This window comes from Pleurodeles waltl, chromosome 4_2, assembly GCF_031143425.1.
Source record: "Pleurodeles waltl isolate 20211129_DDA chromosome 4_2, aPleWal1.hap1.20221129, whole genome shotgun sequence".
NCBI classification, from domain to species: Eukaryota; Metazoa; Chordata; class Amphibia; order Caudata; family Salamandridae; genus Pleurodeles; species Pleurodeles waltl.
In genome coordinates, this window is record NC_090443.1 from 875,375,764 (window position 1) to 875,519,942 (window position 144,179).

The following is a 144,179-nucleotide window of genomic DNA, read 5'->3' on the forward strand; positions in this document are numbered from 1 at the left end:
TCCATTAACACTACCCTGGTCACCATTGCAGGGGTGTTGGCAGACATGGCCAACACCATGAGAGAGGCAGTGTCACACCTGCGGGCCCCTGCCACTAGCCAGACTACTGAACAGCCCTCCACCTCCGCTGCCACTAGTGGACAGGAGGTCCCGTCACAGGACCAACAGCCCTTCAGGACCCATCCCCCTGAAGAAGGAGAACCACCCCGTAAATATTACCTGTGATCCAGGCAGAAGTCAGAGACTATTTCCACACCCCTGTCAGGAAATAAGACTCTCCTGAATGTCACCCTTGTGTCCCACTCTGTCACCCTGTCCACCTTGAACTGCCATTGCTCCCCTTCAGAGCACTGCAATAAACACACTTTGAAAAAGTATGGAGTATGTAAAATGATTTGAGCATGTATTTGTTTAACAAGGTTTAAACATTGCAATTCAACTGTACAGTAATGTATACATAGGAAAGACCTGTAGTTGGCTGCAGTAAACACATGCCAGGAGCGATAGTGGGGCACCAATATCCGCAAATAGAGATGCCAAAGGGTACAGTGAGTGGCCATAGAAGTAGGAAGTCACAGCCTGCCAGTGACAATGTCAAACATTAAACTGTCAATGAAATGTGAAGCTACAATGTCTTACATGTGTGTCATTGGAAGTATTGACGTATCACTACAGTTCTGTTGTCCTCATCCTCATCCTCTGCCTCCTCATCTTCACTGTCCACTGGGTCCACTGCTGCCACACGGCCATCTCCAGCCTCCTCCTCCTGCAGAAAAGGCACATGGCGTCTCAAGGCAAGGTTGTGCAACATACAGCATGCCACGATGATCTGGCAGACCTCCTTGGGTGAGTAGCACAGGGACCACCTGTTAGATGGAGGCACCAAAACCTCGCCTTCAGTAGGCCAAATGTACATTCAGTTATCCTTCTTGTTCGCCCATTTGCCTCATTGTAACATTTCTCTGCCCTTGTCCTGTCATTCCTCATAGGTGTCAGTAGCCATGAGAGGTTGGGTTAATCAGAGTTACCTGCAAATATCAAGGGACAACTGTTAGCCACACACTAACCCTTATGGCCCACACCATACCCATACACCAACATCCACTGGGTGGGAACCAGGGCTCACCTATTAGCCCCACCCTGTGCCTCTGGAGTTGGGCCATCACATTTGGGATGCTGCTATTCCTTAGGATAAAAGCATCATGCACTGATCCATGATACTTAGCATTGACATGGGAGATGTACTGGTCTGCCAAACACACCATCTGCACATTCATCGAGTGAAAACCTTTTCGATTTCTGAAGACCTGTTCATTTCGACGGGGAGGGGCGACGAATGCTATATGTGATCCATTGATGGCCCCAGTAATGTTGGGGATATGTCACATTGCATAGAAGTCAGCCTTCACTGTGGCCAAATCCTCCACCTGGGGGAAAACGATGTAGCTGCACATGTGTTTAATCAGGGCAGAGAGCACTCTGGTCAGCACGATTGAAAACATTGGCTGTGACATTCCTGCTGCCAAGCCCACTGTCACTTGGAAAGAACCAGTTGCCAAGAAATGGAGCACAGATAGGACTTGCACAAGAGGGGGGATCCCAGTGGGGTGACGGATAGCAGATATCAGGTCAGGCTCCAATTGGGTACACAGCTCTGTGATTGTGGTCCTGTCAAGTCTGCAGGTGAGGATAATGTGCCAGTCCTCTATTGTTGCCAAGTTCACCAGGGGTCTTTACACGGGGGGATGTCTCCATCTCCTATTCATCCGCAGCGGTTGCAATCTAGGGGGCAAAAGAATGAGGAGCTGATCATTATCTGTACATTGTAACCACTACAGTTCAGTGCATGATGTGATTTTTATAATTTATTAGTGGCATATGTCCTGAATGTACAATTGTGAACTGTGATGCATTTAGGATCCATGGCCTCCCCCCCCCGAAATGGTGTCCGCCTGTCCTGTATGGAGGAACAGGTGGAAGTGAGGTAATTCCGCTGATGTTGTGCGCCATTGCGGGAGGCGGTCTGGAACCGCCGTGCAACTCCTCATTGGTTATCATTGGGCCCTATGGGGTACAGTGGTCAATGGTGATGTACGCCAGCGGTGATGGTATGCACTGCCATGGATGTCACCGCCATTTTCTATCTGTACACTCACTTGCTACCTGACCTTCAACAGGAGGGGCCCTACACTGCATGTGCTGCTGTGACCTGTGTCTGGAACCTACCATGGCTCGTGTAACTGGGGAAAGAGCCACTGCCTTCACCTCGGTGCAGTTGGAGAGACTAGTGGATGTGGTCCTACCCCAGTACAGCCTGCTGTATTGGCACCCAGACCAACAGGTGAGTACACTGTGAGCATGATGCATGTGTCATGAATGCATGGAGTGCTGTGTGTGAAGGCCTCGTGTTGGAGGGGGCATTGGTGGAGAGGCCCTGGGCAGCGTGCAGCATTTATGCTGGGCTATGTCTGTGCGTAAGGGGAATGGAAAGGGGTATGGTGGGCCATGAGTGTAACAGGCAGGACGGTCTAACTAATACCTTTCCCTGTGTATATTCCCTCTGCAGGTCTGCGCCCATCAAAAGAAGTGTATATAGCGTGCCATCACCAAGGACGTGCTGACCCTGGGGGTCTACGGCAGGCAGAGCACCCACTGTCAGAAACGGTGGGAGGACCTGAGATGCTGGGTACGGAAGACGGCGGAGGCCCAGCTGGGGATGGCCTCCCAACGAGGAAGGGGTGCCCGTCGAACCCCGACCCCCCTGATGGCCCGCATACTGGTGGTGGCCTATCCGGAGCTGGATGGGCACTTGGGGGCATCACAGCATCCACAAGGGGGTGAGTACAGTGCCCATCATCACTACTTGCGCCTGGTGTGGTGGTATCCGGTTGGAGGATGTGTCCCTGTGGGTGCCCCTAGGCCAGGCCTGACAATGCAGAGTAGGTTCCATGTTGGGCAGGGTCCTGATGTGAATTTTCTTCAACCTAGCTAGTAGGGTTATATCTCGGAACCACGGGTGCCTAAACCTCCCATGGCTCAACAGCGAGATCGGAACAACGACCTCGTTCTAACCACTAATGCCTTTACCACGAATGCGTTTACAATGATTTTACCGTTGTAAACACATTCCTGGTAAAGGCATTAGCAATCAGCATGCACGACCCAGCATGCTTCCACCCCAGCCCCCACACCCCACCCCATAAACCTAAACCCTGACCCTCCTAAACCCTAATCAATCCCAGACCCCCCACCCACCCCAAAAACTAAAAATACCCCAAGTCCCCACCCCACCGCTAAAATCTAAAACCTGCCCCCCAAACCCTAATCACCCACAGCCCCCCCGAAAAACAGCCCCAGTCCCAGCCTAACTTACCTCCTCCTTCACCGCGTACACTCCAACTCCCTTCTGTACCTTAACCATGCATGTACGTTGTTCAGACATGCGTGGTTAAGGTATCAAAACCAGGAAGTCGTGGAAACCGAAAGCGTTGTTTCGCTTTCGTTTTTCACAACCTCGTGGTTCCTGACTCGTTCTTCTGGGTGTTTTCCAGCTAGTAGGCATCCACTACTGCGCAGGGCTATGTGGGTCCCAGGTATGCTGCAGTTTATGGTATGTGTCCATCCCCATGCCCTGGTGACTAGCATGCTACTGGTAGTGCATTGCCTAGTGCGCAGGCCTGTTCCCTGTGTGTGAGTGTGTTGTGTATGCCAACGGTGGTGTTGGTGCAGCAATTGACCAAGTGTATCCTTTATCTATCCCCCCCTTTTTGTTTTGTCACCCTGTCCTTCTGTGCATTAGCATCATCTGGCAGAGGAGCAGTGGCACCTGCGACGGAGGGAGCTGCATCCCACAGGACCCAGGAGGCAGAGTCTACCGACGGTGAGGGCACTATTGGGACAAAGGGTGAGGGAGCACCACAGCGGAGACTGGAGGGGACAGTTCGGACACAGACACCTCCTCCAATAGAAGCTCCCTGGTGGTGGCGGACACCTCTGTGCCCACCCCAGCTACAGGTACATTCGCCACCCCCGTAACAGCACCGCCCTCCCAGCAGCCCCTCAGTGAGTTGCCCGTGTCCGCTCACCCGGGAGGGTGGGCATCTCCTTCGCCCCAGGCACCTCAGGCCTTTCCCTAGTGATCCCTGCTGCCCTCAGTGAGGAGGCTATTGACCTCCTGCGATCCATCTCTGTTGGGCAGTCAACCATTGTAAATGCCATCCAGGGGAGGGCATTCACACTGGCTTGGTGGCCGAATGGAGATCAATCTAGGCTCTGGCCTCCTCTCTGATGGCAGCCATTGCCCCTGTTTCCACCCTCCCCCTCCAACTTCCTCTACCCAGTCCCATTCCCCTCAACCCTGACCTATCCCAAGCACGCAGGCAGACGTGCATGCACACAGGACAACACAAGAGTGGCACAGGCAAACACAAGCACCACACATCATCCCACAGGCACTCACACAAACACCATCCAGATGCAGAAATACCAACATCCACTGCCTCACTGTGTCCCCCTCCTCCTCCTCCTCCACCTCCCTCCCAGTTGCGTCTACACTCACACCTGCATGCACTACACCGTCATCCACTAACACCATCACCACCACACCTATCAGAACACACACCTCACCTGCAGACACCACCCAAACAGCCATGCACACGTCCCCTGTGTCCTCTCCCACTTTGTCTGTGCCCCCCCACCCAAGGTACTCAAACGCAATCACTCAGACACCCAACAGCCATCCACCTCACAACAGCATCCAGCCCATGCACCTGCACCCAAACACAGCAGACAGACACCTCCTACAACCACTCCCTCTTCCTCCACTCCCAAACCTTCTCCCTCTTCCCGCCCCAATGTCCCTAAGAAGCTTTTCCTCTCCACCGTTGACCTCTTCCCTCCCCCTCCACCCCCTGTCCTTCACGTCTGGCCAGGGTGTGTATAACCCAGGCAAGCACCTCAGCCACGCAGTCCACGGGCCCAGTAGTGTCCACAGCAACTTCTGGTGGGAAAGGATCCGAGGCGCCAGGCAGCCACACGAAAAGGGTGCCTGCCCCAAGTGCTGCCAAGAAGGGCAAGGTGCCACCCCCAGCTGCTTAAAGGAAGGGAAAGATGCCACCTCCAGATGCTGAAAGGAAGGGAAAGGTGCCACCCCCAACTGCTGTAAGGAAGGGCAAGGAGGAATCCCCAGCTGCTGCTAGGAAGGGGAAGGAGGAATGACCAGCTGCGGCCAGGAAGGGGAAGGAGGAATCCCCAGCTGCTCCCAGGAAGGGCAAGGGGCCTGCACCTGCAGACAGAAAGGACAAGGGGCCTGGTGCTGAGACTCAGTCGGAGCCCACACCACCAACCTTGGTGGTGCAGCCGTCTGAGGCTGCAGGGGATGGGCTGGAGCCTCCTCCCACCACCAGCTCCACCAGCAGCACCACCACCAGCAGCAGCAGCACCAGTCGGGAACCGTCCGAGGCTGCAGGGGCTCAGCTGGAGCCTCCCCCCACCACCAGCTCCACCAGCAGCACCTCCACCAGCAGCAGCAGCACCGGTGGGCAGCTGTCTGAAGCTGCAGGGGATGGACTGGAACCTCCCCCCACCACTACCAGCAGCAGCACCACCACTGCCACCACTGAGCAGTCATCACCCCCGGCAGACAGTGTGTAGTCCTGTATCCATGGGCTGTTGTGCGGGCTGCCCCCTCAAATCCTGTGGGTATGACCCAGTCTCTCGACTGTGACCTTGCACTCCCCAAGACCGGCATCACAGGGCACGATTCCCCCTCCCGAATCAGTGGAGAAGCCATCCACTCACCCCTTCCTCTCCAGGATGAAGATCACAGGGCACAATGCCCCCTCCAGAACCAGTGGAGAAGCCAACCACTCACCCCATCGTGAAGATCACAGGGCACGATGCCCCCTCCAGAACCAGTGGAGAAGCCATCCACTCACCCCATTCTCCCCAGGATAAAGATCACAGGGCACAATGCCCCCACCAGAACCAATGGAGAAGCCACCCACCAACCCCAGAATCCCCAGAATAAAGAGCACAGGGCATGTTGCCCCCTCCAGAGCATGTGGGGAAGTCATCCACTTGAGAGACTGTGGCCTTGCACTTCCCAGGACCAAGCACAGGGCATGTTGCTCCCTCCAGAGCATGTATGTAAGTCACCCACTATAGAGACAGTGGCCTTGCACTCCCCAGGACCAAGCACAGGGCATGTTGCCCCCTCCAGAGCATGTGGGCAAGTCACCCACTTGAGAGACTGTGGCCTTGCACGCCCCAGGACCAAACACAGGGCACGTTGCCACCTCCAGGACCAGTGGACTTGTTGTATCTGCCGGCTGAGGTGCCCCCCTGATCCTGTCCTCCTGAGGTGCCTGCCTATTTTCGAACTGATGCCCCTGCAGTGTTCTCTCTGTGTTGTTGCAGGAGACAAGTGGGGCCTTGGACTTTGTATTGTGGCCCTGTGGGCCACAAACATTGAGGACTGGTCAGTGTCCCTTCATTTGTAAATATGTATATAGTTTTGGATTTGGATGCACGTATTTCTACTATATTTATCCTAATAAACCCACTTTGATCTACTGATGTTGTCATTCCATTATTCCTGTGGAGTACGGGGTAAATATGTTATGTTATTGCATCTGCTTGTGTGTATGGTGTTGAGGGTGGGGGTGTGTGTTGTGCATGTGGGTGTGTGTGTCACTCTCTTCCCCCCGTGTGCCAGGCGGCAGTACTCACCGTGGTCATCTTCGCCGGCGTTGATGTTCGTGTTGGAGCAGGATGTAGAAGAGCATTGGGAAGATATGCAGCTCGGGCTCCATGGCGGCGTGCTTCTTCCCAGAGTCTCGACAGGTGAGCCGTTTTCCTTCTGTGCAGTGTTTCCGCTGGGCTTTTGATGTCATTGTTATTGCCCCGGAAAATGTGGCGGATTGATGTTTCATAATATAGTGGGCGGAACATTGACTTCCGCCTGGCTGTAGGCGGCTACCGCCGGGGTGCCTTTCGATTCCGCCATGGCGGTCGGTGTGTTAAAGGGGCTGTCTGTCTGAGCTATTTCCGCCATTGTCATAGTTTGATGGTATTACCTCTGCTTTATCACTAACCGCCAAGATTGTAATGAGGGCCTCTGTGTCCTTTTACTTGCATAATCCTTTAGTTAAAACCACCAGAAATAAATTGAAATCTGTGTCTCCACCCTTCCCCACCCAACAATGTCACACCTACCCCTTTAATTGACCCCAGTATGTTGATGTACTTAAAATTCGTTCAAGACCCCCAAAAAAGGTGTGGACAGAGTCCGGTCCTCCTGTCAGGACAAAATGCTGGATTTGGTGGGTCCACTCACCAGAATTTGGGATTTAGTTGAGGAAGCCAATATGGAAGGCACTCTGAATGATCCTGAGGATCTATCCAATTGGGCCACGGGATAGTTGCGTTTTGGGAAATGCAAATGTTCATATTTCTCAGGAGAAAAGGAAGAGTTTATGCTCAAAAGTGGCCCCAGACTTGGCTCTCTTGCTTCTAAGGAGCAGGGTCCTTTGGCTAGGGGACTATTGTTTGACAATTCTTTTATCAAGGGGTTGGGGAAATATGTATCTACATTTGCTACTATAGAAAAGGCCCAGCTTTTCCTAAGGAAGATTTTCTCCTCTTGGGTTTTTGTTAGAGGTGACAAAGATAGAAGTCGCTTTGCCGTCAACTATTGCAGGGGTCAGTACTCCAACAGAGGCTCCTTAAACCAGAAATCTCAGCTTGATACCTATCCAAGATACAAGCATCAATTCTATCCCTGTTGATCCAGAGGATTTTGGTCCAGGGGATATATCAACAAGGGAGAACAATTATTAGGTAAGAGTTTCCAATTCTGACCTTCCTCCCACAGGAGGCAGAGTGGCTCTATTTCTAAATGCATGGTTTTCTCTCACCATTGATCCCTGGGTAATTCAGTCAGTCCAAGGTTATCTCATAGAGTTTTACAAACCTCCAGTTCAATCTCATCTCCCGCACCCTCTTCTGTTTTCTCAAGATCAAAATCTCCTCATTAGAACAAGATTCAATCTCTTCTTTCCAAAGAAGAGCTATAGAACCAATCTCTTTCGATCTCTCAGGTTTTTTCAGCACCATTTTTCTGGTTCAGAAAAAAACCAACAAATTTTGACTTGTCTTAAATCTCAAAATCAAGCAAAGGGCTTGCATGTTTAGATCTATTCTCCTTAGATCAAGAGTCCAGAGAAGAAGTCCTTTGGTGGCTGACTTATTTAGACGCCTAGAATGGGAGAACAATTTCCTTTGCTGTCCCAGATTTTGTCTTAGAATCCAATGCAAGTTGGACAGGTTGGGGCACAAGATGTGGTCAGTTCTTGACTGTGGGCACATGGTCGCAGACGGAGTCGTTCTTGCATATCAGTAGTTTGGTGATGCTTGCAGGTTCCTTTACCATCCAGTCCTTTACAAAAGAAAAAGTCAGTTGCACAATTCTTCTGCGAATGCACATTCTGACAGCTGTCAGATATCAATCATCTTGGAGGTACAAGGTGCAAGGTTCTGGCAGATATCCCCAAACGTCTTTAGGAGTACTGTTTACACCAGAATATCTCAGTCAGAGCAGTTTATCTTCCAGGGAAATTAAACATAGTAGCAGGCTGGTATTCCGGACATCTTTGGTTCTCAAGCAAATTGGCAACTGCACCATTCGGTGTTCTATCGACTTTCTTCCATCTTCGGCAACATTGCTTCAGACTTCCCAGTTTGGATTCCTCATTTTTCCGATTTGCTGTTCAACCCTCTGGGTCATCAGCACAACATGATTCTAGAAGGCTCCCTTTTTCTGATTGCCTGGAGGATTTTGGGTCATCCTGGAAAACCCCAGGAATTTCAGAAGAGGCTATCAAGCTCATTCAACAGTCTTGGGACCCTGGCACATCAAAAATGTACAGATCAGCCTGGCTCGCCTGGTGTAGCTAGTGTATGGACAGGAATTCAGATCCCTTTTCAGCAGGTGTAAATCTTGTAGTGCATTTCCTAGCATCTTTAGCTTCCCAAGACAAGGCATTTCGTACTATCAACACTTATAGATCAACTTTTCCAGCCAAACATTATAGAGTGGATGGCAGACCCATTGGAGAATATCCCCTGATTTGTCGACATTTAAAGGGAGTAAGATTTCTTAAACATCCTATTCCTAAATATAACAAAATGTGGGATGTCAATTTGGCGTTTAACTTATTTATTACATGTCAAGACAATGTCTCTCTTTCGCTTAAGCAACTTTCTGCAAAGTTAACAATGCTTTTATGTTTGATTTCTTTAAAAAGTGTTTCAGATGTTTGAGCTTTAGATGTGTCTTCTTTCCATCACTCTTCTCTTGATGTTTCCTTTCAGGTTCACAGATGTAGCAAAACCAACTTATCTAAGATTTGTTATCCTTTTTTCACTTCTCAACCTAAGTTCTGTATTGGAAACTGATTAAAAAACATATGTTACTCACACTGCAGATTTGAGATCCCTCTCTCCTAATAAGTTACTAATTTCTTTAAAAAAAAAAAAAAAACACAAAGCTGTTTTCTCTCCCACCTTCGCCCCTTGGATCAGATCGATCCTGTCCTTAGATGGAATTTACGTTGACTCTTTTGGTGCCCATTCATTCACAGGAGCTGTGGCTTCTTGGGCCTTTTGGGCTGGTCCTTCTTTACACAACATTCTCAGATCTGCAGATTGGTCCAATGGAAATACTTTTAGGACTTTTTATTGCAAACTAATTTCACATGTGTCTGATTCTGTTATTACAATGCTTTGAACATGCATAATATGAGCCTCCGGTCTTGTAATAAAATTGAGATTTTTCTAGCCTTGGTGTCACAAAGGCTAGACTTCATTCAAGACCCAGAGTTGCGTATTATCCCATGACTGTTGTTATTAACCCTCCCTGATTTTCTTTTCGCCAGTACCAGCATCTTCCTCTGGCATTGGCTCCTCCTAATCTGACTGGTTTGGTCCCGCCTACACAGGATACAAAGCATCTCCATAGATCTTTCTACTTGGGTCACCCTGACACTCCTTACCTCCTGGCCAACTGCTTCACAGACTTGTTCATCATGTTACTTACCTTTCATTCTGTTCTTTTGTTTATGTCTAGACCTCTTTGATTCACTCGCTTGAAGGGAAGAGGACTTGTTCACAGTCAACATAATTTTTGAATTACTCAACATCCTATTGGTTGTTCCCATTGTGATGTTATCTTGTGGTTCTAATGTTCGTTTTTTCTGGGAAACATAGTTCTTACTGCTGTCTTAATACAGCAAGAAAAATCTGCATAGTATTCGCCTCCATGTCTTTAATAAAATCTAGCTTTTCTGACACCAAGGTGAGGAAGATCTCAATTGTTAAGCATTGCTAGAAATGTTTCAATATAGAACTTTTATTAAATACCTCAGACACTTTTAAATATTCCTGGCTCAGAACCCTTGTTGCAATCCTACACAAATAAAGTGAAAAAATGAAAATGCAATAGTCAACCAAATCTTTCTGTGATGTTAAACTCAGATTTCAACAAAACCATAGACAGACAGCTAAACATATCCATACACTGGACTGGTGCAAAACGTTGACATCTGCTTGCAAAATATCAAGATCTGGAGTTAAGATGTTCAATAAAATGGCACTTCTTTGTACATTTGAAGCCTACTCAGAATTTGATACATGTGATTACAAATATTCTCTCAACATGCTGTACTTAAAAAGCAATACAGGAAAAAGAGATCAAAACACCATTCAGATGCAGTGTATTACTATGAGAAAGGGAAACATGAAGTTGAATGTTTCCCTAATTGCCTAACATTCTCCCTGACCCCAATAGTTACTGTAAAGTAAATGCATTTGAATAAAATGAATACATGTTATTTAATGGCAAATATTAGATGTTAACCCCACAGTGCATGCTGCTGACATTAAGGGTTTGTACATTTAACATTTTAAGAGGCATGCTAGCTTTTATTTTTATTGATCCTGCATTTACCTTGGACTTTCCCTCTGTTCGAGCCTTGCTCTTCCTGGTTTCCTACACAACTGAAGCTCAACTGGGCCTGATATCTGCAAACTGCAAGAAAATAAAAAACAGCTCTCAGAACTAAAATCAGCTACAGACTAAAACATTTTATTTGTTACAAATAAAAATTAAACCAGGAAAGGTTTCTGATGGATAGGACTGCACTGTCTCTGGTGCTGATTTTCCACATTTTCTTTCTACATATGAAACTGAAACCATAAGGGTTCTCAGGTGAACTGTATAGTCCCTTCTCCAAGTGCAGATTTATGGGCCAAGCAGCGGCCCTTATCTTCCCCAAACCACCAAGCGTTCTGCAGAGGTCTTTGTAACTAGAATAACACTTACTTAAATAAAATGAAATGCTGTATAGCTTTGAATTCATTGGAAACAAACATGCAGTTGTGTTTTCTCTACTCCATGTGCAATGAGAAGGCTGCTTTGTTCAGTGACTAGACCAATAGAATGCAGGCCTCTCTCTTAACTCTGATTGACTGTTGCCAACCAATCAGTGTGAAGGGGTTTTTCACAAAACCGAGAATGGGTTGGTATGACTGAAGGATGAGGAATGAGGAGTAGGGATAATGAGTGAGATGTAGGGATGGTGGATGAGGTATGAGAAGTAGAGATAATGGAAGATGGATGAGAAGGAGGGGTGAAGGATGAGAAGTAGGGATAAGAAGTAGAAATGATGGATGAGAAGATGATTTTTCTGGTAATTTAAGCTGGTAGTCAATCCTGCATCAGGTTTTGATGACTCTGATGGTAGAGGTGATGTTTCTCAAGATACTGACCAAAAAGGCAAAAATATTTCCAAAGACTTTTATTACATCATGTTAGAGAGAATATGGGTTTCCCTGCAATTGAAAGACCTGGCACCTCAGAAGACTCACTTTTGATACAGTTTCAGAGAAATTCTCATGCCAGTTTATTCAGTCATTAATTCATTATGGAGGTCACTAAGCAGGAATGGAAGGATCTGACTAAATAGTGCCTTCGAGATTTATATCATAGCTCTACCCTTTGAAGAATATGGAGGAACATTTACCAGATAAAATGAACGTGGATTTGATGGTGGCCAATCTTGTGCACAGATCGCTGATGGAGGAGGAGAGCATTTTAAGCATTCTGCTGACATGAAAATCAACTCTTTAAAAAGTCTTCTTTAGCTCTCACATGATGTTGATAGCTTGCATTTATGGACCCAACACTGCCCACTCATTGATTTCTGACTTTAGCAGCTTATTCATAGCAATAGAATGTTTCTGAGTGCTCTGAATTGTTGGAGGATCTAAAATGTGAGGGTTAATTCCTGTTGGGCATCTATTTCGATGAGGTGAGATCAGTGACAATAGTAAGTTGAGCTTCTATTGCTGCTAGACATGATTTATATTTAAAGGATTGGAACACTGATGTAGTACAGAGGTCAACTGCATTGAAAATACCTTTTGAAAACTCCAGACCTTTTGACCTGGAATTTGAAGATAAACCCCATTGAATTTTCAATGAGAGAAAGCATTTGTCTTCTTTTTGTCACAAAACTCATAGATCGTCCAAATCTAAATTTTCATTTCCACTGCCTTCAAGAAGGCAGCATTGCCAAGATCAGCCTGTGAAATCTGCATCCTTCTAATACTTCATGAAACAAAAGCAGGGTGCATAAAGTGCATAAAATAAGGATCAGTGCCGCTGACTATCCCTGGGAAAAAAGAGGATGATGGCCCTCTGTTAATGGTTGGAGGTCAGATACATCAATTCTTTCCAAGTGGCAGAAAATGACTGTAGATCAATGGGTGTTGGACTTGGTCAAGAGTGGATACAGAATAGATTTGTCTCAGATCCTATACCCTCAGGGACCATTTGTATGCCTCTTCCCAGGGACCTGGTCAAAAAGATGTCTCTCCTTGACAGAAACAATGCTTTTCTAAAGAAGGCCCTCTCTTACTCCTACGGTGAAAATTGTAGCTGAAAAACTGTTGTCCATGCTTACCTATGGTTGTGAAGCATTACATGGCAGAGATTCATCACTGCTGGACATCATAGATTCTAAAACTTACAAACATATGTTTGGCTTGCCAAAAAGTGTTTCCCTAGTACCATTATGCTTAAAGTTCAGCATAGCTAATCAAACCTTAGCAAGCTGTTATAAAACTAAGTCACAAACTTAAAGCTACATAACAACAATCGGGTAACACAGTGCTATTGTCTGAAAAAGATACAGGCCCTGTATGCTCTCCCGTTTCACGTTACCAGCAACACTTGCACTCACTTCAGATCAGAGACCAGAGGGAAACATCAGTCACCTATGCTGAACAGTGTGATGAGGAACCACTCTTAAATACAGGACAAGGCAATCTTGTCTAAAATGTCCCAAGCATGGATGCTTCTGAATAATTATAACATTGTGAAAATGCAACCGTACCTTTGTTTGGGTTATTCAATCTACCCAAAGAAAAAAAACGTTTTTTTAGATTCGGGGGTCTACTGTCACTTGGCCATGTTCCACTTTGGTTTACTAACTGTGTAAGCAGGAACTGCAGATTATGCTCTACAAAGCACAACCCAGGTTAGAACTGCTCTGTCATGCTTTTAATCAAAGAAACATTCAGTCTTGCGGACAAGTTGTTGCCTTACTGTTTTGACTAATACAATTCTAAACTGTTGTTTCATAAAGTTCCTGATCAGGATTAAAAAAAATCTGGGTATTTTTGCAAACTCTTAGATTGAAATGCTATAGTCCAAAGTTGCTAATCAGGCATGGGAAGATGGAAACTACTGGTTTAAATTGATGTAATTAATATTTTGGTATTGTGATTTGAATTTGATGCAAGCCAATGATTTTGAATAACTGTGTATAAATACACTTGATTTGACTTATTTCAAATTGTAGACTATTCAGGGGTTCCTTCTGTTCATTCCTACCACATATTTCTTGATAATTGTGGACCTTATGGATGCATATCTACAAATTCTATTTTATGTTGCCATTGCACATTTCTGAGATTTTGTGTGGTACCTCACCATAGGTACTTCAAAGTCTTGCCCTTCAGCTTAAAGTTTGCCCTAGGGGGCTTCATAAAGATGGTGGCTCCAGTAGTAGCATATCTTCACCATCAAGGAATCCCAGTTTTTCCGTATCTGAATGACTGGCTACTCCATGCGCCATTAGAGAGAGGAACCTTTTGTATATGGAATCAAGGGAGGACAATCATAACTCGGCCAGGGCTTCTCCTGCATGTTCCCAAATGCCAACTGCAACCTTACATAGACCTGATCTTCATTAGCAGAGGATTCATGACTGATCCAGATAAGGTGTTTCTTCCCACAAAGCAGATCTTACGCCTTCAAACTTTGCTTCTCAAGCTGTTGAACAGCCAAGAAGCTTCAGCAAAGTTATGCGTAATACCGCCAACAGGCCAGCGGTAAAAACAATGGAAATTATGACCACGGCGGAAACTGCCCAGACAGACAGCCACTTTAACATACCAACCGCCACGGCGGTAGCAACAAGCACCACAGCGGTAACCGCCAACAGCCAGTTGCGTTCACTGTATTAAGACAGGCCTATCCGCCACATTTTCCGGTGCGGTACCAATGACATCAAAAGCACGGTGGAAACAGAACACAGAAGGGACTCACCTCTAAAGACTCAGGGAACAACCATGGCGCCATGGATCCCGAGTTGCACATCTTCCCCATGCTTGTATACCTCTTCATGCATTATGAACATCAACGCCAGCGAAGACGACCACGGTGAGTACTGCCGCCTAGCACACAAGGGGGGGGGGGAGAGTGACACACGCAACACCCCCAACACCATACACACAAACAGATGCAATAACATTACATATCTACCCCGTACCCCTCAGGAATAATGCAAGGACAAAAGGAATTGATTAAAGTGAGTGTAATAAGATAAAATAGTATAAATACATGCTTCAAAATCAAAAAGTACATACATATCTACAAATGGAGGGACACTGCCCAGTCCTCAATGTCCGTGGGCCACAGGGCCACTACACATAGGCCAAGGCCCCACCTCACTTCTGCAACAACACGGAGAGAACACTGCAGGGGCATCAGGTCAAATATACACAGGCACCTCAGGGGGAGGAGGGGGCACCTCAGCCGGAAGATGGTACAATGCCACTGATCCTGGAGTAGGCTACATGCCCACTGCTTGGTCCTGGGGAGTGCAAGGCCGCAGCCTCTCAAGTGGGTGGGTTGCCCACTGCTTGGTCCTGGGGAACGCAAGGCCACAGTCTCTCAAGTGGGTGGTTTGCCCACTGCTTGGTCCTGGGGAGTGCAAGGCCACAGTCTCTCAAGTGGGTGACTTGTCCACTGCTTGGTCCTGGGGAGTGCAAGGCCGCAGTCTCTCTAGTGGATGGCTTCTCCACTGGTTCTGGAGGGGGCCTTGTGCCCAGTGTGCTTCATCCTGGCAAGGATGGGGGAGTGGATGGCTTCTTCCACTGGTTCTGGAGGGGGCCTTGTGCCCTGTGATGCAGCACTTGGGGAGTGCAAGGTCACAGTCTCTCACCTGGGTGTCACACCTACTGGATTTGCAGGGTCCAGGGCACACTACAGCCCATGGAGCCTGGACTACACACTGTCCGCCGGCGGTGATGGCTGCTCAGTGGTAGCAGTGGCGGGGCTGGTGTCGGGGCTGGCAGTGGTTGGGGGAGGCTCCAGCCCATCCCCTGCAGCCTCGGACGGCTGCCCACTGGGGCTGCTGCTGGTGGCAGTGCTGGTGGTGGTGCAGGCAGTGGTGGGGGGAGGCTCCAGCCCATCCCCTGCAGCCTCAGACAGCTGCCCACTGAGGGCTGCTGCTGCTGGTGGTGGTGCAGGCAGTGGTGGGGGAGGCTCCAGCCCATCCCCTGCAGCTTCAGACGGCTGCCCACTGGGGCTGCTGCTGCTGGTGGCGGTGCTGGTGGCGGTGCAGGCAGTGGTTGGGGGAGGCTCCAGCCCATCCCTTGCAGCCTCAGACGGCTGCCCACTGGGGCTGCTGCTGGTGGCAGTGCTGGTGGTGGTGCAGGCAGTGGTGGGGGGAGGCTCCAGCCCATCCCCTGCAGCCTCAGACAGCTGCCCACTGGGGCTGCTGGTGGCGGTGCAGGCAGTGGTGGGGGGAGGCTCCAGCCCTTCCCCTGCAGCCTCGGATGGCTGCCCATTCGGGCTCCTGCTGCTGGTGGTGGCTGCTGGTGGTGGCGCTGGTGGCGGTGCAGGCAGTGGTGGGGGGAGGCTCCAGCCCTTCCCCTGCAGCCTCGGATGGCTGAACCGCCATGGTTGGTGGTGGGGGCTCGGAATCAGTCCCAGCACCAGGTCTCCTGTCCTTCCTGCCTGCTGGTGCAAGCCCCTTTGGAAGCTGGTGGTGCCTCTTTGCCCTTCCCTTTGGCAGCTGGTGCAGGCACACTTTCAGTGCTGATGGCTGCTTCCCTGGAGCCTCTCCCACCTGCAGTAGCTGTTAACACTACTGTGGCCGTAGACTGGGTGGCTGAGGTGCTCACCTGGGTTCTGACCGCCCTGGCCCGATGTGAAGGACAGGGGGGAGGGGTAAGGGTAGGGAAGAGGTCAATGGTGGAGAGGAAAAGCTTCTTAGGGACATTGGGGCAGGAAGAGGGTGAAGGTTTGGGAGTGGAGGAAGAGGGAGTGGTTGTAGGAGGTGTCTGCTGATTTTGGGTGCAGGTGCATCGGCTGGATGCTGTTTTGAGGTGGATGGCTGTTGGGTGTCTGAGTGGTTGCATTTGTGTACTTTGGGAGGAGGGGGCACAGACAAAGTGGGAGAGGACACAGGGGAAGTGTGCATGGATCTGGGGGTGTAGTGGTAGGTGTGATGCTGATAGAGGTAGTGGATGAAGATGAACTGCATGCAGGTGTGAGTGGAGACGCTACTGGAAGGGAGGTGGAGGACGAGGGGGAGGGGGCCACAGTGGAGGCAGTGGATGTTGGTATGTCTGCATCTGGATGGTGTTTGTGTGAGTGCCTGTGGGATGATGTGTGGTGCTTGTGTTTGCCTGAGCCACTCCTGTGTGTTGTCTTGTGTGCATGCTGGTCTGCCTGTGTGCTTGGGATAGGTTGGGGTTGAGGAGAATGGGACTGGGTAGAGGAAGTTGGAGGGGGGAGGCTAGAAACAGGGACAATGGCTGCCATCAGGGAGGAGGCCAGAGCCTGGATTGATCTCTGTTGGGCTGCCATGCCAGAGTAAATGCCCTCCAGGAATGCATGTGTTTCTTGCAAATGGGCTGCCAGCCCCTGGATGCCATTCACTATGGTTGACTGACCAACAGAGATGGATCGCAGGAGGCCAATTGTCTCCTCACTCAGGGCAGCAGGGCTAACTGGGGCAGGGCCTGAGGTGCCTGGGGCGAAGGAGATGCCCACCCTCCTGAGTGAGCGGGCATGGGAAACTCGCTGAGGGTTTTTTGGGAGGGTGGTACTGCTACGGAGGATGGCGGCTGTACCTGTAGTTGGGGTGGGCACAGAGGTGTCCGCCACCAGGAGGGAACTTCCATCGGAGGAGGTATCACTGTCAGAACTGTCCCCTCCAGTCTCCGCCGTGGTGCTCTCCTCACCCTCCGTCCCACTGGTGCCTTCACTGTCAGTGGATTCGGCCTCATGGGCCCTGTGGGATGCAGCTTCCTCCGTCACCGGTGCTTCTGCTTTTCCGCCAAATGATGCTAATGCACATAAGGAAAGGGTGACAAAACAAAAAGGGGGGAAAGAGACAAAGGATATACATGGTCAAAGGCTGATCCAACACCACCGTTGGCGTGCACGACACACACACACACAGACACACAGGGAACAGCCCTACGCACTAGGCAATGCACAACCAGTCACAATGCTAGTCACCAGGCCATGGACAGGAAAACCTAACGCAAATTGCAGCATAACTGACACCCACAAACCCCTGCTCAGTAGTGGATGCCTGCTAGCTTGGTAGGAGGTGGTGTTCATCAGCCCCTGCCCAACATGGGACCTACCCTGCAATGTCCGGCCTGGCCTAGGGGCACCCACAGGCCCACATCCTCCACCCGGAGACCACGCCACCATGCACAAGTAGTATATTGGGAAACTGCCCTCTTGTGGCTGCTGTGATGCCCTCAAGTGCCCATCCAGCTCCAGATAGACCACCGCCAGTATGCAGGCCATCAGGGGGGTCAGGGTTCAACAGGCACCCCTTCCTTATTGGGAGGCCATCCCCAGCTGGGCCTGCGCCGTCTTCCTTGCCCAGCATCTCAGGTCCTCCCACTGTTTGCGACAGTGGGTGCTCCACCTGCCGTAGACCCCCAGGGTCCACACATCCTTGGTGATGGCACGCCATATACCCTTTTTCTGATGGGCGCTGACCTGCAGAAAAATACACATAGAAAAAGGTATCAGTCAGACTGTCCGGCCTGTTAGACTCATGTCCCACCATAGCCCTCACATCCCCTTATGCACAGACATTGCCCTCCATACATGTTTCACGCTGCCCAGAACCCTTCCACCACCCCCCCCCCACACACATTCACGGCCCTCACACACAGCACTCAATGCATTCATGCCCCATGCATTGTGCTCACAGTGTACTCACCTGTTGGTCTGGAGACCCATACAGCATTCGGTACTGAGGTAGGACCCCATTCACCAGTCCCTCCAACTCCGCAGCGGTGAAGGCAGGGGCCCTTTCCACAGTGACACGAGCCATGGTAGGTTCCAGACACAGGTCACAGCAGCACTTGCAGTGTAGGTCCTCTCCTGTTGAAGGTCAGGTAGCAAGTGAGTGAACAGATAGAAAATGGCAGTCCCATCCATGGCGGTGCATACCGTCACTGCCGGCATACATCACCATTGGCCATTGTAACCCTTAGGGCCCAATGACAACCAATGAGGAGTTGCACGGCGGTACTCGACCGCCTCCCCCAACGGCTCACAACGTCAGCAGCATTACCTCATTTCCACATGTCCATCCACACAGGACAAGCAGACGCCATTTCGGCGGGGGCAGGCCATGGCACCTAACTGCGTCACAGTACACATAGGCACCATTTGGGCCTATCCAACAATATACTGTTACAGTCACAACATGCAATGTAGTGTGGTGTTTGGAAATGTGGAATACTGACCAGCTGCTCCCCGTTTTGACCCTTAGATTACAACCACTGCTGATGAATAGGAGATGGAGACATCCCCCGTGTACAGACCCCTGGTGGACTTGGCAACAATAGGGGACAGGCACATTATCCTCACCTATAGACTGGACAGGGCCACAATCAAAGAGCTCTGTGCCCAATTGGAGCCTGACCTGATATCTGCTATCCGTCACCCCATTGGGATCCCCCCTCTTGTGCAAGTCCTATCTGTGCTCCATTTCTTGGCAACTGGCTCCTTCCAAGTGACAGGAAGCTTGGCAGCAGGAATGTCATAGCCAATGTACTCAACAGTGCTGACCAGAGTGTTGTCTGCCCTGATTAAACACATGTGCAGCTACATTGTTTTCCCCCAGGTGGAGGATTGGGCCACAGTGAAAGCTGACTTCTATGCAATGGGACATATCCCCAACATCATTAGGGCAATCGATGGTACACATATTGCAATTGCCCCCCCCACGCCCGGAGAAATGAATAGGTGTTCAGAAATCGAAAGAGCTTTCACTCCATGAATGTGCAGATAGTGAGCCTGGCGGACCAGTGCATCTCCCACGTCAATGCAATATCCTGGATCTGTGCATGATGCCTTTATCCTGAGGAATAGCAGCATCCCATATGTGATGGCTCAACTCCAGAGGCACCGGGTGTGGCTAATACGTGAGCCCTGGTTCCCACCCAGTGTATGTTGGTGTATGGGTATGGTGTTGGCCATAAGGGTTAGTGTTTGTCTAACAGGTATCCCTCGATATTTGCAGGTGACTCTGGTTACCCCAACCTCTCATGGCTACTGACCCCTGTGAGGAATCCCAGGACAAGGGCAGATGAACGTTACAATGAGGCACATGGGCGAACAAGAAGAATAATAGAAAGGACATTCGGCCTCCTGAAGGCCAGGTTTCGTGGCCTCCATCTAACTGGTGGATCCCTGTACTACGGGCCCAAAAAGGTCTGCCAGATCATCATGGCATGCTGCATGTTGCATAACCTTGCCTTGAGACGCCAGGTGCCTTTTCTGCAGGAGGATGAGGCTGGAGATGGGCGTGTGGCAGCAGTGGACCCTGTGGACAGTGAAGATGAGGAGGCAGAGGATGAGGATGAGGACAACAGAACAGCAGTTATATGACAGTACTTCCAGTGACACATAGGTAAAACACTGTAACTTCACTTTACATTGACAATTTTGTGTTTGACATTGTGCATTGCAGGCAGATTCTCCCAATTTTATTGCCACTTACTGTACCATTTGGCATTTCTATTTACAGATATATGTGCCCCACTCTGGCACCTGGTGTGTTGAGTGCAGCCTACTACAGGTCATTCCTATGTATTTATTCCTGTACAGTTGTATTGCAGTGTTTAAAGCTTGTTAAACAAATACATTGTCCAATCATTTGACAGACTCCATACTTGTATTTTTCAAATGGTGTTTATTTAAGTGCTAAGAAGTAGAAGGGGTAGTGAAATGGGCTGGGTTGATGGTGGAGGAAAGTCCAGGACAGAGTCCAGTCTATTTGTATCACAGGTGCATTGTCAAAGGGGGCATAGGAAGTGGAGCAATGGCAGTTCAAGGTGGACAGGGTGACAGAGTGGGACACAAGGGTGACAATCAGGAGAGTCCTATTTCCTGGCAGGGGTCTTGGCAATGTTCTCTGGCTTCTGCCTGGATCACAGGGACAGTTTGCGGGGTGGTTCTCCTTCTGCAGGGGGAGGGGTGCTGGTGGCCTGTTGTTCTGTGGCGGGGCCTCCTGCCCACTAGCGTCAGCGGAGGTGGAGGGCTGTTCATCGGTGTGGCTAGTGTCAGGGGCCCGGTGGTGTACCACTGCCTCTCTCATGGTGTTGGCCATGTCTGCCAGCACCCCTGCAATGGTGACCATGGTGGTGTGGATGTCCTTCAGGTCCTCCCTGATTCTAGGTACTGTCCCTCCTGCAGCTGCTGGGTCTCCTGCAACTTGCCCAGTCTCTAGCCTGGGAATGGTGGTATGCTCCCACGATGTTGGTGAGTGCCTCCTGGAGAGTGGGTTCCCTGGGCCTGTCCTCCCCCTATCGCACAGCAGTCCTCCCAGCTTCCCTGTTGTCCTGTGCCTCTGTCCCTTGAACCGTGCGCCCACTGCCACTGACCCCAGGTCCCTGATCATCCTGTGTTTGTGGTGTGCCCTGGGGTCCCTGTAGTGGTGGACACACTGCTGATTGACGTGTCCTGGGGACAGAGGTATGGGCCCGCTGGGTGGGTGCTGTGCTGGTGTTTCCTGAGGGGGGAGGATCTGTGGTGGTGTGTGACTGGGCTTGGGTAACCGACTGTCCAAAGGTCCTTGATGGGCCAGGTTGGTCATCCAGATCAGGTGTCCAGAGCTACTGTCATCACTGTGGGCCTCTTCTGTGGGGGGACTGGCTGTTGCTGGCACCTCCTCTCTGGTGACGTTGTGTGGGGGACCTGTGGGAATGTAAATGCAGTGTTATTGTTTCTGCGTGTGACATCTTGTGCATGGGTGTGCTGCCCTCTATGGTTGTGATTGCCCTGTCAGCTTTGCCTTGTGTGAGTAGTGATTTTGTGGGAGAGGTGATTCTCTCTAATGTGCATGCTTTAGTGATGTGTGTCCATGCAGGTCTATGATGGGGGTCCGTGCATTGGTGTTACGTGCAGGGCTTGGTATTGGGATGGGTGGGTTGTGATGGTGGGGTGTATATGAGGTGGTGGAGTGATGGGGGTGAGGATAGTGGTAGGGGTACGTAATGGCATGCAGGTGGGGGGGTGAAAGTAGTAAAGAGTTGACTTACCAGAGTACAGTCCTCCTGCTACTCCTGCCAGGCCCTCAGGATGCATGATTGCCAAGACTTGCTCCTCCCATGTTGTTAGTTGTGGGGGAGGAGATGGGGGTCCACCTCCATTCCTCTGTACAGCTATCTGGTGTCTTGCTACCACAGAACACACCTTCCCCTGTAGGTCGTTCCACCTTTTCCTGATGTCATCCCTTGTTCTGGGGTGCTGTCCCACGGCGTTGACCCTGTCCACGATCCTCCGCCATAGCTCCATCTTCCTAGCAATGGATGTCTGCTGCACCTGTGATCCGAATAGCTGTGGCTCTACCCAGATGATTTCCTCCACCATGACCCTCAGCTCCTCCTCAGAGAATCTGGGGTGTCTTTGTGGTGCCATGGGTGTAGTGTGTGTGGTGTGTGTGAGGGTGTATGGGGTGATGTGTTGGGGTGTGTGCTGTAAGGTGCGTGGATGGTGTATGGGTGATGGTGTTCTGTGGCTCCGGTTCTGTGGGTGCTCTTGGTGTCTCTCTCTCTCTCTCTGTTGTCAATTTTTTTTATTCGTAAAGGGTTGTGAGGAGTGTGTGTGTGTGTTTTATATTGGTGTGCGTGCGGTGTGTGTATGTGTGTCAGGTGTGTGTAGTTTGAATTGCCTAATGTAGTGTTGTTTTGTATGTGTGTGTGTATTTTGAGCGCAGCAGTATGTACTGCCAATGGTTTACTGAGGTTGAATGTCCGCCGTGGTGATTCGTGGGTCATAATGCTGTGGGTGTAGTTCTGTTGGCATAACGGTGTGGGTTTGGATACCGCCAGTTTATCATTGACCTTTGGGCTGGTGGACTTGTGTGTGTGGCTGTATACTGACGGATTGCTATGTGCGTGTCATACTATGGGTAGCGGTAAACCACCGCACCAGCAGTATGCTGGTGTCAGTCAGCATGGCAGTAAGCAGGACTTTCCACCAATGTCATAACGAGGGCCTAAGTCTGTTGGTTTGGATGTTAAAATGTTGAAGCTATTAAGTGAAGGTCTTCCTCCACAGTTGATAGAAGCTATTCAAAACTCAAGGAGGTCTTCTACCGTAAAACCCTAAACTAAACACGGGATGACTTTTCACAAATCATACTCGAGGAACAATCTTTGTGCTCTATCATGAAGTCTTTCTTCAGTTCTTCAGTTCTTCTTGGTTGGTTCCATCTTAATCTCTCTACATTGAAGATACAGTTGTCTGCATTTGAGGCGTGCAGGGAATTTGCCGACCCTATGATTGAGGTAGAAACTTTAATTTCTTGGCTTTTGTGAAAGCCTTTCTATTGCTTATATGCTCTATTTCTCCTGCTTGGGATCTTTATTTTCAGTTCTAAAAGGCTTGCAGTTTCATCCTTTTCGATCTCTGGAGACAGTGAGTCTTTCCACTTTCACGTGCCACCCTCCTTTCATCAAACTTCTGGATGTCGGTTTAATTCTTAAACCTCATCCTACTTTCATTATCAGGGTAAATTCTTCTTTTCAAATGGCACAAAAGGTAATTATTCCTTCTTTCTATCCATGAGCTTCTTCGGCTGAGGAAAAACTGTTCAGTACTGTGGAAGTTAAGAAAGCGCTTCTATACTGATAGACCACAAGAGAACAGGAAATCCAGTCATTTATTCGTGACATTTTTTCAGTATAGGAAAAAGGTAAGACGACTACAAAATTGACTTTAAGCAGATGGATAAAGTTATTAATTCTGCTAGCAGAACAATAAGTACTGTACAACTTCAAATTCAAGGAAGAAAAACTAGAGGGATGGCTGCATCTGATGCTGAAGTGCAGAGAGCATTTGACCACACTTTTGTTACACTATCGGTTAAATAATGGGACAGACTCACAGTCCAATTTGGGTACTGGAGTTCTCAAATCTGCAATGTTGCGATTTAATACTTAAATATTATCTGGTGATTGGTTTCATATATGCATTAAACTTTTGGGTGTTGTATATTTTAGACGTAATTCATAATCTGTGAAAGGCCTGTTGCTTTTGCTCTACTTCAAAACTAATGACTGAGATGAGAACATGGGACATGGAGGTAATGGTCCAATTACTGACTAATCATCTCCATTGCTCTTAGTTCATCTCACAGTCATGAAATATCATTTTATTCCTTTTACAGGGCTTGGATATGTACAGGAGGAGTCTGTGAGTGCCAGACACTTAGTGGCACCCAATATGGGTAGAGTGGCCACTTTTGTTTGAAACAAATACCCCCATTACTTGATGTCCCTGTTCTCTGTCTTAAATTAAGTGTCAATGCAGTATGTTTGTCTGCCATTGGAGTACACACACGCACACACACACATGTAGACATCAACACAATAAAACAGCACAGGAGGGCCTACACCTGTTGTAGCCCCTGCACAGCCAGACAATCTTTACATCAAGATGTACAGCTAACCTACTCTGACCTTTCACGGGAAAATGTCTGGTCCATTCTCATTCTTTAAGATGGTACACATTCAGAGACACTGAACCAAGTTGAGCTTCTAGTATGTAAGTTTTAAAGTGGCTGCAGTAACTTAGCAAACAGAATACTGATAAACTGGCCCCAGCATTACCCTTTCGAAATTGGTGTTGTTGCTATCACTTATATAAAAGCTTAGGTGGTCCGGCATAAATAGAGATACCGTCCATACATAGCAAGAGACCCTATTCGGGGGAGACTCAATTTTAAATGCAAAAATTGCTTTATTATAGCTGTCTCCTGCATAAAATTGCCTTTGCTACAATAGGAAAAATTAAGTCCGATTCCAGACTAGCTAGACTTTATGGTGCTTCCTCCTCAGCGGTGTTCAGGGTATATTCCCAGTGTTCCAGGCAAGGAGAGGGTGACTTTGATGCTTCTTGACCTCTTCTGTGCATCCTCCTTATCAATTACACCAGATGGCACATGCCCTGCAGTAGAACCTCAAATCCAAGTGAGCCCAGAATCAAGAACACCTCTCTGACACCATCCAGGTCTAGGAGGATACTGATCAAGATTTGCATTGGTGGCTGACTTGTCACAATTTGTCATGTGGCAGACCACTCTCCCTTGCCCACCAAAAGATGACAGTGGTGATGGACTCATCACTTTAGGGTTGGGGAGGAGGGATGTCACTTGCATGAAAAGGAGATCAGAAGACTCTGGTCTCCAGTGATTACCCACAGGAGCTACAGGCCACTTATCTGGCCCAGGATACATTCCTACCAGCTATTAAAGGGATGTTGGTGAAGGGTCTCATACACAACACCACCGCCATGTAGTACTTCAACAAATGGGTAGAGTGGGGTCCTAGTCCTGTGGCAGAAGGTGGCTAGAGCACCAGGGCATTTTTCTCATTGCCAACCACCTGGCAGGGTCCCTGAGAGTCAGAGACAGATGGCACAGGGGAAAACCCTAGCTAGGTCTTTTCCCTTCAGTTGAGAATGCAGTGTCAATAGTTTTGTGTAATGCAGTATCAAAAGCACTTGTTGGGAGATGCATTGCTGCTGAAGTGGAGCAAGGGATTCCTGTCTTGAGTTCTGATGAAAATCAAGAATGTTCGGGGCCCAAGTCATCTTGGTGGCTTCAGATTGGGCCAGGAGAGTATGGTACCTGGTGCTCCTGAGCATGAGCATATGTCCTCCAAGCATGCATCCACTTTGGGAGGAGCTCCTCTCTCAGTAGCAGTGCAGAGTCCTCCACCTGAATCTGCTCCTGAATCTGCACAACTTACAACTCCATGCTTTGAGATACAACAGTGACAGAATCTTACTGTCAACTCTTTGTCATTCTTGCTTGTGTTCTATGTCCTTTCGTCCTAAAAATTGCTAATGGCTGACTGATTATCCTAATGCAGAGTTTCACTAGCAGTCGCTGGAGGTACTTATTATCACCCATTGTGACAGAAACAACAGAGATGTACGCTAGGAACTGGTTGGTGAGAAGAGGAGGGGGCTCAAGCATGAACGACAAAGCATGCAGGCTTTGTATTGTAATAATGGTTTGTTTCCTTCGAGTGACCTGAAAACATTGGGAACATTTTGCATCGATCTGCTACTGATATCGCAATTGTCGTTTCCTTAACGTTAACTCATTAGAAGACGTGTGAGTTTTCAGTTCTTCTGGCAGCCGCAACATTTCTTGTTTGGGGCCATGCATGCACATATCCATGAAAGTAAGAGGTAATTTAGCTGCTTTTGTTTCTCGGTAACCTGATTATAAGTCCTGAGAGTCTCTAAATCTGGTTAGACTGACACTCTTAGTAGTATTAGTAACTTGTTGTTTATAAACTGATTTGTTTTTTTCATGTATAACACATTTCAGGTGCTGGGTAACAAGTAGCTGAACAGCAGAAAGCTTCAGATAGCAAGTGCAGGCATGAACATGAATTTACATTTGCAACAGTGTGCGCACCTATAAAGATAAATTCATACTTCAGGCAGCATGTGCTCTTATAAATATTAATTTAGATTTCACAAATGAGAATTAGTATCTGAAAAATAAGTGCACAGATAAAATGTTTATATTTTAGATACAAAAAACTGGTTTGGGCTACCTTCCTTTTTCAAGGGCCTTTCTAAGCCGTTCTGAGGGCCAGCCTTTGTGTAGAGTGACTCTCCTAACAGCAAAGTTGTTTCCAACTGGAGTACCCACAACAGAGGCAAAACGAGGTGTGAACTATCTGCACCTGGCTAGGAACAGCCACAAGAAAAAGAGACAAAAGGCTGGCATGACTGAACAAACACTAAAGCTCTACCCTTCACCCCAACATTTACCAAGTGGCTATCAACTGTTAGCGCTGCAGGAAGACTGATTGGCAGATTCTCTCAACAAAATGATCTTATGGAAGAGGAAAAGGATCTTATGGAATTTCTATAGGAGCCCTGTCTCCTTTGTCTCCACTTCAGTGTCTAGGTCTCCTCCCTCTTACTTCTCTCCTGCTATACACTTCCAGTGTCGTGGAAGACAACCTTGCCCCTGTCTTGTGCACACTAACAGCCTGCGGGCTTCCAAAATTACTGTACTTCAATGATACACATAATGCATATATCACACTGGCCACATACATAAACACACACAGCATACACTTGGGATATTAGCTGTAGGTACATTATATCAGCAATTGCTCTGCTATGCCATAGAAACAACCTAGAATGGGATTAAGTAACAAAACACGGGTATAAATCAGACTGCGCATTAGTGATATGCTCTCGGCCAGTGTCAGCTCGTTTTTAGTGAATGAGTGAAGAAGCCTTTTATACAGAATAGTTTGGGTAGATCAATAAATGAGACTTTCCAAAAGAAGGCACCTGCATCATCTCCCCTTGTGCAGTGTACAGACCCTGTACCAAGCTTTGGAATATGTTTTAAAGGGCTGCACTAGGCTTGGCACACAGCAGGCTCGGGCTGTTAATGTTTAAATGATGTGTACACTCATACGTTTAAGCTGTCTGCATGAAACAGTATCTATATTGTTGTTTATTTCTACAGGTACATCCTCAGATTTCTTGCTGTCTCAGAAAACCTTCTCCTTCGATACTCCTAAAACCTCCTCTTGATTCCTATCCTTTCTTTCTTCAGAGTGACTCTCTTGTCTCCATCCTCTGAATGCCTTCTATTTCTGAATATAGCCTCACTCATTTTCATGCCTGTCTACCTTCATGTCTCTTGTAATTCTTCAAAAGGGTGATACTTCATTTCATAGATCACAACTTCTTCTTTAAAACGCTATCCCTCCAACCTAACACTACCTAATTCTGGCAAGCCTGTCTATCTCACCAACCATTCACTTAAAACCACCTAGTCCCTACTAATAATCACATCTGTTTTTAATATTATTACTCCAGATTGATCTTATCCTCTTCAAGGTGGCTGCCACCTCGAGACAGGAACAAACCAGTAGGATGTTAAAAATGGAAGCCCCACCCACCCATACTTAGGGATACAACCTACTTCACTGGCCCCACTGGTAAGTAAAGCTTCAAGGCCAGTGCTGGAAATTAGGAAGTACCATCAATATATTGGCCAGAGTAGTGAAGCATTTGTGAAGAGCGTTGGAGATTTAAAGCAAGTAATTGATTTCTTTAAATAATAGTAGTTTTGCACACAATTCTACATTACAAGGCAGGATTTGAACCAGTAATTATAATTGCATTTATACAGCAGTTGCCAGCTCTGACAAGGCATTGAATTGCTTTACAATGACTAGCATGCTACTCCATAACCCAAGGTTGGTAGGTAATCCAGTGATATTGTTGCATACATGCCAACCGTCCCGATTCAGGCAGGAGACTTTCCATTTCAAGCCTAATCTCCCATCAGGATTATAGAAATCTGACTTTGAGAATCTGCTGGCAAAAGACAATTCAGCTCATAAATTATGCCTAATCTGCCAATTAGTTGTCAGTCTGGTACCTTATGTAATGATTCTATATATGTTTAAATGCAGAGGGTAAAGGTATTCACGGGCAGGGACTGAGGAAAGTTATCCAGTGCCTGTCCACGTACAGTGGGATTGAAGTTGCAGTAAGTCTGCTGCTCCTCGGGGAACCAACCTCTAACCTGCTGTCCTCAGGAATCAAACCAAAAAGAAGCAGTGCACCATGTCTGCCTTATAAGCAAGAAATTAGCCCTTCAGAGCTCTGAAATTTTCAGATCACATAAAATAGGATCTTAACATTCATTTAGTCAAGATTTGTTCTTTGTGTTCTGATGCTTATAAGGCTGAATTTTATACACTGAACTAACAGTACCAGAATGCAAAGTAAAGATCTGGGCTGCACGATACAACAAGACAGTCCCAAAGTGTCAGAAATTTAAGGTAAGACCCTGAGTTCTCAGGCACCCGCACAGAAAACAAATCAACCTACGTTTGTGCATGTATTTCTTTTAGGAAGTTTGCAAACAAACTGGTACTGACTGTGCCATTTTGTGCAAAAGTACAGAATGTTGAAAAAAGGAATAGTGTTGTGATGCCAGATGCTTATTATCCTTTCTTTGCATATAAAGCTGCAAAACAGAAAACATTGTATGACCATACTACATTATATTTACTGGGGAGTGTGCAGGACCTGTTTGTATGAAGAAAATGTTACTTTTTGAAGATGGTTAAAGAATCTCTTCTAGTTGCTCCTCCACCCTGTTGTTTCGCGCTATTCATGCCATTGCAACCAGGCATGTTTCTCCTTCTTCTTGAAGTTGAAATGTTGGCATCTCAACGCCTCCGTCGCACAGTCAGTCAACAGGGTCCGAGCGCTACAACCCATAGCCAGACAACTCAAAAAGGACTCCCTGATCATCCTCCACTATGGCCAGACCACTGCCAAGCCACTTGCCGCCCACAGAGACGAACACTCCCCTCCACCTCCTGAGTGGCCCCACACAGCCCCCTATCTCAGTTTTTGTCTGGGGACCACCCTTACTCTGCGCAGCCTTCAACCAACGCTCAGCCCATCTCTTCCCCCCTCCTGATGACATCTCCGATGCTTCACATTCACCTCCGTCCGACTCACACGATGACACCTTCCACCATCAGAAACGGCGACAATATGCCTCCGAGGCCCTTCAGACTGCTAACCCTACAGGCAAGGTCCCTGACCCATCATCCTCACTGACGTTTGACCCCAACACCATCATTCACCCTAGGTCATCGGACTGGACCCCCTTACCTGCAGTCGCTGACTACGCCCAGACTAGACTTAGAAAGGCCTTAGACAAGGATGTTAAGAACCGCCTACGTTCTGAGTGCCCCGTCCTGATATCCCAGGCAAAGTAGCACTAGCACCAGAGCTAGACCCTAACCTAGCTACTTTCCTTAAGCACTCATCCAAAGACTCTAAGAAGGGAATAGATAGATCATGGAAGTCCTGTCAGGACAAAGTCCTCGATCTGGCAGGACCCTTATGTAAGATCCTAGACCTTGCTGTGGCCGCAAAGGAGCTCCATAATTGACCCAGAGACCCTAGCATGCATGGCGCAGCGTGCATTATGCATATTGGGCAAGGCGAATTGTGCAATCTCGATTGAGGGGAGGCGATCGATTCTGCTGAGAATAGATCCCAAATTAGCAGACTTGGACAATGCTGAACCAGGCCCGCCCGGCCAATGGCCTACTATTCGGCGAAAGAATTTTCAAGGACATACAAATTTGTTCACACATTCAGGCCCCTAGATAAGACCCAAACCTCCCTCAACAAAGTTTTTCAACAGCGCATTTTTGCCAGGGCTGGCAAATATCGAGGGCGCCTGTCCGGCCGATCCTCCTCACAAAGCCCTCAGTTCAGCTGCAACACCTCATGCATGGCATATATGTCTCAAGCCAGAGATACTTTCTACCCCGCCAGGGCTCAAGCAGGACGTTCCCGTTTCCCCAGAGGTGGCTTCCTTCCCCAAAGCAGTTACAACTCTGGCTCCAACCGTCAAGGTAAGTCTGATTCCACCATTGTCAGTAGTACTGGGGGGGAGCAGAACCAACGTTTCCTGAACAACTGGTCCTTGTTGACCTCCGATCTATGAGTGCCGGAGAAGATAATTGTCTTCCAACTAGAATTCTTTGGGACCCCTCACAAAATATATCCACCACAACTGATCCATTTTTCCCTACTAGATCGTCCTTTATTCAACAAGAAATAGATCAGCTTTTGTCCAAGGACGCAATCTACCCTTGCCAAACCGACCCATCAGGGTTTTGCAGCAACATATTTGTAGTGAGAAAGAATGGAGGGGGCTCCCATTTGGTAATAAATTTAAAAGAATTCAACAGATAGATTCTTTAGCATTATTTCAAAATGGAGGGAATTCATCTCCTCAAAGACATTCTCTGAGAGGGCGATTGGATGGTCCACCTGGACCTGAAGGATGCTTACCTCTTGATCCCAAATGTTCCCCCTCTCTGGAAAGTCCTGCAATTCAGATGGAACAATCAATGCTTCCACTTTAAGGTCCTTTCCTTCAGTCTACCCTCCGCCCCTTGGTGTTTCACCAAGGTTATGCGCCCAGTGGCGGAGAAGCTTCTCGCTGGGTGGGGGTACGTATGATCATATACTAAGACAACATCCTCCCCATGGCCCAAGATGTCCAATCCCTTACACAACAATCTAGAATGGGCCATTTAATTGCTTCAGGATCTGGGCTTTCTGATCAACATGAAGAAGTCCGATCTGATACCTTCTCGTCATATGGAATTTCTAGGATTCCAGATCGACTCTTCTATCTCTTCCGCCCCAGAAGTTACACTCAATTCAGAAGGAGATTTGCTCCGCCCTCTGCAAGGACAGGATATCGCTCAGAATATTAGCCAGGGTAGTAGGCTTACTAGCTTCCCATATACAAGCGATTTTTCCAGCTCCCTTAAACTACAGAGCTCTCCAACGCCAAAACATCCACCACCTTCAGAAAGGTCTGACATACTCAGAACTTATAGACCTCACTCCAGAAACCTGCAACGAACTACAGTGGTGGCTGGAAAACATGCCTGCCTGGAATGGCAGAGCCACCTTCGGCTCCCAGACAGATGTTATTCTGTAATCGGACACCAGTAGGTGGGGATGGGGCACCAGGTTCACCACCATTTCCACTGGCGGCCGTTGATTTCCCGACAAAACCTACCTTCACATAAACTGCTTGGAGCTGTTGAGCAGGCTCCTTTGTGATAAAGACCCTAGCTCCATGCTCCAGTTGTTGCATACTACTGTGCATTGACAGTATTTCTGTAGTCCGTTACATCAACAAGCTTGGGGGACAAAGTCCTGAGTTCTGGCTGGCGGAGACAGCAAAAACCTTTTGGCAGTACTGCCCCCAGAACCACATTTCAGTCACGGTGGAATACCTTCAAGGCCAACTCAATGCAGTAGCTGATTAGAACTCACAATATCTCAGGGATTCCAGCAAATGGAAACTCCATCAGTCGATCTTCCAGACCCTTCAACTGTGATTGGGGCATTGTCACATAGCCCTGTTCGCATCCGTCTGTCACATCAACTGGGTTGCGTCTTCTCATGGAGGCCAGACCCCATGGCCATGGCCACGGATGCCTTCCTGCAGCATTGGACAGGCCCACTGCTTAATGCTTATTCGCAGTTCTTAATGATTCTGAGAGTTGCTTCTCAAGTCCTACGCCAGAGAGCAGAACTGATACTGATCACTCCCATATGGAGAGCTCAGCCCTGGTTTCCAGTTCTGTTTGAGATGTCTCTGGATCTCCGAATTAAGATTCCCTCAATTTCCTGTTGGTTCCAGCAGTTCTTCTGCATCCTCTTATCATCTAGGACAGGCTACAACTCATGGCTTGGCGCATTTCTGGCAACACTGGATTCTGCCACACCTTTCGGAGCAATCGCTCTGTTTTATATCTGCTTCCTGGTCAGAGCCCACTCATAAACACTACACCTCTGCCTGGCGAAAATAGTTGGGTTGGTGGGACACAGAACTTGGATCCCTTGGGGACCCCCATTACGTCTGTGATTAACTTCCTGGCAGAAATGGTAGCTGAGGACTTCAGTTATTTTTTAATCAATAATTACCGATCAGCCATTTCGGCAGGTCACATGTCCATAGATGGGAAACCAGGGGGGGGAGCATCCGTTGGTAAGAAGGATTATGAGAGGAATTTGCTTATCCAACTCTCCCTAAACAAAATATTCTCATTTATTGGATGTTAGCATCATCCTGAAGTTTCTGTGGTGGTGGCCCTGCAACTTTGATATGTCCAGGAAGCAACTGTCAGCAAAATTGACCATGCTCCAATGCCTGGTTTCCTGTAGGACAGTTTCAGATGTTTGTGCCCTAGATTTTTCAGGCAGAATCTATTCCCCTGAGGGTATTACTTTTTCCATCTCCAGAAGAACAAAAACACTTGCTAGACAGGTTACTTACACTAGTTTTCCTGAAGATCCTAAGTGATGCATTGTATACTGCTTAAGGGAGTACGAAGACTGTACCAGGGAACCACACCAGTATCCTGGATGTCAATTTTTGATCGCCCTTCAGAAACCTTTCACTCAGTGTCTTCCGCCACTCTAGACCGCTGAGTGAAATGGATTCTGGAAGAGGCGGAGTTGTGAGGTGCTATGGCCTCGAAATCATATAACCTAGGGTCTCAACTACAGGATACAATGAGGGTGGCAGATTGGTCAGCACATCTGACATTCGAAACCTTTTATTATAAACCAATTTTAGAAGCAGCTTCCATTGTGTTGCAATGGCTTTGAACAAGCATAATCCGAAACCTCCGGTCGTGACATAGAACAGAATATTTTATATTTAAAGTACATGTCTAATTAATTGGGGGGAGAACATTAATAGTATGACACTACAAATTTTGTCATATACAAATCACAAGTATATAAATGCAATTGGTTCACCTTAAAAAGAATGATCAGGTGGGATAATCCTCACCTCCATGTCCTTAATAGAATTTAAAATTCTTGATGCGTATGCTAGAACATTTTTAATCCTCTTTCCTTGTAGCAAGTTAATAACAGACATGGAAAGAAACTATAGTACTGAATAGAAGGTAACAAGCATAGTCAATAATTCTAAGAAGCAATCCAAAAGGAGATAAGGACAGCCCCACCAAGTGTCACACATCTTGTGTTAGAATAATGCATATCAGGTAATTTTCCAGCATTACTGCAGTGCCTGAGATTATCACACAAAAGAACTGTGTCCTGAAGTGCAGTAAAACCTTTTTGTTCCAGTTTCTCACTTTGCTAGGTAAGCTCTGAGTATTGTTTATCAAAGGCCACACCGTGGCGCTGGTGTACAATGGGAGGTATAGGATTTTTTTTATATATTACTATGTTTCTATTGTTCCCACGTCTTCATTGCTCGATTTCGCTCGCGAGAAAGTTTCACTCATAGTCGTTGAAAAGTCACTCATAATTACACTGAAATTCTGAAAGTGTCACACATAGCAATCTGAAACTTTGACAGCTATGGATAAGGAGCACCGTACCGACCCAGAAGGAGCAATCAATTAAATGATTAGACAAATTGCATCTGAGAAGATAGTCCATCTGAATTAGGTAGAGGTAACAGAGGCGATGAAGTTGTTGGCACTGCAGAAAAACAACCAGGGAGGATTAATGAAACAGTGGTGGGACAATACTCGTCTTCGTGTCTCTAATAAAATCTAGCCTTTCTGACATCAAGGCTAGGAAAATCTCAATTTGGGGGCATGGAGATGGAGGCAAGATATCCTCGGTGCTGTTTGGGAATGTTTCGTGTTTTGTAGTGTTAGACTTGTAACTGACTGCAAAATATTCGCCACATAACCAGGAACAGTGTGAAAATAACACATTTAACCCCTTCTGTACCCAGGACGTAATGGTTATGTCCTGAGGCACAGTGCTCGTGTGTCCAGGACGTAACCATTACGTCCTGGGCACAGAGGCCAGAGGGAGCGCTAGCGCTCCCTCTGTGGGGTTCCCCCCCTCCCCCCAAGGCAAGGATGGAAGGGGAAGCCCTTCCCCTTCCACCCACGACCCCTCCCCCCACCCCCCCGTGACGTCAGCGCGCAATCGCAAAAGCATTTTTCTTCCGATCACGTGGAGGAGGCCGAGAGACTTCAAAGGGAAGGAAAGTTATTTCCTTCCCTTTGAAGTCTCTCTCAGCGTTTTGGCAGCCGGATTGCAAGCAATCCGGCTGTCAAAACGTCCACTAGACACCAGGGATTTTGTTTTTTTTTATGAAATTGGCATGAGGGAGCGACCCCTTGGGCAAGGGTCGCTCCCGGGGGGGGGGCATTTTTTTTCAAAGTCCTTTTCTGCCCCCAGTGGGGGCAGAAACCTCTAGGCACCAGGGAGCCTTTTTTTTTTTTTTTATATTTTTGAGGTGGGGAGCGACCCCTTAGGCAAGGGTCGCTCCCATAGGGGGCAAATTATATTTAGGCCATTTCAATTGGCCTATTTTTATGAGGCCAATCTGCCCCCAAGGGGCACAGAAACCACTAGACACCAGGGATTTTTTTTCCGCGAATTTCACGCAAGGGGAGCGACCCCTTGGGCAAGGGTCGCTCCCAAAGGGGCATTTAGGCAAGGGTCGCTCCCCTTGCGTGAAATTCGCGGAAAAAAAATCCCTGGTGTCTAGTGGTTGGCCTATTTTTATGAGGCCAATCTGCCCCCAAGGGGGACAGAAACCACTAGACACCAGGGAGGTTTTTTTTTCCCACAAATTTCACGCAAGGGGAGCGACCCCTTAGGCAAGGGTCGTTCCCCCGGGGGGGCAAATTAATTTTAAGCCGTTTCTGCCCTTCTGGGGGGCAGATCAGCCTATTTTAATTAGGCCGATGGGGACAGAAACCACTAGGCACGGGGATTTCTTTTTTTACAGATGGGGAGCGACCCATTAGGCAAGGGTCACTCCCCTGGGGGGAAAATTGTATTTAGACCATTTCTGCCCCCCTTGGGGGCAGATCGTCGGATTTTAGGTCAATCTGCCCCCAAGGGGGGCAGAAACCACTAGGCACCAGGGATCTTTTTTTTTGCGCCAATGTCACGCAGGGGGAGCGACCCCGTAGGCAAGGGTCGCTCCGGGGGGGGGGGTCATTGGGGGGGCAAATTTATTTTAGGCCATTTCTGCCCCCCGGTGGCAGATCGGCCTATTGTGATTAAGTCGATCTGCCCCCGGGGGGGGGGGCAAAAAGCTCTAGGCGCCAGGGCTAATTCTTTTTGTGTGTTTTTGTTTTTTTTGTTTTTTAGAGATGGGGAGCGACCCATTAGGCAAGGGTCGCTCCCCCGGGGGGGCAAATTATATTTAGACCATTTCTGCCCCCCTTGGGGGCAAATCGGCCGATTTTAGGTCAATCTGCCCCCAAGGGGGGCAGAAACAACTAGGCATCGGGGATCTTTTTTTTTGCGCCAATGTCACGCAGGGGGAGCGACCCTGTAGGCAAGGGTCGCTCCCTGGGGGGGTTGAGGGGCATATTTATTTTAGGCCATTTCTGCCCCCCCTGGGGCCGGCTAAGCTAGAGGCCAAAATCCACAGGTAGGCACTTTGTAAAAAACATCTCTGTTTTCTGGGAAAACATATGATGTGTCCACGTTGTGTTTTAGGCCATTTCCTTTCGTGGGCGCTAGGCCTACCCACACAAGTGAGGTATAATTTTTATCAGGAGACTTGGGGGAAAGCTAGGTGGAAGGAAATTTGTGTCTCCTCTCAGATTCCAGAACTTTCTGTCACCGAAATGTGAGAAAAAAAACATTTTTGCAAAATTTTGAGGTTTGCAAAGGTTTCTGGGTAACAGAACCTGGTCAGAGCCCCACAAGTCACCCCATCTTGGATTCCCCTAGGTGTCTAGTTTTCAAAAATGTGCTGGTTTGCTAGGTTTCCCCAGGTGCCGGCTGAGCTAGAGGCCAAAATCCACAGGTAGGCACTTTGCAAAAAACACCTCTGTTTTCTGTGAAAAAATGTGATGTGTCCATGTTGTGTTTTGGGCCATTTCCTTTCGCCGGGAGCTAGGCCTACCCATACTAGTGAGGTACCATTTTTATCGAGAGGCTTGGGGGAACGCTCGGTGGAAGGAAATGTGTGGCTCCTCTCAGATTCCAGAACTCTCTGTCACCGAAATGAGAGGAAAAAGTGTTTTTTTGGTCAAATTTTGAGGTTTGCAAAGGATTCTGGCTAACAGAACCTGGTCAGAGCCCCACAAGTCACCCCATCTTGGATTCCCCTAGGTGTCTAGTTTTCAAAAATGCACTGGTTTGCTAGGTTTCCCCAGGTGCCGGCTGAGCTAGAGGCCAAAATCCACAGGTAGGCACTTTGCAAAAAACACCTCTGTTTTCTGTAAAAAAATGTGATGTGTCCACATTGTGTTTTGAGCCATTTCCTTTCGTGGGCGCTAGGCCTACCCACACAAGTGAGGTACCATTTTTATCGAGAGACTTGGGGGAACACAGAATAGAAAAACAAGTGTTATTGCCCCTTGTCTTTCTCTACATTTTTTTCTTCCAAATGTAAGGCAGTGTGTAAAAAAGACGTCTATTTGAGAAATGCCCTGTAATTCACTAGCTAGTATGGGCACCCCGGAATTCAGAGATGTGCAAATAACCACTGCTTCTCAACACCTTGTCTTGTGGCCATTATGGAAATACAAAGGTTTTCTTGATACCTATTTTTCACTTTTTATATTTCAGCAAATGAATAAAAAAATGTCTAGCAATCGCGTCAGGAATTTTCAATTCTATTAAGGACACGGAGGCGAGGATTATGCTTTTCTCTCTCTTTACTGCAAAACTCAGCAGCCAATGAAATTCAGTAAAACAAAAGAACTACATTTCCCATAAACTCATTAGTTCGTGTCCACCAATTACAATCAACCTGTCCATATAACTGCCTCACGCAGCATAGTCCTTCCTCTTTGTTTGCGATAAAACCTTCAGATAACAAGGAACCGAACTGGACACTCTTGAACCCAACTCCAACATCTTCTCTTGGGAAACACCGCGTCTTGACGACAGAACATCGCCCACTCAGGCTTCCAAGACTTCACCTGATCAAAATAATGAGGTCCCACTTGCTCAAACGCCCTTGACTTCCGAACCTAGGAAAAAGAATGAGCCATAATAATATTCATGGAACTGAATACTTCGTTTACATCATTAGGGTGGGAATGTCAAAATTGTATAGTCAAAATATTGCAATAAACTTCTTTATTCATCAGACAATAAATATTACAGATATTTGTATTCATGGGAGGGATAATCCTCGCCTCCGTGTCCTTAATAGAATTGAAAATTCTTGACGCAATAGCTAGAAAATGTTTTATTCTATGTCAGGACCGGAGGCTTCGGATTATGCTTAGTTCAAAACTGATTTACGACATTTGACACCACATCAACAATTGGTTTGTGATAAAATACTTTAAATGTAGAGTCCGATGACCAACCTGCCGCTCTCATAAAGTCCTCTAAGCGAGAACCATTTGAGAATGACTTAGATGCCATTGCTCCCCTGACAGAATGTGCTCCAAAGTGAGAAACATCAATGCCTGCTTCTTGCAGGATCCAATGGACCGAACGTGCTAACGTTGCCGCTGAGACGGGCCCAAAAGGTTTTTGTAAGGAAATCAACAACTGACCCTGAATATTTTGACGTACTTCTCTAGTACGTTCCTCATAGGCTTTCAAACATTTTACAATACATAGCTTTTGGTGATGAGGAAAAGCTGGGTATGAAACACTTCTAGAACAGGTCTTAGTCCGATTAGAAATAGTAAATGAGACTCCCGAAGGAGTAAATACTCTACCTGCTAAATCCAGAGCTCACACATCAGACACTCTACGACATGATAATAAACATAGCAAAATAGTAAACTTCGCTGAAAGCTGTTTACATGAAAGGTCTTCATTGCATGGCCATGACATCAGGTACCTTAAAACAATATCTACGTCCCACAGGGAAGAGTATTTAGGTGGAGGAGGGGCCACCATGCGAATCCCTTGCAGTAGCTTACACACTAACTGGTGTTCCCCAGTTGGTTTACCTTCTATATGGGGATGACCCGCTGAGATCGCTGATCTGAAATTGTTAATGGTTCTATAGGCTAGGCCTTGCGACGCTAGTTCTGACAGAAAATTAACGATCATAACAATGGATGACCCTGCGGGATCAATATCTCTTGACTGCACCAGCCCACCCATCTTTTCCAGGCGGATTGATATCGCTTATGAGTGGAAGGAGCCCAAGATTGTGACAAGAAGAACATTGCGTTGTTCGAAACTCCTGGCACTTGCCATCGTCTCCGGAAATTCTCCACGCCATGAGGCTCAATTGTTCCCTCCATATCAGAGGGTGTGGAGATCCCACCGGATCTAACAATAGTCAAGGGTCCTGCGGAATCGCTACCGGGAGAGCGCAAAACATCAACATTGCCAAAGGGAACCAAGGCTGAGCTTTCCAGATGGGCGTCACTAAAATCAATTCTGCCCTCTGTCTCCTCACCTGAGATAGTGCTCTCTGAATCATGATGAATGGGGGAAACGCATAAAGTATTCCCGACTGCCAAGACTGGAGAAATGCATCCGTCCCGGCCGCCAAAGGGTCCGGTCTCCAACTGAAGAAACATGTCAGTTGAGAGTTGAGTCTGGAGGCAAAGAGATCTATCCCACATGGAACCCGAAGGGAGTTCAACTTGTTGAATATCAGAGGATCCAGCCTCCAGTCGCTGCCATCCCTGAGGAATCGAGAGTTCCAGTCCGCAACGAGATTCGCTCGTCCCGGAATGTATTCCACTGTCACCGATATGTGATGGAGAAGACAATATTGCCAAAACTCCTCTGCAATCTCTATTAGTACCCGGGACCTGGTCCCGCCCAGACGGTTGATGTATTGAACTGCTTAAATGTTGTCCATCTGGAGAAGAATACAACATTTCCCCTGCTGTGGAGATAGGGAACGATTAGCAAATGCTCCCGCTAGCAGTTCTAGGCAATTGATGTGGAGGGATAGTTTGTCGTGGGACCAACGACACCCTGTCTGCACAGAGCCGCAGCGGGCTCCCCAACCCCACCGGCTGGCCTCCGACTCGATAATTATTTCCGGACTCGAAGCAAATATGGCTCTGCCGTTCCAGGCATCCATGTGCTCTAGCCACCAGTTGATTTCTGACTTGGCATCGTCCAACAGAACAATCTCTTCTGCATACGAAAGACCTTTGCGGAGATGAAGAATCTTCAAGCGCTGTAAGGCTCGATAATGGAGAGGCCCTGGGAAGATTGCTTGTATTGAGGAAGCTAAAAGACCTACCAGGCATGCTAGGGTCTTCAATGATATAGTCTGAGAGGCAAGGGCTCTCCTCAATTCTTTATTGAAGGATTTCCTCTTCGCCAGAGGTAAGAACAATTGTGCTTTGACTGAGTCCACTTGAAACCCTAAGAATTCTACAACCTTGGACGGGGTTAACACTGATTTGTCTACGTTGATAAGGAATCCTAGATCTTGTAGGAGTTGGATTGTCCATGCAAGATGTAGGCGGACTGACTCTTCTGATTGAGCCATGATCAGAATGTCGTCTAAATAAATAATGAGGCGAACGCCCCTTTCTCTGAGTAGTTGAACTATTGGTCTTAACAGCTTGGTAAAACACCAAGGGGCGGAAGAAAGCCCGAAGGGAAGGATGGAGAATTCGTACCAAATCTCCTGCCAACAGAATTGGAGGAACCGTTGATGAGGTTCGAAGATGGGAACTGAAAGGTAAGCGTCCTTTAGGTCTAACCTTACTAGAAAATCCCCCTCTAACAGAAGGTCTCTTAAGAGATGGATGCCTTCCATTTTGAAGTGTCGGTAGACCACCCAGGAATTGAATTCCCTCAGGTTGAGAACTAATCGAGAGCCACCTTCTTTTTTCTGAACCAGGAAGATCGAACTTACAAACCCTTTTGGGTGTGGCTCAGACCGGCAAATGTTGCGTTTTTGGAGTAATCGTGCAATCTCGACGTCTATGAAATTACCGTCTGTTTGGGAAAAAACGAGGGGACAAGGAAAATTCCCCTGATGAGGCGGGGCATAAAATTCTATCTTGTAACCTTGAACAGTCTGGAGAATCCACGGATCTTGAGATATCCGTTCCCATGCTCTTAAATGATCCTTAAATCTCCCTCCCAAGAAAACCTCTGAAAAGGGAATGATTCTCACCTGTGGACGGCCCTTCGACGGAGTTGGCGTTGCCTCTGTTACGGTAACCGCGGTAAAAACCCGACCTGGAATAGTATCCTTGGTTGTAACTGCCTGAGGCCTGATTGCAGCCACGGCCCGGCGCTCGGCCTCTAAAGTGTCCGGCCCTGGCAAAAAGGCCCCTATTAAACATTTTCCTCATGGAGGATTGAGCTTTATCCAAAGCGGAGAAGGTGGCCACATATTTCCCCAGGTCCTTCACAAATTTGTCACCGAAAAGTAACCATTCGCTGCCGGGCCTGCGTCGTTGGGGGCCAAATCTGCCAATTTTGGATCAATTCTCATAAGAAAGGAGCGCCTGCGCTCCGTAGACATGGCGCAATTCGCATTTCCAAAAAGACAGATTGCTCGTTGAGCCCACTCTAAAATTGTCTGTGGGTCAAGAGAAGATTCAGACTCCTTGGCTTGGACAGCTAATTCAAGGATTTTCGTGATGGGGCCAGAAATATCCAGAAGTCTGTCCTGACAATTCTTCCAGGCACGATCCAGACCTTTCTTAGGGTCTTTAGAAAACTTTTGCATAAAAGTTGCCATGTTTGGATCAAGATCTGGGGTCTCTGTTACCTTGCCCAGGAGGGAGGGGCGGGGGCATTCCGAACGTAGGGTGTTCCTAACTTCCCGGTCAAACCCTTTGCGGATATGATCCTGTACGTATTGAGCTACTTCTTCGCATGGAAGCCATTCAGTGGACCTGGGGTGGATTATATTTTCCAGATCAAAGGAGAGGTTACGGTAGGAGGAACTACACTCCTGCGCGTTATGCGATTTGCGTTTGCGCTTTCCTGATGGTTTGGGATCTTCCTGATCCTGATCTGAAGCGGGGGACTGATCAGAGGAAGAAAGGCCGTCTGGATTAGTAAAGGTTTCTCTGCTACCTTCTGACGTGTCTAGTGATGAATAAACATCATAGCCATGATCTTGCATCACTGATGCGGCCATGTTTGCTAGTATGTCAGCTGACGATAAAGGTCTCTTTAAGGCTCCCTGGGACAAAGCCAGATCAGGTATCTGGTCGGGTTGCGAACCAGCTTCTAATAGAGAGCGACCCCTCAGTTCGTGCTGCACAAATCTTCTTAAAGGCTGAGCAAAGGGCTTTAGCGCATTACTAAGAGCCTGATTTACGGAGTCCTGGACATGGTAAGCACAGGGCTTCTACAAGTCTTTCCTCCATATGGTCGTCAGAAAAATCAGGTTGGTACTGATAGAAATCATCCTCTCCGGCGTAGTACGCCATGACAACAGAGGAAATGGAGGAGATCACGGGGAGGGATTATATTTCCCAGCAGGAAAATTGGCCAATATGTAATTGACACAATATAATTTTTTATATAATGCTTGTATTGATATTTCTTAGCGCAGCAATTAAGGTGTGGAGGGAGCTCCTGCTTATCCCCTCAGCAAAGCTGACACCGTAATTTCGGCCCGTCAGGCGTTCCAGGGCTCCAAATTTAGACCGGGACGAGAAACGAGCTAAAAATAGCTTCCTCTCCGACTCCCGATGCGCAGCACACACCTCGTTCTCCCTGAACGGCAGGAACGAGGAGTGCGCATGCGTGCGCATAGAAATAAAAAGAGGACTTGTCCTCTAGCGCACGCTGCGGTCTAGGAGTCGGAACGACTCCTATGCTATACGCGCACGCGCCCTCGGCAAAAGCCGAATTCCTCAACTTGCCGAAAGGGCAGAAAAACCAATTAAGGCAAGAGCGTGCTGCGTCAGGAATGCACTGCGGCGTGCTTAGAGCCCGCTCCTGCTCCACGCTGTGCTGGAATATCTAAAAACAACTATATGAAACAAAAACAGTGCAAATGGAGTACACTTATCTCTTGGCTGCAGCAGCAAAGAAAGAGGAAGGACTATGCTGCGTGAGCCAGTTATATGGACAGGTTGATTGTGATTGGTGGACACAAACTACTAAGTTTATGGGAAATGTAGTTCTTCTGTTTTACTGAATTTCATTGGCTGCTGAGTTTTGCAGTAAAGAGAGAGAAAAGCATAATCCGAAGCCTCCGGTCCTGACATAGATTTGCTGTATACTCGGTATAGAATAAAAACCCATTGCAAGGTGCAGCTCATTTATTGGCTCTGGGTACCTAGAGTTCTTGATGAACCTACAAGCCCTATATATCCCAGCAACCAGAAGAGTCCAGCTGACGTAACGGTATATTGCTTTCAAAACTCTGACATCGCAGGAAATAGTTACAGACTAAAACGTGGAGAAAAATTGCTGTTTTTTTGCACCTCAATTTCAATATTATTTTATTTCAACTGTTATTTTCTGTAGGAAAGACTTGTAGGATGTACACAAATGACCCCTTGCTGAATTCAGAATTTTGTCTACTTTTCAGAAATGTCTAGCTTTCTGGGATCCAGCATTGGTTTCTCACCCATTTTGGTCACTAACTGGAAAGAGGCTGAAAGCACAAAAAATCGTAAAAATGGGGTATGTCCCAGTAAAATGCCAAAATTGTGTTGAAAAATTGGGTTTTCTGATTCAAGTCTGCCTGTTTCTGAAAGCTGGTGATTTTAGCACCGCAAACCCTTTGTTGATGCCATTTTCAGGGAAAAAACCACAAGCCTTCTTCTGCAGCCCCTTTTTCCCATTTGTTTTTAAAAAAACGAAATGTTCACTGTATTTTGGCTAATTTCTTGGCCTCCTTCTGGGAAACCCACAAAGTCTGGGTACCTCTAGAATCCCTAGGATTTTGGAATAAAAGGGCGCAAATTTGAAGTGGGTAGCTTATGTGAACAAAAAGTTATGTGGGCCTAAGCGCGAACTGACCCAAATAGCCAAAAAAAGGCTCGGCACAAGAGGGGGGAAAGGCCTGGCAGTGAAGGGGTTAAATCGCGACTCCTGCCGTTTATAAACTAAAAAGTATGAATGGCCGATAATGTCTACACTGTTCTCAATATGTGGCACCTGTGCCATCGCTGAAGCCTTCCATAACATGTATCTGACCTTTTTTCTGCTGTAAAAAAAACAACTCAGAACCAAACATTGCCTTAATCACACCGCTGCATTTGAATGGCCATAGAATAATTCCACTTCAAGATGGCAGCCAAAGAGAGCGGCTCGCTCTCATGATCTAAAGCGAACCTCCCACTCCCGGCATCACGGTGGGATTGATTGACAAGCGGCGTCTGGCTAAGTAGCCACAGCTTCTGTGTCAGCGAACCCGTCAAGGGGGCGGGTGAGGGTGCAGCATAGCAGCAGTGGGCGTAGCAGTATTTCTAGCAAGAGAGTTAGAAGTGTGCAAGGATTGAGGAGGATCACGTAGCAGTAGGCTGAAAAGGAGTCATCTGGCCATGGTGGTAAGAACTGGTGCACGCCCTCTGCTAGTTATTTTTGTGGCTTCACGTCAAGTGTCTTCACGTCTTGTATTACACTTTCAACTAGTTTTTAGCTTTTAAGTAAGAGCAGTGCTGGGATGTTACGGCTGTACTGAAATGCCCTGCACGTTAGCTACAACGCCAGGAGTGATCACATCACATGCTGCTGCATGGCTGGTGTGTGCCTACAACCGCTGCTCGTGTCTTGCATTTAATTAATAATTTGCTTTGTGTGTTGTCATCTGTGCGTGCCTTGTTGCCTATGTATACCAGTATTGGTATATACTTTTCCTTTGAAACCCTGTGACTGTGTGTTTCATAGTGCTGACAGTTCTGTCAGTCGTTGTAGTGGCAACTCTTTTTAGGGTTTTCCCAGTGATTGATTTTGACCAGGTGGCTTGAAGGGTGGCCACATCTTTTGCCTCTGAATTGTGGTAGCTCTTGATTGTGTCAGGGGTTAATAGCTCTTGAATTTGACTATAGTGGTAGCTCTTGTGCACGTGTATTTATCTTTTTGTAGTGGTTGTTTTGCATGTGCGTTGTGTTGATGCAAGTTCTCTGCTGTGTGCATTGTAGTTATAGCTCTTGTCTGTGTGTCTTCTTAACGCGTGCTTGTAGGTACGATAGCTAATGCACCAGCTTGTTGTAGAGTCTGCTTTTTCCTCTGTGCATTATAATGATGGCTCTTCACTGTTCGTGTTTTGTTGATAGGTCTAACATGATAGGTCATCAAATGTTTAGTGCATCCCCTTTCCCAGTGTATATATAAAAAATAAAATTGCCCCCCCCCCCAAATTTTTCACAATTATATTAAAAATGGCAATGGGTAAATATATTTACACTTATTTATTCTCCCAGCCAGCTATAAATGACAAAACATGTTAGTGGAGGCCCATTACAGAGTGGCTTACTGCCGCTCATGTTTGTTCAGCTTAAAACAACCACTGTTATCAGCATTAGTATGCCCTCATAGTGCAATGAACTGTCCGTGCGGTAAGTTTCACATGAATTCTTAGGTTTCGTACCTAGAGGAGTCCTGATCACAGCTTATAGATTCATATATATATGAGCTTCAATATTTGAATGTTGCATAGTGTGATGGCTAAGTAGGTCCAGAAACATTTATTTTTGTATGTGATCCATCACTCCTAGACCTGATGGCCAAAGATGATAGATAGTCTGCCCTTTGTGTAAAGAAACAAACAAACAAAAAAAAGACCAGGAAGAATACTCACATCACGCCCTTGTTTCTTGGGACCAGTTCCCTGTGCAGCAAGAGAGATTTCTGCTTCAATGCCAACAATTAAAATTGCTCCCCGCCTCCCTTTGTGCTAGTAACACATCCGTAATTGGGGTGCAGTGTACCATACTATTGCCCTAATGCCAACACACCTCCTCCACTAATAGTAGTGATGACGCTTTAAAAAAACATAAGTCTGCATTTCTCAACACCTTCAGGTCATTTCTGTGTGGCAGTGGGGAAGCTGTCTCCGTCCATTTGTAAACTAAAAAATGAGAGCCCATATATCACCCCCTTCTGTGGGCCATATCTTTGACACTATCTATAGATTTCACTCTTTTCCACTTCCTCCTGGGCTATTATTCTGAGGGTCCAGGGGTTCAGATCATCAGGGCTTGGAACATGACCCCTTTTGGCCTCCTCTGTGCCACCCTGTGGCTCAACTGAAAGGCCATCTGCATGTTAATAGAAGTCGAAGTTAGCCTATTGTATGGGGACAAAGGTGCCCATGTGTTTTTCATTTTACAAAACATTTCCCGTACTTTATTACTAATATGTATTGTTTGAAAGTACTTGAGGCAACTCTCCTTCATCCAGGCTGCGACTGCCCTCACTCTGTTGTGGAAGTTGGCTTTGGCTGTGAGCGGGTCGTTAGTGAGTGAGATGATTAGCTGAATGTCGTTGGCGTATAGATGATGTTGAGTGTGTGGTGTCTGGCGATGGTGGCTAGAGGGGCCATGTAGAGGTTGAAGAGGGTGGGGCTCAGAGAGAAGCCTTACGGGACGTTGCAGATGGTCTTGGTGTCCTCTGAGTTGAAGGGGAGGAGACAGACCTTTTGGGTCCTGCCTGAGAGGAAGGAGGTGATCCATTCTAGTGCCTTGTCTCAGATGCCGGTGTCGTGGAGATAAGTATGTAGAGTGCTGTGGGAGATGGTGTCGAAGGCAGCAAAAAGGTCGAGGATGATGAGAGCCGCTGTCTCCCCGCTATCTAGGAGGATGCGAATGTCCTCTGTGGCGGCGAGGAGGGCGTTCTCTGTGCTGTAGTTGCTCCAGAAGCCTGACTGAGAGTGGTCAAGGATGTTGTAGAGTTCGATGTGTTTAGTGAGTTGTCTGTGACAGCCTTTTCGATGGCCTTGGCTGGGAAGGGGAGTAGAGAGATGGGTCTGAAGTTTTTGAGGTTGTCTTGATCTGCAGTTGGTTTCGTCAGTAAGGGCTTTATTTTGGCGTGTTTCCAGTTTTCTGAGAAGGTGGCAGTTTCGAAGGACCGGTTGATGATGTGCCAGAGCTTGGGTGCGATGGTGCTGCTTGCTTTGTTGAAGATGTGGTGGGGGCAAGTATCGGAGGGAGAGCCGGAGTGGATGGAGTTCATGATGTTGAGGGTTTCCTCGTCAGAGATGCTGGCCCAGCAGAGTAGGTGTTGGGGGTTTGGAGGAGCTTCGGTGGTGACTATGATGGTGTTGGGCGTGGGATGGTCTTGGGTCAGGAAGCTGTCGTAGATGTCTGCTATCTTACAGTGGAAGTAGGTGGAGAGGTTGTTGCAGAGTTCTTGTGAGGGGAGGATGTCTCTGGAGTTTGCTCTGGGGTTGGGCAGTTCGCTGGTGATCGCGAAGAGCTCTTTGCTGTTGTGTGCCTTGTTGTTGATGCATTCCTGGAAGGCGTTTCTCTTGGTGGTCCTGATGAGTTGGTGGTGTGTGTTTAAGGCTTTTTTGAAGGCTTCGTGTTTGGTGTGGATCTTGTCGGTGCGTCATTTCCTTTCAAGGCGTCTGCAGTTTTGTTTGGACTTCTTGAGGGCTGGGGTGAACCAGTTGTCTTTCCTTGCGGAGCGTCTTTTGTGGGGGTTTGTTGATGGGGGATAAGGTGTTGGTGCAGTCTGAGATCCAGTTGATGAGGTCCCGGGCAGCTGTGTTAGTGTTGAGGTCGCCTGGGGGGTGATTTGTTGAGGCTGGTGAGTAGCTGGTCCTAGGTTATCTTGTTCCAGCTCCTGTGGGGTGGTAGGTGAGCGAGGTGTCGGTCAAGGGATTTGCTGAAGGTGAAGTGGATACAGTGGTGGTCGGTCCATTGGAGTTTGGTGATGTGACTGATGGAAATGTGGTTGTTGGCGGTCAAGATGGGGTTGAGTGTGTGTCCAGCGGAGTGGGTAGGCGAGGTGATGAGTTGCTGGAGTCCAAGGTTGGCGAGGTTTTCGAGCAGCGTCGTGGAGTTGTCATTGGCGTTCTCCAGGTGGAAATTGAGGTCCCTGAGGAGTATGTAGTCCTTGGAAGCGATGGTGTCACAGAGTAGGGGACGGGGGACCGGCTGCCTGTTGATGAGGGTGCCTCGCAGAGTGTATTAGGGTTGGTTCCAATCTGGAAGTGGAGGCGTTCCATATTGGTTTTGGAGTCTTGGTGCTGGTGGAGAGGCATAGGGACTCTTTGTGGACAATGGCGATGCCTCCCCCAGGGCGTTTCGTGTGGTCTTTGCGGATGATCTTGTAGCTGTCTGGGATGGCGATGTCTGGAGCCGAAGAGGGGTTAAGCCAGGTTTCTGTGAGAAAGGCGACGTCTGGGGATGTGGTGTTGATGAGGTTCCAGAGTTCGATGGCATGCCTGTGGATGGAGCGAGTGTTGATCAGGATACATCTGAGGTTGTGTTCTGTTTTGTGGGTCTTCGGGGGTGGGCTTGAGTGATGGAGGCAGGTGAATTTGCAGTGGCGACAGATGCAGGGTCCCTTGGTGTTTCTTGGTGATGCCTGCTTACAGTTGTTGTGTCCTGGTTTGAGTGCGATGAGTGCTGCTGACGGGTAGCGGTGGTGAGTGGGAGGTCCATGGGTCCTGGCGTGGGTCGCGTATGGGCGCAGACGGGCTTGCCTTTGGTGCACCAGCGGCACGGCTGCACAGCGCCTGTCATTAAGTAGGAAGGGGGGGAGGAGAGGACAGTTGGGAGGCGGAAGTGTGAAACGGTGTGAAAAAGGGGGAAAGGAGGGCGGGGCAGCAGGGGCAGGGAGAGATTGAGAGAGAGGAGGGGGCGGGCCATGGGGGCAGCAGCGGCAGGGAGAAAGAGAAGCGCAAATGATAGGAAAGATGAGAAAAAGCTAGGCAAAAGATAGAGGAAAGCGCAGAAGCGAAAGGCACAATTAAAATAGAACACTCAGATAAAAACGAGGAGAGAGGACAGAGAAGAGAGAAAAGAGGCAGATGGCAGCTCAGCAGAAGAGCAGAGCTCTCCCACTAGACACTAAGGATAAGGCAAAAGCAGAAGCCTGCAGGTGGAGGAGGGCCTTGAACTTCTGACTGAGGTCAGAGTTCAAGTCAGAACAGGCTTCCACTTACTGGTGGAGCTATGCGGAGGCAGAACAGTTCACTGACCAGGTCAGTAAGGTCTATCCCCTACTCACACCTTCCCCACCCACCCACGAAAACATATCAGGGTCTCGTAGAGTGCCTAAAAGTAAAAGAGCTTACAGTGAGGGTTACCTGTGAATTGTTTGGCAGCCATCCGTTACCAGCTGCAGTCCAGCATCACTAAGACAGCGGAATGTGTGATCACCTGTAGTTGTTAACTCCAGTTTCAGAGTCAGACCTGTTGCGGAAAGGTATCTATGTATTTACTCCATCCTCTGTCAGCACTGATTGTGCCACCCTCTAGGGCCATGCATCTAGATGCACTCAGCACTGCCATTACAGGCCGAGTGTCCTAGTGCAAACCTAAAACTTAAACTCAACATTGCACTCTGTCTGGGTGCCCTGTTCACCATACACTGCATTTACTATGGGTTAAGTCACCCATCTGGCAAGCCTTATAGCCTTCATGCAGGGTGTTCCATATTATACGTGAGGGCATAGTTGCATGAGCAATATGCCCCCACTGTGTCCTTGCCAAACCTGGGACATAAGGAGTGAACAGAGCAGCCATTTTAATGCATGTGCTGGACACTGTTCAAACAAGAGTTTCCCAGCTATATGATGGCCACTCTGAACCCCGGGTTGTCTGGTATCAAACAACTCGGAATGATAAATCCAAACTGGTACCAGCTAGCAGTAGCTGGTCTCCCCCTTTGCAAACCCCCACTTTTGGAGGGAGCAAAGGTGGGAAACCACACAAAGTGTAGGGGGAGTGGTCTCACTGAGCGTGCACCACCCTATGGGCTTGCAGGCAAGGTAGACCCTCCATTTCATTTTTCTCCATGTTGAATGGCAGGAAAATAGCCAATGAGGTTTAGGGTAGTGAGCCTTCCCACAGGGAGTGGTCACTGTAGTGGGTGTAGCCACCCAACGGTAAGTCTCCCATTGGACACTACCAGGTTCCCCCTAAAATGCCCACTATAGTGAAATGTGTGTTTTGACCACTGACTTCGTGTTGCACCACTTTGCACCTGGCTTAGCTGTCCAGTGATCACCAGTTACAGACTGTTTTCGTATTAATTCACACCAAGGGCTTTGGCTGATAAGAGTGTAGTCAGTCGGCAGGGAATGGCCTTGCTTTGACTTGACATAACATCTTGGGACTGTGGCCAAATCCCAACATGTTGTTTTCAAAGCATGCCTAAACTAGCCAGCATGTTTGAATACTTCTTGAGGGTTTTTTCCAGAAAGGCCCTTCTTCGTTTTTTTAAGATATAAGAGAAACCCAGTTCGACAGTAGGAGGTAAAGAGACCTCAACCAGGATTCAGACGTCGGATGCCTGATATAGATTTCCCATGAGGGCGGAGATCTCTCCTTCTCACTGTCGAACTGGGTCATCGGCTTGCTGGCAGGAGAAAGATAAAGCACCTGATAGGCCCTATAGTGATGCATTTTTATTAATTATTTACTTTGGATTATAATGTAGATACATATATTTGCCTTGTATATTGCAGAGGAGAATAATTTGTGTATGATTTCATTTCATTGTTGTGACTATTTTTAAACGTGTGCATTCAACATGCTAATCTCCTTTTAGGAACCTTGTGTAGTGAAATAATAAATGTCCTTTTTGGACTAAGAAGTGCATTCCAGAGATTTTTTGTCAGTGCATGAGTATTTCAGTTCGCTCATTAGTGAAAAGCAAAACACCCACTAAATTCAGTATTTAGTGGGCACCACTAGACCAAAAAATCAGATTCATCAGGAAGAAAAGACAGCACCAAAGAACCCTACAGCACGAGAACAGAGGACTTGCTGCACCAAAAGAGGTTCCAAGACCTCTGCTTGCTGCACCAGAGTCCCGACAATAGCGGCTGCGGAGGAGCTGATCACTGGGCTGACCTTAAAAGACCCAGAGGACCTCCAGGCTTTGCAATAGCCCAAGATCTCCCTCCTGAGTGGAAGCACCACTGAAGAACAAAAAGAAACCAGCAAACCGGTGAGGGTCACTTCACCGACCGGCCGGACCCGATGACACCTGACGACACACCAACGACAGCCCAGACGAGACCTACAGGTGTGGCAAGTTTCTTGGCACTGCACCCTCTAGTGGACGAGTTACGCCAGTACCTTCGGTACTGGTCAGCTGACCTCGACAACCAGAAAACCAGCACCCTCGGAGCTGAAAAAGGATCAGGAGGAAGCCCCAGTCGAGGGACTTCAGCAACACCCCTGACCTCCCGCCAGAGTGCCTCTGTCCTGTAAGCACCCCTTAAAGAGAATCACCTCCAGCTCCAAAGGACTCCATTGACACAACTCTTGGATCACTAACTCGCCCTGCATCTGGCCACCTTGCAACGAGGAACCAGCTGTGCTCCATGTGTCCCTAACCCCTTGCGACCTCAACAGCCCAAGGGGACCCCAAGGCACCACCTTTAAATCTGCAAACCATCTCCTTTTCCAGGTGGCCCCTCCGAGTGGGCCTGTGCTAAGAGACTTTTCAGCTCTACTCCCACCGTAATCGGGAGCTGCCCGAGGCTCTCCACCTGGCACATGCAGACTACTTCGACCATCCTACAAAAGAAAAGACTGGTAACTCACCTGTGTGATTTTTATATTCATTTTATAGGTGGCCTTCCATTGATTCCTATGGTGTGTAATTACGCACAGAAAGACTAGGTTTATTAAAGCTTTAAAAAATCATAACTCAAAAAGTACTTAACATATCTTAACCATTTTGGTCTTATAAAGCATATAAAAGTCTGAAGTATTTTTGTTTTTAAATAAAATCTTGTCTTGATTTTTTCCTTGAGTGTGTGTGGTGCATGATAGATCCTGTGAGTACAACAAATTCTTAGCACATCTACTGGATTAGCCTAACTGCTGACCATCTACCTCAAAAACTGGAGCATTAGGTGATCTGATTTTTATCTCTGGAAACCATGTGGTTGCCAGGACCCCCTGCAAGGTGTGCCTAGCTTTGCACACTGCATAGAGGGCCAAATTCCTACTCACCCTTCCCGCTTCCCCTCCCTCTCCTGACCCTGTCCTTTGTCTTTGTGTTTCTTTCTTTCCTATTTTTGTTATCATCTTTCTCTTGCGTTCTCTTTCTCCCTCTGATTTTTTTTTTTTTTTCCGCCTCTCTACTCCCCAGCCGCGCTCCTATTCCTTCCCTGGTCAGCTTCCTGTTTTATTTCATTCTTTTCATCTCCAACCCTGTTCTGTTCAATACAGTTCTTTTTATCTGTTCACACGCTTGTACGTTTCAGTTTATTTTTCCTTCAATTTCTCTTTCCCCTGAGCCTTTTCTCCCTAGTTGTTGGCACCCCAAAGTAGTGCCTCCCCGGCTCTCCTCTGATGGGGTCCAGGGCCCTGCAGCCATGTACATGGAGTGTGGATAGTGTTTAAACCAAGGCGGGAGCGAATGATGGAGCGCTTTAAAGTATAATGTGGCACCTGCCACTGCTCTCTTTTTACATTTCGGCTAAGAGCAGCTTTACTGAATGTCGTCCCCCCCCCCCCCCCTTACCCCCTCAAAAAAAAAAATATATATATTTTTTTTTTTTCTTTCGTCAGCCACTCCTGATTCAGCTAACAAAAACAGTGAGCATTAAAACTGCATGTACATTACAACACTAACAAAAATGTGCACCATAAAATCATGATCTTTCCTCCGCTTCTGCACAATCCCACATAACCATCGCCCCACTCACCCCATCAGCCAGTCCATGGCCGCTCCTCTGGTGCGGACTCGGCTCCAGACCGGCCAGAAGTAAACACAGTACAGCAAGCCCACTCCTTGTGGACCCCGCTCCTCACCATATGCTTCTGTCCTTCTAACTAGGGGTGGCCGTCCGTCCGAGCAGTACTCCCACCTGCTCGTGGAACTCTGCGGAATAAAACATTTTCTAGCATTCGCGCTAAGAATTTTTCAATTCTATTAAGTACACGGAGGCGAGGATTATGCTTTTCTTTCCATGCTTTATTTTTAACAGCAGCCAATGAAATTCATGGAAAACAAAAAACTACATATCCCAACACTTGCGATATCACATGATGATCATAGAGGAGGAAGCCTATAAAGTGTTGCACCACACCCAGCCACTCCTCTTTCTTTGTCCAAAACTCGCAACAGATAAGTCAAAGTCTTAACATGAAACTTGAAAACGAAATCCTGAAAAACAGAAGAACTGGAATCCAACTTGACTGGAAGTAGAGCGAAACCAGCATGGGCTGAAACTACTTCTCGTCATTTCCTAGGAAAAAAGGAAAATTCAGGCCATAAAAACTGAATACCATAAAGAGATACTTATATCTACTACTAAACAGGGTGGGTTAGCACTGAAATACAGTAACTTGTACATGAACTTCAAGAATAATATGTACCACAATAAAACATACACAACAGTGCGGCGGGATAATCCTCGCCTCCGTGTCCTTAATAGAATTGAAAGATTCTTAGCGCGAATGCTAGAATTATTTTTAATTCTATGTCAGGACCGGAGGCTCAGATTATGCTTGTTCAAAGCTGATTCACAACTACCGATGCAATATCCACAATAGGTTTACAATACAAAGTTTTAAAAGTCGAAGGAGAAGACCAGTCTGCTGCCCTTAAAATGTCCTCTAAACGAGAACCCAAAGCCAAAGACTTTGAAGCCATAGCGCCTCTGGCAGAATGAGCACCAAAATTAGAAATATCAATGCTTGCTTCATTCAGTAACCAACGCATCCATCTAACGAGGGTGGCTGACGAAACAGGATGATACGGCTTAACTAATGAAATGAGTAATTGACCCCCCCCCATATCAGAACGAAACTCTTCTGTACTCACCTCGTAAGCTTTAAGACACTGCACCACACAAAGCTTGGGGTTGTCCACAAAACAGGGATAAGAAATGGCCTTCAGATTGCATTTAGTTCTACGTGAAATAGAAAAAGAAACCCCCTCAGGGGAAAAAACATAACAACATAGTAAGTTTAGCTGAAAGTTGTTTCCTAGACAAAAATCTATTGGAAGGCCAAGATTCTGAAAAACGAAGGACAATATTCACATCCCAAAGGGAAGCATAACGAGGACGAGGGGGATTAGCCAATCTGATACCCCTCATTAATTTACACACAATAGGAGACTCCCCAATGGGTTTACCCTCCACTGGTAAATGGCCTGCCGAAATAGCAGACCGATAATTGATAGAACGATAAGCTAGACCTGACGCCGCTAGAGAGGATAGGATATTTAGGACAAGACAGCAACCTGCTGAAGAAGGATCCGCACTCCTAGAACTACACCAAGAACTCTATTGCTTCCAAGCCAAAGCGTATCTCTTGTGAGTACTGGAGGACCAGAAACCTGCAATGAACTCGGAAGACTCTTTTTCGAAAGACCTGGGATGCTCCATCTTTCCCTGAAAGACGCTAAGCCACCAGAGATAGCTGACCCGACAGGATTAATGGTTGCAAAAGACCCAGAGGGTACTGGAGAAGGTTCTCCCGGAAGGGAAGAAGGATCGGATGATCGCAACTCAACTCCATTGCCAACGGGAACCAAGCTTGAGATCTCCAAAGAGGAGTCACCAGGACCAACTCTGCTTGCTGACGTCTGATCTGAGCCAAAACCCTGGGTATCATTAAGAAGGGAGGAAAAGCGTAACTCTGTTCTAGAGACCAGTCCTGAAGAAAGGCATCCGTCTTTGATGCTTCCAGATCTGGTCTCCAACTGAAAAAACGTTTTATCTGCCAGTTGAGGCGAGACGCAAACAGGTCTATTGAAAAAAGGACCCCACCGCGCAGAAAGAGTTCTGAAAACTCTGGGATGTAACCTCCAATAGCTGAAGTCTCTCAGGTGACGAGAGTTCCAGTCCGCCACCAAGTTGTTGGACCCAGGAAGGTACTCCGCCACTACTGAAATCCTGTGCTGAAGGCAAAAGTGCCAAAACTCCTTGGCTATCTCTGCTAGAATGCGGGAACGAGTTCCCCCCCAACTTGTTGACATATCTCACTGCCGAGATATTGTCCATGCGAAGGAGAATACAACAGTTGGCCCTGATGGGAGAAAGACTCTGGATTGCAAATGAGCCGGCTAGGAGTTCCAAACAATTGATGTGGAGGTTCATCTACGTGCTGGACCATCTGCCTCCCGTGGACACTGATCCGCACCGGGCTCCCCAGCCCCAACGACCGGCATCGGACTCTATCACCACGTCTGGGTAAGAGCTGAAGATGGTTCTGCCGTTCCAGGCTTCCATATGATCCAACCACCAATCCATCTCTGCATGAGACTCCTCTGATAGGGGAACCTGATCCGCATAACTGAGGCCCTTCTGAAGATGAGATATCTTCAAACGTTGAAGGGCTTGGTAATGCAAAGGACCCGGAAAAATCGCCTGAATCGAAGAAGAAAGCAGGCCCACCATGCGGGCAATCGCCCTCAATGATACAGTCTGTTTGGATAATAGAGACCTCAACTCTCTCTTGATCGAATTAATCTTCCCGGGGGGAAGAATCAATAGAGACTGTATCGAGTCTATCTGTTGAGAGGGAACCAGAATGGATTTCTGGGCGTTGATTATGGAACCCAGACTCTGAAGTAGAGACACTGAACATTCCAGATGAGACAACAGCAAGTCTCGATCCTGGGCCATGATCAGAATGTCGTCTAGATAAATTATTAATCGGAACCCTTGAGAGCGAAGGAATTCCACGACTGGACGCATTATCTTCGTGAAACACCAAGGGGCAGAAGACATACCAAAGGGGAGAACTTTGTACTCGTAATATTCGGTCTCCCAACAGAACTGGAGAAATCTCGGATGCGGAGGAAAAATAGGAATTGTCAGGTAAGCGTCCTTTAGATCTAAGCGGACCAACCAGTCTCCCTCTTGGAGAACGTCTCTCAGCAGATGGATGCCCTCCATCTTGAAATGACGATATAGTAAAAAACCGTTTAAATCTTTTAAGTTTAGAACCAGGCGAAAACCGCCACCTTTCTTGTCCACTAGAAACACCGGGCTGACAAAACCTGAAGGGTGACGAGAAACCCTGACAATGGCGCCCTTCTTTACTAGAGCTGAAATTTGTGCGGAAATGAGACTGTTCTTGAAGGGAAAAATATACTTTCCTGGGAAGGCACTGTTGATACGGGGACTCGTAAAACTCTAGCTTGAACCCCTGCACGGTCTCTAAGACCCAAGCATCTGAAGAAATCAGGTGCCAAGCCTCCAAAAAACTCTGAGTTCTGCCCCCCAACATTACCTCTGAACTTACAATCAAGCTCACCTGTGTCTCCCGACTCCTGGGAGAAAGATTGATGGCCTTTGGATCTCCCCCTGCGGAATCTGCCCCGACCATATCTTGGTCTTGACGGGTAGAAGGTAGAAGAGGAGTCGTCGTACTCCTGAAAACCTCTTCTTCCTTGCTGGTAGAAGCCACGTTGAGGGCCTTGTTGATTGAAGCGGTCGAAGGCACGCCCTCTGTAGCATCCGGCCCCTCTAAAAAGTGGACGCAGCACTCTCCTGATGGATCCTTGTGCCTTGTCCAAACTGGCGTAAGTGGGAACAAACTTGGAAAGTTCTTTCATAAAGGGGGACCCAAACGGCAAACCCTGGGCCACGGGGCCTGATTCAGATGCAGCGAGGTCTGCCAATTTGGGGTCTAGCTTCATCAACACAGATCTGCACCGTTCAGAAGATATGGCGCAATTGGCATTGCCCAAAAAGCAAAGAGTTCTCTGAGCCCAACCTACTAGAATGTCCGGGTTGTTAGGCTCACCCGACTCCTTGGCCTGAAAAGCCAACTCTAAAATCTTAGTTAAAGGACCGGAAATGTCCAACAGCTTATCCTGGCATCTGCGACAGGCACGATCAATACCCTTCTTTGGGTCTTTTGTGGATTTCTTGAGGAAAGTGACCAGAGTAGGATCTAATTCGGGGGTCTCTGTAACTTTGGAGGGAAAATCTGGTCTGGGACTCAGTCCTCACTCAGACCTCAGCCTGGAACGAATATCCTTATCGAAGCTGTGTCTAATGTGGGCTTCCACATAATCCGCCACCTCAGGGGGGTGGCAACCACAGTGAAGATATGGGGTGCACAATGTCCTCTGGTTCGAAAGTCAGAACCTTAGGGGTAGGAGCCTCCTGATGATGAACCTTCTTCTTGCGCTTACGAGGGGGGTCATCCCCCTGTTCGGAGGAGTGCTCAGAGGAAGAAGAAGCTGGGTCACTAACAGCTTTCTTTTGCGATCCCGCATTATAGTCCTGCTCCCTTGCCATGTTTCTTATAAGGGATTCAAAGTCCGCAGCATACGGGTTAGAAATCTGTTTAGAAGCTTGGGTGTTCGTTGAAAGGGAAGGATCCCCAATGGGTTGGATGCCCGACGGGGGTACCCAGCCCTGTTGTTCCACCAAACCCAAGAGATGGTGTTTGATTGGCTGAATGACCTGAGCTAAAGCCTGATTGACCGAGTGACGCACTCCTGCGTCAAGAGCATATACTAAATCTTGGTCAAAAGAACCAGTAGTATCATCCAGATAGTACAATTCCTCTTCTTGGTCATCATAGCCAGCCATACTGTAGGACAGCAGAAAGGGCTCCAAAGGAGCAGTATAAACAGTTGAAAAAAGCAGGGCAGAAAACAAATCAATTAGGATGTGGAGGGAGCTGCCCTGTGAAGAGGTAATTATATCCTTGTAAGCAGGCCCAGCCTCAATAATAATTTATTTCAACCCCAGTGTACAGGCACTGGGGTGTAGGTGGGGAGCTGAGCCGGTGAAAAAGTATGCAGTAAATAGACAGCGCTGCAGCACTTATTCATGAAGAGGAAGAACCTCTTAAGCACGCGCTCAAACGAGCGTGAAATGGCCTAGAAAGGCTTTAGGGTAATTATCTTGGCGCTCCGGCACGAGCGCTACAGGCAGGGGACCCCCTGGGGCAAGGTAAACAAGACACTCGGCCTGGCAGAGAAAGCGCTCGGGCTCGAGTAAATTACAGGCCCCCCGGGGCAGAGCACACAACACGCGGCTTCGCGCTGCGATCCGGGGCAGAATGAAGATCCGGAGAAGCGTGCACATGGGCTGCACTTGCACGCTGAGACCTCATTGGACTATGAAAACACAAGTCACTTTAGTTTTGCAAACATACACCTTCAGTGATCACATTACCAATTAACACTTTATAATGTAAAAGAGGGCATTTCCAAACAATTTGTTTAATTTGCATTTATTTTTCATGTAAGGTGTCGGTATTTTTTGTGCAGTTGCTGTGAAGGTGAAAAAAACAAGATACTAATAGAATATTTTGGTCTTTTAGCCATATCTTTGTCCCTGCCACTACAGGGCTCAGGATCACAGTTGCCATACTTTTATATGCACTCCAACCACTTCATGCAAATGAAGATGACCTCGAAATGCAATATATAAACAGTCACATTACGGGCCATCTTCATTTACAAGTACTTACTGAGGCATTTGCACCCCTGTGGGAATGCTGCCACAGGCCCACCCCTCCAGAAAGTATCACACGTCTCCATGTGTTTTCACATCAGTCAGACTATTCATACTTCATATTGAGCATCTTTCTTCTGTCACATATCCGCACATCATTTTTATGAGTTCTCTTTTTTACTCTTGCATAGTAACACCTCAACGGACTATTTCAGCCCCTTCCACGGAAACAGCATCATATTTTTGACACATTATACATGTGCCCACCAGCTACCACTCCCATCACCGCTTATTTTATCTTGATTTCCTTTCTTCATCTTGATTTCCTTTCTTCATCTACAATATAAGGCCCGCTTGACATTCTCACTTGTTCCTTTACTTTGCGATGCCCCTTGCACTCTAAAACCACTGATCTTTTATTTGCAGAAAATCGGGTTGCAGTTTAAGGCAACATTGGAACATGTCACAAATGTACGACCCCTGGGAGACGATTTTCGTTGGTTCCTAAAGGTAGGCACAATCTGTGGTTTTTTTTTTTTTTTTTTTTTTTTTTTTTTTTTTAAACAGTATGTGAAATAGACAGAAATTACAAACCATGTTCAAAATGTTTTGTACATAATTTCCTCTGCATACCGGAGGATGGGGCAAGGGTCATTTACATAAAACATCTTCAGAACAAATATTTTTGGCAAAAGAAAGAGTGGTAAAGATGAGTGACTCTGAACGCAAGCAATTTATTGAGTTTTGTACTAAACTTTTCTGAAAGTAATTTTGTCAAATAAAGCTGAGTGTCTCTGAAGGCAGACTGTTCATTACTTATCCTATTTAAATTACACCTTTAAAATTGCATGGACAACACGCAAAATATTAGGTACGTGTCTACAGTTATGCGTTTCACTCTAGAGAGAAATTTTAAACTGTTTCATCACAAAGACAATTCATACACCTAGTATTATAATGAACAAAAGAAAGGTATTGCAGTCTTTAATATTGTAGTATACAAAAAGTGATGGATGGCGTGCTTGAATTAATTTCAGCCACTGATAATTACTTAGGGCCGTATCCCATTCCATTGTTATTTTGCACACCATGCCACCTCAGTTTTGACCCAGCCATATACAACTGAGTCTTGACCCTGCTCCAGTGGGAACAATCCACTCAGAACTCCTAGGCAAGCACCTCACTGAACTGGAATTCAAGCAATCTAGGACCGCTTTCGCCCTGGTAGTGGCTTACCAGCCAAATATATCTTGGTTCCAGTGACAGTGTGCATGGGACACATGCGGGGCATACGTCCCTCTTAGGGCAACACACTAAAGTATACAAAACGTGATGGATCGAATCCTTGAATTAATCTCAGCTACTATTTTTTCTTTGTATTATTTTCATTCTCTCATTGTAAACTGCTGCTTAGTCTTGTGCAAAGTGCTCTGTCATCCTTTGTATATAATCCACGCTATTAACAGCTGATAAAATAAAAATACATATCAATGCATTCTAAAAGGAAATAAGTGCTTAATTTACATGTCATAAGATAGCACAAGCATTGGGTCTCACGTTTGCTCAAGTTAGAGCTATTAGCGTTGTAAATTCCTAACTGGACTTTTCTTGCCGCTTAAATTGAAAATGAAAAGTAAAACATTTGATATAAGCGAGCCGATTCGAGGTGCCACGGCCGCCATGAGCGCCAAGGAGAAACACAAAAGGAAGTTCGCTCACAGTCAAACGTAACAGCAGTTACCCATGTAACAGGGTCGATGACAAAACTACCCCAAGGAGGGACAAATGTAAAGCATTTACCAATGATAAAAGGATTTTGGAAAGGCAAGCCTATGATCAAGTGAAAGTGATGGGCATGCAGTGGGTGTAGTCAAAAGCCCACATATATATTACAACAGGCTAAAGCGCTTGCACATTTGACCTAAAAAAAAAAAGGATGCAACAAAGGGCAGGGAAGCGGTTATTGAATCAAATGAAAATGAGTAAGGTTGTGAACTCAACTGTAGGTTGAAAAACTGTTGTAGGATCCCTATGTCTCGCCATATTGGTTATCCTCTGATGGTTTATTGCTGACACCAGCACAATTTTTAGTTCAGTAATATCTCTGATTTCTTCAGTCACTTCGAACTGATTACATGCACTGCATGAAACTTTGGAAGCTGAGGAGTCCACTCTGAGAGAAAAAATAGCACATTAAAAAATCACAGTAGTCAAAGAAAAAGGAAGACAAGGAATAGGTTGATTATGGACAGCAGCTGTAAAGAGGGCTGGTTGATTCCTGGAAGCAGCTGGGCCATTCTTTGTGCACCACGTGTTTGCTTGTGTCAAGAAACAGGTTCGGGGCTACCAAGTAGACTATGTGTTGATTAGGTGCACCTGCCCCAGAACCTACTTTTTATGAGACTGTATTGACAGACGTTATAAAGGTTCTCAACTGCGTACAGAATGATTATCTGCTCAGGTTTTTCATTGAGTAGTCAATGCCAAATGTAATTAAGTGTAAATATGGATTGTGTCCCTACAGATATGGTGAACTCCATGGGAGTAGACCCAAGGCACTTGCATTCATTTATCTGAATAAGCTCATGGAAAAAAATAGATGGGAAGGTGATGGGCAACCCTAGCCACCTACCATGAGTATTATTAACCAGGTCCCAATTACCATGTTTTAGTTGTGCAACTTTGGGATAATTGTATTAATACGTCCAAAGAGAAACTCTAGTAGGAGTGGTTAATGTTGATTCTTATTGTCTGTACAGTTTTATGTAGCATTGCATTTTCTGCAAAACAGATATTTCAGCAATTTCCATTTCCTGTTGTTTTATACAATAGTAATTTGTGGGAGTGCTATTTAGTAGAAGATTCTGAATTTTTAGTTTTTTGCTAAATTCGTCGGATGTCATCAATCTAATTCTGGAGCTTATTTGAAAAATTGAGCGGAGTGAGTTACAAAGAGAGAGGGTGGGAAGATGGCACCAGACAAAATCGGAGAACAGATGTGAAAACAAAGGGGTAGAGGCCAAGAGCCACAGTATAGACCATTGTAACCTGGGTAGAACCTTCTGTATAGCGCTTAAAGAAACTTGTGTGCTGAGTTACCCGGGGTCTTTATTGGACTGGTAGAATTTCAGTGAACCAAACTTCATTCCTCATTAATGAGAGCTACGCATCAGTGGAGGACCGCTAGACAATTGGTGAGCCACTAGGATTCAAAACAGTTTGTAGGCCCGAGGAGCTGAAGTCAGGCTCATGAGAGCCTGGAGTAACACAAAGAAAACGTAAGGAGTAACTAAAAGAGTTTAGTGCTAGGAGTCTGGAAATAAAGGTGATCAGCGCAGACCATGGTACCCTGGGCAGTTCACTCGAGGAAAAGAGACACTGCAGTCATGAATGAAAAACAAACAGTAATGTATTTTATTAATTAGTTGCAATCACTACTCTACTAGTGATTGAGCTTTATTTGTAATAATAGGAGGATGTTCTGTAATTTCATTCTCAAATGGAGGCCTATTATGGTTCTTATATAAACAGGTAATATACAATACACATGAGATGAGAAATAATATTTCAATTTAGAGCTGATCGAAGGAGAAGCCAGGGCCTGTAGAGTTGCAGTTGTTTGGTTAAAGTTCAATAAACAGAAGAACTACTGGCAATGACAGTTGTGCTTCTTTTTTTTTTTTTTTTAAACTTTTTATTGTTTTTCTACAGACAAACGACATGTAAAGGCTTAATAGCATCAAAAAGAAGCATACTTAATTGGGGATTTCTAACAGCTTCCAAATCCAGAATTAATCTGATTCAAGGACACAGGCCTGTAGCGACGCTCGCATATTGATCAACACAGACCTCCCAGAAGTGACTCATATGGATCACATAATTAGACAATTCATGCCTGTGAAATTTCAGTGTTTTCACCATCACCATTCAGCACACAGCCAGCATCTGTCACCAGTTTTCAGAATAGTCCTGCAGTTTGTTATCCGTTTTCACATTAGGCTTGTGGATCTTTTCAGCCAATTCCCTGCACCCAGTTTTCTCAAACTCAAGGGAAAGTAGGGATTCAAATTGCTGCAGCTGTGCATTATTCACTTCTTGGGAAGCAGCAACGACAGGGCAAAGGGCCCTAAGCAACTGTTCCGCTTTCTTAGTCTAGGATGTATGCAGTGTTTAAAGGATATGATAACTATTTCCCTTCTGCACTCATCAAGGAGTTTGTCACCTGCCTCCATAATTTTGTAGCCATGTCGGTGGAAGAAGTAAGCACTTTTGGAGTGGCACTTCAGAGAGTCTTGTTACCTAGTGGAATATATGTTACTTAGTATTAAGGTGTAAGGTAAGCCCAGTGCGGTACTTTGAACTTTGACATTTTTATGATAAGCCACTACTTTATTCCATTCATTGTCCATTAGCCGCGTCTCAATGTTTTTCTCTCATTTCAGATGGATAGGTAGGAATGTGTTCAGTTGGTTGAATGATTTGTCAAATATAGAGATAAATCTTCCCCCCTGAATAAGACCTATAATAGCTGTTAGGGTGTCCATTAAAAGTGGATTTCCCAGGAATTTTTCCTAGGTGAGGTGGGCAGTTTTTGCACATCAAGTAAAAGCCTGAAATTGTCTAGTCCCTAACCATAATTGGCATCCAGTTTCCTTAAGTGACAAGAACCTAAAGTTGTCACTTTGGTCTTACGTTAGACAACATCCTCCTAACCATCCTTCTGCTGTTAACTCACACCACAATCTGGAAGTGACGAAGGCCCCTTTTGTAGCCCCACCATGAATAGAAGGCTTTTCGAGCCTAGTTCCATATCAAGGACCTCACTGAAACCAGATGAATCCTTGGCTTGCACTGTATGTTCTATACAAATGCCACACAGTTTTTCTTCAGACTTGACTACCTTGCAGAGGCAATTCCAGATATGCCTCACTCCTGCATCCAGGCCATCCAAACCTGCATAAGCAATGAATATTCTGAAACCTAATGCTGACAAAATTAGAGTATGTAGATGAGGCCTGGACTACCATGGGTCCAGCCTGCCCTGTCGACCTGGTCAAGAAACTTGACTTTCCGTCTGGACAAGAAGCCTTGAATGGAAGAGCAAGTGAGTGTGGTTGTCTTGGGGAGCATGCAGCAACAATGGTTCTCGAGAAAAATCTTGCTGGTCTCATCCCCAGGAACTGACAGCACCACTGGATGGTGCTGCCATTTTCTTTGGTCTGGACTGTGCCAATTCCTGTAAATTGTGACTGTTGCTTGCTAGATTAAAACCTGTCCAGTGGTGAAAATGTTTTATGAACTGCACAAAATTGATGTGTAACAAGCCCGGCATAAACTATTTGCGTTACTAGTGGAACAAAGAATTGTGTTTTAATCTGTGTGCCTGGTTCAGCGGGCCTTTATGGTATGGGTGCTCCAGCCATACAGGCCTATATCGTGAAGTATCTTCCATATCACCCCCTCTGCTTAGTCTGTCTTTTAATGGACTCGGTTTTGAGTTCCAAGTAGTCCTGTTAGGCAGGCCAAGCATTTTCCATTTTAGTGCTAAAATTATGCAATCTTCTCACACTTAGTACCCAAGCCATCCCAAACCACAGTCAACTCTATAAAGGTTTAAAGACACACCTTTTTGGTTAGTATTGTTTCTTTTTATGAAACACATTATGATACTTGCTTTATCTCAGCATCCAGATGGCCTTGGGTGAACGTCTGCTTACAAATATCTTATTTCTTCATTCATCTCCACTTCCCATTTGTTGTAGCAGCAACAAATGAGAGGCTCCGATCAACCTCCAGGTGACATCCTGCAAGTAGCGACTGTTCGCACTTAGGTGTCTCCTTCAACCATTTAGGTAAATGCTGTAATTAGGATGCCAAATAGTAACATTCAATGTCTCGAAGAGAAAGCACCCCCCCTATTCTGTGGGAGCCAATCGACTTGTTCTACTTTCTGTATCGGTGCTCGAGGGGAGGCTACCTCCTCCCCAAGCACGGATTCTAATGGGGGAGATACTGTTGGAAAGGGGAGAATCTGCCCACTGGATCTCTGCTCAAGGATCTCCGCAGGCGGGCGATTCCCAAGCAAGGATCCACCAGGTGCGCGATCACCAAAATAGAAGAGAGACCAAACCTTCAAGACCGCACTTCTCCGAGGCCCCTCACCAGCAATAGAAAAAGGGAAAAAACGATCAGAGATCGTTTCCCCGCAACGTGGTAAACCGCTGCGTCAAGCCACAAGAAAAAGATTAGCGCTTGAAGGCCGAAGCCGCACTTTCACACAGTAAGCCAACATGCATAAGTCACATAAACAATCAACAGCAATAAAGGGTCACTTATCTCTGGTGCGAAGCAGCAAAGAAAGAGGACGGACTTTGCTTGCTTCAGACTTTATAAGTAATAGTGCAGCCTGACTGGAGGGTCATTACGAGGCTGGTGTTGATGGGAAATGTAGTTTAGTGTTTTTTACTTTGTTATTGGCTGCTGTGTGTTGCAGTAAAGATAAGAGATGAGCATAATCTGAAGCCTCCAGTCCTGACATAGAATAATCTGACAGGGCTCTCCTGTTGGAAGTACAAGTTTTACTGAGAATATCAGACTCCATTCTCATATGGCTGAGAAAGATATTTTGAAATTGTGCTCTCATTTTAGCTTCTGGAGCATCTTCCATTACTTTTATGGGGAAAGCACGAGAAAACTGATTTCTCTCAAACATGATTCATGGAATCCCAGCAGAAGACTTTTTCACAGGGTAAAAATCACCTTAGAACACACCACAATTCCTAACAATAGTATGGTACCATCAACAAATGATTTATATTTTAACTAAAATCAGTTATCAACCTTTATATGTTCTCCTTTTTGTGACCCTCGAAACTGCCATTCACTGAAATGCATTTCGATGGGGTGCTATCATGTATATTGGTCCCAAGATGGCTGCCAGCATTTCCTGGTTGAAGTGCTGGCAGCCAATTCTGTACCATGAGATCCGTGCTTAGGCTCCTCCCAGTTACACAACTTTGGATTTCCTTTGATATCTCAAAAACTACTAAAACGATTTACACTGAATTAAAAAGGGTGCTTTCTGGATCAAGAACTAACTTTCTGCCAAATGTGGCGTCATTCCATCCAGTGGTTCGGGCTGCAGTGGTGTCTAAAATTCCCATGGGAATTGACATAGGAAACACACTTTTTTGGACCCCCCTTTTTCAGGTCCCTGCTTGACAGATTACCCTGAAATTTTCCATGCACAACTTTTTTTGGGAAAATTTCATGATGATTCGTCAAACAGCACCTAAGAAATAGCCAAGTCAAAAAAGTTTTTTCTATAGAAAATAGGTCCTAACTTTAATTACCTACTCGCTACTGCCAGTAGGTAATATATATATGGGTTTCACTTACCTGATACATACTTACTATTTAGTTGTAAAGACGTGTGGTAAAGCCACATGCATGGTAAAGACTCAGGTGGTAAAGGCAATGCATGGTAAAGGATGCGTGGCATTGGCATTTGTTGTAATGTCACATAAGCATAATCCTCGCCTCCGTGTCCTTAATGGAATTGAAAATTCTTGTTGCGTAAGCTAGAAAATATTTGATTCTCTTGTATTCTACTGCAGCCTCCTAGAGTGTTCTAAAGAACAACTAGAGTGCTAACAGTCTATCTTATGACAAAAGTGTTGCACACCTGAATCCATCTTGATTGCATCAAACTGTTAAAACTTAAAACATTTAATTTGGAAAGGAACAACATGAGGTGGTTCATTTTGTCAACGAAATTATGGTTGGTGCTGTATAAAGAAAAATGAGGACATGTTTTAAGTGAGTTCTTAAATATCTTCGTCTTCTATTTCATTAAAACATTTTGACATGAGAACTGAAACATGCACTTTAAACACTAGCAACAGACTGCCAGTTAACTCCCTGGTGATCAGCATCTTAGTGTTTTAATGAGCAGTTAGAGTGCTAACATTCTGAACGTATGCCAAAAGTGTGGCACATCAGAACGCCATCTTGACAGAATGAAGTGCAAAATTGAAAGCATTTTCTACTGAGGATACTGCAGTAAATAAGGAAATTAGGGGGTTTCATAACAAATAAGTCTCCTAAGATGGTCACCAGAAGAAAAATTAGCCCAAATGTAGCACACATACCGCCCAAATGTACAATGACAGAACTATGCAAAACTTTTATTTTTTTAATTTTCGTGCAGTTTTATATAGCGCAGACTTGACAGGAAGGTATTAGAGTACTTTGCATGAGCACCAGTTACATTACACAAGGACACATTCAGTTTAGTTTTAGGCAATGGGAGTTTAAGTGATTTGCTCAGATTCACAGGATGTGGAGCTGATGCCGAAACTCAAAACTGGTTCCCCGGTTGCAGTTTGCAGCTCTGGCCGTAACACCACATCTTCTCCCATAAGTGTAACAAAAAATCAAGTGATCAATCGGCTAAAAAACATAAAGATAGCAAATAATTTAAAATTGCTTTGTTACTGTTTGAGAACTCAGAAAATATGTCCTCATTTTAGTATTTCAGAGCACTAACCATAATTTCTATGGGAATAAAACTGTCTCATATTAATAATTTGTAAAGGAAATACATTAGGTATTCCATTTTTGATTATATCAAGATAACCTCAGGATGCCACACTTCTGTAATGAATGTTAGCAACCTAGTTGTTCATTAGAATACTGTGGGGAGGCAGAGGTCAGGGGCATGGACTCAGATAATTGAGGCCAGGGAGGAGGGAGCGGAGGCAACTAACAAGTTGACCACGCTGGGCAGGTGGAAGGAGCAGTGGCAGTACAACAGAACATGGAGGGAAGGGGAAAGTGGGCTGTGGCAACAAACCAACCATGCAGGGTCAGGCAAGAAAGTGAGGATGTGGCAGTATAACAGACCATAGAAGGCAGATGCAGTGGCAGTACAAACATACGTTCCAACAGGCCCAGTTCAGACAGTAGACACCTGATGTTTTTAAGCCCAAAAGGGCTTTATTTTATCTGCCTCCTGCCTAAAATCTCCTCTTTTTCAATGTAAGTTGGGGAAAATCAGTTCCCCAAAATCTCCCTCTTTCGAGGTTCAAAATGTTGGCAAGTATGGGACATTGGATCACCTTGGGCAGGAGAAATGGGGTAGGAGCATGGACTCGGATAACAGAAAGCAGGAGGGAGATGGGCAGGGGTACCAAACTAACCTTACAGGGCAGACGTCAGGGGTTGCAGCAGCACAGTACACCACAAATTGGTTTTAATCCGATTGATAGCGGGTTCCTTTGGCAAATTCTTCTGTCACAGGAGATTCTTGTCCGGCTGCTTAGGCTATGTCTAGTGTTGCATATCTTTGTTTTTTTTTTTCTGTAAAAGAATCAGCATAAAGACTACTAAAATCAGTAAAAACACTCCTTATCTAAATTAACAACAAAAGAAAGACTCAGCGGTTTCATGGAAACATCTATCTTTGTCAACTTAATCATAGTAAGAAACTGTAGAAAGACCACTGAAATGAAAGAAAGAGGTATCCTCTAAGCAACCACTACTGATCTTAATGAACAAAGAAAGAAAGCAAATTAGAATATAGCCTAATCAACGCTCCCTATCCTACTTGTATCTAGTACTCAAAGAGCTCACCAGTCCTTACAGCTTATCCCTGCAGAAAGTTTACTATACCGGGGCTTCATCGCTTTCAAATCACACTTTGACAAGTTTACATTTTCAGTGCAGGCTATTGTAAGAATCCTGATTCCACTTCTGAATATTCCCCTCCTATCTGTCTCCAAAGCTTGAAAAACTCTTCGCTTCCCCCTCAACTAAAGAAAGTGAAATCTAACGACTAACCAAATCCCCTCCATGATCAAACAAAATAATCTTCCCTCCTAATTGTTCTAACAGTGGCACAAAGAACTTCAAACACAAGGTTCCGAAGGCACTCGTTTGCTGACACTACCACTGTGCTCGAAAAGTTACCTTATTTTCTCCTTTCATTGCCCCTCCTTTCGAAAGAAACCCTAAGGAAAGATCGGAAATAATAGATGGAAATGATTAGGATTCTACTCAACACTTTTAAATGGGACGTTATCTATATTTGTCTAAAAAATTGTAAGATACTTATTTAACAAATGATGCCCAATTCAACACATTACTTCACTCGCGGAAGATGCTCCACTCTACTTCCAAATCTCACTTACTCGGGACTCCAGTCTTGCCCCTGCCTTCAGTCCCCCCTCCCAAGCCACCACTATCTCAGCCCTTCGATCCTCTCGCAACTCTGAGTACAGCGTGGTTCTACAATCTCCTCCATCCTCCTCACTCTCCGGATGTCAAGACAGAGCACCAAGTTAGGTCCTGCCACTCTAAGTCTCTGAAAATACGAAGACACAGCTAGCTCCATGTTTGATCATGACACACTCAAACTCGACTCACAAAACAGTCCCCCCACCCCGCCATGTAGTATCTCACTTTCAGCTACTTTCCCTTCCTTAATGCACTCTCTGCACAATCTCAGCATATGCTGGTTCAGTCCCTCCCACTAACCATGCTTTGGTTCCCTAATTAAGAAATTACTTGAGCCACTATCCAGACTCCTCCCTTATCTCAGTGCACACACAATGCTCCCAGCATGTTCTCCATGTCTGGCAAAGCTAGGCTCTCTTCTTTCAGAAGGAAAATCCTTCTCATCCACTTGTCTACTCCGAAATGGTACTGTGACTGCTAGTTAAAGCAGCTTCACCTCTCACCTACATTGAAAACAGAATACGAGAATGATGGGCAAACACAGCATCTTGCCTGGAAGTTAAAAAAATAAATAAAAATCGGGTCCCAGAAGGTCTCCTCAAGTGATATCAGACAATGACATAAGTTCTGATTCTCTCTCCTACAACACTTTAGACACGCTGGAACGATTGGAAATTCTGTCCTACATTCTAGTCATCAAAAGACAGAGGTGCTTTACAGATTGACCCATTTTAAAATAACACTAACTTTAGCAACCTCGTATAGATTCTGATTGTTTTTACCTCCATTACTAGAATCAATTATTCTTCCATTCAGCTGATATCTTGCTCAATTGTAGACCAGTAGTCAAACACCAAATTGAAATTGCAGAAACTATCCAGACTTACAGCCTTCACTTTTCCTCATCTAAATAAACATTTTTGACACTTTAAATCCTGCACTTTTACTTTTACGTGCTCACGTGTTTTAAAATATGTAACTTGAGAATTTCGCACTACTGTGGTTAATATCCTAGAATCCTCAACTGGTTAGAAAATTAAATACTAGCAGATTAATACAGTACTTGTATATACAGAAAGGAAGGAACATTTTCAATTAAACATTTGAAAACCCTCTGTAAATGTGAATGAATTTGATTCACAAGAGCAGATCAAGTACAGCAAACAGAATCTAGAATGGACAGTTGGTGGCCTCAAATGAAGCATTGGTTGGTGCTGACAAAAAAGAGCATGCGTTAGGAATAAAAAAAAATGACAGTGATATACTAGAGTCTAGAATATTGTTTTATCTTTTAGAAATTAAATCGAGTTTAGAATAGATCTAAACTTCACATTAAAATTTTAATTTTTATATATTGTTGTGCAACTACGTAAAATATTTCATAATGTGGGTATTCATTTGATCTATTCTTGTTTCTGTATTTCGTGTATGGTTTTGAGTTTGAAATAGTAGACATTGCTTAGGTCTGGTTCCCAGTCCTCCAGTAGTGATTCAGGAGTCTATAGAAGTCAAAACTTTAAGAACTGCTACCATAAACCATTTTTTGGATACTTGAGGAAGGTAGAGACCAAACATAACCATTATCATCACACATTTTAATATTTTTTAAAAATCTCTCATGGCACAAGTGCCTAGAAAGGAGAACAGCTGAGTGTTAGCGGCAAACATTCAGGTGTCCCCAGATTACTGACGTAGGACTTTAACCCTCTGACCTATTTTAACAATATATAAATGATGACTAAATGTTCCTGCTAGTGAAAATAGCTGTGGAAGTTACAGTAGCTTCTACAGGAACGTGTAAGTGTCAAGATGGTCTCAGGTTACAGTGCTACTCCATGGTCTGATGGCTCGGTGGATTAATGCATCCACTGCTGGAATCTGTGTTTGAGCTCGTGGTGACAGCTTTAAATCCTGGAAGATCACTCTCCTTCTATTCTTCTGAAATCGTTATAACTAACTCAGATAGCAAACATTTGCTATTAAGGGCCAAGATGCCCCCCATGGTGAGCATGGGCTTTACAAAAACATGTCAGTGTTTGTTGCTGGAATAGTCAGGTGGTTAATGCACTTGCAGCAGATACATTGAAGTAAATAGCTTGTTGCATCTTTATATTGTCAAACACAGTTACTATGCCTGCTGCAGAGCACATGTAGATCTGACCTTAGAAAGTTAGGTCAATGGTTTCATGTTTCTGTTCTGGAGGGCCTGGTGTAACTTTTAGATTATATGTTTAGTGGGTTATATGTGAGCAGCAAACAGCAAAAAATTGCACGTCTCCTACAAGGCAATGTATCTTTGCATTTCATCCTTTTAGTCTGAGCACCATTAAGTTGAGTTGTGCATATTAAGACATGCTGAAACAAGTCAGAATGCAATAAGCAATATTCTTGACAATTTTTAACTATCACCCCTGCCCCAGGATACATGAATTGTGAGAGACATACTGTAATTGGACTTTCTCTGTCTTCTTTGACCTAATCTCATGACTGGGAGATGAAGGGATGGCTCATGCAATCACCCTGCGTTAGGCACCTGCTTACAATGCTATGTGTACTTATTTTGTCACCTGCTCCTGAAATAAGTAAGGAACAAGGATCCTTGTCTGGGAACAGACAGACAAAAGGGAGAGCTTCCCACCCTCAAGGTTAGCAATATCAGCAAGCAAACTCAATAAGGGAGCACTTTCACCCTGCAAAAGGAAGCCCCACAACACTCTGCCATCACAAAAGGTCAGTTACCATATAGCAGACCTCAGCCTGGTGGTAGCTGTTAATTATTCCTATTAAAGTTGTAGAGATGGCTGCACAGTACCTCCTCAGAGACCAGGAAGCCTGAGCGCCCTCACACATGGAAGGGCAAGTGAGTTCATAAAAATGTTTTGTTTCATACCAGCTGTGGCAGTGGGGCTCAAGGAGCTTGGCAATGCCCCATTTGCCCCCACCATTCGGATGCCACTGCTCCCGTCCGTTGGATCTTGCAGTGATCTTTCCCGTTGGGAGTTTGATCCTTGTACTTTCTTGGTATTTCAGTTTTTGAAGTTCTGTTTATTAACAACAGTATGGGTTTTCCAGCATCTCAAAACTTAGTTTCCTCCCTTAATGAGGACAACCTTCAATGAATGTGGTGTCCCTGGAACTCGTTTCTCACCCTACTCAATGGTTGGAGCTGTCTCCTCAAAGGCCAGACACAAATTCTACTTACTGGCATGGTGTGACCCTTATTTACCCTGCCTAGGAGGTATATGTTGGAAGCTTGTGTCAACCAAAGTGAACCTTTATTCAGAAGTGCGCAATCCTCCAAATACAATTTGACCTTTGTCCTTGTCTTAGCAGGATTTCTATAGCAGTACTCGCAGTCAGAGTAGGGCAGAGCTGTTTCTGTTCAGCATGTGTATACAAGTCAGATTTGTGCAGCCAGAGAGCCTCCTGCCGCTCACCTGCTTAAGAGAAACTGGAAGAAGCGTGTCAGGGTAGAGCCAGAAGTATGCCTGCCCACCAGACTTCATTGACAAAAAGGCTTGTATCCTTTATAATTCACTGACATCACCACCAGTCATCTCACAGCTGGGTACGCGAAGGATGTTGACATCCTCACTGTGGTTGGACATGCACTTAGAGTGTGCTTTCACGTGACCCGGGTTCCAGAGCAAGGTCAGCATGATATGTTCTTGAGGGTGGATCAGTGGTTGTAACTACAGCTTTTTCTGTAATCAAGGAGAACATATGTACCAGATTTAAGTATAAGGACTGCATGTGATTAGTAAATTGGTATAGCCAGCAAACATCTTGCTGCTCGAACACAACTGCTCAGTGGCTCATAGCAAGGATTCTCTCTATCTTGCAGCCAGTCTTTCAGCAGTAATATGCAGGCTACCATTTTCTTCAGCTTTGAGAGCCTCAGTCCTACATATGTGAGAGCAAGATGCAAATCAACCAAAATACTTAGAATGGATTGACTTTGGTGTCCATATGGTGTTCCATACAGATGTATATGTAATAATACAAAAATTAATCTGCTGAAGTCTCGAATGCCGCAAGTGTTACGTTTGTTTACAGTTTCCCAGCTTTTGGGCTAAATATTTTTATAAAAAACCAGTGCCGTTGAGCTTGAAACCGTCACAGAGTGGTTGTGGAAGTTGAAACGGCGCCAATGCCTTTTTTGTTTGTTTTATGTAAGCTTATTGCTAAACCACATATACATGCAGTTCTACTAGTGTCTGATTAGAGGAATGTGAGACAGTGTTAAATTGCATTTAGTCTGTATTGTTTTATATCCTCCTGAACTGTCAGCTAGTAACTATTGATCACTTGCCCATTAAATATTTTTTTGATTTTAATGAAAATTGTTTCTCCTTCACTAACATAGTTTGTTTTTATAGTGCATTTGTTATATTGTATGTTCTGTTGGAATGTTAATCGGAATGTTACTGTGTCATAGCGTTGGTAGAATGTTACTGTTTGAAAAGGTTAGTGATTCTATTATCTGGTGAAGAGAGGAGCAGCAGCTGTTAGCGGAGGCTTGGATGTTTCTCCTGTATTAACCTGACAATGTGTACTTACCAATAAAAGAACAGTTTCCGTCTTCACCTCACCGAGAGCCTCGTGTGGAAGTTCTTCTTTGTAACAGCATTGTTGGAGCTGACCCCTTATCCAGGGTTATCCCCTAACTTTTTGCCTTCTTATTCCTATTTGTTTCGGACCTGTTTTTGTTGGCTTCAGGACTCTGTGCACTTTACCATTGCTAACCTGTGCCAAAGTACATATGCTTTCTGTCTAAAATGTGTTGGTGATTGGTTTCTTCATGATTGGCATATTTGCTTTACTAGTAAGTCCATAGTATAGTACACCAGGTCTGCCCAGGATCTGTAAAGCAAATGCTGCTAGTGGGCCTGCATCATTGACTGTGCCACCCACATAAGTAGCCCTGCAAACATGTCTCAGTCCTGCCATTGCAATGTCTGTGTGTGCAGTTTTAAACTGCCATGTCGACCTGGCAAGAACACCCAGTTGCCAGGCCCAAACCTTCAGTTTTAGTGCCTGTAATTCACCCCTAATTTAGGCCCAAGGCAGCCCCATGGGCAGAGTGCAGTGTATTTAAAAAGGTATGGCATGTACCGATGTGCTTTACATGTTTTAATAATGAAATACTGCAAAATTCGTTTTTCACTATTGCAAAGCCTATCTCTCCCATAGGGTAGCATGGGGATTGCCTTGAAATATCTTTTAAGTGTAATTTCCGATTGGGAGCAGATAGAGATATGGAGTTTCGGGTCTCTGAACTCAGTTTAAAAATACATTTTTTGGTGAAGTTGGTTTTTGTATTGTGAGTTTGAAAATGCCACTTTTAGAAAGTGGGCATTTTCTTTCTTAACCATTCTGTTCCTCTGCCTGTCTGCTGAATACACACCTGGGTCAGGATGTCAGTTGGGCTGTTTGTATATATTCATTCTAGACAGTCACAAAAGGGAGCTGATGTGTGCCCTGCATATCCTGATGGGTCTTCTTGAGCTAGAGTGCTTGGAGGAGCTGACACTTCCACCTGAATAGGGCTGTGCCTGTCCTTTCACAAAGCAGTCCCCAACCCCCTGGAGTGTGTCTGGTGCCAGGGCAAGGGACAACAAAGTGTGCACTACAAAGACTTCTCTTTGAAGGTTGCCTACTTCAAACGCAGAAATGGGTATAAGTACTGGACCTCTGACCTCACATAGAGCACGTCTGGACTGAGGACATTCTACCTGGAAGAAGAGCTGGATGCTGTAGGAGGGACTGCCACGCTGCCTGCTGCTTTGTTGTGCTGGCCTTCTGCTTGCTGCTTCTTTCCTGGGAGGGAAAGGACTGGGCTCTGCTTTTTATATCCCGCTTTCTAAGGTTCTCCAAGGGCATGAACTGAGCTTGTCTCCTGTTAAGAAGTCTCCGGGACATCAAAGACTTAATCTGGCTGGGCTCTTCTACTGGGAGTCCTGGCTTGCCAAGTGGTGCCAACTTCAGTCACTGGGCTATTGAAGTGTAAGCTGGTGACCTGAAAGAGAAAATCCATGCACCGCCGCAGCAGAAATATCAATGCAGCACCTGTCTCGCGGCTGCAGAATCGACACAGTGCCTATTTCTCAGCTTCTCCATCAACACAGAGCGTCTAGATTTTCCACGCATCGTCCTTTGGGCATCAATTTCTCATTGACCCCGCACCGCAGTAAGGAACCGAGGCTGCGTGTCTGGACTTCAACACATCGCCTTTCCTGCTAGGAAGGAATCAACGCATCACCTCCCTTGCTCAGTAAGGAACAGACTCATTGCTTTGCTTTTCGGCACCTCACTTCCCTTGTGGCCCACATTGTCTTTGTTTTTGACGCATCTCAGGTAATTTGTGCTAAAAAGATACAATCATTGATTCCTATGGATTAAGATGCATTTCAGCTTTTAATAATGTATATCTTTACTTGTCTGTGTTGGATTTTTGTTGTCTTGTTCTTGTTTTATTCAGATAAATATTGGCTAATTTATTAGATTGGTGTGGAGTCCTTTTTGTAGTGTTTTCACTGTTACTGTGTGTTTGTGTGTGTGTACAAATACTTTACGCATTGCCCCTGATATAAGCCTGACTGCTCTGCCAAGCTACCAAGGAGGTGAGCAGTGGTTATCTTAGCTGTGTGACTGACTCTCTTACCCTGATTAGAGTGAGGGTCCCTACTTAGACAGGGTGCAAAACACTGCCAAGAACAGAGCCCATTTCTAACAAACATATATGATAATATATGCTTGTAGAGAAACTACCTTCATGGCAACAGATTGCCTGCCCAAACAACGGAGCTAAGGTCTGCCCTGAAGCCAGGGTTGGGGCGATATATTGCACCACTTATTTAAACAGATGATCTCCTCTGACTAACTGTAAGCTATAGTACAGAAGCCTCAACAACCTTTCGATCTGGAATCTACTGTTTCTCTATATTCTGTGTAGTCTACCACACATCACTAAATTGATGGGTTCTGTATATTTGATGAATTCGATGTATTATTTATTGCTTAAAGTAATTCCTAAATATTGATTTACTTTTTTTAATATCTGAATATATACCGGATCTCCTTAAATATGCGTTTTCTGGTGAGGCATTTATGTTTTTTTAGTCTGGTCTCCAGGTATGTGGGTGACAACTATTGTCTTTTCCTTTTGTGGCAGTCTAGTCTAAAAGTAATTGATGAGAAGAAAGTAGATCATCTGAAACAATATTCTCTCATCTTAGTGTCTCGAAGACAGGGTAGGATGCAGTCATTTGTTTTGTAACTTGTTTAATGCTCAACTTGCTTGCTGTCTTCTCAGGTACTTCACACCCGTCTTCAGAAGATGCTCAGGCTAAGCCTTTATTTCACTTTGTTCTAAGGCTTGCATTTGTTTTTATTCTAGTTCAAATGTGGAAATTGTTCCGAGGTCTCTGAAAGATGGCAATACATTACATTAATGGTAAGTGTCTACTGCTTTATCACTGCACATTTTTCTTTTTGTTGAGTTGTGCTACTAAGTTCACAAAAAAAGTGGTCATATGTTATGTGTTTTGGGTAATGTAAGTGATGTAATGTAAGTGTTTAGGCCTGGGTTAACAGTGCAGATGTCTAATAGATCTGGGTTTTTGCTCTACTTCCATCATCCGGCTGCTTTCTTCGAGGAGCCTCTTTCAGCCAATGGCTTGAGATTTTGTCATCCGTATCCCAGATCAGCCTACAGATCACATCTTGTCTCAGCCTAGAGGAGAACTCCTTTCTTAACTAATGCCCTTGATTTTATGGGTGAATCTTTCTGCATCCAGTGTCTTGTATTGGAATTCATGAGGGATGGCTCTTTGTTGATGCCACTACCTTTTTCTTCTCATGCATCTTTTTTGTTGCCTCCAACCAATCTCGCTTTCACCTGTGTATAAATTCCTTGTTGCTCCCACGCAATTCTTCTGTTATTCCCTGAATGGTATTTCTCCTGTCCTCGCTATTCTGTCTCCCACCCATTCCTTCCTCTTTCCTCTGTGGAAGCTTCAGGCATCTTCTCATCAGCTGCACCGGGCTTGGAGTTTTTTTCTTAACTCTATGGCAAGGGAGTCATCCCGGCTTCTTTCCTCATAGAAACAGAATTATATTGAAAGCTCACTTGCCTTCCTTATACTTCTGTTTTTCTATCAAGAGGAAATCATAGTTGGGTGGAAAGAGAGCCTTTAACGTAGAACTTCCTTTCTTTCTATGTCATAGAAACAAAAGAATGGCTCTAATGAAGGCTCCCTTGTCATCCAGTTTTAACTATAAAAACAAAAACACTGTAAAGAAGGCAAGAGAGCTTTCAAAGTAGCCTGGTTTTGCTTTTTACCTTAATGTGGAAACCTGGTGTTTGCATGTGGTAGCACTTTAAACTCAGCCCAGTTGGCTACTAGACAGAGAACAGTGCTGTCACTTGTGCCACTACTGCATTCCTTGCTGTCACCATCTTGCCTTATTTCCAATTTGAGATCGAATCGCTGTGCTGGGAGAGCAGCGTAGACGATTTCTGTGTTTTTTACTGTTGTAATTGCTCCAGTTTGTATATTTGCAACTGCTAAACTTGTAAGTTGTAGTCATTTTAAAGTGCTCCCTAAATAGAGTTTTCACAATATATTAAACTTCACGTACTCATGTAAAGCTCTTCTCCGATTGAGTTTACAAAATACATATATGAAATGAATATGTAATAAGTAAAAAAAAAAATTAAAAAAAAAAAAAGCGGCATGCCCAAAACAAGGAAGAAGAAGAAACATCATACGGCCATTCAGCGCAAAGAGGCAGGTCAAAAGAAAGAAAATAGGTAAAAGGTATATGGGTGATCTTGCAATAATCCATGTAATAGGGTCAGTTTCCAAGGCGGTAACAAAGCAGCCTCAAGACGGGACAAATGTAGGGCATTTCCCTACCAAATCAAGGGACGCATTAAAGTGATGGGTGTGAGATGAGCGTTTTTAAAGCCCACAGAATAGATTACAACATGCCAAAAAGAGCAGCGCTTGCTCGCTGCTATGCTCGACTGAAAATGTGCAACATAAGAGAGAGCAAAATGTAGCATGTTTCCTAAATGGCTATCTTTGCTCTTCTACTAATAAATTGTATCAGAAAAATAAGTTGATTGCATAGTTAATAAAACCATTGCATACAGCTAAAAATGTGCTAACATTTCATACAGTAATATCAAGCTACGTTCAATTAAGAACTCTTTTTTTAAAAATATATTTATCACTGGCTAAAATATTAGGTAATTAGGAGAGGTAAGTGTGTTACATGCGATTCATTTAATGTCGGTTTATAACACAGTTTGTATTATACTAATAATGGATCAATCGTCTGATTGTGCAAAGGGAGTGTTTTACCTCAGTTTCTGGGGAGAGGTTATTTTTTCTTTTGTTTTTTCTTTTTTAACAACAAGGTTGTCCTCCTGAGTGCCATTGGCATAGTGCAAAGAGTTCTTCTTAGGTCTTCAAGATGCTTCTTTTTAATTTATAATTGTATCATATTGTATCATATGTCTTGTCAGCCTTTTCGGGATTATTGTAATTTATTACATATGATACGCATAATATGACTGTGTTTTTGTTGTTAGGACAGTGTCCCTCTCAAGGGAGGTAGAGGAAGTGCAAGCATGGTACAGAAATGCAAGCTGTGTGCCAGAGAAAATTCCATAGGTAGGTCATTGATTTATTTTGAGATTTAATTGAAAAGATGAAAGCTGGAGTTAAAGTAATTGTGCACAGTATGGGTTGTCTCTGGTTGCAAGCTCTTTATCATAGTGGCTACATGCCTTAGGTGGTGAAATTGAACTCAACAATTCCTTAAGCAGATGATTGTTAGAGGTGATTGGTTGGTCCACAAGCCATTGTTGTCTTCAATGATGTTCCATATGGAAGCTCAAGTCAAAACACAAAAAGAAGAGTATTGTTACTCATCTATTTGTTCTTCCTCCACTCCAGTTTAACACAGGTCTGTCCATTTTTATTCTATTTCTCTTACCTCTAAGAAACTGTTGTACTACGGAGTGTTTTGGGTGAATGTGTTTTTTTTTTTTTTTTTTTTTTTACCACGCTGCTGTGACCTCTTCAAAACTTTCAATAAGCAATACTGCCAGTCAAGGGAATATTCTTTTAATCTAATTTGATCTACCGATTTGCTAAATCAGGAGTTTCTAATTCACCAATGTCGCTGATCATGTCAAACCATTGCACACAAATTACAAACATTTGTAATTCTAAAATACAAGAATGTATTTTCTCATGTAGCCTGCAGCTGGGTACCATGCATCTTGCCTGTGATCAACAAGAAATACATTGCTGCATGTACCCAAGACCTATTTATTCACGACCCGATGAAGTCTTTAGTGACTCACCAAGTCTCTATTAAAGCTTTTTGGACAGAATCTTGTTGTTGTCAGTAGTGCTATTCCACTTTCTTCACATGGTTACTTGACATTTATACAGATAGACTTCAATTTCAATAATACAAGATCATTCACCGAGACCGCACCAACAAGTTGGGAGGAGGAATAACCATCATCCATAAAGAGCCATACAGTGCACCACCACTGACTACACCACCACCCGCATAGAACACCTCAACTTCAAGCTACACATAGATGACAACACAACTATTGGAGGCACCTTCGCATACTAACCACCGGGCCTCGCTCCAATGTCTGCAACTCCACCGCAGGCTTCATTGCACCTGTGGCCCTGAACTTCAAGGACTACATCTTCCTCAGCGTCCACAACTTTCACATCGAAGACAACAACAACACCACCCACCTCCTCAACAATATGAGCAGCCTTGGACTAACTCAGATCGTCTGCGTCCTCACGCACACCGCAGGGCGTGTGCTGGACCTAATCATCACCTCCAGCACCCACGTCAAATGCAGCCATGTCACAGAACTCAGAGGGACTGATCATTCCATCATCCACTTTAGCATCTCCTGCCCTCCCCCACTGTCATCCCCAAAATGGCTAGTACCACCCCATTCTCTCCCCCACTGCAGCAGGAGCAGAATCTCTGAGACCAGCTGGATGGACGCCCTCAACACCTCCAACCCACCTGCTGCCACCAACCTGGAACAGGGAATTAAGAATTTCAATGCCTGGATCACCCACTGTGCCACCAGCGTCGCCCCATCAAGAGACAAGCAGAGAAGATCCTCCACAATGGCCAGCTGGCACACAAATAGTGGGAGCAAACAGCTGGAGAATAGATGGCGTGCCAGCAAGGACACAGCCAAAAAAGCAGTCTTAAAGACCTCCCTCAACCTCTGCCACCACCTACTTAGGGCAAAAAAGAAGACAGCCCTAGCCGCACACATCGAAACCAGAGCCAAAAACACCAAGGAACTTTTCAACATCATTAAGGAGTTCTGCAACCCATCTGCCAGTGAAAACCACATCAGACCCTCACATGAGCTGTGCGGCAACCTCAGCAATTTCTTCCACCACAAGATTGCAACCATGCACAGAAACTGCGAACCCCAGCCTACATCCATGGTCTTCGACACCATATCACACCATAAGCTGATCAAAAGAATCCACCTCATCGGAATCCAAGGGGATGCACTCAGATGGATCACCTCTTTCCTCACCGCAAAAACTTAGCAGGTCCCCCGACAACCCTTCCCCTCCAAACCCAAGGATATCGTCTGGGGTGTCCCTCAGGGATCATCCCTCAGCCCCATGCTCTTCAGCGCACATATGACTTCACTGGCGAACATCGTCAGATCTCACAGCCTCAGCATAATATCCTACGCAGATGACACCCATCCCTCACTGATGACAGCACCAGAACCAACTTCCATAGATGAATGACCAGCATCACCGACTGGATGAAGAACAACTTCCTGAAGCAGAACACGGACAAGACAGAAGTACTAATCTTCTACAACAACAGGAACCCATGGAGCAACACCTGCTGGCCCTCCGACCTGGAACCCGCACCCATATCCACCGACCATGACGGAAACCTCAGAACCATCCTAGATAACAAGCTCATGCTGAAATCCCAGATCAATGCAGTCTCCTCAGCTTGCTTCCTCACTCTGCCATTGCTATGTAAGATCTTCAAGTGGCTACCCCTACACACCAAGTGGACCACTACACAGACCCTCATCACCAGCCAACTGGACTATGGCAATGCTCTCTATGTAGGAATCACCGTACACCTGCTACAGAGACTTCAACCCATACAGAACACCGCAGCAGACTCGTCCTTGAAATTGCCTGAAGAACCCACACCACACCCCACCTCTGAAAACTCCACTGGCTCCTGGTACAGAAGAGATGCCAATTCAAGCTGTTGACACACGCACACAAGGCTCTACACAACCAAGGACCCGCCTACATTAACCACCATCTGAACTTCCACCAACCTTTGAAGATTACGCTGCGCCTCCCTATCACTGGCTCACATTCCACGCATCTAGTCAAGCAGGAGTAGAGGAAACGTATTCTTCTACAACACAGCAATGACCTGGACTGGCCTCCCCAAGCAGCCCTGGACCATCGCCTCACTTCTGGAATTCCGAAGGACCCTCAGTACCTGGCTGTTTGAATTAGTCGTCTCTCAGGCCCTGCAAACACCTGGAACCCTGTTGGGTGATTAGCAGCACTATATACATCCTGATTGATTGAATAACTATGGCCCCAGGGGTCAGAAAGGGGTGGGGACGGGTAATCATTGCTTGCAATGCTTGCCTTCCTGGGCATGGTAGACAAAGCTCTGTAATGGTACTCCCTGACATATAATTTCCTATTTTGGCTTTTTCTGCCACCTTTATGCCAATGATATAAAGATAATATTATCTTTTTATGCCACGTTTACACCAATGATACAAAGATAATATATTTTCTGTCTTTTATACTTTCATAGCCCACTTTCAAATCATAATACCCAACTGCCTTGTGATCTTCCAGCACAAGAGGGTACTCTGAAACCTGATGTTTAACTCATCAAAGACGAGGTTGATTTACATCCCTGCAAACCTTTTGATATGTAATATAAGTATGAGTAAGAAGGCTAACCCTACCTTTGACTTGGTGTGTGCATCTCCACCCAGAACTGTTGGCTGACCATCTTTTCCAGAATGATGAGTCCAGGTCTAACCAACCTTACAGTAAAACAGTTCAGTGTATTTTGGTTGGTGTTGATGACACTCCTCAGATGGATACTATAGTCTATAATTCAGTTGTAAGGCCATTTAAAAAAATACTTTAGTAAAACCCAGGATTTAAATGGCCTCACTACCCCCCAGATGATGGTGGGATACATTATTGACTATTATTCACTAAGAAACCAGTTTCTGAAAGAAGGGGAGCTACAAGAACTGTGAATGTCAAGTGGATTCCACTAATTACCTATTTTGCAAGCAATTATCTGTCGACTGACTTAACCACAGTCTTTCAATGGCTGTACGTTTAAAACCCTGTCCACTGCCTCTGTTTCACACTGTCAGATGACAAACACCCTAGGAATGAGTGAACTGGATTTAGACAAAGTCTTTAACTTTGCCACGAGGACCCTCCTCAACCTTCAGACACCTGCATCTACCTATTACCTAGACACCGAGCTCGATGACTCTTGCCCCTACACATGCCCAACCCAGCAGGAGCCCACTACTAATACCCACTCTAAAATCCTTCCCCACCTGGGTACTGTTGTAAAAATGTATACACAAGTTTCATTTCGAATTTGAATGTTGCAGTGTCTGATCTATCATCTCACCTCTCAATTATGCCACAGAATATATTTGTTTGACTTAATGTCACACTTCCAGTTGTTCTTTGTGCCACCTTATACTTCTGTACAGACATTCTGCAGAAAGACTGAACAAGTGAATACATATAAATAAAATTACACTTTGAAAGCACAGAAATTATCAGCATAAATAATTGCTGCACGATGAGCAGTCGGTAACCATGAATGCAATGATGATTCCATTTTAGAGGGATGACTGCTCCATGGAGATGCAAGTTCATAATCATTATGTAATTGAGCATATTAGCAGCCCCCTTACTGCCACACCACAGACCTGTTAACTTATCCACAGTAGCTTGCAAGGCTACATTGATGATGCACGTGATTGTATGGAGTCATGCAGTGCTGACATTCCCTGACAAAGAACTCTGGGTCAAACTTAGGAACATTCTTATTGACCAGGATAGATCCACATTTTCAAAACCCCTTGTCAATCTGCCCGCACAGTGTGACACTGGATTACCACCACTCTGTGAAGTTGTAATTGTTCCCTATGGATGCTTGAGTAAGAGTGGAAATTGACAGGCATCAGAAGCTCACAGGCCCAGTGGCCTTATGGCTACAGGGGGCATGCCTAAATGATCTTAATAATAGGGCGCTGTCCTTGTAGATGCTGCCATAACTTTGTATGGTTATCAGACTGGCCTGCAAAGACAGGACCAGACTTGCTTGCCTCCAGTTGGTGGTCCAGTGATATGATAACAAGAGAAGACAGTCACATCAAACCTCCACTGCTTATGCTTCTACCTTTTGAACTACAGAGTGACCTTTATTCACAAGGAACATTTTTATGAGTCTTGATACATATAGACTTTATATAGCAACAGAGTTGGCAAGTGTCTTCCCAAAACATACCAGCTTACTTATATAATAGTTACTCATGTACCCATTTTGGCCATTATCTGATCTCATTGTATACGGCTCCCTCCCACCATGCCCGCACCCCTTTATTGTTCATAATCATCCCGTATTTCAGCTTTCTAGCTCCAAGTATTGAGACACACAGGTATTGTAAAGCCAGAGTTAACACAATAGAAACCTGTGACACACATCTATGGCAAACTCCTACTAGACCTACCAGCAGCATGGTGTTACAGTAAGCATAAACTTCAACCTGTCATATAGACATTGTCGTAGACCATAGCAACATATTTTACTTAATAACAAGTAAATTCTTGGGCAGGTATTAAGTATTGAGAAGTATGTTGGCATCAAGCATTCTGAAACATTCCAAAGACGCTGAGTGCCACACAAAACCCAGAAATAGCAAAGTAATAACAAGCATGCAACATCTGTAAACTTCCAACCATAAATTATCAAACTGATTCAAGTCACTCTTCACATACCTCCTCAGAAATTATTGCCATGCATGTGTAGAAAATAAATAACTTGCATTATTGATATAAAATCCATGCGCTTGCACTTGCAAGATGTGTGCGAAGTATGCAAGGAAATCAATCTGTTAATGAAATGCATGCTTTGAACTGAATCACAAGCATAATGAGTGCCCGTCACATCTAAAAAGATGTTTTCTTTTGACATCAAGCCTATTGGCTTCAGTTTGTTTTTCACAAACCTATATCTCTGAGCATTCACTCTGCTCCCGTAGGTTAGAGGTCTTTAAAACTGTTTTCTACAGGTTGCCAGTCATCCTTTTCCATATCCACCAGAAGACAGAGTTGTAGAAGCCGCACATAAGTACCAATATATGAGTAAATGTGCCCTGTCTATCAAGGTGCCAGCCTATTCAATCTAATTTTCCATCTCAATAGCACTACACATGGGGACTAACTGCAATATATAAAGCAAGATTGCAGTTGTAGCTGGTTCATGATTTTGATCAAATACACGTCCTTCATAGTGAGCTGTCCAGTGAATCTCTGCCAGCCAAAGCATCAGTAAATATTGAAGAACTGGGCTAATATTGAATGCCAAGTGGCACTTTCCCAAAGAGGAAATCCGTCTTTAGGAACTGCACCAACTGTAACGATAATACAGCCGCACACATGGCTGTTAAATCAACTGTGTTGCAGGAAAGGTACTAGCACCATTTGCCAAGAATGGGTGAGCCATTCTGTGAGAAATATGGCAGCACCAAATCTCTTGCCATTTCCAGGGGCCACACCAACTCTGGTTCCACCCCTAAAGGCGCATTAGGACTCGCCTAGGAAGGGTGGCCACTCTGCAAGGCACAGGTACCCCCACAGGAGAGGCTCAAGAACAGTGCCCACACCAGAATGCCAGTGAAAGTCTGGTGAATGAGACTCGGACTGCCGGATTACCAAGACCAAAGCCCTTTGCCTTTGTCCAGGCTTGGTGTCTCAGTGGACTAATACATTCATGTCACCCCTAAGGTAGGCCCTAGGTAGCCCATAGGGCAGGGTGCCTTGTAATTAAAATGCAGGACATATACTTTTATGTTGTACACGTCCTGATCGTGAAAAACTCCAAAATGTGTTTTTCACTACTTCAAGGCCTCACCTTCTCATAGGTGAACATTGGAGATTCTGCTTTACATTTAATACGCTGTAATTCCTAATTTAGGAGGAGTAGATATGTGATGTTTAGTACCTATAAAATTGTAATAATAAATCCTTTTTAATGGTAAAGTCTGATTTATTGTTACAGTTTTGAAAATGTCACTTTTAGAAAGTTGGCATTTTCCTGCTCTTAGCCCTCTGTGCCTATAGCCTTTCTCTAATACATGTCTAGGCTGGGTGACCGCTGGACTTTGTGCATTCTGTCCAGACAGCCACACATCGGGGGATCTTAGGTGTGACTGGTGGGCCATCAGCATCCTGGTGGCCCATCCTGGGCAGGATGGGAGGGAGGAGCTGACACTTACACCTGACTAGGCAGTGTCCTGCTTTAACACAGTGGGCTATGTAACACCCTGTAGTGACTCTGGAGTCAGGACAGGAAGAAAGCACCTCTGTGCATTTTAACGACCCTTCTCTGTAGTCACCCCCACTTCAGAGGCACAACTGGGTATATATACTGGACCTCTGACCCTACAAAATCAGTACACTACTGGACCTGTGAAGAACTCTGCCAGGAAGTACTGCTGTGCTGCTACAAGGATTGCCACTCTGTACTGCTGCTCTGGAAGAACTGCTTTTCTGCTGTGCTGTCCGAAAGCCTGCTGCCCTCTGCCCTGTGGAGGAAGGACTGGATCCATCTCACTTGAACCCAGAGTGACTGTAAGGGCTTGCTGGCTTGCCTCCTGTTCTTTTGAAGTCTTAGGGACACAAAAGACTTACAACTCATCATCAACACCACCTGGACTTTGCTTGCTGCAAGTCTTGCCCTGCCAAGTTGTGCCAGTCAAGTCCTGGGCCCTTGGAAGTGGGTACAAAGTGCTACACCTGCCAGAACCTGGGCATTGATGCTGTTGCATTTATTTGAACCAACACATCACCGCTGTGAGATTGGGATTGACGCATTACCGCTTTTGCAGGGACCGAACCGGCGCATCGCCTCTGGGAACTACCACTTTGGAAGCAACGCATCACCTCCACTGCGTGGAGATGATCAACACATCACCCCCTCAGCATGGATTAACCTGGCACATCGCATTTGGAACCTCCATACAAGGACCAGCGCTTGGCTCAGTGGAACCGATGCATCTCCGCAGTTGCATGGAGAAATCCGGCACAACGCCTGAACTGCTTGGGGACTATCGAAGCATCTCGTGCTGCGATAAAGACTAAGGTACTTTTGCTCAGTGGGCCCTGCTTGGGTCCTGTAGCCGGTCTGTGCTCCATCACGGGCTGTCTGAACTCTTGACTTTGTCCCGGTCCAGCGCAACCAGATACCCTGGTAGGCCCTTATTGCTTCTAAGCTCTATTTTCACACTTATTCTTTAAAAATTAAAATCTTGACTTCTACTTTTCGGATTTTTGTCATTTTGGCTTTACTTTATTTATAAAAATATAATCTATTTTTCTAACTTGGTGTGAATGCTTTTTGTGGTGTTTTCACTGTGTTATTGTTTGAAGTGTTGCACGAATATTTTATACATTTCCTCTTAAGTTAAGCCCGACTGCTCTGTGCCAGGCTACCAGAGGAGTGAGCACAGGTTAAGTTATGGTGTGTATCTGACTTACCATGACTAGGACTGTGGTTCCTGCTTGTACAAGATGCATACCTCTGCCAACCAGAAACCCAATTTCTAACACAGATTTTTTCTCATCATCCCGAGTGAAGCAAAGAAGGTCACCACAACATGCCCTGTTTGTTTGTTTAGCAAAGAGAAGCTGGTTGTCAACTATGAAGTTGAGATTTTTGGCTGAACACGCATGAGTAAGATTTGGGACACCAAAAGGCAGACCTATCTTTTGTGTTTTTGCCCCAAAAAAATAATTTCGGTTTCTATCCCTATTAAGTGTGAGGCAGTTAGAAGACATCCGTCCTGGCACTAATTGCATGCATTGACAGGAAGGTAGCTGTAAGTGAGAGGTTCTTGGTGACTGTGAAATAAATTGAGTCTTTTGCATATAACATCACTTCCTGACCGAACAACCAGATGATGAAGATCCAATGTCGAATGTAACTATTGAATAGTGTGGGGCTGCTGGGGTATCAGAATGAATACAATTTGAGTTCTTCCAGTCAAAAAATAACTGTTTAAGATGCCCTTGTTGAAGAGGCTGATGATCAAGAAAGGAGATACTGTACAAAAAGCAGTAGAAGAGTCCAGGAGGACCAATACAGCTGGTCGCCCCTGATCAAGAAGCACCTTCATGTTATTAGTCACCTCTGAAAAGGCTGTTTTGAGGCTGTGACCAGAGTGGAATCCTGACTGGCCAGGTCAAGAAGTTTGTTAGAAATGGGGTCTCTAGTTGGCAGTCGGTTTGAACCCTATCACGGCGTCATGAGCAACAAGACCAACAGTTCAGGCCTGCTGGGGCATCGCGGGCCAGCTATGTTGTCGGGAAGACCCGCAAACAGTACCTTGGATTTGTAGGGCGTCGTGCTCTTCGTGGTGAGCTTCGTAGAGCGGTGTCGCTGATGTCGGGGTATCTGTTCCAGAGTCGGTGCAGGAGTATTCGGGCTCTTGAAGTCACATGCCCTGCGGATCGAACTCTGGGCTGGTGAAGTCAGGTGCGCCGGCGTTGATAGCATTGGGGCTGTGGTGCAAAGCGTGACGATGCGACATGCGGTGTCCACAGCTCATGGTGCAGGCAGCGGCTCGGTGATGCCGTCCAGCGGCGTCTGTGAGACCAGGGCTGCGGTGTGAAGCGGGGCGGTGCAACGTGCGGTGTCAACAGGTCAGGGTGCGGGCAGCGGCATCATTGTTGCAGAAGCGCTGTTGTTGGTAGGCCCAAGTCAGCTGTGCGGGACGGGATGGTGCTTTGTGACCCTCACGAGCGTTGTCCACAGGCCACGGTGCAGACAGGGATGCCTGATGACGACACTGGAGTCGATGGTGCTGGCGTCGGAGGACTGGGGCTGCGGGATGGTGCTTTGTGCTCCTCACGAGCGGTGGCCACAGGCCACGGTGCAGGCAGCGACACAGGCGTCCGCAGGAGGCGTGGCATCTGGGATGCCCAGGCTGCGGTGTGAGCAGGCGATGCCATAGTGCGGGGCCCACAAGTTGCGGTGCGAGCAGCGTCGGTGAGACCAGAGCCGCAGTGCGAAGCGGGGCAGCGCGACTCCGTGCATCGTCGGCAGGTTACGGTGCAGGCCAGCAGCATCGTTGGCGGAGTTCCTCTTGAACAGCACAAAGCACACCGTTCCCAGTGCTGCAGGTCGAGGAAACTGAAGTCTTTGGTGTCCCTGAGACTTACAACAGGAGGCAAACTCTACTCCAAGCCCTTGGAGAACTTTCTCAAGCAGGACACACAGCAAAGTTCACCCCTTGCACTCCTTTCAGGCAGAAGCAGCAACTGCAGGCCAGTCCCGCAAAGCAGCACAGCAAAGGGACAGTACTCTTCCTACAGCTCTTCTGCTCTTCTCCGTGGCAGAGGTTCTTCTTGATTCCAGAAAGATTTTAAAAGTCTGGGGTTTTGGGCCTTCTTCTTATACCCTGTTCTGCATTGAAGTTGGCAAACTTCAAAGCAAAGTCTCACATGTTTGCATGATCCTTCCTTGTCCAGGCCAGGCCCCAGATGCACACCAGGGGGTGGGAGACTGCATTGTGTGAGGGCAGACACAGTCCTTTCAGCTGAGAACACCACTCCTCCCTCCCCTCTAACTCAGATGGCTCATCAGGATATGCATGCTACACCCGCTCCCTTTTGTGTCACTGTCTAGAGAGGTGCAAAACTGTCAAACTGACCTAGACAGACAATCCACAAACAGGTCGAGTCACAGAGTGGTTTAAGCAAGAAAATGCCTAAAAGTGGCATTTTCAAACAGGCAATTTAAAAACCAACTTCACTAAAATATTTATTTTTAAATTGTGAGTTCAGAGACCTTAAACTCCATATTTTTATCTGCTCTCAAAGGGAGTCTGCGCTTTAAGGATATTTAAAGGCAGCCCCAATGTTAACCTATGAGAGAGATAGGCCTTGCACAGTGAAAACCGAATTTGGCAGTATTTCACTGTTAGAATATATAAAACACACTAGTATATGTCTTACCTTAAGCATACACTGCACCCTGCCCCTGGGGCTACCTAGGGCCTACCTTAGGGGTGCCTGACATGTAGTAAAAGGGAAGGTTTAGGCCTGGCAAGTGGGTGCACCTGCCAAGTCGAAATGGCAGTTTAAAACTGCACACACAGACAGTGCAGTGGCAGGTCTGAGCTATGTTTACAGGGCTACTAATGTGGGTGGTACAACCAGTGCTGCAGGCTCACTAGTAGCATTTCATTTACAGGCCCTGGGCACCTCTAGTGCACTTTACCAGGGACTTACCAGTAAATCAAATATGCCAATCATGGATAAACCAATCAAACGTACGATTTACACAGAGAGCAAATGCACTTTATCACTGTTTTATCAGTGGTAAAGTGCCCAGAGTCTTAAAGGCAACAAAAACTGGTGAGAAAAATTAGGAGGAAAAAGGTATAAAGACTGGGGATAACTCTGCAAAAAAGGCCAGGTGCAACACATTTAATTAAATTCCAGGAAAGAAGATAGTTGTTTATTTAGTGCCTTTTACAGCGATTTAGCCAGCAAGGGCAGAAGTGAGATAGATCTAAAATTACTCAGTGTGTTCACGTCGGGGATGATGCACGTTTTCCTAGGATAGGGGGGCAGAGCAAGTGCAAATAAAAGAACTAGACACATCTCTTAAAATAGTGGTAATGGTCTCTTTGCCAACAGAGAAGATGCTGGCAGGGCCTATCTGAAACTTTGCAAGAGGTCCTGAGCCTCATGTAAGGATAGTTTAGTGAACTGTGTCAGCTGCACCTAAATCACCAACTCCAAGTTGCCAGTAAGTACTGAGAGAGAGAGTCTATAGATGGTTGAGGAGAGAAGGAGTCATAAATCAATATTTTATTCTGGAAGAACGAGGTGACATTGAGACAAAACTCTATGGGGAGAGAGTGGTATCTTGATGGAGTAGGTTGCCAGAGCAATGTGGTTTCTTCCAATCACAAATATCATTTTCAATGCATTAGGTGATTTGATGATTTATTTTAAAGTACACCACTCTTTTTAGTGGACACGTGAGGTGCTGATAACTCTTAATTGCAGCTCTATTAACAAAGCTAGAATTGATATCACAGGATTGCCCCTTTTAACAGTTTGCATTTACACCTGGCCTCTATTGATGCGTCTGCAAACCAAGGTGCAGAAGGAGTTAACTTGAAACAGGGTTGTTTCAATTTGAGAGGTGCAGGCAGGTTGAAGAGACCCAGTTGTGGAAATGCTGAACTGCAAACGACATTTCTTTCATTTCTTTGCCAAGGGTGATTTATTCCCACCAAGACCCTAGAGAAGTTCCTCTAGTTTGATGAGCAACCAAGCTATAACAAAACAGACCTCTGAGCCTTAGTGTACTGAAAGACATATAAGTGGGTTGTTATGCTTTGTATTCATTGGTATGCATTACCGTGGGCGTAAAATCATCATCCTTTTGTTCCTGTCTGAAAACAGTCTGATATGTGTATCTGCATTTGATGTGGCAAATTAATTCAATCCAGTAATACAGCTGTGGTCATTGTGACCATTTGAGAATCAAGATTATGTGTTATGAGACCCAATAAGAGTAGTGAATGAGCTCTGATGAACGTGGAGATTCGACCAATGATTGATATAGATCGTCAACCACCTGTCAAGATCCTGTTACTACCCTCTAAAGCTTGGCATGAGCAGAGGATGGAAGTGTACAAGAGTCAGCTTCTGTTATATGGGCACATATTTCTGTTATCAACATACTTAATTGTGTTTAATTTTTTCTTCTAGATATATTAAGACAGACCATGAAGCCCTACAATGTAAGTTACTTTTGCAAGAATAAACCATGTGCTTTAGTATATCAAAATGGTGTTGTTTTAGGTTAGTTTCTTACTTAGATCTCTAATGGGTGATTTTGGGGACACATATATTATTCAGTGAGAGCAAAGTTTAAAATAATTGTGCCTTGGCACATTACTGAAAAGAAATATTAAGTTGCAGAATGACACATTTTAAATTAAAATGCTTAAAAAATACAAGCGTGACTCGTGTAGCACTATTGCATCAATAATGAGCTTATGTGCATGCATAGTTAAATAGATGGGGCTTATGTTCAAAACATCGGCTTACCTGTTTACTTGTGCATCTTGTGGATATTTATTTGTAATATAAAATGGCCCTTACGTCCTAGAATATTCAAATGTGAACTAACATGGAAAAATATTTTCTTTAAGATATGGTTTCAAATTACGAAAGTAGAACAGATGAGGCATGTTCTGCGCTTGCCTAAAATGCCGCAACCCTGTAATGTCATAGACCCCGGTTTTCCCGGTAAGTCTACATGGGAATGATATAATGAAGAAACACTTTGGAATTTACAAATTAGAACATTTAAAATGTAATTCTTCTGAGGAGAAGAATTATGGAGTTTGTCTATTTTTAAGAGACACCCCCCTCCCCCACACTTTTAGTTTAAGAAGAACAAGTGGAACTGTTCTTAATCAGTTAAAAAAATAAAAGTTGTGTTAATTCATTCGTGTGGATCATGATGTAGGCTAGAGGATAGAATTTACACATTAGTTTCTGTGACAAATAGGATTGTTTTGTTGAATCTATACATTCAATGTTCTTTACCCTACACAGTGTTTGGCAAGAACAACTTATTGATTGTTTTGCTTTGAATAGCAGTGTCAATATGGCAGTGACAGTCATTTGATATGCAGACATTTAAATAAAATCTAAATTTTACTTCTTAGGCTGAAGACAGTGAAACATTTAAGACTATTGTTGAGTTTGAATGTCGGGGGCTCGAACCAATTGACTTCCAGCCACAGGTACTTTCTTCTTGGCAGCATACACGTTAGCATGGGTGCTGCCTCATTTTGAAATGGCCAATGGACAGTTGCACTATAGTAATTTTTGTAATTCATTGCTCACTTTGACTAGATTTGAACTACAAGACCTCATAATTAAATGTGTCTAAGACTTATACCAAACTATATAGCTGTCAAATCCTTCGTTAAAGACGGTGTTTTGATACAAATGTGATGTATTTGCACTTTAAATTGTATACTACAAGATTGGTTACCTACTAAATAAGAATAATAATTCCCCATACCCAAGTGTTTTATCATGCCACTGCTCACAAATAGACCTTTCCCTAAATGCACTATCAATAGAATTCTTTACTAAACGTATTTTATTAGTGCTGCACAAATTGTAAAAATCATGCTTCACACTCAAATAAAAAGCCGTACCATCCTTCATAACTGGTGTGATAAAGATTCCTTGTCTGAGAAAGGAATGGGAAGCTCCATAATGACAAGGACAATGGCCCGAGTAATTTTAAGAATTGCTTAAAGAACCGTGGTTAAGAGAAGGTTATCTTACCTTTCAGAAAGAGGTGGTCCGCATGGAGGTGCATGATGCATCTAAAAGCACTGTTTTGTCATTGTTTTGGTGGTTTGATGTATTTTATCTAAATAATAAAAATTGTATTTCAAGAATTTCCTGCACAAAAATCTTTCGAATTGAAGTAAATTAGTGTTTGGTCAATGGGGCATGTTTTTAATACACAATTGTAAGTTGGAACTGGGGTTCTACTTACAATTCTGCTAAAACAGAATGCAATAACTTTCATCTGTCAGGACCAGCATAAAAAACCCATTTGAAAAGCCACATTTGAAAGTCACCAAATCTTCATAATCTCCATATGAGTACTCCTGGAGGCAAACTTAGCTCTACTTATGTCCTCTTTTGTGCATCTTGTCTCTTTGTTAGCAGCACCATAGTGGGGTTTCAACTTAGTCCCATGCACCGCATCTTTGCAACTGTTGCTTCCCCACGCCTTCTCAAACATTTGTGGTCATGCTCTATTTTTATATACCAGTTTCTCCAAGTTCATGCGGTTTTTTATACCCATTTTACAGCGTGTCAAGAGTGCCTATCTTCGCGATTTATATCTTTTTTTCTATAAAAATGGCAATTCTAGGAAAAGTGTAAAGAATCATGTGGCTGCCATACCTGCTCCTATTACCAAAATAATCATTTTCCGGTGTGGGTCTTCTGACTTCTCTTATCACCTTTGAGATGTTTGCAGTAATTTACTTCCAGTATTCCCTAATATCGGAACAAATTCGGATCATATGATATGAGTTGCCCTCTTGTTTATTTGTACCCTTTTTAATATCTGGTCTAGTAAATCAGCTAAAGTATAACGCTGAAATGGCTCATACAAACTCCAAATGATAGTCCCCTTCCCCCCTTTCTGGTGATAAACTGCTTCAAGTATCAAGTAAGTGTTTCCATTTCATTTTCAAACTGTTCCTCTGATAGTATTATATAGCTATGAAGAACGTGTCCTACCAAATTTAATATTAAACGTGAAATGTCATTCATATCTTAAAATGAAATAAGTATGACTACGCGTGCCGCTAAAATATGTATGACATGGTACATAAGGTAGGCACACAGTCCTTTTGTTACACCAATTTGAATGTGTACAAACTAAACAGGTGGTCTCCCCTGAAAAATGTTCTGCTCTTTTCTCGCCGTGAGCATTTTACTGTAATAAAATTCACAGTTCCAATTCCTTTTTCACCCTTTTTTTTCAGGCTGGATTTGCAGCTGAAGGTGCAGAATCTGGCACGCCTTTCCATGAAATTAATTTGGAAGAGAAGGTACTGTGCTATTTTGCCATTGTTTATTCTAATTTAGGCAGGTCTACACTTGCCACAGTTCGGTTCTATATGTTTTCAACAGAAAATATATCTGAAGAAATTGGTTTTCACAATTTTGTTTTCATCGAACCCTTAATAATTTTTCTGCAAGGATGGCTTTCACCAGGTTGATGAAAACAATGTGGTGAAAGTCTTTCTTGTAGAAAAATGAATATCTTTTTTCACCTACCCCCCTCCATTTAAATGTCTTGCCCTCCTCCACTTGTTCTTCACTGTTTTTCTACTATACCTTACAGTTCTTTCCCTTATGCCTTCAACACTACCCCCACCATTCTCTATTTCAACCCCTTTTTTTAAACTTACCTGAATCGCGTTCTCCTTTTTGTATTTATTAAAATACTAGTTTACCTTTCCCACAAAAAGTGGGAATGTCATTGTGCCATTTCTCAAAAACAAAGTTCCATAGCCTGATTTCGACAGCCTGGCTTACTTCATTTTGGAAAATCATCATAATGAAATAATACTCCACAGATCTTCCTGAATGCGGAACCTTTTTTTCTATGCAACTGTTCTATTTGACTTTTTTAGTGGTTAAGCGCTCTTTCTTTATTTCCAAGCTAGTACACAAATTAGACCTTATCTTTGGTTCGCACAGAAAGCCTTCACAAATAAGGATGCATTTTGCTAAAGAATCGTTCATAATGAATGTTTAATGATTATTATTTAAATGTTAGATGTAGGTACAGTTTTAGGGTGAGTATAAGGGTACATGTTTTAGGTTAAGGATAATGAAATTAAGTTTGAAAATGGATTATGGGGCTTGGGGCAAGCTCAGGATACTTATTTAATTTGTTTTTTATCAATGCGTCAGTGTTAGGTGTAAATTAATATCTACATTAATGTAAATACCTTTACATTGAGGGTTGTGGTTAGTATTATAGTTAGGTTAAAAATTATGCCTGACCCTGTTCAGTGTGCGAGAGGGCAAGCAAGGCTACTGGGCCACAACCGTGGTGGTTGTGATTCACATTTCGTATCCTGAGGTCTGTGCTACTATGGCTCTGCAAACTAGGCCAAGTACAGACTTTCTGCACTTAACTCATAAGGTGATGAGGGCGAGCAGTCGCAGGCTTCTCAGGCAGTGTAGTATAGAGAACAGACACTCCAAATTCAACAGTTAAATGACTGACACAAACACATACTGTCCAGCCAGTTTCTTGTCTTAGAAAAAGATAAATAATTTAATACCACAGGAAAACAAAATAATTCACAGAGTAATGGGGGTTGAGCTGCAGAGTTCTACAACACAGCAAGCTCAATCAGTTCCTGTATTTCCTGCAACCACCGTAATGGCTACAACCTTCACCGTGCTACAGCATTCCAACAGTCTCTCAGTTGCTCAACATGGCCTTGGGCTTCCATTCCGTCAGAACATGGCTACTGAACAGGTGGTATCTCTGTAGGCAGACGCAGGGTTGTGGTGGGGGTTGCCCCACCTCTTGGATCCCATCGCTGAAGCATTCAGCATGGCACACCGTTGTCGGCAGTCACACATCTTTGGCAGTTGCTTTGTCCAGGCAGCTGTGGGTCTTCTGCTACGGTAGTGAAGACCGTGGCAGTGTTGACAAAGGTAGAACAGGCTCCTGGGGTTGCAGCAGCAATGTCAGATGGCACACTTACCTCGGGGTTATTTTTACCTCCTGCAGTTCGCTACATGAACTATGCAGGGAGGCTGGGTGACTGCTTTCAGCTTGGTTATGTGCGGTCAGACTCCAAAATACACGCAGTATTCTTCTACATGCGCTACACACCGAAACGTATCTGGGTTTTTCTTCCTGGGCATTCTCTCCTGCAGAGCCAGGCACTCTCCACCCTCTCTCTGAGTAGGCAGGCTTCTAGATGCTAGGCAGAGCCACAGCTTTAGTTGGTGCCTAGAGTGATATGGCAGTGAGTGAAAGTTTGTGTTTGGATCTGCCCAGGTTTGTGTCATTGAACCAGGTTTAAACTGGTTGTTGCTTGTTATTCTTGTTCAATAGAAGGAATTGTATTTTGGTGGGTTTGAGTTTCAGGTAGGTGCTGGGCACATCTGGGTGAGGGTCAGACAGGGTTTGAGGTGTTGGATGTCTGTAGCAAAGAAGGCTTTAAAGTAAATTTGCATGCCATTGACGTATTGCTGAATTCTGATGCTGTTATCACGGAGTGCAATCCCAGGGGTTCCAGGTAGAGGTTGGAAATTACTGAAGACAAGTTAGAACCCTTGGATACTCTGTAGTTAATATGTAGGTTGTGGGACCTGGAGGTTGAATGGGTAAAAGGACAACCGGTGAGACTTTGCTGAAGAATCCCATTTGAAACTTCAGGGTGTGGACAAAGGTGCGATAGGCAATGTCTAAGGTGAATCGGTGGTGTGGCAATCTCTACGGACAGGTCCTCTGTCAGAGGACAAGGGGGTGTTGACTACACTTTGTAAAGTAGCTATCTCTGTGTGGCATCATCATTTGATTGATGGTACTTGAGGCGATGGGTGGAATTGACGTGTTCTTGAAGTTGAGCGTAGACTGCTTGTACGATGATAAGGCCTAATGTGAGGTTTTGGTCAGGAGTAGGTCTGCCTTAAATGCTTCAGAGTGTAGAGGCAAAATATATTTTAAACTTACCTTGTACTAACAGTTGTCATCAATGTAATGGCTAGCAATGTACTGCCATCAGTGATGTGCTGACAAATAGGTGTCACACGTTTGTGCCATTCAAAGGTGCTGCAAGACGTTAGAAATTGGTGAAGAGTGCCATGGAGTGGGAGCTGGAATGGCAACTAAGAAATCCTGCATGATCTGCAGACTGAGATGCATAGTGGTGCATCAGCCTATGTATAACAGAACCCTTAGTGATGGCAAGCTAATTTTCTCTTCGTTAAATTGGAGAGCAAGGTGCATTGGGAAAATGTGTTCTCTGGGGTGCTTGCATTTAAAAGCAAGTTGAAGTGTCAAAAAATAAGTTATAGAATGAAAAAATAATTGTGTGAAAGAACAAAAGGGCCTTTGCTTGACAAAAGCTTCCCTTATTGCTGTCTCCTCAAGGTTATGCCTATGTGCACTAAAAAACACGCAGTCACTTAAGTGCAGCTTTTACACTATTTCCTCTGTCCACAAATTTCATTTATGCCATTCGTGGATGTAACTTTTACAAATATGATAAATAAAACATTTATACTGAAGACAGAGGAGCAGAAACACAAATACTAGACCTAAACCACAATCAAAAATAACTACTGCCATTACCAGTCCCTTTGAATGTATGCACATAACATCCACGTTATTCAGTGGATAGCGTTCCCTAGCAGTGACTCCTAGTTCCAGTGTCTTCTTGTTTTGCGTCTTTATTTACCAAACAATGCCCTCACCCAGGGTTTCTGTTCCAGGTTCTACACCTAAGAGAAGTAGGGAATACCAAAGTCATACCATAGCTCAGAAGGAAAGGGAGAGAGGTGCAATCCCAGCACTCTGACTTCAGTTTCTTTTTTTCTGCATCCTTCAGCAAGAGTGCCGAGTTCTTCCCCATTCCAATTCACTCCAGTTATTTTTGCAGTGCTTTTACGGCGCTGTGTTACTGAAGCAGAAGCCAGGCATTTGCTCGAGGTTCCTCTTCAGGTAACCAAACACCTGCCCTTAGAGTTGGAATTTTTTGCATGCCTTCAGGCCTGCTTCCCATTGTGGCATTCTGCCTTCTACAACTTTTGAGGACTGAGAGAATGAAAGACTATGCTGATGCCTCGTCAGGTCCCTATCCCAGGAAAGGTGCAGATGGTTTGCTTCATTCTTGAGGAATTCCAGCTCTGCATGTAGCGCTGTAGGACTCAATCGTGGTTCTAATCCTGCTTAAGTCATGGCTTTTCCCTAGGCTTTGCTGACCTTGTTCCACCCATTTTTAGCCAGTAGCCTCTTCACAACACTGGTGCAGCTGATGCTACTGACACCCTACCAACTTAAGCAACCTCTGTTATGCAGCTGGAAAGCTTAGTTTTAGCATTGGTGTTTAGCATTGGCATGGCTACAAAACTCTTTTATGGCTCTGGCTTCGTTTTTGGAATTTTCCGGGGTTGTACCATTTTGAACACAGTGGAACACATGGAGAAGATTATCTTGGACCTCCTGTGGGCCAGGCTCATACTTCAGGCAAAGGCTGTTTTCATGTCCAGAAGGTCAGTAGTAAGGTAGATGTCTTTTGAAGTTGTCTCTACAGAGGATTTTCATTCTTTTAAGGCCGTATTGGCCAAGGTGGCTTAGGTCCTAGACTTGATTTTGCCAATTGCAGAGTTTAAATTTGACATTTTAACAGAAATTCTCCAGTCTGGCACTTCCATATCATAACTTCTGTTGCCTTTTATTGAGGCACTGTTAGAACCCTGGTATGTCTGCGTGGGTTAAGCCAGCTTCTCTGCAGGCGGTCTGCTGTCTGGTTGCTTGTTGTCATTGCCTGGCTCCAAAGACCTGAAATTTGTCTTCTTGTCTGTGAAGGTGAGTTCTTGTTTTCTGCTTGAATTAATGCATGCCCTTTCCCCTCCTTCCCAGCAGTCTCAGTGGATTGAGATGGTAGAAAGGAGTTGTTTTCTCCTGGGAGCCTGGCTCTTTGTTCATTCAGCATCATGTGCCTATTGGTGCTTTGGTCCCATACCCTTTGTCAGATGGCACAGAGGGTGGTTCTCTTTTACGGCATTCTGTGAGAAGACATTTTGCAGCAATAGTTTGAGGTTTGGAGCTGCTAAACGATTTCTTATCTGTGGTCCTGAAACAATGGACTTGGTGGCCAGGTGTATGGGTTCTCCTGTGTCCCTTATTAGGCATGTATTGATGCACTCCTTGACATTTCTGGTATGGCAAAAAGTTAAGATATTCAGGCAAATGTGGTTCATGAGGCCTTTGATGGTTCCCACCTCTTTTGCAAACAGATTTCTTTAGCCTCAGATGGCATTGCACATGTACACGCCAGTCCCTGGTATTGGGACTTGGAGTCTTCTATGCATATGTTTCATTGGAGGCATGTGAGGTTCAGAGCCTTTACAGGGCTACAGCCTTAAAAGAATGCTTACTCTAGCTTGTACATATGCAAAGGGTGGTTCATTCAGACAGGTACTGAGAACAAAAGTAGACTTTTTTTGGTTTTCCCCAGCTGTAAGGCCATTTGAATGCCTCCTTGTGGAGGGTATGTGCTTGCAGAGAGGAAGGTTCCCTTTCTGATGCTAGGTCAATACATGTTGCTGGACCTTTGGCCTGTGTACAGAGATTTGTCCTTTCTTGGAGGAGCCTATTTGCAAAGTGCATTTTCTTTATAGCTGTCTGCCGGTGCTTCATAATTCTTATGCATGGGGGCTGTGGCTACTTTGAGATGGAGCCCTTTTGTCCGTGGGAAGGTCTCCCATATTTCCTGACACAGGTTCTTGCCTATGGCTGGTGTTATTTGGCTGCGCTTAACTCCAGTCTTCCTAGTGGATCACATTTTGGTTCTGTTCTTAGTTTTGATTTAGCATTTTCTTGGGACATAGGCATGTTTAATGATAGAACAACGGAGAAGCACCTCTTTTTGTCCTCAAAACCTTCAGCTTGATCCAGAAAACAAAAAAAACTGAGAATTGCTAAAAGCGAAACATATTCATGCAGTTTCATGGCCAGGTACTTCTGTAACATTTAGGAGCTCATACAAATCCATGAGATCTGCAGGTGAAAAATATCCCATTCATCCTTACAGAAGACCCATCTATAGAAAAGACTTTAGCTGCATTGAAACCAAGTGCAGCTGTGACTGGATGGTCCTCAAAATCGAAAGTGCAGAGCTATTCTGCCAGAAAGAGTTCTCATAGATCTTAAATTTAAAGAACAAAATACTCATGGCAGAAAAAGAACTACTAGCCAAGGTTGAAAAGCAAATCAGTAAATTTACAGAGTTCATGCAAAACCAGAAATTTGAGAAGTCTAAACAAAACTTGAATATTGAATCAGTATAGCCACACTTGAACAACAACCTTTATACAAGACCAGAGGTACCTACATCATTAACAGACTTCTAATAGCGCTCCAAACAATGGTTTATAACATTTTTCGAAGCATCTTCATCACAATCTGTAACCGACGAAAAAGGTCCTTCTACAGCTAACTATGAGAGATGTTCTAATTCCCAACCGTTTCAGGAAGAGGCCAAACCAAATGAAAGTTTTAAAAAAAGAAAACCGCGACCATGGGAAATGATGACAAAGAAAGCAAATGTACAGGAGCCCTTAGTAATCCTACTTTGAACCTTTCCAAGCATATCCTGATGAAAGACTAGATGGTGGTTTTATCTAAAGGTTTATAATTTGTTCTTATATACCACGCTGACCTCACACAACTCTGAAGCAAATCTATTGAATAAGATTACAAGAGTGTTTCAGTGAGAAAGCCCTTCCCTGACAGAATGAAGTATCTAGACTTTGAAGGAAAAACAAGCCTACGTTTGTACTACCAACAACAGAAATGGCCAGCAAAGACCTTACCTTAGAGAAAGTAGTTTTATCTGCCATCACACAATTTGAAAGATAGTCAAGATACTTCAAACCCAGTCTCCCAACTTCACAATTGAAAGCCACATTTTTTCTACACTTTTAATGTTTCTATCTTGGTAAACCCCAACTCCCCTGACATACCCTCCCCCCATACCCACTGCCCTCCCAACATACCTCCACTATCCGCACACACTTCCACACCTGATGTTATTATCCCACCAGTAAAACACTGAATTTGTGTGCATTAATGTTTGCCAACTCTTAAGAAGAGGTTATGTGCCCCACATCTGAACCCCTACATTAAAATGATCACAGTCGCAAAAACACAGCACAATTGAAGCACAGTATTCATCTGCTTTAGCCCAATACTACAACTTGTAAAATTCTGCTGCCAAAGTTATCTAGAGAACAATTCATTCAAGTTTCTGGTGCTTTTTCCAATTACTTAGTTATACTGGCCTTCCCATACTTTTGCGCTGCATAAGCTTCTTATTTTAAGATACTTTTGCAGTTGTAATTACAGTCTAATTTAATTGTGTGATGAGAGGATTGGAAATTACATCTCCCAACAGCTCTAAACGATTCATGATATTATGGGGCACCTTGAAAGGCGCAGGACGTGGCACCCTTGATTCACAAAAGACACCCAAGCTGCATACTGCCTTGTTTCGGCTTCCATGACTTTGTCATACACCCTGGGCATAGCTGCCCCTATGCACCATCTGGAAGGCCCAATACTTCTTTCTACCCTTGCGCACACCTGATGACAGACATTTTGGCCCTCATTGCGAGTTTGTCGGCCTTTACTGAAGACCGGCGGGGTGCCAAGAGGCCACCAGCGATGGCGGTATCCCTACTGCCGTATTACGAGTCGCATAGTGAAGACCACCCAAAAACAGCCACTAATCTGAGACCGCCAGGCCGACAGAGGGCAGGAGAGGCGGTCCCGCACCAGTCCTGCCACGCTGACAACATCCTACCCTTCATGTTACGACCCAAAAATCAGTACAGCAGTCATTGCACAGTGGAAAACCATTGGCGGTGCGAATTGCTATGGTCAAAATATCACCTCCACCAGAACCCAACACCACATTAGACAGTATGAAAACCCCACATCTGACACACATACTCACACTACACACACCACTATAAAATACAACCCCACACAACCCACAATCCTTTGCAAATACAACCACAAACAGACAGCGAGGACCCACAAACCCATTACTAACCACTAATACACCATAGGCACATATACACTTCACACTCAGCACACACCACACAACTGCACCATCAACACCATACACACATCACAACTGCACACAAACACCACAACACACCAGCACACAAAACTAAGCACCCTACCCACCTCCCAAACCACTTCACTGCCTGCATGTCCCCTCAAAAGCACCCAGGATTCATAGACAAAGAGTTGAGGGTCATGATCGATTAAATCGGCAGGGTAGAGCCACAACTATTGGGAGCACAGGTCCAGCAAACATCCATAGCCAGGAAAAAGGAGTTATGGCGGAAGATCGTTGACTGGGTCAACTCAGTGGGCTCCCATCCAGGCACAAAGGAGGACATGAGGAAGAAGTGGAACAAGCTCATTGGGAAGGTGTGTTCCATGGCATCACGACACCAGATTGCCATCAACAAGACTGGCGGTGGGCCCCCCTCCTTCCCTAAAGTTCACATCATGGAAGGAGAAGGTCTTGGACATCATGCATCCAGAGGGCTTGACTGGAATAACTGGAGGACTGACGGACTGAACTCTGGTAAGTCACCAATACTCCCCTGGCACCGATTCCTGTACAGCATGCGTTCCCATCAGCCTCTCACCCCCCCCAATTCACCCCATCTCACACTTCTGCCCCCCAAAAACACCTGACGCCCCTTCCCTGCATGCTACACCATCCGACTCGCACTATCCCCACACAGTCCCTCCCTAGTGCAGGGATTGCACTCACAATGGCAAGCACCACAACTCCTACAATTAATCACTCCCTACACATGAAAAGATGCCATTCCCACCTCACAGTGGAACACCTGCACATAAAACCATCCCATATGCAACACATACTGGATGCTTTGACTGCGTACTACGACATGGCAATGACAGCCATGATATCCACTATCCACAACCCTCAATGGAACATGGAAACAATGTCACAATCCATCGCCCACAATGTCTGAAGTGCAACATCTGTCATTGCCATCAATGGGAAGCAAGTCAAGCCACTGTATGCATCAGACTATGATACGAACAAGTAAACCTCCACAATGTAACTCTCTCCCACTCTATCCACAGGTACCCCTGCCACTGCCACTCTGCAGAGGATGCCAGAGACTGCCAGCCCTCCCTAGAATGGAGGCCTCAGTGGATGTCTGGATATTGACGACTTACCTGGCCCATCTGGGAAACTGGTCAATCCACCAGCCCCACCCTGCCCACATCGGAGTCCCCCACCCTAGTGGCAACAACACCACAGCCAACCCCTTGTCCCCAAACCTGTGTTCCAAGGACTGTTCAGTCGGCAGTGTGCCCCACAGTACGGGGACCAGAGTCAACCCCTCACACCCAAGACGATGAAGGTCCTGGTGTAACTGTGCCGTGAGCACACTGTGCCAGGGACACAGGGGGCCAGGGGCAGTGGGATGGCACCTGTGGGCCAAGGGGTGGGGCCCCCAATGGAAATGACTGGCCAGGAGGCCATCTCCCAAGTCCTGGGAGCATACCAGCAATCCCAGGACAGGATGGGCCATATCGTCTCAACCTTGCAGGAGAACCAGAGGCTGCAGAGGTAATACCACCAGGAGACCATGCAGCAGTGGCAGGCTCACAATGCCACCATGGCCTCCATTGCAGGGGTGCTCAAGGAACTAACTAACATCCTGTGTGCCAGCAGGCCCTTTCCACTAGCCACATACCAACTTGAGCCATCCACTTCTGCCGTAGCTAGTGGAATGGAGGTCCTGTCAGAGGACCCACAGACCACCATCACCCCTCCCTCTATAGCTGAGGAACCCCCATGCAAACTAGGTCGTCCATCCAGACATCCTGCAGGAACTGATACGAAGACCAAAATCACTGGCAGGCAGTGAGCCTCTCCTGAACATCTCCCCTTCTGTGCCACTGAGACACCCTTTTGACTGTCCACTGTCATGTCTCCATTTTCCCTTGGCCCCTTGGATAATGGACCTGGACTACCCACCGCTGGGCCAACTACTCTGATGATGACATCCACCACAATCACACTCATCACCCATTGCACTTGTGTATCACAATATACACCATTGAGCACAGCTACTGCTTACCTGTCTTTATTGTAACAAGTATGATTTTCAGTATTACAGTATATAAGTAAAGTTAACCCATTGACCATAAAAAGTCTGGAAGATGGACAGAAGCTGGAGCAATGTGCAGCAAGTATAAAAGTAGTACATACATATTTTGAAATCATGTGTCAAGGGAACCACCAGTCGAGCCAGGAACCAGAGCTGCACCACCCAACAGACCTGCAAATAGACCAAGACAGGGACAACCATCACGATAGGAATCAATGTTGGCCATTCAACACACATGCAGTGCATTGTGGACCTCCCTAGTGCGAATTGGCAAGTGGAATTGCAACACATATTGCCTTGGCAGATCCCCATTTACCATGCATGTATTCCCAATGGTCCATCCCTCACAACTGACATTAGCCTACTAAAGGCAAGTTCCACTGTCAGTAAAAGTCTTGTTCCATATTCGTCCACTGTACATTGGGGATAAGTAGAAAAACTGATAACACTTCTATGTTTGGAAGTCCTAGTGCAGTTCACATAGCAGTACAGGGAACATACAACATGGGCAATCCTTTGCAGATGTGATGCTAGACAACAGCATAGTAAAAATTGTTCTGACATAAGAAGAGTAACACCTCCCCTGATGGCCAATATGTTTACACCCAAACTCCCCACACAGAGGGATAGCTGCACTTAACACCTCCACTGATGGCACACATGAGGTGGAGCTATGTCACAAGGCAGACAGGAGTACAGTTCACATGCATAACAGTTAACACATACCTGTATTTCATTAGAAGTATTGGTGGATCAACTCTGTTTTAGAGTCAGCTGCATCCTCATCATCTGCCTCCTCATCACTTTCCATCATCAGCCACTGGTCCAGCTGCCACCTCCTCAACCTCCAGTAATGGGATGTGACGTCTCAGGGCCAAATTGTGTAGTATGCAGCAGGCAACAACAGTCTGGCAGTCCTTTAGTGGACTGTAAAGCAGGGCGCCTCCTGAGACATGTAGACACCGGAATTTGTCCTTCAGTAACCCAAAGGTCCTCTCGATGACCCTCCTCGTCCTGCCGTGGGCCTCATTGAAACGGTTTTCCCCATCTGTGGTCGGGTATCTCACTGGCTTCCCGTCAACAAAAGGATCACCTTCCGACTCCTCACCCACTCACACAAAGCCCTCCACAACAGGGGACCCGAATACCTCAACCGCAGCCTCAGTTTCTACACACCCACCCGTCAATTTCGCTCCGCCAACCACGCTTTTGCCGCCGTCCCTCGCATCCGCCGCACCACGGCAGGTGGGAAATCCTTCTCCTACCTGGCGGCCAAGACATGGAATTCCCTCCCCACCAACCTCGGGACCACCTCACATTCCGGAGGCAATTCAAGACCTGGCTCTTCGAGCAGCAGTAACCCCATCCCCCTAGCGCCTTGAGACCCGCACGGGTGAGTAGCGCGCTTTCTAAATGTTTATGATTATGATTACTGGTATCAGCCGCCACGGAAGATTAGGTTAGCCAGAGTCAACTGTGTGCACAAAGGTTGGACCCACCACAATACCGGCTGAGACACATGGAAAAATGTGAAGAGAGGTGAGATAACAGGTGCACACATACTACTGGATACATACCAATGAGCCAGATCCTCTCTCTCTGTGTAGTTGTGCCATCATGTGTGGGACATTGCTGTTCCTCAGAATGTAGTACTCATGCACAGAACCTGGAAACTTGTCTGTCACCTGGGAGATATACCAGTCAGCGAGACAAACCACCTGGACATTGATGAAGTAAAAGTTTTTCCTGTTCCTGTGCACTTGTGTATTGGTTCTAGGAAGAACCAAAGCATTGTGGGTGCCATCTATGGCCCCTATTACATGAGGGATATGTGCCATATCATAGAAGTCAGCTTTTACAGTGGCCAAATCCACACGTTGGGGGAACTTGATGTAGCTGTCCTGATGTTTGAGTAAAGCACACAGTACATCTTTTAACACAATACTGATCATCGGCTGTGATATCCCTGCTGCCAAGCCCACTGTTATCTGGAACAAGTCTGAGGCTAGGAAGTGTAGCACAGACAACACCTGTACTGTGGGAGGGACGGCATAGGGATTCCGTACGGCAGCCAAGAGATCCGACTCCAACTGGGTACACAGTTCCATGATGGTCTGATGGTTCAGAAGATAGGTCTGGATGATGTGTCTCTCTCTTTCAGGGTAGCATGGTCGACTAGGGGCCGGTACACCGGTGCATGTCTCATTCTCACCATTGCACAGTATCTAGGAATAGGAGAGAGAAAAAGCCACTAGTTGATGTTGACAGTTCAAAAGTCACTGAACACTATACTTGAAGCACATAAGAGTACTGTGGACATAATGCTGAAGTACACATGATCCATTTGAGCATGTAGACTGACCGTGTATGCCATCCTAGATTACAGTTGCAGCCCCAGACCGACAGCGTGCCCCACGCAAAACATTTGACACTTCCACGTAACCACACCCTATTTCCACAGGTAATAAGGTGTATGTAACATTTGAACATGTAAATATGGTTACCCCATCTATGAGACACCAAGTGACTGCACATGTGTTATAGTAACCAGTACATCTACCTACACTATCCATGAATGTCACATGTGTGAACCCTGCTTTGATATGTGAACATGGTTGATCTATACACATGACACTAAAAATCGTCCATGATGCACTTATCACTCACCTACAGTACACTAACTACATGTCAAATGTCAGCCGCCTATCCTGCATGCACAGGACTGATGGAAGTGACTTTATTCCGCCGGCGTTAGTCGTCATGGTGGTAGGCGGGCTCAACTGTCGTACAACGCCTCATTGGATAACATTGTTGCCTATGGGAGACTGGGGCCAATGATGTTCACCGCCGGCGTTGACGGTCATGTATGCGACGCCCGTGACTGACATTTTCTGTTGTGTAGCTCACTTGACTCCTGACACTTGTGCAAGCAAGACCTCTACTCCGTGAGCTGTTGTGCACTGTCTCTGGGAGCCGTAATGCTACGTTCTGCAGGAGATAGAGCCCCTGCCTTCACCCAGGAGGAGCTGGAAAAGCTAGTCGACGGGGTCCTAACCCTGTATGGACATTTGTATGGGGCACTAGAGCAGCAGGTGAGTCAAGTGTTCCTGTCCTGTCTGATAGTGATGTGTGTGAGGTTGAAAGGCATTGGGACGATGCATATGGAGTGAATGCATGCAGATGGTGCGTTTGTGCCGTAAAGACACGTTAGTGTAGTCATGAGATGTGTCTGATGTGTGAAGTCCACTGCTGTTGCTGTAAAGCCACTCTACATTACTTTCTCCTTCTCTCTGTGGCACCCATGCAGGTCAGCACCCATCAGAAGAAGGGGATTTGGCGTGCCATCGCCAAGGAAGTGCATACTGTAGGGTTCCATGCCCGGCAGAGCACCCACTGCAGATAGCTGTGGGAGGACCTAAGACGCTGGGCCCATAAGACTGCTGAGGCCCAGCTGTGGACATCCGCCTAACAAGGGTGGGGTGGCCGTCGGACCTGGACCCCTCCTAGTGGTCTGCATTTTGGCGGTGGCCTTCCCTGAGGTGGATGGGCGCTTGAGGGCAGCACAGCAGCCTCAAGGGGGTAAGTATACACTCACACCTCACTAATGTAAGGCTTGTATGGGTTTGGGTAACCTACTAGTGGCAAGATGGAGTGTGGACCATTGTTAGATGCACATCTACTATGGGTATGGGCCACCCTGGCAGGATTTGACTCGATTATGTGTGCCAGTCCCATGCAGTGACTTATGAGGGGACTTACTTCCATGTTTGAGTTTGTCTGGACACCCTTCACATCTTTTGAGTGAGCAGCTCCTTCCAACAGCATCAGTATACCTGAGGTGTCAGGGCATTGCCATCAGCTATAGTCTGTCACTATGGCAGAGGTAATTGGTGAGTTCTCAGTCAGCAGCCTTATACTGTATGTATATATGGCTGCAGAGGGCCAAGGTATTACTGGCCGCATTGTTTATAGATTTGTTGGCATGCTACCTTGCCACGCAGGAATCAGTTATGTAAGGAGTGCAGGGTATGACTGTGTAAACGACCATGGGATTGTGCCAAGCACTGTGTTACTGTGAATAGTTTGAGACTTTATCAAGTCAATGAGTGCCAATGTTCCCACATTAGTAGGTTTTTTTCTGCATAGCTTTTGTTTCTCCTAAGATTTCCCACAGTTGTGCATGTCAATGTAAAGGCATGCCCTGCAATGCCATACCAGCAGAATATGAGGTTGTTACTCTGTGTGAATGATGAGTAGGTATTGACTCATTGCACTCTTTCTTTCTCTCCCACCCTCTCTTCCTCTCCTCCTCTGTCTTTGTGTGCATCAGCATCATCAGGCAAAGGGGCACCAGCGAGTGGGGGAGGCTGGAGCCCACAGGACCAAGGAAGCTGACACCAGGGGTGCCATGGGGGAGACCGGATCTACAACATCCTCTTTGGATTCCTCCTCCGATGGACCCACCCTGGCGGTGGCGGACCCATCTGAGACCAGCCCAGCACCATCCTGGTCTGCCACCCTCCTTACCAGCACCGCCCTCCCTGTAGCTCCCTACCCAGTTGCCCGTGCCTGCTCACCCATGAGGGTGGGCGTCTCATTCGCCGCAGGGCTCTCTGCCCTTGCCCTATTCAGCCCTGCTTCCCTCATTTTGAGGAGTCTATTTACCTCCTGAGGTCCATCTCTGTGGGACAGTCAACCATTGTGAATGTCATCCAGGGACTGGCATCACAGATGCAGCAGTCCAGTGTATATCTGGAAGGCATTCACGGTGCCCTGACTGCCCTGCAGAGATCCTTTCAGGCTCTGGTCTCCTCGTTGTCAGCAGCGAGGGTCCCTTCGTCTTCTGTCCCCCTCCAGCTACCTGTGCCCAATCCTACACCCCTCGCCCCACACCCATCTTGAGCACACAGTGAGACCACCATTCATCCACCCCAACAGACACGGTTCGCAAACACAGGCACCACAAGACCCACCACCGCCATGCACACAGTCAACAGACATGTGCAGACACAACAACATCCACTCCCTACAGACTCCTGCACCACTTCCCCCTCATAGAGACTACGCCACTCATACCTGCTAACACCACATCATCACTCCCAGATCAAGTCACCTCATGCCCACTGTTTTCACAATAGCAGACCCTCATACACCACATGCACACTCAGCACGACTACTAACACACCCCCATGCAGCACATCCACCTTACCTACAGACACCACCCCAAAAGACACTAACACATCCACCCTGTCATCTCCCTGCATCTCCTCCCCCCTCCTCCTAGTACACCTAAACGCCCGCACTCACCCACCCAAAAGACACCCAGCACACACAGCATCCACCCACGCACCAGCACTCAAGGTGCCTACACGTATACACCTCTCAACCACTCCCTCTCCCTCAACTCCCATACGTTTTTCCCATGACCGCCTTTGTGTCCCTAAAAAAAAGATTCCTGTATGAATTTTCCCTGTTCCCTGCCACTGGCCCAGTCCCTGTGTCCCCCAAGCACCCAGTTACTCGCCCCATACTCGGTCCTTCCACCTCCCAGTCCTCCCATGGCCCCCCTGATACTGCCCATTCCCTTCCCCCAGCAAAGTATTCTACCCCCACCAAACCCAAGTTCACCCCTCCCAAACCAAAAACCAAGGGTCCTCCCCTAAAGGGCAAAACTAAGGGCCACCCCCCAACCCAAGCCAAAAGATCCACCCCCAAGCCCTCACCTAACTCCCCCCACCCCTGAGGTGCCTGCCTGCCCCATTGATGCCCATGCCAGGTGGAGGCCACCTTGCAGTCAGGAGTCAAGTTGGACCTAGAGACATTGTCCAGTGTGCCTGGGGCACTGTGAACAATTGAACTGGCCAGTAGGACGGTGTTGTACATATTTTTTTTTATTCATATCATTTATATTTAATATACCTGTACCAGAAAACCATTGGTGTTGAGGGTGACAAACTTGTCCTGGCTTTCCTCGTATGTGTGCAATTTGGTGTGTGTGTGTCCTGCGTGTGATGTGTTTGTGTAGCAGCATGAGTTGTGTAGCTGAGTTGTGCTATGGACTTGTTGTGATGTGTTGTGTGGCATTGTGTGGTAGTGGTGTGTGTGTTTCCACTTGTGTTGTGATGCATCTGTGATGTTCTTTGTGTTGGGTGGACATGGCGTGTGATCTGACATGTTGTTTGGCAGTTTTTTGGTTTGGATTGGTTGTGTGATGTTACGTGTTGCTGCCAGTATGTGTTGTCCTGTGGAGGTGTGCGGTGTGCCTCACTGCCAATGCGTTTGTGTGGTTGCGATGGTGTTGTCATTGTGTGACACAGTGGTGTTGTGTGTGGATGTGTTTGACAGTGGCAGTGGTGTGTGTGTGTGTGTGGTGTGTGTATGTTGGCCGTGATGTGTGTTCTTTCTCTGTGTGTGTGTGTGTGTGTATGTAGGTGTGTTGGTGCGGGTGTATGTTTGCGTGTGTGTGTGTGGCCGTCGCTAGCCTTGCTGGGGTTGTGTTGTGTGTGGGTTGTGTTGTGTGTGGGTGTGTACTAACTAATCACCTTCGCTCCAGTGTGTGCTAGGTGGGTGTACTTACGGTTGTTGTCTTCATCGCTGGCTCTGGAGTTGTATGGCCAGCATGAGCAGTGGGAAGACTTCAAGTTCGGGTTCCATGGTGGCTGCGGACATGTATGTGTTCCTGAAAGTGAGTGTCTGCTTTTTTTTTTTGTTTCTGCCAGACTTTTCGTAGCCGTGCAGCCGCCCCGTAAATCCTGGCGGTGTGCAACCTCATATGTTTGGCGGAAACATGGTCTCCGCCGGCATAGGTATGCCGGCCGCAGCTGTCCATCCTCATTGTCGGTACTGGGGGTGTATTGGCTGTGTCCCGTTGGGAACACCGCCATGCTCATAATATGGCAGGCTTCTCCGCCGGGCTGCCGGCGGTGCGACCGTCATCGCCACCGCGGCGGTCCTATGACCACCTTTACATGTTCATTTTTGGATGTCTGATAAGACTGACTTATGGTAAAACTTTTTTAATTCTTATACGCTTATATCATTATAAGTCTTAATGGTAATGAATGAATAAGGCCATTTTTTTCAAAATGCTGTACTGCAGAACAACTGAATTTTCTTTTCTGGTTCTTTTACTAAAACAAGACCAAATCATTCTAGAGAGGTATCATTTCTGTTGCTGTCCAGGGGTACAACGTTTCCTCGCCTCAGTGACCCTACCCCTTTTAGTGATCAAACCCCGGAGGGATGACTCCCAAGTCCACATTCTGTTTCACTCATTGGTATTTCTGTCACTTATTGGTTCGCATTCTGTTATGATTGAGTTTGCTTCTGTGCTGGTTTCAGGCAAATCTCACTTCTAATGGTTTGTTGAGATGTTGATTGTCTGGTTGATCTGGTGAATTCAGCTTCAGCAATGTCCTTCCTTCCTCTACTGGTATAGTATGGGTGAGTTTACCTGCACGTCCAGAGGACAGCCATAACGGAGAAGCACATTTGGGTTGGTTAGATGGTCAGTAAAATGGGCTGTCTTGTCAGTGATAACGTCTTGTATCAATAGAATCCTTGCTAAAACTCAGTCTTTGTGGGGGGCATTGCAAAATCAGAGTCTTCCCTCCACCGGAAAAGAACACATCTTTGCAAGTATCTCTCTTAGTGGGCCATTTTTTTTCTGCTCCTTCCAGTCACTGCACTTATTCCTTTTTTTTTTTTTTTTTTTTTTTTTTTTTTTTTTTACCAAGGCCTTATTTCCTGGACCATCTGACATAATGTTTTTATATCAGTCTCATCCATGTATTTTTAAATGGTCAGTGAGCTCTGTTTTCTGTTTCCTCAGATTTTTTCCCTGTGGGAGTTCCATTTCCCCCAGACCTTGTGCCATTTTTTTATTTTTATTTTTATTTTTTAGAGCAACCCCTACCCTCATAAATCTATTTCTCTGCCAACATACACCAATGTAGGTCACATTTCCAAGCTTCCACCTCGGGTGGATCGGGGGACCTCCATGCCCGTGTAATATTACGCTTTGCCACTATTAAGCCTATCCTCATCCAAATGTGATCCATGTTAGCTAGTTCCAATTCACCCTTTATATTTAGAACACACCATTTGGGCTGAGGCTCTATGTTGCTTCCACATAGTACGTTTAGACAGGATACTACTGCAAGCCAGAATCTCTGTATCTTTTGGACAGTCCCATAGCATATAGTGAAATGTCCTAGGAGATGCTAAGGCCTCTTGCCATTTGTTCCCGTCCAACTCCCCCACGTCCTGCTCCCAGTGTGTTTTCATGTCTGTACATTTATCTGGTAGGTTATTGAGTATCTTACGATATGTGAGAGATGTTGCCTTTTTGGGTAAATGTTTGAGCACTAATCTATCTTCTAGCGGGGACGACTCAGGGGTGGGGAAGTCCACTCCTCTGGGTAATACCTTATTGAGTGCGTGTCTGATTTGGAGGTAGCGATACATCTGTGCTTCGGCCAGCTGATATTTTACCTGGAGATGTGTGAAGGGAAGAATGCCCCCCTCCACCCTGATTTTTGTGAGACCGATGAGATCCCATTTCTTAAAACTCTGTAGTGTTGCCAGTTAGCCTAGTGCTGTGGTTTCCCACAAGGGGGTGCTCTGTGTAATGACGTTGTGCCATCCCAGCACCTTCAGCGTCTCATGCCAGAGGGTTAAAGTAAGCACTGTTGGAACTTGGAATATCTGCGCTCCTCCTCCACCATACAGTGCCCGGAGGGTTCCTCCTGGCTGCATTGCTTCCCTATCCATACAGTATGCCAGCTCCGACTCTGGCAAGAAGGCTCACTGATTAATAATCGTGAGTTGCGCCGCTCAATAATAGTTATGCACGTCTGGGAGGGGTATCCCCCGTCAGACCAACTTCTAGTGAGCTTGGCTACCGCTGTTAGGGCCGGCCCCCCATCCCACAGGAGTGTACGTATTTCCTGGTCAATGGCTCGAAAATATGAAGCTGATACCGGATACGGGTGTTGGGAAGTACGTAGAGGAACCAGGGCAGGGCCATCATTTTAAACAAAGCTGCCCTTCCCAGAAGTGACAATGGCAGGGATCGCCATCGCTCAACATCCCCTCTAAGCCGTCGCAGTGGTGGCTCTAACTTCTGGGTAAAGAAGCCAGTGGCCGCACCCGTTATAGTGATACCCAGGTATCGAAACCCTTCCCTGGCAATCCAGGTGTCATAGCCAGTCTGTAGACATGGGGTCGGTAGACATGGGGCTGGGACATTTACAATATATAAATCTCTGACTTATCCCAGTTAATAGTGTAGCCTGATTATTGACGGAAGAGTGTAAGTATGTGCACCACCCTGTCCAGGGAGGAATTTGGCTCTGAAATGTAGAGCAGGATATTGTTGGTATATAGTGATATCCTATCTTCCCATTGCTCTGACCACTGCAAGCCTCTGAACAGCAGATCACCACGTATCCACTCGGCCAATTGCTCCAGTGCCATTGCAAAGATCAAGGGGGATAGTGGGTACCCCTGTCGTGTGCCACGTTGAAGACTAAAGACTGGGGATGTGCATTGGTTAAAGACCACCTGCCCCAGGGGCTCTGTTTACAGGAGACGCACCCAGGCTATAAAGTTTGGTCCAAACCCAAATTTTCTTAAGACTTCAAAGAGGTACACCCAATCTATGGTATCAAAGGTCATCCTTGCATCACGCAAGAACACTAGTGCTGCCTCTCTTATTCTGTGTGTCCTACCTAAGATCCTGTATAGGCGTCGCAGATTCAAGGCAACACTACGACCCAGCATAAAGCCGGATTGGTCTGGGTGTATCAAGGAGAGGATCACCTTGACCAGCCTTGTGGCCAGTATTTTAGCAAAAATTTTGACTTCCGCATTCAGCACCGAAATGGGCCTATATGAGGCACATTGCTCAGGCGGTTTTCCTTCTTTGGGTATCACCACTATGCTAGCGATTCGCTGATCTGGGGCAAAAGACCCTTCTCCCTACTCTCGATACATCACCAGTAGATGTGGCGCAATGGTAGATGCCGTTAGTTTATATAATTCAATGGGTATCCCATTAGGTCCCACAGGTTTGCCCGAGGCCAGGTCCCTTATCGCCTGCAATATTTTGTCCTGTGTTATGTCATGCTCTGACAGTTCCTTATCTTGGCTGCTGAGAGTCGGCAAATTGATATCCACTAGTAATTCCCGAATGTTACTAGCTGGGGCCAGTTTGGCTTTGAAGTACAGGGCGATGTAGTATTCAGCAAATACCTTCGCTATCTCTGGTCCCTCACTCACCCGAGTTCCATTCCGAGTTTAAATCTCAGGGACCCATCTCTCCAACCAAGCAGGCAATTTACCCGCCCTATCGCCCACTTCATATAGCCTGCGCTGCATGGCAACGTGGTGTGTGTGGGCTGATTCCATGAACATGTCTCTATATTCTTTCTGTTTTAGCGCCAGCTGGTGTGTTCTGTCTACGTGGCCAATGTCTCCCAGTCCCGTTTCTAGGTCTCTAATTTCTCTCTCCAGTGCCTCTGAACGTGCATTTACATCTTTCTTATGCCGTACTATTGCAGAGACCCCTTTATAACCGCCTTGTAAGCCTCCCATAATGTCTGTGAAGAGTCGACGGACCCTACATTTTCTTTGAAGTAGTTTCGAGCAGCCCTGGTCAAAGGTGAGCGGATCTGCAGGATTTTAAGGTACCATGGACTAATCACTAGCCTTCGTTGTCCTGGTGGATCCTTATTGCCGTAGAATGCCCAGATTGGTGAGTGATCTGATATTCCTAATGCTAAATGCCTGATTTCTCTATAGTAACTGATCTGATCTGATGGGGGAAGGTAAGAATGTAGTAAGTTCTTGAGAGGCTTTCATGGGCCCCAGAAAGAAACGTGTACTGTTGGTCCCATGGGAGGCATGTGCGCCACACATCAAATAACCCCAAGGCTGTCGTAAAGTCTGCCAATGAGTGGCAAGGTCGGGCCACTTGCTGTTGTGGCCATCTAGCCTGTAACTCAGTGTGTCCCATTGAAATATCTTCCCATAAGGAGGTTACCATCTGGCAGCTGTAAGAGCAGGGTATTAAATTCCTGATATGCTTCAGCGTGTAAGCTCGGTGGAATGTACACTGAGATAATGTTCAGCGTGGTTTCACCCCAAGTCCCAGTAAGCACTGCATATCTACCGTATCTGTCTACCCATGTGCCTTTAATCGTAAAGGGCCAGGACTTAGGCAGTAGGATGCCCACTCCTTATGACCCCCGAAGTGTATCCTGCATGTGCTACTATTCTAAATCCCCCTCGGTCCAAGGCACAACATGTATTTCCATTTAAATGCGTCTCCTGCAGGAGAACAATGTCTGGGGCATGTTTTAGGTATTGCAGCACAACACTCCTCTTTCTTAACCCCCAGCCCATTTACATCCCAGGAGAGCACCTTAGTATCAACAGTTCCCAGTACCATTGTCCCAGGCTAAAGCTAACATGTGCTCTGTTACCACTGGGTAGGCTAGGGGGCACTCATGCTGCAGGTCAGGATGTATTGACCCCGGTGCATTGATTCTTAGTCGCATTCAACTTTTGCTTGTCGTACAAAACACTTGTCCTAACAATTTACTAACCATTAAACCAAAATATACCCCCCATCTCCCTGCATGGTGAGTCTAAAACTACCCACCTCCCCAACTCTGCAGTGCTTGTCGCTTATTCCCAACATGTTAAAGTTTACGTTTGGGGTTGATGTCACCTGAAAGGTACATCCCCTAGATTGCACCCATATCTACAAAAGTTTGCTACAGTATTGTATTTGTTATCATTATAAATGGTATTGCCGTTTTCGTTAGGCCCCGTTTTAGGGCAGTCCGGTCCTGCATCACTGTGCTCCCCGACAGCGACCAAATTGAGGTGTCCGGTAGAATGCAGGCACCAACCCCCTGCCCCCGCTCTTCATGTTGATCCAGGGTTTGGAAGTACCCTAGTTGTCTCTCCTTTGGTGATATTGTCTGTTAAGTGGTTGTCCGTTAGGTGGGGTCGGGCTGTTCCTCCTCAGTTGGTGAAACATTTTGGTCTTCCTGAGAGCCGTCCCTGGGCCTCTGCCTTATGTCTTCTCCTTGCTGCCTCGGTCGTCGTGATCTAATACTTCTGTGTGGTTTCCCTGCCATTCACCAGCCCTTGAGCCTCGTCCAGGGATCTGTTGAATACTCAAAGAACCACGTTTTCCCCTCCCCGACTAGTCTCAATTTGGCAGGAAATATCATGGGTTATTTAATTTCTCGATCTGTTAGCGCCTCCTTAACCACTAAAAAATCCCACCTCTGTGGTTGCACCTGGAGTATAAAGTCTGGGGAAAAAAGTAATCCTTGCATTGTCATAAAGAACCGGGAGAGCAGCTCCTGTTGTTTGCAGGATCAAGTCTCTATCCCTGTAATTAAAGAGTCTGGCAATACTGGGGCAGGGTGGTGCTCCAGGATGGGGCGGCCGTCCGGGCACCCGGTGGGCCCGCTCCACGGAGAAAAATTTGGATAGCCCTTTAGGTTGTAGTTCCTTAAGGATGAGGAACTCTATAAAGATATCCACCGCAGGCCCCTCAGACCTCTCTGGAACACCCACAATTCGTATATTATTTCTTCTTGATCTACCTTCATAGTCCTCCAATATGGCCTGCATAGTGGTAATGCGAACCTGCAGTTATTAATTTGAGTCTTTAAGCTGGCATTATCTTCTCTAAGAATGGAAGTGGAATCCTCGATCTTCTTCACCCGTGAACCCATATTACGTAGGTCTGCTCGCAGGAGGCCCACCGCTGTTGTTATTGAGTAAATTTGCGACTCTAGGGATGTACAAACTCATTTTATGGCCTCCATTACATCAAGAAGTGTGGGGGACTCCCCCTCCGTCACTGTCTGGGTCTGAGACACCATTCTCTGGTCCGAGGGTCCTTCTGCATCTGCTGGTCCTTTTGGTATGGTATATTTGTCAAGTTTGTTTTGTTGTCCTGCCTTTCCTCCACATCCCCCCTGTCATCTTAATCCCTGGCCAAGTCGTTCTTTATTGTCTCAGGGCTGCTGTTCAGTAGTCGCCGCCGCCTGCTCAAGGGGTATAGCTAACCCCTTAGCGGCCTGTCGATTCTTCTCTCCAAGCAGCCCTCCTTTGCAGGTTGTTGGTTATTTAGCTTGTTCTTCTCACAGAGGTTCTACTTCCCCCCACATTTCTCACCGTGAAAAGTCTCTTTTTCTTCCTCCTCATTGGTCCTTTCTTATCTGTAAACTCTTTAGTTACCTTGTTCAAGCTTTGGAGTCACAGAACTGCATGTCTGCCATTTCTGATCTCATTGAGGGAGCAATGGGGCCTGCTTTCATATTGTCTCCAACTGCTCTCTTAGTGGCCAGGTCAGTTTCAGTCCTGACATGGACTCCAATCTCCTGATCTGTCTGATGGCACTTTTTGAGAATAGTATGTCACTGTACATGCTGAGTTTCACCACATCTCTCCCTGGGCCCTCTGACATTCACCTGTCTCCCGGGGCTCTCCTGCAAATCTCTCCTCCTAACTGCTAGGGAGATGTTTACAAGAGGTAATCTTCCTGAGCCAGCTTACACCTGTGTTTCAGACATTGCATCTGTCTTCTGAAGTCCATTGCCCAGCAGCTCTGGGTGTATCCTGCTTCCTGCTCTACACAGTCCTCTATGCGGCAGAGGCCATACTCTGGCAAGGAAAAGTTGTTTCTTCTGATTAACTGACCCTCACTTACAAGTGTAGCATGTTTCGTCACCGGGTCTCACCCTGGTGGTGATCGTCAAGAGTGTGCTGTACCTCTAATAAGGGAGCTCTTGATATCCTACATAGGGGAAAAGGAGAGATAGTAGAGTTGCCTACACGACTAATGGTATAATAATTGATTGTTTGAGAATCCTCAGGCAAGATTCGGGGTCTTGGAAGCACATGCTGTCCTGACTTTAGACACTCTCAACTCACTGATTAAACCCATCTAGTGGGAATACAGGGAAAGAAAAGTAATGGTTATCCCCTGACAAAGGAATTTTCCATTCCCCTTTTTCTTTATAAAACCCTAAGCTTTGGCTGGTTTTGATTGGCTTGGCATTACGTGATTATGTTGACACCAGAGGATGTCTTCTTGGACATAATTTACTGTCATTCTCTTGATACGTGTTTAACATCCCCATCACCACCTTAGGCGGCAGCAGGCAGAAACTCACTCAACACTGGTATGTGGTGCCAACTATCATCGTCTTTTCTGAGCCCAGAGGTGTGCTTGACTAGGTACGCTCCCACCGCCATGTTACCAGCCTTCTTGTGGCATTCTTCCTCTCCACTCCTGACTCATTTACTTATTTTTCACTCATCACTGGGAGTCCCTTCTTCTCCAGCTCCCTGGAGATAGAGGGCACGTGCGGTGCAACTCTAGGCGTAGGAGAAAAATAGGGCCTTTTCGTCAGGTTGCCAGTCTATGCTCCACTGAAACATCCCAGTTCAAATTACTCTTAGTTATATGGTAACCATGGTAACCGGATAGACACTTCTGAATTGGCAAATACAATACAATATTTATTGAATCCTGTCTACCATTTTGGACTCTTTTAAAAGAGATACTTGACTGTCAATAGTAGTACTGGCCATGTTCTAGTGTGGTTCACTGATCTTATGAAGCATCCTTGTATAAATAAACAATGGAAGACTTTTTCCAAACTGGAATTATAGTTCTAACACTGCTTCTGTTGTCGGTACAGGGATGTAGTTAATAGTGTAAAATATAATTACATTTGACTTTTTCATTGCATTGGTTGGCAAAATGAGGCTCAAATGAATTAGTTGTGTGTGTGTGTGTGTGTGTGTGTATATATATATATATATATATATATACTAATATCCATGTATGTATTTTTCAAAGAGGTTTTGTTTACTCAAACTGTAGGAAACTGGGAGAATTTTTGTGACTACCTTGTTGTCACAGAAGCAAAAACCTCTCTGCAAATTAAAGTATCTTTTAACAATTACTTTGCACTCAGGTAGCCCAGAACAGCTTGCCAGTGATACATTTGTGAAATGTGCAACATTGTGAAGTACTCATTTTTGTGTTTACGGTCTGTGTTCTTTAAAATAGTAAGGTCTGAAAATTAAGAGTTGTGTTGAATTCAGAGTAATTCGTCCATTTTTTTTTTAGTTTTTTTTTTTTTTTAGCCTTCGACCTTTAATTTCGTATGTCTATTTAAAAAAAAATGTGGTCACATATGAATCTGTTGTAATTAATCAATTTACATTTCTAATGGTGCCTTTTTCCTTTCAGGATTGGATGGACTACGATGAAAAAGTAAAGGAATCTATTGGAATATATGACGTAACCCATCAGTTTGTGAAATGCTGACAGTTCTCGTTTTTAAAATCTGTCTGAGTTTTATGTGTTACAGAAGACGTAAACTGTTTTTGACCAATGGCAACATATCAACAAAAAGATAATATCTGCAAACGATCTTATTTTTGTTAATCATTGTGACCATCTTTACACTAGATGTTACCTTTCCCCAATAAATCAGTATGACCATTTCTTGGAGAATGCGGTTCATATTCTACTATTAAGCTTTGAGCACTATACCTACTGCTGTTTTTGAATGATAGAAACATTACATTTAAGGCATTAAGTGCCACTGTACCTTCTATTTTGTGCCTTTCAGCCATGTTTTTGGAGAAGGGGACTAAAATAACTTTTAAATCTGGTTAGTCAAGAGGAACTCGACCCCCAAAATTGTTAACTTGTTGAGAACTATTTGTAAGACTTTCTATATTGCTTGTTTTTCTGTAACTGATAAAGTACTTTTTTATCCAAGGCGCTATTCACTTTGTCCAGTCATACCTCACGCTAATTAACATGGCTCCTTTTATCACAAATTCCCCCTGACCCTAAAGGAGTGAGTTGCATTGATCATATGTGGAAAATAATTTCACAACTCTATGCAGAGGAATATAATATTAACATGTGGAGTTATTTTGGAGCAGAGATGGCAAAATAAATGTGTTCATTTTGCAAAAGTATATTTCGTCTGGAATTTGTAAATCAGTTTATGCACCATTCCAAACTATGAAAACCTTTATTTTGAAAAAAGATGGAGGCAGGTACTCGAATCAGTTTACACAACATTATTTCCACATTTTTGATAATGCTTTGCAAAATTCATAAAGGAAGAGAAAGAATAGCATGCTTAATATTTTACAGATTACAGGGGAGAGTTGAACAGTAGATTAGAAGAGGAACTTTTTAGAGCTTGTACACAATATGTAGAGTTGATCCTAAAAGTCAGTAGGTAGTCCTGGCCCCTCAATAATAGCACCATAAAAAAAATTGTTGTCCAGAGATTTTCATTTTTGATTTGCGTTTTTGTATCATTAAAGAAGCAATTTAGCTTGGGTAGACATTGCTAATCCGGGCCAATTTCTTTTATGGATGACATTTTTAAAAATGACTGATGTTTGCAGTGATAATGTAATATTTCAAGAACCATGAGACCTACATACTTAATTTTGTTGTCAAAAGCATAGGTTTTGAGGGTGAAGTAGTCGTAGAGAGAGAAAATAACTCCTCAGAGAAACCCTTCCGCCATTTTCCAATTTGATAATGATGTGTTTTAGCCATCATATTGGTAATTTATTTTAATATTGTTTTTGTTTCAGTTTTTCTGTTGATCCAAATTCATAAACATGAGCGAAGCAGGTGGTAGCAGAGGATCTTTACCTCCTGACGGTGTTGCTAACTACAAAATCTGAGGTCTCCAACAAAGAAAAATGTGCCATATGCCAAACTAAACCGAACAAAAAGCTAACATCAGCTGCGGCTGGACAGAAGAGAGTTAAGATGCTACAAAAATACGGCAAGACGAAGTTCACAAAAGATTGAAACTTCAGGATCAAATACTTTATCATTGTAACAACAAGTGCTACAAGTTGTATTCAATGGAAAAAGCCTGGGAAAAAATGAATATGAAAATACCAGAAACCAGTGAATTGGAATAAAAATCAGAGTCTTCTGAGAAAGCGACGACAACCAAAACCAATGCCTATCCACTTAGAAGATTGATGGCTACCTCTCATCCACCTCCAACAACAGAAAGCAGAGGATCTTCAATGTGTTTTCTGTGGTTTAGCCAGAACAAGGGGAATGACCAAAGAACATTATGTGAGTCACAAAGGGCAAATGTATTTTTCTGCAGCAAATTTCTTCCAAGATGACGTTTTTAGCCGAGTAGCTGATCTAAACAGTGGTGAATGTATGTGCAGCAGATTTGTATTTCTACCTGAAATGCATGCATGCATATGTTAGAAAATATGAATGTACAGTGAGCTCCCAGCAGCAACGTAACTGCCAGCCTTCAGTTAAGTTTGTACTTTTTGAAAAAGCAAATTAAGTTTTAAAGCCACTCCTGAGTGCTGGCTATGGATTCACATCAGGGAGATAAGAGAAATAATGGTCAACATTTATGGAAATGTATTGCCCTGTAATAATGAAATCAAGATTTTTCTGGTGAGACTGTACAATGACAGAATTTGGTTTTGTCACTTTCACAAAAAGAATGAGCCACTTATGGTGTTATCAGTTGATTTGACTCCTGAAGCTCTTGCTGCCAAAATGACAGGATTCAGTAAAATCAGCAGGAACCATTTTAAGAAATGCCCCAAATATTTCAATTTTAGACTTAATGACACATTTTGTGATGCCCCATAGCTCTGCAAATCATGCAAGCAAGCAAGAATGCCTGATGTTGTCTTACCATTTTTTTACATCATTGTTTAATTTCAGCAAAGCAAAACTGTTACAAAATAAAGTTCTTGAGTTTGGAACAGAAGCTGACAACATTGATGATGGCTTTGAAGGTAGAGACGAAGAAGTGGAAGACAATCCTAAGAACAGACAGACTTATGATGGTCAAATGTACTGTCTTTTCCATATCATGTTTTATTAATTATATCACGGCAAAAAGAAAACTCCGAAGACATGACTGCCCATGCAAGAACTAATCACTTCAGTGAATACGATTGGTGTATCAACAAGTTATAATGACATAGTACGGAGTAGGAATTTGTTAGCAGCTCATGCTGTAAAATCTTGTGACTCCGACAGCACACCACTTCCAAGTCACTTTACCAGGAAAGGATTTACAATTACTGCTCTTGATAATTTTGATTTTTGAAGACCGCTATTGTTTCTCTGGACATCTAGCACACATGATACTGTCATGGTGCTTTTTCAAGACTGCACCAATGAAGTAGCTGCTGGAAAACAAGCTGTGTCAGCTGTAGGTATAAACAAACAAAGCTGCAAACGTATAACCCAACTGCCTTGCCAACGTGTGCAGAATCTCTATGATCCATTAACACATCCCAGTCTACCCGAAAGTTTCAAAGTGGCTGAGGACATGGATCTTGAACCTGATGCTGCAGTAAGCAAAGCTGATTAAACTGAATTTATCATATTGCTTATTTGGTGTGGACTTAAGGATGAAAAAAAAATGCCAGTTCGTCTGAGGGCTAGAATTCATGTTCTGATCTCCCAGAATACTGTCCTACTGAAGAAGGGTGGGTTTTTACCATTAATACCATCTCCAGTCATAAACGATGCAACAGTATGCACAGCTCTAAAATATTTCCAAAATGTGCGTGCTCAGCTTGAAGACCAGCCTCTAATGCCAATTTTTGTGACATGAAGGTGTTTTCGTATTTTAGCTGACATTTTTATGAGCAATTCAGTAGAATTTGATGATCTTCATCCAATGATGGGCGTTTTCCACATGACAAAAGTTGCATTGCGGTATGCAGGAGGTTATTTTAGTGGATGTGGCATACACAATGCACTTATTGAGGCTGAAATCTTTGGAAGCAAAACTGTCCAGTCAGTATTGGACAGAACTCATGTTTGTTCGCTACAAGGTATGCTCATCATATCTGAGGCTGTAGAACTATTGCCTTGGAATGCTTTCTGAAAGAAGAATGACAAATTAGGTTTTGCATATCTGATCTTAGAAATTAACAAGGCACAGGGTGCACTGCATTCAATAGACATAATGCAAAACCAGGTAATGTTCAATACACTCAGTTCAAAATCAGAAAACCAAGTTTGTAGAGTTTGTCAAAGAATGTGAATTAAAATCAGAACTTTGCAAGTACTGGGGAAATATTTTACACATGATAGCTCTAGTGAAAAACTTGGTACATGTTGATTGGGAAGGTGATTGGGAGCTGGATGTGAAGACTATGAAGCCACTGTTTACTGTGTTTCGCAAATTTGATTGCATAAGCTACCGGAGATATGGGTCATGGTATTTGGAAAGAGTGAAGAAGCTAGAGGTGAAAAAAACATACCTCTACAGAAAATTAATCCAGATGCATTTTGTGGTGAAAGACAGAGAGGGAAGGTTCAATGTTGTGGCAAATATGAAACTGGAACAGACAATCCAGAGATGACAGAAAAGCTCCAAGGGAATTGTTGTTAAGAAGGTTTTCTCAAAGGCCCATTTGGTAGGGGACACAGCAGTAGCTGTGTTTAACTTATAATAATACTGGTAGTGGGCTATAGAATTGCTGTCATTGCCATGGACTGTAAGACAGTGGTGCATTCAGAAGGGGTTACATTGATTGATAGTTTCACATGCAAGACATTTTAAAATGTAGTACACTGTTCTGGTTTCCTTATGGGTGGAACAGTACCTGCTGGAAGTTGTAGTGCTGTCAGTCCTTGTACTCCACATGCCATCCACAAACAGTGTTCCCCCAGGTGAGTTTATTTGACTTCTTGCAAGCCAGAGAGGGGTATTTAGACATTTGTACATGGGGTGGTGGGTGGTTTGGGCATTGAGGTGGGGAAATGTGATCAGTAAGCATGCAAGACAAAACTTCTTGGCAACATGAACAGTGTTGTGCCTTATCGGATTCCACTCCCCTAGCTATTTCTGTCAGGCCCTCAGAATGCAGGATGTCCAAGACCTTCTCCTCCCAGGATGTGAAAGTAGGGGGAGAAAGTGGTGGTCCACTACCAGTCTTGCGGACCGCCAGCTGGCGTCAGGTGGCGATGGAATGTACCCCCCCCCCGAGGTCGTTCCACCTCTTCATGAGGTCCTCCCTTGTGCGTGGGTAACTGTCAATAGAATTCTCCCTGTCGACTATCCTTTGCCACAACTCAATTTTCCTGGCTATTGATGTTTGCTAGACCTGTGCTCCAAAAAGGTGTGGCTCTACTCTGACAAATTTGTCCACCATGACCCTCAACTCATCATCAGTAAAATGTGGATGTTTTTGTGGGGACACGGTAGTGGTGGGAGAGACGGTGAAGTAGTGGGAAATGTGTTGGTAAATTTTTAGTGATTAAATGTGGGTGCTGTGATGTGAGTGGGTGACGGTTGTTTTGTATTGTGTGGGATACAAAATTGTGTTGTGTATGTTGTGCAAGTGTGGGATGAGTGATGAGTGAAATGTGTAGGGGTGCATTATTGTTTGTTTTGCTAGTTATTTTGATCTTTTTCTAGTCTCTGGCTGTGAGTGGAGTTCTGGTTGCAAAGGATTGTTGGTTGTGCAGCGGTTTGTTTTATAGTGCAGTATGTGTGTGTGGATGTGTCAGATGTGGGGTATTCAAACTATCCAATGTGGTTTTGTGCTCTGACTGATGTGACTTTAGACCACCGCTGTTCGCTCCGCCAATGGATTTTCGCCATGCAAGAACCGCTCTTGTGATTTGTGGATCGTAATTTGATCGAAGGCTTTTTGGCGTGCTGGCGATGCAGGTGGTCGGACTGCCTTTTTTCCATCCTCCAGTGTCCTGGCGGTTTCGGGAATTCAGCTGTTTTTTTGGTGGGCTGAGGTGTGTAACTCTTAATACGGCGGTTGGATGACCACCAACATGGCGGTCTTTTGGCAGCTGCCCCCACGGCGGTCTCACCTTCAGACCACCAAACTCATAATGAGGCTCTATGAGTAAAACTGGAACAAAGCTTGGAGCTTTAACTGCTGAACTTGTGACGTTTCTAACTGGATTCACTGATACAGAAGAAGAATGTGACTTTAAATATGTAGAAAAATACCTTACTCATGTGTGGAAAACGAGTTCTGACTGTCACACCGTTGACCACCTTCGGTACAGTGAATTCAAGAGATCAGTCTTCCGAAGTGAACTTCCACCGACGTCATATTCTGTCATATATGTCTTTTCTTCCTCTATCATAGCCACCATTTTGGAAAATGGCGAAAGGGTTGCTCTGAGGAGTGATTTTCTCTCTGTATAAGAAAACGTGACCCCCAAAACCTATGTTTTGACTCCGAAATGAAGTATATATGTCTCATGGTTCTTGAAAAATTACATCATCACTGCAACACATCCACCATTTTTAAAAATGTTGTCCAGAAAAATTAGGCCCAGATTAGCAATGTCTACCCAAATGTAACTATCTAGAAACACAAATGAAAAATGAAATATCTGGCTAACAATTTTTTACAGAAGTATAGCAAGAGGCTGGGATTAAAAGTAGGGGTAGCGCCTCAGGTAAAGACCGAAATGTATCTAGGGAGCAGTAGGATTTTTTTCCAGTACTTCATGGGAGAGGAGTGCATTGTCGGCAATACTTCTAGGGACATCTGCTCTTGTGCAGCACCTTGTACATGATGAGTGGGGTACCAACAACTTCTTGTGGGGAATGAGTAGCATTTATTATGTGAGCTCTTGACATGAATCAGACAGGTCTTGAATCATGTATTATTAAAATTTGTTGCTGATGGACACACACCAGACCTTGATTAAACTGGGAAGTTGAAATCTTTGATAATTCTGATATTGTTCGTTTACACTTTGTGGTTGTGAAAGACACCAACATATGTAGAAGAACCATGGACGTTTTAAAGTGTGCATGTTATGTATCATTTGATTGGATCAACAAATTCCCACAGAGAAAAATTTGCACACAAAAGATTGGAATAGATGTGACTTTTGTATAAATACAATTTTACTACAGATGGTTAATATGAAGCCACAGCAAAATTATTTCTGATGGTTACTTTCAATCAGAGATTTCTCATCTTTTGAATTTGACCCTGGCACCAAACTGGATCCAGAAATGTTTCCAACAATAGCTCTTGTGTGATAATAGATGGTGGCATTGGCCTCCACAGCTACCTCGTCCCACCTTCAGAAGTGACGGTGCAGGGCCATAAATGACACGACCTCAAAACTTTGATTTAAGTTAAGTTTTTTGATGCCATTGATGTGAATCTAGAGCGCCACTCCTCAATTTTTTACAGTGCTTTTAAAATGATTTTGCTGACAATGGTAGGGATATTTCCCCCGAAAACTAAAAACTTCAAACAATGTCGCACTTGAAGAAAGCTGATTTCGTCCTCAGACCCTCATTACATCTGTCTTTGGTGACATAGGATCCAAGAATGATTCAAAGTCATGCAACAAATGCTCTCTGGTGCATATAAAGGCCATTAGGGAGTTGGAGAAGAAGCTTTACATCACTGAGCATAAGAAGCGGGGCAGCTGCACACCAATTCACAGCCTTGATCCAGGTTCCTATCCTTGGGTAAGTCAAAGACCAATTCTAGTGTTTGGGAGTTGGGAGTCCCACTTCAATCAGGATTTGTGTAGTCAACTCTCAAATCAATCAATCAGGATTTATAAAGCGAGGCTGATCATCCGATAGGGTATCCAGGCACTTGCAGGACCCGACGGCTTATTCGAACAGCCAGGTCTTGAGGGCCATTCGGAATTCTGGAAGTGAGATGAGGGTCCGGAGGTGCATGGGGAGGCTGTTCCAGGTTTTTGCTGCATTGTGAAAGGCCAAGGACGAGTCTAGGTATGGCGTTCTGTATGGTATGAAGTCTCTGTAGGAGGTGTGTGGCGATTCCTACTTAGGGTGCGTTGCCATAGTCCAGCTGGCTGGTGATGAGGGTCTGTGCTACAGTGCGTCTCATGTGTAGGGATAGCCACTTGAAGATCTTATGTAGCATGTGCGAAGTGAGGAAGCAGGCAGAGGAGATGGCGTTCATCTGTGATTTGTAAGTGAGCTTGTTGTCCGTGATGATTTCTGAGGTTTTCCGGCGTGGTCCTAGGACTGATGGCCACCAGGAGTCATTCCATGTGTTGCTGCTCTTGCCAAAGAACAGTACTTCCATCTTGTCTGTGTTCAGCTGCAGGCAGTTGATGCTTGTCATGCATCTGTGGAAGTTGATTCTGGTGGTGGAGGGGTCGTCGTGTGTGAGAGGATGAGTTTGGTGTCGTCAGCCTGGGAAATTTTGTTGAGACCAAGGGATCTGAAGATCTTGGCCAGTGGGGTTATATATGCTTTGAGGAGCGTGGGGCTGAGGCATGAGTCCTGTGGGACACCATGTAGTTGATCTCCTTGGGTTCAGGAATGAAAAGTGGATCCTCTGGGCTCTTCCAGTGAGGAAGGAGGTGATCCATCTGCGTGCGTCCCCTTGGATGCTGATGTGGTCTTTCAATCAGCATGTGGTGGGATACGGTGTCGAAGGCTGCCGAGAGGTCGAGGATCAAAGCTGCTGTATCTTCTCAGTCGTGGAGGGTTCAGATGTCGTCGGTAGCGGCGATCGCTGCCAAAGATGGATTGGGAGGCATCGAGTAGCTGGCTGTGCTCCAGCCAGGTATGTCACGAGTTGCTTGATGATCTTTTCCAGTACCTTCCCTGTGAACGGGAGCGGGGAGGTTGGCTGGTAGTTTTTGGGTTTGCTGGGTCAGCAAAGTGTTTTTTTTTTTTTTAATAGAGTTGTCTGACTTTGCACCATTCAGCTTACTTCGACCTTATTCCACAGTTGGAGCTGATGTGCTTCGACTTTATCAGACCAACTGCAGCAAGTAGAGGGCTTCAAGGAGGCAGTGCTGCAGCTCTGTTAGACGATTCCTTGTGTCCCCTGGTCCACAGATCTGTCTCCACAGATCTGATGGGGCCACCTTTCAGACCTTTAGTGACTGGGCATTCCCTGGTGCCGGCTGCCCCAGTTGGGCCTCTGCTGCTTGTGTCATGCCATGTCTCAGTTTCCTTGCCAGAGGCAACTTTGGCCCCAATAGGCCAACACCAGCCCTTATTTTAGAAACACTGGTCCTGCATCCAATCCCAATGCTGGTCTCGAATCTGAAGCAAAGTTCTGCTGAATCTCAGCCAGTGTCTTGCTATAAGATCACGAAGACACAGCCAGTTGTATTGGAGGGTTGTTGCCTCTGCCTCATAGATAATACCTTTAGCACTGCTCCACATGGGGGGGAAGAGCTTGATGATTTGTCCCCTCACTGTACAGATGATGGACTTTATCTAGACCTCCACAATGGAAGTGTTCTTGATACCTCACCTGGAAAGTTATTGGATTTCCTATTCTGGCCTTCCCTCAATGGAAAGTGCCTCCTCTGTTATGGTGGTGTGTGTGCAAGTGGAGGTTTTGGAACTAAAACTGCCTACTGTGAAAACAGACTAATCTGACCGAAATCGTCCTACCCTTTACTACCCTCCAGTGAAGGCCCTGGCAGACCTTGGTTGTAGTGTGGGCAAAATACTGCTTGGGGCTGTGAGTAAGTAACTCCGTAGTCAGGCATTGCAGACCTGTACTTGGTGACCCAGCATTTTGTACTTAACACCCTACATCAAAAAGCCTTGTAGTGCAGGCTTCAGATATCAAAATTAATCCAACTGACTTTCCTATTGCTGCACCCATTGATACACTTCACCATAGGATGTTCTCCTCTGCCAGCTCGGCTTTATGCTGTCTGAATTCAGCCTACTTTCTAGGAAAATGCACCCACGCCCTGTTAGACATGGTGAACAAGATCTTACCTGCCCTCCCTGAAGAGTTTAGAAAGTACTTTTGCTCAGATGGTCTACGGATACTTTTTTTTACCTACCCATCTTGTGTGCAATTACCTTGAACCAGTGGATCCTGCTGGTTGTCAGTCAAGGTCACACCCTTTACTTTTCAACATCCCACTCCCCCATTCAATCCCTTCTGCTCCAGCTTTTGCAGAACATGCCTCCATTCTTGCCAGAGATGTTCAGTCATTACTGGCCAGATGGGCAATTTAGAGGGTGCCCAAAAACAAGAGAAGCAACAAGTTTTATTCCTGCAGTTTTCTGGTGCCTAATAAGAATGGTGAAGCCAGTCTGATTCTGGATCTTCGGTTCCTGAATGTTTTCTTTTGGAGGAACAAATTCAAGATGCTAACCTTAGGTCTGGTCCTCTCTGCTGTAGACCCTGGGTATTAGATGGTATCCTTAAACATGCATTAGGCATACTTCAGTGTGCTTACCTTGCAGTCCCATGGGCATTTCTTTTGATTTGTTGCAGTGATGGAAACATTTCAGTTCACTTGTGCCCTTTGGGCTTACTTAAGCCACCATTTGTCTCTATGAGGGTGATGGTGGTGGTCACAGCCTATCTTCACAGGTTGGGAATGTATGAATTCCAAGACCTTGATGACTGGCAGTTAAAGGTGAGCTCATCACAATCACATGTAAATGACCATCCTGCTATTTTCATCCAATCAATAAATGAGCCGAAATCCCACCCCCAACCAGTGCAGAAGTATCCAGTTCTAGGGGCACTTCAAACACTTTTCTGCCTGTGCAGCAAGTCTGGGACATTCAGAATTTCATAGAGCTGTTTCAGGCTCGCTCCTAGCCAAATGGTCCTTTAAATTCTTTGTCTCCTGGTCTTGTGTATTAGTGGAACCTCTCCTCCAATGGGCTGAACACTGGGGTGCCTCGTGGGCATCTGCATGTCAGACGAGGCAGGTCAGGACTTTTCATGATGGATGAAAGACGCTGGATTGACAAACTGCAGGCCATTCTCCCTACCCCATCCAGAGCTCACAATGGTGATGGATGCATCGGCTCTGGGCTGTGGAGACATTCTGGATGAGATGTAGATCAGAGGCACAACATTGACCTTCTGGAGCTGAGTGCCCTTTAGCTGGCTATCAAGGGCAGCTCTGTGCAAGTTTTGATGGGTAAGATGGCTGCCATGTGGTACTGCAACAAGCAGGGTGTTGCGGGTTCACTGATGATGTGCCAGGAAGCACTAAAACCATAGCCCTAGCTTGAATTTCTACGGATCTTGCAGCCTGTCCTCCATCTGGCAGGATCCCCAAATTCCAGGGCAGATAAGCTCATCAGATACCATTCAGCCAACCACAAGTGCCATTTGCAACTGGAGGCAGTTCAAAGTATATTTGCCATTTGGGGCATACCTTGGGTAGATTTTCTTGCTACCCCTGCGAACACTCACTCTCGAGCCTTTTGTTCTCTAGAGTTTCTGCCTCAAGACTCCCCAGGAAATGTGTTGCGCCTTCTGTGGTACCATGGTCCCATCTACATGTTACCACCTCTCTGGCTGAATCTTTGAGTTAAGAAGAAGGTCAGGCGAGACTTGCCTCCGATTGTCCTGATGGTTTCAGACTGGACTTTGGAGTGTGTGGTTCTTTGAGATACTGAGCCTGAGGGAGCATTTGGCCTCTCCTTGGTTTACTTCTGCAGGAGGACTAGCTGTCTCAGCAGCATGTCAGTGTTCTTCATCTGAACCTCCACAACCTACACTTCAATGTGTGGAGAATGAGAGGAGCCAGTTGAATGAGAAGTTGATCTACTCTGGACAAAGTTTGTGGTCTTGTGCAAGGACTTTTGGGTCGATCTGTTGGAGGCTAATCTACTCGTTTGTCCTGTCTTCGGTCCACCAAGGCTATGGGCACTATTAAAGGCTATTTGTTGGTTATATCTTTTGTTCTGTGTTTGCCTGCACACCCCTTCCTGTTCAAGACAGCAGTTGTGATGGCCTTTTTTTAATTTTAAGGCAATACCTCTAGGTTTCCTCCTTCTTTACCCTTTTGGTATGCATCAGTGAGACATTAACTTGGTTCTGACTTTCTTCTGTGCACATCCTTTCAACATATGCTCAGCGTTCATTGAGTCTTCTGACCTGTAAGACTGTCCTCATTGCGATTATTGTTTGCACGGTTAATGATCTGGAGGCACAGTCTGTACAACCACCATATACCACCTTCTTTCTGAACCAGGTGGAGCTGAGCATCCTTTCAACCAAAGATTGTGAAACTCCTTCATGTGGGGCAGTCTGTCTCTTTCACTGCATTTTTCTTTCCACTACATCCCTCTACGGGGGAAGAGGCTTCATCATATGGACCCAAGAAAGCCCTTAGATTTTGTATCTATTAAAGTAAAGATCACAGAGTAGATGTCCAACTCTTTGTTGGATTTTCTGGTGTAAAGAAGGGGAAAGTGGTCTGTAAACAGTCCTTATCAAGATGGCCTGTTCTGTGCATAAAAATGTTCTTATACATTGGCTAAGGAGGCGCCTTCTCACATGGCTTTGCAATGGGTGTTCCAGTGCTAGAAATATACAAGGCAGCTACATAGGCTTCCATCCACACCTTCAGTAGGCATTTTTTCGTTGATTTGCAAGTTCACAGAGAGACCCATTTTGCCTGTCCGGTCCTGCATGAGTTCCCGCTGGAACTCAACTCCTTATACCCTGATATTGGCATATTCAATGCACAGCAAGGTATTTTGTTGTTTGCGGACAAGTTGGATCTGACTTAGCCTTGGAGCCTTGACAGGAACATTTGCCACTCAGTACAACAGTTTAAAGACCTAGCTACAGATGTGTGAACCCGATCTGTGCATTCACTTGCATCATTATGTTGGTATGGCCCTCAAACTAGTCAAGCATTACAGGCTGTGCTGGCATATGCATTCTGTTTGGCACAGAACTTCTCATGGCCATAAGGAGTAGAAAAGTAATTCTGGTTAGCACATTCAATTTGATGATCCGTTCAGTAGTTCAGTGCAGTGTAAACATAAATAATGAAACATTATGCACAAAACTAATGAACATATATTGTGATTTGTAGTTTGACTCAGTCATATAGGCCAAAGGCACCACAGCCCTGCAGCCTCCATAAAACAGAACACAATGTCAGTGCCTAAATGAGCAGAGCTTTAGCAAATCTGCCTTTTCTGCATGATTTCTCCCCTCTCTGATATTTCACCTTTCTTTGGTCCCTGTTTTTGCTGGTATTAGTACTGTGCATTAGTACTGTTAAAGAATCCTGCAGTGTATGTGCTCTGGCCCTTAACTGGTACTGTAAAATCGGGTTCACCCAATTAGCCTATTTCACTTTCCTTTAGGTCTCTGTTAAATGGCACAGAAATGCCATCAATGCTGTGGAGATTAAGGCCCATATTTATACTTTCTTAGCGCCGCATTGCACCGCTTTTTAACGCAAAAGCGGCGCAAACTTACAAAATACAATTGTATTTTGCAGGTTTGTGCCACTTTTGCGTCTTTATTTTTACGCAAATGCGGCGCTAAAAAAGTATAAATATGGGCTGAAATGGCATGTGTGAGCTGAATTGTATATTTGCACAATCCACATATGTATAAAAATTATATGGTTACCAGGAACACCACTTTTCTTGCTGAGCTGCATTTTAAAAGCAGCACCGCAATTTTATATGGAACGGAAAAGTGCCTTGGCCCTGGAGTAAACCATCTCTTTGTATGTTAGTAAGGCAATAGTGTGTGATGTGACCCCAAGGGATGGGTGCTTTATATATGTGGCCCACTAAATATTTGGAATTGTGTCCCTTCACAGTGACTGAATATCCTAAAGCTTTTCTCACAAAGTTGGTTGAGCTGCATTTTCCATAAACCGCTCTAGGTAAAATTAAAATTAAAACCATTATTTTCAACCTTCCTCTGGGACAATGCTAGCAAAATCATCCAGCTATTTTCCGCTTAGTTTTAAAAATCTAATTTCTGAGTGAAAGATTTTTTATAACTTTAGTTGACAAGTAAGTTTATAATTATGTACTTAGAGCCAGATCTAAAAGAAGGTAGCGCAGCGCGGCTCTGCCCCAACAATTGGCAGTGCAGCGTCACTTTGAAATAGCAGGGAAGTGCCATATTTACGAAAATATGGCGCACCCCTGTTTTTCCCCTTGCCCTGGTGTTAAATTTAGCTGCCTAGCGCCAACGAAGGCATCCTTGCACCATAGTGCAAGGGTGCCTGCGTTGCAGGGAATGATTGTTTATGTGCAGAAAGTTGTCCCTTCCTGCACATAAACAATCAGTAACGGCGATTTGTTACTTCTGTGTGTGTGCTGCAGAATGCAGAACACATAGAAGTAGCAAATGATCATTATTTAAGGATTGTGTTATTTCATGATTGTTATGTGCAGGAAGGGTCACCTTCCTGTACATAAACAATCATTCATGGCATTTTGCTCTTTCTGTGTGTGCTGCAGAATGCAGCACACATTGAAAAAGTAAAATCAAAGAGAAATTAAAGTATTTCCTCTGGGGTGGTGTTAGTTTTTGGCACTGCCTCAGGTTTACGAATCCTCATAAATCTGGGGCAGCATCAAAAAGCAATGGGTGGTGCGTGGGTACGCCCACAGCAACACTCATTGCAGGCAGAAAACTATGAGGGGGGGGGGGGCATATTTAGAAGGTGGCATTAAGCCACAAAAAGTGGCTTAACATCTTGTTGTAAATAAGGCACAGGGCATTGCGCTACCAGAGCATCGCTGAACGTGACGCTCCAGTGGTGCAATGGGCTTGTACATATGCCCCTTAGTGTTCCCTGAACCAAAAGTGGCCTAGTACCATCTTTGACACTCATCTCATGCCCAGAAGTATAATACACATTCCTGGCTGGAGGTAATAACTCTAATCTCCAGAGAAATGGCCTGGTCTTTGGGTCCCTAAAAGCAGGGGTGTTGCCAACAACTGCAAACTTAACAAGAATTAGTCATCTGGGAGGAACAGTTAGTCAAACCGAAAGCACACTATTCACACTACCTCTTGATTTGGAGATGCTAAATGGGGCTGAGAGGAGCTGCTCACATTCATTCCCAGGGCCCTCCTGTACTCAGGCTCCAGTGCCATGATGAGAAAACAGTTCTTGGCATGACAGGTAGAAGACCTCTGCTAAATAAGGTTATCCCTACTGATGAAACAAGGTGCCACTTTTTTTTTTTTGTGTGGAAGATTTCCAGTAAAGCAAAGAAGTGCTTCAGATGTGTGGTCCCTTCAATTGATTTTGAATAGAGGTGAGTGATCATTGGAAACGTGGATGTTTTGTTGATTCCAAGACCAAACAAGCCATTGTGTCATGGACAGATCCTAGGAAATTTCTTTGAGTCAGGATTTGAATATGGAAGAACCTCAGTTCCATCTTACTGTACATGGATTCCTTTGTGGCTAAGGAGCCACCCCGCAAGGCCTTTACCAGCAGTCTTTGGTCACCAGAAGAGACCCTCCTTAGGTTAAGGGGGGATGAGAGTGGCTCTGAAAGTCTATCTGCCCCAGTTTGCCTATCTGTTAGTATGCTTAAAAGCATACAACATAATGACCCTTTTATGAGATAGAAAAGCTAGATGGGCCAAAGTTATGTATCAAGAAGCTTGAAGTCTTTGGAATTGAGTCCTGTTATGCAACATTGAGCTGACATTCGTGCATTTCCCAGGCAGCAGAGTGTGATGGGAGATACCATAAGCAGACGCAACTGGGAATGCCACAGGTGGAAATGGATACAAGAAATCGCAACTGTGAGAAACCAGGTCTTTTTGTAGTGCCCCCCAGGAGGACTGCCCTGCTAGAACCCTGGTCTCCACCCTAAAGGACTGCACTATGCATGTCTGCACCAGTAGCACAATGAGGCACTACAGCTCGAAGGATTTTGCCTGGCTTCAAGAGAGGAAAGGAGTGGAATCCCTGAAAGCAACAGGTTTAAAGAGCTTCACCTGCAAAATCCCCACCACGAAGGTCCCAGCTGTCCAGCTTCAACTGGACTTTTGAGGATTTGCCAGTTGCATTCTGGGAAACGTAGTCCCAACATCTAAAGGACCATCTCAGAGCTTCTAGACCCTTGGATTGGTGTTGTGGACCACTGAAGATCCAAAGGAGAACTTCTGAAAGGAGATCCAGAAGTTTGAAGAACTTTTGGTAAAAAAGCACCAAAAGTTGACCGCCCTGTCCACTAGAGTCAAGCCGTCAACGTTGAAATGTGACCCGGCCTGTTCAGGTTTGGCACGCTGGAGCTCTGGAGCTTTTCTCCATTGACAAGGCTTCCAGGAGTTGGCTGGGAGCTCACGCTGAGCCAAGCTGACAGGGTTGCATCGAATCCCGGCCGGACGATGCACCTCGCCCGACGACAAGAGAAAAGCTCTATTAAATTAAAAACAACTAAATCTGAAGGTAAAAGTTTCCCGCTCAGTGTATCCAAGCAGGGTTCCATCGCAGTAGGCCTCAAATTGTGACTTGGTCCTGGTCAAGCACAACCAGATGTCCCCGGTTGGAGCTATTAGTTTTTAGGCCCTAGCAAGCACTTTTTATTTTTATTTATTCTTCAAAAATTCATATCTCCTATTCCCTACTTTGGATTTTGGTGTCATTTTAAAGGTGACAATAATTCCTATTTTAATAAATTGGTGTTGGATTTATATTGTGTGTTGTGCCTTACTTAGTTAATGTACTGGTTAATAAATGCTTTACACACCTGTCTCGTAAGTTAAGCCTGCCTGCTCGTTGCTAGCTACCAGGGGTTGAGCAAGGGATTAATTTGCAGTGACCCTGGCTGAACCTTTTATTGTGTTTGCGGCCTTATTATTAGTGATAATTCCCTACTTATCACTACTAATGAACCACTTTTTAACAACAACTAGCTTTCATCAAGAGGGATGCATCCCACTGGGGAAGAGTGGCACAATGGTTAGAGCAGCAGACCCTGATGCAGAGATCTGGCCCAGGGCCAGGGTTCAATTCCCGCCTCAGCGGGTCTTGGCCTCAACTCCCTTGGACCAGCTAATTCTCGCCTCAGTGCCTAATCTAATTAATGGGTCCCACTCTGTAACTCTGGGCAATAGCTTGCTTAATCTCCACAACGGCCCTCACCGCGCTTGGATGCCTGGCTTCACCCTGGGGCTGTCCAGGAGTGGGCGCCTTGCAGGGAAAAGCCAGGAGGGGGATCCATAACGGTATGCGTACAGCGCCTTGAGACCCTAACGGGTGAGTAGTGCGCTATACAAGTGTGAAGTTTACAGTTTACTCCTTGTTTCCTGCTTCAGACAATGCCAGATTTTCCTCTCGCGCAAGCAGGTAGTGGTATCCGGGGATTCTGTTTCTTTGCCAGATGTCTATGCACATGCTTTTCCTCCAATCCCTTTCATTTTGAGAATACTCCAAAAACTAAAGTGAGAGCTGTGAAAGCTGATCTGATCCTGATAGTCCTAGCTTCGGCTATGATGTTACGGCATACAGATCTGCATGACCTGTTGGTGGACATCCCAAGTCAATTTAAAGTGGATCTTTGCCTACTGACCAAGAATCAAGGTCCGGTTCTGTGGTGCATATTTGAAAAGTGCACATTCGCTTAAGCATCATGATGCTCCCATTTGCCAGGGGAATATCTGAGACTCAAGTTTGCTTAAAAAAAAAAAAACGGAAAAAATAACTTTTTTTTTTTTTAACAAGAGGTCAGGCTCAGCTAAAAGACATCGTAAAAATAATTCCAGATTTTTGTATAGTAGAAAAAGTTTGACCAAATTTACATATCTGAAATAAATCAATGTTGAAAAGAAAAGTGTTTGCTGAACCCACAACTCTAATGGGTGTATATAAAGAGAATTTGGTTGCTAGGAAATCTGGCGAGTGTTGATGAACAATTTTGTGGATGATAATCATGGCCTTGAAAGTTGTTCTCTGATTTTTGTACGGGTAACCAGCGTAGTGGCATAGAATTGGACTGGTACGAGTCCTTTTTGCAGCATCATGAAGCCTCCAACAAAGACGTTTTGGGGAAGCTAACTAAGCAGCTCTGCCATGCACCACTCATATTATATTATACAAGCACACTCCCTACTGTCACATGATATTTACAGTCAGTAAAAGGAAGACGTTTTTAACATTTTGATTTGCCAAAAATGCCTTGGAAACAGTCTTAACCTGGGTGTTTAAAGTTAAATCAGCATCAATATTATTGCCAAGGTTCCGCACTGAGGTCACTGGTAATACGCAGCTGTCCATAGTGTCTGCCCCAAAAAATCCTAATGCATAACTACTTTGCCACAGCGCAAACAGCAACTCCGTTTTATCATGGCTCAATTTCATAAAATTGACCGACATTGAATAATGGACAGAACATTTTTCAGGCCATCTAAACCTTCTAGACATGAGGAATCAGAATTAGTATGTAAACCAGTTGAGGGACGTTTGCATAAATGCAGAACAAAGTTTTTTCAGCATTTAGCAATTTAGACAATAGCAGCATTTAAACATTAAGGCCCTGATTTATACTTTTATTTTTGCTCCGCATTACCGTCATTTTTTGTTGCAAAATCGGCGCAAACTTACTAAATACAATTGTATTTTGTAAGTTTGTGCCGCTTTTGCGTCAATAAATGACTGTAATGCAGTGCAAAAAAAGTATAAATCAGGGCCTAAATGCCAAATGTTAAAAAATGTAGCTTTCAGGGACACCGCAGCTGGCCTTCCTAGGATTTGCATGAAATGTGTAATGACTATAGATAGCTTGCATTCTGCAAAAGAAAGGGACAGTCCAGTTCAGGGTGAGATCAGAGATACCAATGTCAGCAAGTCTAGAGACCAAAATAGTGTGATCACTGATATCAAAGGATGCTGACAAATTCATTAAAATCAAAGCTGCCACTCCTCCATTGTTCATATCCACCAACGACACAGCACGCGACCTCAACTCATGGATAACTGAATGCGCCAACTCCTTAGCCCCCCTCCGATCAACTTCGGTCAAACGAGTCCCAAATAAAGCCAGCTGGTTCACTACCGGACTCCAAGAATCCAAACACACTTGCAGGCTCCTAGAGAAGAAATGGAGAAGCAGCAAAACCAACAAAGACCTCGCCTCCTCCATTGCCACCCATCACCAAAGCTGCACTCCGTGAACACATCAACACCTCCCACCACACAACACAAGAGAACTCTTCACTGTAATCAACCAATTCACCAATCCCCCCTCTGAAGCCACCAACATCCCCCCGGTGCAAGAACTCTGTGACACTTTCTTCCAACGCAAGATTAATGACATCTATGACAGCTCCCCTCCCCCTCTCCCCAACAGAACCCACCCAGCGTCGGAACCTATGACTGACACAGCCCCCCCTGAACCCACCCAAACCATCCACAGCTGGTCCACTCTCATCACAGAAGAGAGCAAAACCATAATGAGCTGCATTCACTCTGGAGTGCCAACAGACCCTTGTCCTCATCACATCTACAACAAAGCGAGTGCATCCATCGCCCCGAACTCTACAAGACGCTGAACTGCTCCATCAAAACGGCCACCTTCCCTGGAAATTGCCCCCCCCCCTTGAATAAACCCATCAGAGCTGAAGAATTTCCAACCCATCTCACTGCTACCCTACCCAGCCAAAGACCTGGAAAAATCCATAAACTCACAGCTACAACAATTCCTCGAGGATAACAGCTCTCTGGACCCCTCTCAGTCCGGATTCCGCAGCAACCAGCCCATGGAGACAGCCCTTCTTGCACCCAGCAATGACATCCACACACTCCTCGTCCGCCTACACACCGTAGCACTCATACTCCTCGCCCTCTCAGCAGCCTTCGACATGGTCTCCCACAGTACCTTATGCACCAGGCTCCACGACGCAGGAATCTGCGTAATAGCCTTGCAATGGATCCACTCCAGAGGCAGGCTCCCACCCTTCATATCCAAACCAACAGAAGTCAGCTGCGGAGTGCCTCAGGGATCCTCCCCGAGCCCAGCGTTCTTCAACATATACATGGCCCCGCTTGCAGCCACCATCAAAGGCCACGAAATGAACATTGTGTCATACACCGATGACACACAACTCATCATATCCCTCACTGAAGACCGGGACAAAGCTAAGAGGAACTTTCACACCGGGATGAAAGACGTCGCCACCTGGATAAGGGAGAGCTGCCTCAAGCTCAACTCGGACAAGACCGTGCTCATCATCTTCAGAAACTCCACCTCAGCCTGGGATGACTCCTGATGGCCCACATCGCTCAGCACACCAACTACTTCGACTAGCCTTGCCCGCAACCTAGGAATCATCCTCAACTCTTCCCTATCAATGACCTGACAGGTAAACGCAGTCACCTCTTCCTGCTGGCACACCCTCTAACTCAGCAAAATCTTCAAATGGATCCTGGTTGACTGTCGCAAAATAATCAACCACGCACAACTCACAAGCAAGCTCGACTACAGCATTGCACACTATGCCGGCACCACAGCAAAGAACATCAGGAAAATACAACTCATCCAAAACGCCGCCGCCAGACTCGTCCTGAACCTCCCCCGCCAGGAACACATTCCCAAAAACTGAGGACCCTTCATTGGCTCCCAGTAGAGAAGCGAATCGACTTCAAACTACTCACCTACAAGACCCTTCACAACATCGGACCGGCCTACATGAACCATCGCATCTCTTTCCATAACCCTGCTAGACCCCTCAGTTCCGCCCAGCAGACGCTAGCTACCATCCAACACATCAGAAAAACCACAGCCGGAGGAAGATCTTTTGCATACCTCACAGCTAAGAGCTGGAACAACCTGCCCACATACCTCAGACAAAGCCCATCTCTCCCCATCTTCAAGAAGAACCTCAAAACATGGCTCTTCGAATGAGGCCCAGACCCACCACCAGCGCCTTGAGAACCTCACGGGTGAGTAGTTGCGCTTTATAGAAAACTGATTGATTGTACCCTAATGGGCCCTGCTTCCTGAGCCCTCGTTCCTGACCCTCCTCAAAGTTTGTTGGGTTTGACATTCGCCTAAGAAACTGATCCAAACCCCTGGTCCATTTATCATACAAGATGAGAACATCCCACAGCTCTCAGACACCTCACCAACACACAGTCCTAAATAGAGAGCTTTTTCAGCCTAACCAATTCCCCCTAGCCAAATTTCCTGTATATAGGTTACTGAGGGTCGTAACCAAACTATCATTTGTATTCATGTAGTAAGATCCTTGCATAGTACTCTTGTAAGAGCTTATTACAGGGAGAGAACAGCCACAAAAGCCATACATTCTGAGTGCTTACCGTTTCCCTTTTTAACTCAATGGGTAGTAACTATTGACTTTCTGACATGTTTAAATGTCCTACTGTGAAATTGAGGGAACAAATAATTCAGTGCTTCAGATCATAATCATTAAATAGCACCCAGCAGATGAAACTTAGCAACTTTATCTCCCAAAGCAAAAGTAATGAATGTTGGCATGACCCAAGGTTCTTCCACTTATATGGTTCAAATTATCACATTAATGCCTACATGGCTCCCCAAGTTCTGATTATTAGCAGCTATAACATTGGCAACCAAATATATCAAGGACCTACAATTCTGGGTAACCGTAATGCGGACAAAGGCTACCTGTCCCATATACAATGGTTGAGCTAAAACTGGCTTCCCCTTAACAGTGGCAAGCTAGAGCCCATGCTCAGTCTCTGGAGATTCAGGACCATATTTATCATTATTTCACACAATGGAACAAGACACATTGCTGCGCTGTGTCAAAGGGAGAGGGCAGGAATGGGCCATATCTATCAAGGTATGGTGCATTCCTGCTCTCTACCTGCGCTGGCGCACAAGCTGCTGCCTACCGCAAACGCAGCCCCTCTTGCACCATCGTGCAACGACGCCTGTGTTGCAGACAGGACACCTTCCTGGACACAAACAATCCTCTTCAAGGCTTTTTCTCTTACTACATATGCTACAGAATGCAGCACATGTAGAAAGAGAAAAAAACTAGGAGAAATAATGATATTTTGCCTTGTTACGCCTCCCTTGAGAGGGCATAGCATTTTGACACATTCCCAGCTTTAACAATCTTGATAAATATGGGAATGCGCCAAACTTCATGGGCGAATGTGTGGGAACACCCAGGATTGGAACACTTTCCTGGTGCAGGGTAATGCACGGCAGCGCAAGCTGCCTTGCGTTACTCTAGATTTACCTAGCCACATGGGGTGACCTCACATGGTTTGGTAAATATAATTCTAGGTTTTGCCTCACTCTTTGGCTACCATGCGTGGTGCAAGGGGGACTCAAAGCTGTGATAAATATGTCTTTCACTTTTCCATTCGGCTGACCTCCTCTCTTAGGTGCTCTCTCTCTAATCCCTACATTAGGTCAAATGCCTCAGTTTTAGGTTTGGCTAGCTCCTGCAGCCAAATAATGTGGCCAACATGTTTGAGGACTTTTAGCACACACGGGGGATTCTCCTGTTACTGATGATATACTACCAAAAATCCATTGCCCCTGCATTTGTTGTTCCCACATAAACTGGTGCTACTGAGGGCCTGTTGCTTTAAACACAGAGCACATAACTTTGATCTGCATCACTTCTCACCTAAACTGATGTAGCTTCAGTGGTTGCTGGATAAATGGAGAATCGAATTTAACACTCGTGCCTGAACTTCCCAAACGCTTTAGAACCGCTGGCCACTTTCTAGAACACTAAACTTTCATGACTCACCTAGCTTTAATGGACGTGAGGTAAGGGTTATTGTTTAATTTGTCAGAAGTTGTGTGTAAACATCACAACCTTGACGAAATCCTTTCATATTGGACTGTGTGTCAAGGTAGTGATCTGCCAGTGAGAGTTACAGATGGTGAACTGCACTGAAGTCTGGAGCTGGAACACCTGTCAGAGTGGGGTACTGGCCTGTGCGTCCGTTCATTAAAATCACACAGCTTCTGAAAAATCTTGGTGTTGAGACCAGTGATTTTAGCAAACTTGAAAAATCCCTTCTGCAGCAGAGTAAGGGGTAAGGCCTAAGATCACTTTTTGTGTTAAAAAAAAGCCCAGTGCATTTTGGACTAATATGTATATGGCTCTACATATACATTGCAATTTTATATTGTACGGAGCACAAGCTCATTGGAACACTTTACATGAGCAGCAAATTACATTACACAAGGTCGGATTCATTTTATTTTACGTACAGATTTGGGGCCAGATGTACATCCATTTCATTTTGCTAGTCTCTAATTGCGATTCTTTACAAATCCCAATTACAGACTCGCAAAATGAAAAGTACAAATGTGTCTGAGACTCATTTAGCAATTCCTAATGGGTTTGCAAATTACCTACCTCATTAATATTCATGAGGTATTTTGCAACCCATTGGGAATAGCCATACCCGCAGGGATGATTGCCTGTTGGGGACAGCAGACCACCATGTCTGTGACTGCTTTTTAAATAAAGCAGTGTTTTTTTCTTTAATGCAGACCGTTTTCCTTATAGAAAATGGGATGCATTTCAAACCAAAAAAAATTAAAATGTATTTTCATTCTTTCAGAGTAGCCAGTGGTGCTTGGGACCACTACATGCTTTGCAAAAATATTTTCGCTTGCATTCACAAAGGGGAAGGAGTTCCATGGGGACCCATTCCCATTTGTGAATGGGTTACCACCAAATTGAAGTTGGTGGTAACTGCAGTTGTTTTGTGACAGCATTCACAGTTGCAAAACAATCTCACATGGTCCTGCGACTCACTATTAGGAAGGAACGCTCTTTGCATGCCCCTTCCTAACAACGAATCACAAAAACATTTTGCAATTCAGTAATGGATTACCGAATCACAAAATGGGGGCTATACACCAAGAGATGTTTTTTTTTCTGTCGCAAATGGCCTGATTCTGCTAATCAGGCCGTTTGAGAACAGGAAAAAGCATTGTACATCTGGCCTTAAGTGATTTGTTATGTTAACAAGATTTCTAAAGCTCATAGCTGCCCTGAAACAGGGCTTCCTAGTGCTAATCACTCGTACAACAAAAACATAATTTGCCCAGTATCAAAGGATGTTGAGCTAATTCTGAGTCTCAAAACTGCTTCCACAGTTCCAAAAGGCAGACACATCGATATTTTTCAATTCTTGTGTGAAAGCCATACATAGGTGATATGGTTGTTTACAATTCCCTATAATGAGCACATTCTCTGTTGAAATGGTGTTTTGAAATAAAATCATACAGCAGCAAATACTGGAAGGTCCACCCAGAGTCTTGCTTGCAAAAGCTTGTTTTAAAACTGGACATAGTTAAGCAACTTTGCACTGCTACACAAACAGGGCTAAGCATTTTAAATATTACTTACATCTACACCAGAACGTTTGCGAGCCACCAAACATCAGGTTGAGATCCAACGTTTGGGAAACAGTGCCCTATGCTTTAGCCATAAGGCAATGCACAGTGTCTGATCGATAAAGTAGGCTTCTTAGAGCCATCCCTCCCTCATTCAAGTGATATACATGTGGGGGCATGCTTACTAAACTTTCACACAATGCAGAGCAGCAAGCAAAGTTTCCGCTCTGCGTTGCATGAAAGGGAGAGGGCAGAAATGCTTTATATTTTCAGAGCTATGGAGCATTTCTTCTCTCTTCTTGCACTCGCACACTTCAGGCCTCCTTGGGCCAAACAAGACACCGTTGCACCATGGTGCAAGGGCGCCTTCGTTGCAAGGAAAATTATTGTTGTGCAGGAAGGGATACCTTCCTGTACAACAGCAATCTCTCAATACATTTTCCTCTTTCTGTGTGCTATAGTTTTCTCGCTACACCATCCTCTGGGAGGCATAGCGATTTCACACAATCCCAGGTTTACAAACCTTTGTAAATCTGGGATTGTGTGAAATCCTTGGGCAGATCCATGGAAATGCCCATGTTCCACCTATGGAACATCTCCCAGAACTTCTTTACAAAGCCAGGCAAAACGGTACAAATCGCCCTTTGTATGGTATTGTAAATATCTGCTAGTATTTTGCGTCCTGGATGCAACATAAAACTGGCGCAACCATGATGCAAAATGTTCGTGAATATGGCCCCTGGTTTGCTGCATGGCCTCTTGCGGTCTCAATGCTCCACCCTTTGGTATCACCAGGTCCTTCCTTGTTTGGCTTGTGACCAAGTACAGGAAGGAATATAAACATTAAAAAAAAAAAACATCTTTTGTCAAGTGTATGAACTGTGATCATTATAGGTCTCCTCTTTCGTACTTCCTACACTCCATACCCCACCCATGCCTAATCATCCTGCAGAGACCACTAGGTTTTGTTGGTGCTACACAAAAACAATATACACCATTGTATCACAAAAGCCCTCTTGTCTTTATCCTCAAGGGTTACTAGGGCCATTCAGCCTTTTAGAGACAAGATATGTGGACATTATTTTCTTAGTGACCCTGCCTCTACATTAAAGCAGAAGCAAGAGCAATTGACTTAAAACAGGATTTGAACAATTGCAACCAACAAAGGTATGTCATACAATAGATACCAAACTTCTGAAAAAGACTGACGAAGCAAATGCGGTCATCAGAACATTAGGGCACCTCAATAGAACCACCACTATCACAGGAAATCCAATACTTCTGATGGCCAACTGAATGCCTCTCCCTCCAAAAATCTGTGGACTCCCCTGGTGCCATTCCCCTTTGATTCCTCTACCCGTCTCCTTCTCTGGTGGCAGGAAAGCAAAAGGCAGTGACATGAGAACATGGCACTAAGGCTCGTCCAATCACCCCATGAGGTCTGTGGGAGAATGTACAGCTGCCATAGGATGCACTGGAAGCAAGGACTATGAGGAGACAAGTGATGTTGTTGAGTAGAAGAGATACCAGAGGAGCAGTAGACTAAACTAAGCACACCCACAACCTTCCCAGGGGCATGAAGGGCCCCCTGCTTCAATGATCAGTAGGGACGTTTAAGGGAGGGAAGAGGCGGTGGAACAGTTCTATCCCTCAGTAAGACTGTAATCATGGAACACACCCTACACTTTTAAACGGATACTACCTCAAAGGATAAGATAGATGTGCCCTTTGCCACCCACTGCTATTGCACATGTAGCAAAATGTCATTGGCTAGGTGTTCTTCCAGTCTTGAGGCTTTACTGTATTTATGACAAAAAGACAGGTTAGGGGAAGATAGGATTGCAGTAAAGTATAGAATTCTGATGCTTTTACTGGAACAAATAAATCCTGTTCCAGCTAAGCAGCACTGCAGCTTCCTATGAAGCATCCTTTCGCAGAAAAGGTGATCAGTGCACCACT

General features: G+C 45.3%; 1 protein-coding gene across 2 annotated transcripts; it reads left to right on the forward strand.

Annotated features, from left to right (window-relative positions):
- The first annotated feature begins 43,706 nt into the window (after positions 1-43,706).
- CZIB (CXXC motif containing zinc binding protein) lies at positions 43,707-119,095 on the forward strand. 2 transcript variants are annotated; one of them, XM_069232649.1, is made up of 8 exons: positions 43,707-43,893; positions 58,338-58,421; positions 75,547-75,603; positions 77,749-77,830; positions 90,290-90,321; positions 91,258-91,335; positions 93,115-93,180; positions 118,353-118,619. In XM_069232649.1, the coding sequence occupies exons 1-8, from the start codon at positions 43,888-43,890 to the stop codon at positions 118,428-118,430; spliced, it is 483 nt and encodes a 160-aa protein (XP_069088750.1). In that variant the 5' UTR covers positions 43,707-43,887; the 3' UTR covers positions 118,431-118,619. The 2 variants fall into 2 exon arrangements, with proteins under 2 accessions (XP_069088750.1, XP_069088751.1); XM_069232650.1 differs by lacking the exon at positions 91,258-91,335 and having other exon boundaries at positions 43,711-43,893; positions 118,353-119,095.
- Positions 119,096-144,179: the final 25,084 nt, after the last annotated feature.

What these genes read in the sequence shown, in the direction of transcription:
- CZIB (XM_069232649.1), top strand. An exon ending in ATTTTCGTTGGTTCCTAAAG is followed by an intron (nt 58,422 to 75,546) that starts GTAGGCACAATC and finishes TTTTTATTCTAG; the next exon opens with TTCAAATGTGGAAATTGTTC. An exon ending in GGCAATACATTACATTAATG is followed by an intron (nt 75,604 to 77,748) that starts GTAAGTGTCTAC and finishes TTTTGTTGTTAG; the next exon opens with GACAGTGTCCCTCTCAAGGG.